General features: G+C 33.9%; 10 protein-coding genes and 1 pseudogene across 20 annotated transcripts; 6 read left to right on the top strand and 5 right to left on the bottom strand.

Annotated features, from left to right (window-relative positions):
* The first annotated feature begins 41,898 nt into the window (after positions 1–41,898).
* Positions 41,899–43,441, top strand: LOC122584758 (bidirectional sugar transporter SWEET3). The gene is made up of 6 exons (XM_043756812.1): positions 41,899–42,011; positions 42,095–42,131; positions 42,241–42,463; positions 42,568–42,729; positions 42,824–42,943; positions 43,036–43,441. The coding sequence occupies exons 1-6, from the start codon at positions 41,975–41,977 to the stop codon at positions 43,243–43,245; spliced, it is 789 nt and encodes a 262-aa protein (XP_043612747.1). The 5' UTR covers positions 41,899–41,974; the 3' UTR covers positions 43,246–43,441.
* Positions 43,442–44,829: 1,388 nt separating this feature from the next.
* LOC122587900 lies at positions 44,830–46,536 on the bottom strand (annotated as a pseudogene).
* Positions 46,537–52,635: 6,099 nt separating this feature from the next.
* LOC122578234 (polypyrimidine tract-binding protein homolog 2) lies at positions 52,636–57,862 on the top strand. 3 transcript variants are annotated; one of them, XM_043750147.1, is made up of 11 exons: positions 52,636–52,793; positions 53,035–53,228; positions 53,332–53,541; positions 54,701–54,763; positions 54,849–54,922; positions 55,034–55,126; positions 56,048–56,105; positions 56,670–56,774; positions 56,852–56,933; positions 57,043–57,155; positions 57,272–57,862. In XM_043750147.1, exons 2-11 carry the CDS (start codon positions 53,043–53,045, stop codon positions 57,629–57,631), a joined length of 1,344 nt encoding a protein of 447 aa, XP_043606082.1. In that variant the 5' UTR covers positions 52,636–52,793; positions 53,035–53,042; the 3' UTR covers positions 57,632–57,862. The 3 variants fall into 3 exon arrangements, with proteins under 3 accessions (XP_043606082.1, XP_043606098.1, XP_043606091.1); XM_043750163.1 differs by lacking the exons at positions 52,636–52,793; positions 53,035–53,228 and adding an exon at positions 53,699–53,756 and having other exon boundaries at positions 53,419–53,541; positions 57,272–57,778; XM_043750156.1 differs by lacking the exons at positions 52,636–52,793; positions 53,035–53,228 and adding an exon at positions 53,696–53,756 and having other exon boundaries at positions 53,419–53,541; positions 57,272–57,778.
* Positions 57,863–66,456: 8,594 nt separating this feature from the next.
* Positions 66,457–78,943, bottom strand: LOC122584967 (probable trehalose-phosphate phosphatase C). The gene is made up of 10 exons (XM_043757059.1): positions 78,888–78,943; positions 69,104–69,169; positions 68,808–68,981; positions 68,567–68,707; positions 68,137–68,208; positions 67,915–68,040; positions 67,781–67,837; positions 67,591–67,692; positions 67,291–67,509; positions 66,457–66,992 (listed from the first exon to the last, which is right to left on the bottom strand). The coding sequence occupies exons 2-10, from the start codon at positions 69,122–69,124 to the stop codon at positions 66,834–66,836; spliced, it is 1,071 nt and encodes a 356-aa protein (XP_043612994.1). The 5' UTR covers positions 69,125–69,169; positions 78,888–78,943; the 3' UTR covers positions 66,457–66,833.
* Positions 74,339–75,592, top strand: LOC122587885. The gene is made up of 3 exons (XM_043760045.1): positions 74,339–74,870; positions 75,072–75,124; positions 75,233–75,592. The coding sequence occupies exons 1-3, from the start codon at positions 74,339–74,341 to the stop codon at positions 75,590–75,592; spliced, it is 945 nt and encodes a 314-aa protein (XP_043615980.1).
* Positions 78,944–86,039: 7,096 nt separating the features above from the next.
* LOC122582946 lies at positions 86,040–91,846 on the bottom strand. Of its 2 annotated transcripts, XR_006321291.1 has the most exons (3): positions 91,718–91,846; positions 87,063–89,232; positions 86,040–86,282 (listed from the first exon to the last, which is right to left on the bottom strand). XR_006321291.1 is itself a non-coding variant. In XM_043755382.1 (2 exons), the coding sequence occupies exon 2, from the start codon at positions 89,098–89,100 to the stop codon at positions 87,139–87,141; it is 1,962 nt and encodes a 653-aa protein (XP_043611317.1). In that variant the 5' UTR covers positions 89,101–89,232; positions 91,718–91,846; the 3' UTR covers positions 86,284–87,138. The 2 variants fall into 2 exon arrangements, 1 of the variants encoding a protein (XP_043611317.1); XM_043755382.1 differs by lacking the exon at positions 86,040–86,282 and having other exon boundaries at positions 86,284–89,232.
* A 3,060-nt stretch (positions 91,847–94,906) lies between these two features.
* Positions 94,907–99,664, bottom strand: LOC122608317 (spermine synthase). 2 transcript variants are annotated; one of them, XM_043781414.1, is made up of 11 exons: positions 99,536–99,664; positions 98,308–98,534; positions 98,126–98,170; positions 97,532–97,608; positions 97,325–97,447; positions 97,119–97,223; positions 96,946–97,018; positions 96,704–96,775; positions 95,951–96,146; positions 95,701–95,830; positions 94,907–95,142 (listed from the first exon to the last, which is right to left on the bottom strand). In XM_043781414.1, exons 2-11 carry the CDS (start codon positions 98,495–98,497, stop codon positions 95,083–95,085), a joined length of 1,071 nt encoding a protein of 356 aa, XP_043637349.1. In that variant the 5' UTR covers positions 98,498–98,534; positions 99,536–99,664; the 3' UTR covers positions 94,907–95,082. The 2 variants fall into 2 exon arrangements, with proteins under 2 accessions (XP_043637349.1, XP_043637356.1); XM_043781421.1 differs by having other exon boundaries at positions 98,308–98,531.
* Positions 99,665–104,470: 4,806 nt separating this feature from the next.
* LOC122587874 (craniofacial development protein 2-like) lies at positions 104,471–107,631 on the top strand. The gene is made up of 2 exons (XM_043760037.1): positions 104,471–104,569; positions 106,954–107,631. Exons 1-2 carry the CDS (start codon positions 104,471–104,473, stop codon positions 107,629–107,631), a joined length of 777 nt encoding a protein of 258 aa, XP_043615972.1.
* Positions 106,373–116,087, top strand: LOC122585016 (probable N-acetylglucosaminyl-phosphatidylinositol de-N-acetylase). 7 transcript variants are annotated; one of them, XM_043757113.1, is made up of 12 exons: positions 106,373–106,505; positions 111,718–111,843; positions 111,937–112,000; positions 112,194–112,264; positions 112,899–112,963; positions 113,429–113,473; positions 113,556–113,636; positions 113,759–113,826; positions 114,414–114,462; positions 114,849–115,009; positions 115,130–115,256; positions 115,695–116,087. In XM_043757113.1, the coding sequence occupies exons 2-11, from the start codon at positions 111,729–111,731 to the stop codon at positions 115,197–115,199; spliced, it is 789 nt and encodes a 262-aa protein (XP_043613048.1). In that variant the 5' UTR covers positions 106,373–106,505; positions 111,718–111,728; the 3' UTR covers positions 115,200–115,256; positions 115,695–116,087. The 7 variants fall into 7 exon arrangements, with proteins under 7 accessions (XP_043613048.1, XP_043613047.1, XP_043613046.1 ...); XM_043757112.1 differs by having other exon boundaries at positions 111,022–111,843; XM_043757111.1 differs by lacking the exon at positions 106,373–106,505 and adding an exon at positions 110,448–110,512 and having other exon boundaries at positions 110,630–111,843.
* Positions 116,088–116,305: 218 nt separating this feature from the next.
* Positions 116,306–118,787, top strand: LOC122585323. The gene is made up of 3 exons (XM_043757451.1): positions 116,306–116,390; positions 117,970–118,319; positions 118,432–118,787. Exons 2-3 carry the CDS (start codon positions 118,074–118,076, stop codon positions 118,630–118,632), a joined length of 447 nt encoding a protein of 148 aa, XP_043613386.1. The 5' UTR covers positions 116,306–116,390; positions 117,970–118,073; the 3' UTR covers positions 118,633–118,787.
* Positions 118,788–120,085: 1,298 nt separating this feature from the next.
* Positions 120,086–124,201, bottom strand: LOC122584876. Its single transcript, XM_043756948.1, has 4 exons — positions 123,864–124,201; positions 122,150–122,653; positions 120,948–121,094; positions 120,086–120,388 (listed from the first exon to the last, which is right to left on the bottom strand). Exons 1-4 carry the CDS (start codon positions 123,966–123,968, stop codon positions 120,320–120,322), a joined length of 825 nt encoding a protein of 274 aa, XP_043612883.1. The 5' UTR covers positions 123,969–124,201; the 3' UTR covers positions 120,086–120,319.
* Positions 124,202–144,179: the final 19,978 nt, after the last annotated feature.

The following is a 144,179-nucleotide window of genomic DNA, read 5'->3' as shown; positions in this document are numbered from 1 at the left end:
ACCACTACACCGTCGACACCACGACCATTACTAGTTATTACACATTTTTTTTAGGTATATTTAGCATTGCTCAATACTGTTTTGGTCAATTAATCATAACATGAGCGCATAATGAAGACGCCCACATGTTTTAGATTTATTTCTTTTTATCTGATAATAATTACGTAATTAAGCATTTCAGTTTGGTGGTTGGTACATCAAAAATAAAATAGTAGAGTTATTGATTTCCAAAACAAATGGTAATCCTAATCATAGATGACAAAGAGTACAATCAAAAGCGACGGAACTAAAGACATCTTTTATTCTTTATGTAATGGAAATATGGAATTCTCCATTTGACACTTTTCTCCAATCCTAGTCCTTGAACAAGAATTCAGCATTGACTTTTTTAGAATGGCAAAATGTTTGAACTTATGTTTATTTTTGTTATATTCTATCCATCTCAAAGCATATAATAATCGTTGAACTATAAAGGAAAATAAGATATCTCTATCTCTATCCTTAATAAAACAAGGTTTCTTGCATCTAAAATATTTTAAAAAGTTTCCAGGTGTCAACCTTCCCCTTCTTTCCAAAAAAACACCCCCTTAACTTAACTTAACAAAATTTACACGGAGACTTTAAACAAAAAGATATTGAAAAATAATTCAATGTTATTTTTCAGGGATGTTTCTTTTCCATGACTTTACTATTTCTTCGCCTTTCTCATATTTAGGGTTTCAATCTGAAAATGTTTTTATTGCACGAAATTTTCCCCGGAAAAACAGGTATGGAAAGTTTCAAATTAGGATTATGATTTGTTTTTCTTTTTGGCTTATAGTTATTTTTTTTATATAAAATGCAAATTTAGATCTACTCTTTAGTTTTGTTGATTGTTTGTTCCGAGCTCGCCTCCCGTCAAACGTATTTTTTTATATATAAAATGCAATTTTAGTACTATTCTCTGTGGTGGTTTTGTTGGATGAGATATTTGGGTTGCCTGGGATTGACGACATGGAGTTTTGTTGGATAAGTGTATTGTCAAAGTCTTTATTAATTGCAACCACGTCAAATTATTGTGTTTAACTTGTGTTTACCATCTGATTTGGCTACCCATATTTTTAATGTGAATGACACAAAAATTTTGCTAGGTGGACTACAACAATATTAGATAACCTTAGATGGTTGTATAATGTATCCGATCATATGTAGTCTATGTAACAATTCAAAATTAATCTTACTTATCACATTATGGGTTAAAACAACTTATTTCCACTACTGAGGGCATACTTTCTATTTGTGTATAAGCAACATACAAGTTGAATGGAAACCAACTTGTGGTTAGTGTTAGTCATTTCTCATTTCACTTATTTTGAATGTAAAGCTATTGAAACCTAAATCATTCGCATTCTTTCTTTGTATCTTTTGCCAGACTATTCCTACAAGCTTTGAATGAAGATATCAACCGAATTAATGTCTTCCAACTTTTGTGTCGTAGGGTAAACAAAACTGTGAGCTAAACAATACAATGACACTAGACGCTAATACTATTAAAAATTAGTCAATAATGTGTGAAAATCTAGTTAAATTAAATTCCTTAAAGATACTCCGAATCGAATACCACGCACAATCGGACAGTCCGTCTGTATGCAATACAAATTAAAGCAAGTAAAGGTTCGTTCCACGGAGACTACAAAGAGCTAGCGAGTTTTAAGTAGTTAAAAAGATTTTGGTTTTTAAAGACACCACGTCATCTTGATTTTATGTTGAAAAAGTTAGTTGATTGAAAGAGTTAGAAATTCCGAAGAATTTATCGAAAAGAGAATTGTCTAATATCAAATAGAATTAAAAGATCATCCACTTCGACTCCATGACACACATTATTTAGGTTGCATCTATGTTAAAACCAATTCAACTTGTTAATATTATAACGAGGTAGAACAAAGAACTCACTAGTTGCGCACCTAGCTTATTACCCTATCCGACCCATTAACCAATCTTTCGACCCCTAAGTTCCGATGACCACCTTCACTATCAAGACCTACTAAATTGACGAATTTGTATTGTTATTGTAAACAATCTTGTCTATCGATTTTACCAAACCGTTAACACTTTGAATTCTATTATCTATTGTCGTTTATTGTCTTGTTACCACAAGTTAACACCTATTAATTGTACTCAATTAACTAGAACAATGCAATCCTAAACCTAGATACCTCTAGATCATTCATACACTGTCAACGAATCAATAGATAAGAACACAAGAACTCAAAACATTAAGATTACGACAAAACGTTTAACAATCAACTTGAATTCAAAAGATTATGCAACCATTATTCAATGTGTCACTTCATCTCAGTGGATGATGAAGTTATTTAGCTAGACATAATCATAAATAAATCACAAATAGTAAAAGAAAGAGTAAACATCTTATACCAAAGTGCGAAAGAGAATGAAAAGCTAAGAAAATCGATGTTTGAATGCCTTGAATCCCTTGAGCAACCCCTAGAACTTGGAGAACGTAAAAGCTGCTAAAAAGTGCCTCAGGAAACCCTAAAATCGACTGGAAGTGAATGTGTATCGAATGGGAGGGTTTTGGTCTTGTATTTATAGAGTTTACAAAAAGTCTTCACAAACCGACCTCCAGGTGCGACGCACCAAGCATCGGGTGCGACGCACCTAGCCTTGTTTCCAAAAATATCTCTACCCGATATGCGACGCACCACAGGGTTGGTGCGCCGCACCTCCCTGTTTGCTCACATCTTCCAACTTTCTGATCAAAATATGCTCCGTACCAACCTTCTAGGTGCGACGCACCAACTCTGTTTTCAGCCAAAACTTGTAATTTTCATTCCGTCTTCACTCGTACACGTCCATGAACCATCCTAATGCATCTTTTAGTCATCCGAAAGCCGTTTCAAACCATTTCTCCTGTTCTAAGCCAGCAACCACTAACAATACCATCAAAGCATCGAATATACATGTAATTTGCACATAGTTAAGCTTAAAACGACTTAGAAACGATATGGGAATGTCTATATAAATGGACATATCAGTCAAGCACAAAAAATTCCGCTTTCAGTAACACTTAACGCCAATTTTATGGATTTGAAGGTGTTGACACATCATGTATAAGGTCCGTAAGGAAACTTGCTACCCTCTTTGTCTTGTCTTATGAAGTGTTTATTATCATGTATGATGTATGCATCTAACTCAATAATGTTGATTTATTTGATTGAATATACAACACTTTTAGCTCTCAATGGATATGTCATAAGCAACATTTGTTTGCTACTGAGATTGTATATGTAATAAGCTGATTTTATTATAACAGGATTGCCGATAACCAAGTTGTAAGGTTTCAGGAGATGCCTGATGAGATGAGAGTATAAGCTCATATGATTAATTGGTCGATTATGGTAAACTCGGTGACAGTGTTGAGGTAAACTTCAATATGAACTTGAAATGTGTTGGAATTTTATTTACTGGGCTCGGTAGCTTTCATTTTTGAACTGACTTTTATTTTTGTTGAAAAGATCACTGTTATATACCGGGCTATGAGTGCGAGGATTGGTCAAACTCAAAGGATGTGAACTCTTCAGCTTATTTAGGCTACTCTTTACAGGTGGATTCTGAACTTCATTTGCATCTACCTGCATACGTACCAAAGGAGTTCTCCCTGAACTCTCCACTAGGTGAGTACATGACTTTGATCATTATTCATTAGTGACAAAATGGACAAGTATATATCAATATGATTGTATCTTTTTCGTGTAACAGCTTCTTGAGCAAATATCTATCTTTTTTGGAGTAGTTGATCTTGGCGTTTTTCCAAATACGGTTGTTATAAAGGAAGTCTCTCTTGGTGAGTATTGATCATTATTAATTTGTGTCCTAAACATGTTACTTCTCAGCTAACTTTTAAAAATGAATGTACAGGAATTCCTGTTTTTCCTGGGATGCATTGTAACACCCCACCGTTGGCGGAAACATGAGGTGTCATGAAAAGTACAGCACGACATGGAATTACATAGATACTGCTAAATGAAATAGAATATAATAAATATATTCCCAAAAACATGAGTTCAAAGTGATAACAGTGCTCAAATAGCTTATTACAACTAAGTCCATAAAGAAATAATCCGAGGCATGTAGCCTTAAAGTCTGACATTTAATAAGGAGTACTAATCTCCGAAGTCCAGCCTAGCATAGCAGTCTTTATCCCTGATTAGCCTGAGCACCTGAAAAGTATACTAAAACGTGTCAACACAAGGTTGGTGAGTTCGTAGGTTTTAGTCAAAAAGTATAGTCAAATAAATAAGTCTTTTGTCGATTCTTTTAAGTCTAAACAAGTAATAGTTCAATATATAACGAGCAGAGTTACGCCATAATAAGTCCAAAAGTCTCAACTCTCAATGTCTCAAGTTCGGTCTTACGGTACCTGCCTTAGTCCAAAGTCTCAAAGTCTCAAGTCTCCAGTAGACACAAAAAGCACGTCAGATAAGCACGACATAAAGCACAACAACACATAATCACACATATACAACAAGACAGAAGCACGTCAAATGGCACAAGTAACTCTATACGCACAGGCTCAATATTGAACTTAAACAGAAATCGACAAAACTGTTTGAAATATCAGTATACTTTCCACCCCAAAACTTGTAATAAAAGGGGCTACGAAACTCACCTGAAAGCAGCACAAGCACAAATACCCTAGATGAACGAACAAGAACACGAACAGCCAAATACACCTGAAACACGTACACTATCTGTCCAAAAGTCCTACAATGTCCACAAGTCAACCAGTAAGTACATACTTAATTGTACATGTCTATGTCCTATACTAGTGTCTTGAGAAATGCCATTATGTCTTGTGTAATGTCGTATTATATATATAATAACTTTGTTGTACTTGAAAGACTTGAAATGTCGACGACTTTAAGTTTAGTCTTTCAGAGAATTTAAGTAAAGAGTTTAAATCCATAGAATTTATAAATTCTTCGAAACTTGACATGACACAGAGAACTTAATTTCAAAGAACTTATTTTAGAGAACTTATTTCAGAAAACTTATTGTGAAGAACTTGTTTGAAGAACTTATCTGAAGAACTTGTGCAGAGAATTTATTTGAAGAACTTAAACAGAGAATTAATTTTCCAGACAACTTATCCTTGGAGAAATTGTTCAAAGAGTTTAGGCGAAGAACTTATGTGGAGAGTTTGTTTAGAGAGTTTATATGGTGGAAAGTTTATGGCACATAACTTGTTAAGTTCTTCGAATTATAAGACACAGAACTTGCTAAGTTCTTCGAAAGACACAAAATTTACTAAGTTCAAAGAATTTATCATACAGAGAGTTTGTGACAACAAGAACCCTAATGTCGACCAAACCTACAGAAGAAGAAGAAATATATATATATATATTTTAAAGATTCAATACACAACACAATTGGGATCTAGTCTAGATTTATAACGAAACTCCTATAAATCAATATATGTATACTTACAGATATATAATTCTAAACATATATATATATATATATATATATATATATATATATATATAACTGAACAATATGTATATATATTAAACCGTATTGTAGATGTATATTTGATGAGATTTACATAAACAGCAATTTATATGTTTAAATCTAATGAAATCTTACCAAATCTTGAAGAAACAGAATGAGATTGATGAATTTTAATGATTATGATGGCTGAATATTTGGAAGAAAAATAAGGAGGAGTCGACGGTCAAAAGAAGAAAAAGAAAAGAGAGAATTAGAGAGCTTATTTTGGAGAGTTTAGGGTTTTTATAGTTCCCTCAAAGCCTTGACTCAATTTTGACTTCTTTGACCTTTAAGAAAACTCATTTGACCCGACAATTAAAGAAAACCCGAGCCTCATAAATTTACTTTGTCAACATAATTATTTGTAACTTTTAAATAGCTTTCAAACGACTATAAACATGACTATATTTGATAATTAAATCTTTAATTATTTAATTTTAAGTATTTTACTTAATTTGGCATTACGACAAAACAACTAGTATTCTTCCTATTCTCGAGTCCACGTACAATTTTTCTAAAGTCTAAAGGCTCATAAAGCTCAAATAAAACAAAAACCCATTTATTCCATGATAAAGTCAAAAAGTCTAACGACGAACATGAACGAAATAACTAAAAAAAGACCGGAAAAGTAATTCAGGAAAACGCTCAGATGACAGTTGTCACATGCATGCTATAACCAAAGCTTCTGATATAACCAAAGTATTCCATGACTTTCATGTATTCAAATTAGATGGGTTAGGGTGGTCATGTTAGGCTGACATGATACGGGAAAATTGCATACCTCATCATCATCAGTCTCAGATCGATTACCTTCATCATCCAGCTCATTGGAACGCTTGATCTTGGTCATGAAGCATACATTAGCAACAAGTTTTTCAGTTTCTTCATCAGAAAGATGTAGCCACTTGTCATCTTCAGCAAAAAGAGCGATACCACTTTCTTGTTGCTTCACTAGCATGAGCTTGTTCTGATAGTTTGTCGAGTTCTTCTGGCGGGGCTTGGTACAATTGATTGCAAGATGACCAATTTGACCACAATTGTAGCATTTCCTTTCTTCAGGTTTCCTTTCAACAACTTTCTTCTCAAGTGATCTTGGAGCTTCAATCTTCTTTTCACCACTAGTGCTTCCCGGATAATAATCAAATTTGGGAGCTTGGTTTTCTTGACATAAGAAGTCCGAAGCTGATTATTGGTCGGCCTCCTTGTCAAATAATTTTTCTTGAAAGATCGGGTGAAATAAGCAAGGTCTCTGCACATCTCTTTTTCTTTATCATCCATGTCGGGTTCGATGAGGTCATTATTACCAAATTCAGGAAAAGTGTATTCAACATTTGAGTTCATGGAGAGATATGACATTCTGTTGGCTACAAGAGCAAGAGGATCAGAAGAGGAACTTTCTTGAAATTTTGCTTGTTGTTTCAGGACAGCTTTTTCATTTAATCTCAACTTCTCATAGAGATTGTGAATGTTCAGTTTGTTGAAGTCTGGTTGAACATTTATCTGTGTTTCATATGGTTCCCAGACTTCTTCTAAGCATCTGAGAAATTTCACATTGAGCTCAATCTCCGTTTTGTTCACCTTCTCTTTCCTCAAATCATTGATCACATTGCAAAATCGATCATATATTTTCACCAAAGTTTCACATAAGAGAGTCGAATGGTTGTGGAGATCTCTGAACCTTGGAATTGTTTTTCAAGTTCGTCCCATATTTCTTTCACAGTGGTATAGGAGTCAACATTTCTATAGATCTCGTTTGGAAGAGCAAAGTACAGATAGGTGACAGCAAGATCATCTGCTTGTTCGGTTTCTCTGTGTGGTATTCCAACTTTCAGGTGGTAGAAGTTCCTTTGTTACGGGATTTCTGTGAACAACAACTCTCTTTGAGAGATGTTTTTACTTCAGCACCAAGAGGTTGTTTAGCAACCCAGTTTAGAAAATGGTTTCTCCATTGGGGATAACAATCACGATAAAGAACCGGAGGACGAAAGTCAGAACCGATTATTAAAGAGTCTTGAGTAGCCATGACGGGTGTAAAAACCGGTATTTAAGCCGAAAATTTAGCAGAGTAACTTTTCCACAAAATTGATGAAAAGAGCACTAATACCGGTTTTGGTGTAAACCAGGTATTACAACCACCACCACACAACAAAAACTGTTTTTCAGGAATAGAAGCACTAATACCGGTATTCTGTTAGAAAGCACAAATACCCGTTTTCGTGAATCCAAATAAGCAGAATTTAAGCTACGAAAATGTTTAATAGAAGAACAAATACCGGTTTTGGAGTAAACCAGGTATTAAAGCATTCAAAAAACAATCACAACCAATAAACCTTCACTAATACCGGTATTCAGTATTGGGTGTACTAATACCGGTTTTCGTCAAAAATCTTAAAGATAATAACGGTTTAAAGATAAGATATTAGAAGAATAAATACCGGCTTTGGAGGAAACCAGGCATTAAAATAGACAAAGTATTAAGTATGAACTAATACCGGTATTCCTGTGAAGCAGAAAACCGGTTTTCGTAAACTTAAATTAAGATAATGACGAAAATGAATTATTGATGAATAGGGGAACAAATACCGGTTTTGGTGTAAACTAGGTATTTTTATTAAAATTCAAAATTCTTGTAGCTAAGGAAAACCGGTATGAAACCCGGTTTTAGTACGTGCAAAGCCAGACAGAAACCCGGTTTTAGACCTGCTATACAAAACCGTGATGAATCCCGGTTTTTGGATCAGTAGCATAAAAATTCGATTTCAAGACATTGTGATTAGATTTAGGAATTGATACTTTATAGGTGATGTATTGGGATGATAATGAGATGATTAACACAAGAAATTCGATTACTTTAACATGGTAAAGGGGGAAAGATTGAGGATTTCGGAAAGGAAATAAAAACACAAGTTAGCACAAGGATGAACAAAATCAAGCCATGGATCTCTCACACGTTGTGATTTTGCTCTGATACCAAGTGTAATTTATGCTAAAATGTGTAGTGAACCTTTAGGAGGAAGGAAATGTAGGTATTTAGAGAGAAAGTAGGTATTAGAACATGGAATAATTAAATAGTCAAAAGGTTTGTTTTCCATTACATGTGGGGGGTTTATATAGGCATATTAATTGCACTTAAACCCCCTTCATAATTACAATCAAGTACATTGTGATTTACATGATAAACCCTTATACAAAACATAATAAGTACAAAGGACATTACAAATACTAATTTACAAAACACGCGCTATAAATTATAAAGCTAACATTGGCTTTTTGACAGTTTTTTTTTTCTTTTATGTTCTCAACTAATAGCTTGACATTGTTCTATTGGTTTATCTTACACCCCACATCACTAGGATCGTGTTTGGAGTTTTTCTTTCGGTTTTTCGCAAAGTTTTTTTTTTTTTTTTTTTTTGCTTTTGTGTTCTAAGACTAATATATTGGTCTTACACCTCGCATCACTATTCGGATTTTGCCATATCGAGGGGTTATTTGAGTTTTTTTTTCTCTCTCTCGATTTTTCTTGGTTTTTTTTACAGTTCTTTTTAATGTTCTCAACTAATATATTAGAAACTTTTATTCAACATTTTTTTCCTATTTTTTGATTTTTGGTTTTTCATGCATATATGTATTTGATTGTAAACTTTTAACGCTTTTGTGTATCTTGCACTTAATTAATTAGCTATTGTATGAAACAATTAGAAAGGAACACTCGGTGTGGGGCGGAACAACTTTCAAACGAAGGATAGCCCGGGCAACTGGTCCGTTCAACCTATATATTGAACTTTCTTTTTAAAATACGTTAGTTTTTAATGGTGTAACAGGTGAAATGAATCTTGGATACCGGTCAATGTGGATAATTCTAAACCTAGAAAGATTTTCATAGCAACAAAATTTATAGAGATGTATTGATATAAATAAATAAGAAATGAAAACTAACAAAAATGTCAATACTGTCGTTAAGTTTGTTTTGACCCGTTATAAGGCCAGTGAAAAAGTTTTTGTGCCATAAGATCAATAAGGATCCTGCTTCCCCTTTGATCCCTCTATTTTTGTTATGAAAATTTGGACATTGTACAAGTTTACACTTCATACTTTCAAAGATATGCTAGCAGAGTGTCCGTGCAATACGACGGTGATCGTCGCGGTGACAGTGTGTTGGTGTGGGCCACTATTTGTGGCAGATGCGGTATTCAGTGGTGTAAATTATTGATGTAAAAATTTTTAATGTAAATGGTTAATTAATGTATTTTGAATATTAAATTATTGATAACGTAATTTAAATATTAAGTTTAAGGGGGTCGGGTAGGTAAATATATTTTACATGGTGTTAAGTGAAAATATTACACAAGTTCTAATATTTTTAAAAATAAAAGTTATTTTGTTATAATATAGTATAGAAAAATGCTTAATCCAATTTAGTGATCAGACCCTGATTTAAATTAGAAATCAGTGTTTAGCTTTCTAGTTTCTACACTGTAATACATTAATATATGCAAAGTGACCAAACCTATAAGGAAAAGTGAACATCACATTTCTCACGTGATATCAAGTTACACTAACCCTCAATAAATACTACAGTAATACAGTACAACAAAAATCTCATTATTCACTTTTACACATTTTTCACACTAGCTTCTAAAAAATATAAAATAGATTTATTACTACAGTATAACCTTTATAAATTAATACTTGATAAATTAATAACCTCAATAAATTAATAATTTGTTCGGTCCTAACTTGGGACCAGTACAAAATTGGACTCCAATCAATAAAATAATATGATAATAACTTTTTTGAAACCCTAATGTAAATATAGTAGTCCCAATAAAACTATTAATTAATAATTTCTTAAATATTTCAAATTTTAACATTGTCTAGTAAAAAATGAATTTATAGTCACTTGTTTTATTTGGAACTTGGAATCTATATTGAATTTATCTTTAAATTTTCTCATCGCATTTTAAAAGTTAAGACATTGTCTTCTCGTACATTGAACTAGCTTTAATTCAAAACAATGCATCTGACAAGTTTATTTAATTTAATATGTGAAGATAAATTGAAAATGGAAATTAAAAAAGGAAATTTGAAGCTCATATATGAATATCTTTAAATTAATAATTTATTAATTTATCGATATAATAATATCTCGATAAATTTATAAAAAAAACTCTGGTCCCGACATTATTAATTTATAGAGGTTTTACTGTAAATTTACGCTTGGAATTGCTAGAATTTTAACATTTAGAAAAAAGAAATCTAATAAATAACTAAAATTTCACACTTATAAAATATAAATAAAATATATCTATATAATTATTAAAACCGTAGTTAACCGGACGATTCTAAGCCTTCTTTAACTCAAAACTATCTTCAAATAATGCCACGTATGATAAAATCTAGGTGGCAACTCCATATGTTTTTACAATATTTAATTTATTTAGATATAAAAAATTTGAAATAAAAGATAAAAAAAGTTAGAAAACAAATCTTGATCATATTAAAACAATTCTCGATCATATGATCTTTAAAGTATATTTATTTCTTAAATTAAGTTATATAAAACACTATTCTAATATATAGGTTCCGTAAGTTTCTAATTATTATTCTCAATAATTTATATCATTTTAATGTTTAGATTTCAAATAAAGATTTGCTTTTATTTACTCATAATATCTATCTATATCTACAATTTGTAATCATATACGAAGATACATATTAAAATTAAAAAAAAACTCTATCAAACTTTCACCAATTCCAGATTTATTACCTTTATTATTTGTTTTTCTTATGTTCTATATTAAATTATGTCATCTTTTGTTTTACAGTATTCATGGAAAAATCGTTAATCCAACTTTTGATTATAAACTTTTATAAATTTAAATTACTTTGTATTAACAACAAAAGATATGTTTTTTTGTCAAATAAGTGATCTATATCACGTGTAAGAATTTAGATAGTTCATTTTCTTTTGAATTTTAAAGGCGGATTTTTCAAATATGAGGTATAAAGAGTAGAATAGTTTGCGTATTATAAATTTAGATTAGTCTTCTTTGTAAGATAATGAGTATTCTTTGAGTGAAGAATCAGTTAATACAAAAAATGAATATGTGTGATAAAACTTGCATTTTATTTAATTTACGGATATGAATACTATATCCTTAATTTTAATTTTAATTGTCTTCTAAAGTTCATATATATATTAAAACAGTCATTATCCGAACGATTTTAAAACACCCTCAACTAAAATCTATCTTACTCCGTATAACATTACCACATAGGATAAATCCCATGTGGCATCTCCACATTTTTTTGATAATTTTTTTGTATCCTTAAATTAAATTTATTTTATATATTAAAAAAAATATGACTTACTTATTTTCTAAATACTATATAAGTATTAAAATCTATTTATTTTAGCTAAAAGTTTGTTTTTAGTCTAATTAAAATTGAAGATCACATGTAATTAATTGCAACTTTTATGAATAGCTACTTGATTATTGAAACATGACCCTACTTATATTACGGTGTATATTAGAATAAATTGAAAATTTTATTTACTTTATTTTTTATTTTATTAAAATAAGTATTGGGTTGTTTTAGTTTTTTGTGTATGTGATTGGTTTTTTTTTTTTTGATTCACAATCATTTATGAAAATTGTTGAGTGACCCTTATCAATTTGACATTCAGTTTCATTGTGCTATGTATTTTATTCAATAATATGTTATAATCATTTTTTTATAACCTATGTAGCCGAGTCCGAATTCAACGTATGTTATTTAATATTTTTGTTGACCGGTTTTGTTGTTAACCATAATATAAAAATACAAGGGTCAACAAATGATATGATTGTATAGATTAACACAAAACATTTTTAATAATTATCAATGTCCGCATCTAGATTATTTTTCTTATATTTTATCTATCCATTAATGATGTTTTAATTAGCCGCACATCATGCGGGTAAAAGACCTACTCTATATATATATATATACTTTTAAACATGAACAGAAATTAAACTTATTTACACTTCAAATTGTAAAGATTAATATATATCTACGTACCATTTTTATCACTTACAATTTCACTTGCGTGACAGCGTGAGCATATTTAATGTCACACAATACACATGTTGATTGTGAACAAATTGAAAAAAAATTTTAGAATCGTGAAAAAAAGATAATAATGCGAATAAATGATTTTCTTTTTGTTTAAATAATAATAGCCCTATTCCCCTATCCTTAAAGTATGATTCATAACAATAAATATATATAAGCTAGATGTCAAGTTTTTGCCTTTTGTATCATTTTTCTTTAACGACATTGAAATTTTTATTAAAAAAGCTAGTAAAAAATTAGCAAGTACAATACACGATGCAACAGACAAATAAAGGTAAATGAAAGTAAAGATTGCTAAAATCTGAAAGCAGCACAACTTAAAAAGAATGGTCTCCCATGAAAGAAGCCAAAATATAAGAATAGACAAATGCCTTTTGTATCATTTTGTGACCGAAATATTGCGTCGTTGATTGTATGTCCATCTATACTCCTTATTAAATATTATACACCCCCCTCAAAATGGAAAGTGTTACCAAAATGTCACATGTGAAATTACCAAAATGTCCTTAATAAACACCCCACCATGAAAGGGTTTTTATAAATTACCAAATTTGCCCTTAATGAATTAATTTACATCCTAAACCCTTATCTTGTTAATTTACATTCTAAGTCATTATCTTATAAAATAGTTCTATTATCTTAACATCAACTTACACCACTCGATACCAATTGTCGATGTCATCACCACGCGTCACCAACCCCACTATACCGTCGTCGCCGTTACCGCCGCCGCATTGCGCGGGTACCATGCTCGTATTTGATAAGAAAAACCACAATTTATAACATTTACATATCTGGTTTTGTAAATGTTAATCTCATTATGCACTTTTTATTTCTAAATCCTAATCTTAATTATACTCCAATACAACAATACTAAAATATATTTTATAGTTCATGCATGGTCGATCTACAAATTTAATTTGTCTGATATTTCGTATGAATATATCACATTGCAACTTGATATATATAGCTGATAAAGTAATACATGTAATATGACCTGGAGCTAATGAGTTAGGCCATGTCTAATCACATACAGCTATGAATTGGGTTGCATTTCGCTAAATCATGAATTAAGTTTGTGTTTCCATGGTTTTTACTTACTACTTTTATGATTGAATTAGGGTTACTCCCAACTTGCTTGTACCAGCTAGTTGTAATTCTCATTAATTATGTTGCTTGTCTACTAAACGAGTTAATGAGATCAACTCAGCTGGTTGAGGTATAGGATTTTACTCACGAGGTTATGAGTTTGACTCTTTGAGTGACACGTACATCTTGTAAGGTTTTTCCTTGAGAAGCTAGCTACTATATGCATTAGCCGGAACATGGTTAAGACGCTCACATCTACACCTTGGTAATTGTTGTTTAAAATGCGTTGACCCCTATTGGAGGTGATCATGTGTTTCAATTATAAACCGGTGACTCGGCCTCTGAGAGTGAGGAAATTTTATCGTATCTCATAAATGGCACGAATTTTTTTTCATCTTTTTTGTGATCTTCGCAGTTCAAGCCTCAAGAAGGATTTTGTTGATTGTGTTTCTTTCCTAGATAATGTATTTGTAATTATAACATTACTAGTGCTCAGACCCGTCTATTGGACGGGTAGTATCAAGATATATAAATCTTATAAGTAATAATTGTGAAATAAAAAGTGTATGACCAATATCACAACTTAACGAATACGAAAGCTAAAGAAGAAACATATGAAAATTAACTCCATATAAATATTGATTCCACTTTACCCTTTTTTTTCAACATTAGTTAAACAAAACGAAAAACAAAAAATGTATGACCAATATCACAACTTAATTAATACGAAAAATAAAGAAGAAACATATGAAAATTTAACTCCATATAAATATTGATTCTAGTTTACCTTTTTTTTCAACTTTAGTTAAATAAAAAGAGAAACAAAAAGTTTAGAGTATATAATTTTGAAAATACATAACAATTCATCAACAAAGACCATCTCGAACGTTTTGATTTTCATCGAGTTGTTTACAACATGGATTGGAGTCGTAGATGATGATTAACATGTGTTGGCTTATAAGATTTTTTTTATTAAAGGTCGGCCATTTTTTATTAAATAAATATTAAAAAAATAAAGGATTAATAAAGAGAGAATATTAGGCTAAAAGAGGGGGATTAGGGGTGCCAAGTGTACCCCCAACCCCCTCTTTTAGTTATATTATAGAGACCATCTCGAACGTTTTGATTTTCATCGAGTTGTTCACAACACGGAGTAGTAAATGATGATTAACATGTGTTGGCTTATAATTCCTTTTTTTTTATTAAAGGTCGGCCATTTTTTATTAAATAAATATTAAAAAAAATAGAAGATTAATAATGAGAGAGTATTAGGCTAAAAGAGGGGGATTAGGGGTGCCAAGTGTACCCCAACCCCTCTTTTAGTTATATTATAGAGACCATTTCGAACGTTTTGATATTCATCGAGTTGTTCACAACACGAAGTCGTAGGTGATGATTAACATGTGTTTGCTTATAAGTTTTTTTTTTTAATTAAAGATCGGCCATTTTGTATTAAATAAATATAAAAAAATAGAGGATTAATAAGGAGAGAGTATTAGGCTAAAAGAAGAGGATTAGGGGTGCCAAGTGTACCCCCAACCCCCTCTTTTAGTTATATTACTAGTTCGGGATTAGTTTCCTCAAATGTAAGAAATTTTGAACGAATGTCTATAGTAGGAAATAACTAAAGTTGTGTGTATTGTATGTAAACAACTTTGAAATAATGTTTATTGTATGTAAGAATTTCGTTTCAACCAATTAAAATCTGACAAGTGGCACCTGTATATGGTTGACACGTATGTTTTCTTACATACAATAAACATTTTTTCAAGTTACTTACATACAATACACATAACTTTAGTTTTTTCCTACTATAGACATTCGGTCAAAGATAGTTACATTCTAGGAAACTAATCCCTTACTAGTTCTAATACCCGTATGATGTACGGTAGTTATATGGATTGTATCATAAAGAAATATGAATATGTCTCATACATGATTCATGAGTACGAAATAAAGTGTGGTTAAAATAAACCGATGATCAAACTGAGTTATAATAAACATTATTGATAAATATAATATATGTTTAGTTAAAGTTTTGGATTTACATTAAAATTTTTCAATCACATCAAAATCGAAACTTCTAATATAGTGGATGACGACAAATAGTCTTGTAAATTCGGATCATAAACTTCAATTTTTGAAGTATTTATGCTAATAAATTATTATAAGTAATATAATTGATAGGAGATGAAGAATTAAGAAAGAAAGAGAGACAATTTTATTAATGAGAAAACAATCAATTAAATATGGTTATAATGTGTTTTGTATCCATATGTCAAGAGTTAGATTTTAATTCTAAGTCTAATAAGAACATTGAATGTATATACTATTAAAAAAACTAATTTAATATAAATTAATTAATTAAAATGACACGTATCATCTAGGATTATGCCATGTGTCATTTAAAGATTATGTCAATCATGTTTTAGTTTAATAATAAATATATTAAATTATTAAATTTATTGTCAAAAAATAAGATTGGTGATGGAAATCTATATTTATGCTAATAATGAACAAATATAATTTTTAAACTAGAGTCATAATTTTATTAAGAATCTATATCTATATATCAATTAAATAATTAGAAGTTTTAGTTGTATATGGAATCTAAAATCTAGAAAATATATAAATAAAGATTTAAACTGACACGTGTCGCTTAAGAAACACGCCACGTGTCGATTAAAAGATGTCTCACTCCTGTTTTAGTTTATTAGTAGATATATATATATATATATATATATATATATATATATATATATATATATATATATATATATATATATGGTAGAGATCCTGGAAGAAGGTGTCTTAAGGAGATAAGGGAGAGAAGGTCATATGAACCAATCAGAACGCGACATGTGTCAGAATGAAAAAAATGCGTGGTGACATTTTGGTAAATAAATCAAACTTTTCTGAAGTGATTAGCCTGAGTTCTGATCAGCTTGGATCTGGGTCAGCTTAGGTTCTGATCAGCTTAGTCAGCCTGGTTCTGATCAGCTTGGGTCTGGGTCAGCTTGGTTGGTCAGCATAATCAGTTTGGTCAGGTTGGGTCTGGGTCAGGTTGTGTTAGGTTGGGGTCTGTTCAGGTTGGGTCAGCTTGACACAATTTACACATAATCTACACAAATGTAGATTATGGGTTTTGGGTCAACTTAGGTTCTGGGTTGGGTCAGCTTAGGTCAGGTTTGGGTCAGCTTGGGTTCTGATTAGCTTGGTTGGTCAGCATGATCAGTTTGCTCAGATTGGGGTCAGGGTCTGATTGGGTCAGGTTGGGTCAGGTTTGGTTAGCTTAGAGTTAGGTCAGGTTGTGTCAGGTTGGGGTTGGCTTGGGTCAGCTTGGGGTCTGGGTCAGGTTGGGTCAGCTTAGTTAGCTTGGGTTGGGTCAGGTTGACACAATCTACACAAATGTAGATTATGGGTTTTGGGTCAGCTTGGGTTCAGGTTGGGTGAGCTTGGGGTTGGATTGGGTCAGCTTGGGGTCTGATTCAGGTTGGGTCAGATTGGGTTAGCTTGGGTTGGGTCAGCTTGACACAATCTACACAAATTTAGATTAATCTACACAAATGTAGATAATGGGTTTTGGATCAGCTTAGGATTGGGTTAGGTCAGCTTGGGGTCTGGGTCAGGTTGGGTCAGCTTAGTTAGCTTGGGTTGAGTCAGCTTGACACAAAACTACACATAATCTACACAAATGTAGATCCCAAGCTAACCCAGACTCCAGGCTGACCAAGCTAACCCATAACCCAGGCTGACCAATCTGACCCAACCAAGCTAACTAACCAAGCTGATCAGAACCCAAACTGATCAGAACCCAAGTTGACCTAGAACCCAAACTGACCAACCAAGCTGACCAAGCTTACCCAACCAAGCTGATCATAAACCAAGCTGATCATAACCCAAGCTGACCCAGACCCAGGCTGATCCAGAACCAGGCTGACAAAAGTTTGATTTATTTATAAAAATGCCACCGCGTTTTTTTTTTTAAATCACATGTCACGTTTTGATTGGTTCATAAGACCTTCTCTCCCTTCTCTCCCTTCTCTCCTTAAGACACCTTCTTATTTGATCTCTCTCTTTTATATATATATATATATATATATATTATATTATAGATAGATAGATTTGGTGTCTAGTAATTTAGATGCCCTGTTTTAATTATAATACTATGCCGTTCTAAAAGAAAAAAATGTTTCTGTCATATGCAGCATAATAATATCTTCATATGACTCGCATATCATTTGTTTAAGATCGAGATTGAAATGATATCATAGAATATATTTGATTCTTGAGAATGATACAATCGTTATAACTTCATGTTTGTAAAGTAAATAAGTTTTTTCTATTCATGGTACGTAATCTATCTATTTACCAATAAACTAAAACAAAATTGATATATTTTTTAAGCAACACTTGGCACAAGCCTTAAGCGACGAGTGTCCTTTTTTATTTTTGAATTTGAATTATATAAAGGTTTTTCTATTAATTAACGAATCCTATCAAGTATCAATCCTTCTCCATTCCCAACTCATATATAAATAAAATTTATAAATAATAATATACGTGTCTTTAAATCATTGCTGAATGATGCAATTTAATCAATTCTATGTATATTGAAGGTACTACTTCTACGGCGTTAACTTTTTTTTTTAGCCACTTAAATTTAGTTGCGGGTATACTTAAATCTTTGTATTACTTATTATTGTTTAATTATTGCGTTGAGGCACGATACATAACACATGTTTGTTTAATGATATCTGTAACATACTTGTAATTTATAATTTCTCTATGGTTTTGATAATACATATATGTATGCTACCATCTGTGCATGTATAATGTTTTCGTATTGTATTAATTGTTTGTTTGTTGTATATGTTTATACTTAGTGCAAGGGTATGTCAAAATATGTTTTTATCACCGTTTATTATTGCTTTTGTACGTAGAAAATAGCTACAATCGGTTTATACATTATATATTTTTGTTATGTGATATATTTAAATCCTAATTTCGTACGTTACTAATTTACCAATAAACTAAAACAAGATTGAGATGTTCTTAAAACGACACGTAGCGTAATCCTTGATCGACACGTTTTCTTTTAGTTTATTTATTTTATTAAATTAGCTTTTTTAATTGTATATAGATTCAATTTTCTTATAAGAATTAGAATTAAACTCTAACTCTTTTTCTTTCTCAATTCTTCAATTTCTATTGCTTATATTACTTATAACATAATAATAAGTTATTAACATGAAGACTTAAAATTTTTGAATTTACGATTCGAAATCACAAGTCTATTTTTCGTCATCCACTATGTTTAAAATTTTTGATTTTGATGTAATTATAAAAATAGTAAATCCAAAACTCTAACTAAACATATATTATATTTATCATTACTATTTACTATAATTTAGTTTCGATCATCAGTTTACTTTAACCACAATTTATTTCATACTCACGAATCATGTATGTGGCATATTCGAATATTTTTATGATACAGTCTTTATAGCTACCGTACATCGTACGGGTATTAGGACTAGTAATATAACTAAAAAATGGGGTTAGGGGTACACTACTTGACACCTCTGATCCTCCTTTTTTAACCTAATACTCTCTCTTTATTAATCATCTATTTATTTTAATATTTATTTAATAAATAATCCACTTTAATTAAAAAGTCTTATAAAAAAATATATATAAACAAATTCCATGATTTTTTATTTTACGTGTTAGGCATGGGGTGTATTTTTTTATTCATAATTTTATTTTTACTGATCATTAAGTAACTCTATATAAACAAATTATTATTATTATTATTGTTGTTGTTGTTGTTAAAAACAACTTTTATTGAAACTTTAAAAGAATTTACAAAAAATTATTATTTATATGTATTAACAATAATAATAATAATAATAATAATAATAATAAAAATAATAATAATAATATGTATACCACCTTGAAAAAACTCTCACATATTTTCAACAAAAAAAAACCTATGGCAAAATAAAAAAATCTACGATCGACATTAAAAAAGGTTTTTTATTTATATTCTTTATTCTTATTTAATCATTTTTATTAATATTTAACATTGAATGCTTATGGTATTGTTATTATTATTTCTGTTAATTTAGTTTGTTGTCCATTATAGGTTCGTTATGCTTTCTTATTCAACAACAAAAAATAAGACCACATTAGTTAATCTTGAAGATCTTAAGCCAACACATGTTAACCATCATCTACGACTCCGTGTTGTGCATGTATGGACTGTTTCAGAGTGGAACAATCCGAAAAAAATCAAAACGTTTGAGATAGTCTTTGTTGATAAATTGGTATGTATTAGTCAAAAATTGTTGTTTGTGTTTGTTGTAACTTTAGATATAACAAACTGCAAATATTTTATTTAACAAAAGTTGGGGAAAAAAAAGTAAACTGAAATCAATATTTATATGGAGTTAATTTTCATATGTTTCTTTTTTAGTTTTCGTATTGAATAAGTTATGATATTTTATTAATATATTTTGATACTACCCGTCCATTGGACGGGCCTGAGCACTAGTAGAAGATTATATAAGCCTTTGACTTCTCTTCTCTTTATATAACTAAGAGAGGATAGTTTTTTGATTAGTTGACAATTATAAGAGAATGTCATGTAGAATTTTTCATTATGTGTCAACTAATATTAATTTCCTATTTTTAATTATTCTTTTAAAAGTTATTTTTTATCCTAATCATCATCTACCAATATATATATAACAAAGTCCTAAATTCAATTCTAAACAAATAGGAACTCTTGGATGACTTCCATCTTTAACTTACAACCATTAGCTCAAATTTAATTATTTCATCTTTTTTAAATAACGATATTAATACTTTCACTTTATATGATTACACAAAAAACCCCATTTATATCATAAACCGTAAATATTAATGATAGAATGCGTACAACTAAAACTTCCTTTTTGAATCATGTATACCATAAATTAATAAATAAATAATAAAATTCCATAGTAATCTACCAATATATATATAATAAGGTCCTAAATTCATTCCTAAACAAATAGGAACCTTTGGATGAGTTTCAACTTTGATTTATAATCATTAGATCAAATTTAATTATTTTATCTTTAATAAATGACAACATTGATACTTATACTTTATATGATTAGACAAAAAATACCCCTTTAAATAATGAATTGTAATTATTAATAATATATGTACATTTAATTGTTGATAATATAATTTATAAAAACTTAAAATCAATGAATATATATATATATAGGAGAGAGATCAAATAAGAATGTGTGTTAAGGAGAGAAGGGAGAGAATGTCTTATTGGCCAATCAGAGTGTGACACGTCGCCTCTAAAAAATGTGCGGTGGCAATTTTATAAATAATTTGACTTCAAACCTAAGCTGACCCAATCCACCTCAAGCTGACCCAACCTAAGCTGACTTAGCCCAAGCCGACTCAGCCCAAGCTGACCCACCTTAACCTGATTCAGCCCAAGCTGACCCACCCCAAGCTGACCCAACCGAACCCCAAGCTGACCCAATCGAACCCCAAGCTGACCCAAACCCGTAATCTACATTTGTGTAGATTTAATCTACATTTGTGTATATTATGTGTAAATTGTGTCAAGCTAACCCAACCCCAACCTGACCCAACCTGACTAGACCCCAAGCTGACCCAAACCTGACCCAAAACCCATAACCTATAAATTGTGTCAAGCTAACACAACCCCAAGCTGACCCAACCTGACCAGACCCTAAGCTGACCCAAACCTGACCCAAGCTGACCCAACCCAGAACCCAAGCTGACCCAAAACTCATAATCTACATTTGTGTAGATTATGTATAAATTGTGTCAAGCTGACCCAACCTGAACAGACCCCAACCTGACCTAGACCCAAGCTGACCAAACTGATTATGCTAACCAACCAAGCCGACTCAGCCCAAGCTGACCCACCTTAACCTGATTCAGCCCAAGCTGACCCACCCTAAACTAACCTAACCGAACCCCAAGCTGACCCAATCGAATCCCAAGTTAACTCGAACCCGTAATCTACATCTGTGTAGATTTAATCTACATTTGTGTAGATTGTGTCAAGCTAACCCAACCCCAAGCTGACCCAACCTGACAAGACCTTAAGCTGACCCAAACCTGATCCAAGCTGACCCAACCCAGAACCCAAGCTGACCCAAAACCCATAATCTACATTTTTGTAGATTATGTGTAAATTATGTCAAGCTGACCCAACCTGAACAGACCTCAACCTGACCCAGACCCAAGCTGACCAAACTGATTATGCTGACCAACCAAGTTGACCCAGACCCAAGCTGACCAACCAAGCTGATCAGAACCCAAGCTGATCGGAACCCAGGCTGATCACTTCAGAAAAGTTTGATTTATTTACCAAAATGCCACCGCGCATTTTTTCCATTTTGACACATGTCGCGTTGTGATTGGTTCATAGGACCTTCTCTCCTTAAGACACCTTCTTCCAGGATTTCTACCATATATATATATATATATATATATATATATATTAAATTTAAATATACTACCGTATTTCTAATTTTTTTTTAACTATAACATAATATACCCTTAATACTTTTTCACACAAATACATTTTAAATGTATTCACATATAAAAAAATGATAAAATTATCATCTAATAAATATGTGTATACTGATTATATATTATTGTATATTATTTTTATTATAAATATGTATTTTGAAACAGATAGAAACAATATTTAATAACATAGAACATTGTAATGTGAACTTTATTATGAATCATGTTACTTTGTTAGATAATATAGACGCTATTATGGTTCAAAGCCAATTATTTGATATTTTGTACGAATAAGGGCTGATAATATGTTTATCTCGCGTATTACGCGGATTTTAATAGTATTTTCATTATTATCCCTTTTTGAATTTTTGTTACTAATTGTCATTACACATATAACAAAAATAAAGCATGAAAAAAAGTCATCTTTATACAAAAAAACACCTATCAGAGTGTCATATTTTATTTAAAATTTTATGATATGTTTCATTTAAAATATTTATAGGTCAATTTAGTCTGGATGTTCTTAATTTAGCGGTGATGTATAAATGGATATGACATGTGGTTTAAAATCTGGATGTCATTAGGGTTAAATCATCAATGTGATCCATGGTTCCGAGTCTGCGTTCCCGTGTAAAACAAATGTTAATAATATTTGGGCAAATATATGTTCTTCATTTTATGAGGCACACTCAATTGCTAACCCCATTAAGATGTTATTAAAGTACACATGGGAATGAAAATAAGACAAGATTCTGAAATGATCATTGACTTGATGGTGGCAATCTCGTAACTCAGTTTAAAAGGTTGTATGCTTTGACATGGTCTAAAGAATGGTTCATGTGTGATATTTTTGATGATATGCAATGGAAATCCGAATGACATCGAGATATTTGTGGTGGCATGGATGAGTATTAACTTTGGGCGTTGGATAATTTGTTAAATCAAACTTAATGAGCAACACAATAACAAGTGTTTGTGTACTTATCTAAGGTTAAAAGAACAAATGTTAATAAATTGAGATTAAACATTTAAATTTGTAAATAATGACTTAAGAAAATTGTACCTTCAAACAACAACGTTCCTGAATTTGGGAGGAAGCTCGGGCAAAGACGATGTCTTTGCACTTTTGGTTATTTTTGATATATATAAATATAGTTATATTCTTACTCGCGTATTACGCGGGACAATAATCTAGTTAATTAATAATAAAAAAACTAAAAAGTAAAAAAAAAACTACATGATAACAAGTCGAATATATGGTGGATCAAATTTAAAAATTATTTAAATTTTATTTTAATAATATATAATAAGTTATGCAAATCTTTAATTAATAACTTAGGCATGTTATTATATAGATAAACTTTGTACATCATTATTTTTGTTATTTGTTATTCACGTATATATCATCTTCAGAAAAATTGTTGATATCTTCTTGATGAAGTATAACAAAATACATATTCTGATTAGTTGATTTTGTATTTTACATATTATGATCTTTCTTATATGTTTCTCCGTATGTTCATATTATTTGCTAGGCCTTATATGAATATACAGATTCGTGCTTCACATTTACATCATAGGGATTAAAAAAAACTCTATGTTTATTATTATTATTATTATTATTATTATTATTATTATTATTATTATTATTATTATTATTATTATTGTTTTCGGTTTATCTTGTTAATTTGTTTATTGATATGTTCCGAATAGACAACTTTGATATAGCTTTCACCTACCCATTTATCATGTCAACTGTTACCGTTATCATGTGATCACATGAGTTCATAAGATGAAGACTGAGGTCACAGGTTTAAATCTTACCAAAAACAAGTGAAAAATATTACTCTCTTCTATTTCTGTTTCCGTATGTATGTATGTATGTATGTATGTATGTATGTATGTATGTATGTATGTATGTATGTATGTATTATTATTATTATTATTTAATTATTTTTATTTTAGTTCTTTTTCTTTTTCTTCTCCTTATTATTATTATTATTATTATTATTATTATTATTATTGTTATTATTATTATTATTATTACTACTACTCTCACATATAAATTTGTTATCTATACTCTCTATATAAACAAACTACCCCCTCCCCATTTCAACTATCTACCTTTGAATTATCAAATATACCCTCTATATTTAAACTACCACCACACAATACATCATGCAAGTACCGAAATTACCCTTAAAAAAAGGTGTTATTTATGTATTTTGACTTATTGATACTAATCCATCGTTATAAATTTTTGTTTGCATCTGCCTTACTTTTAGATAAACAATCGTTATGATGATAGCTTCATATAGATTATTGTTCAAAATATTTTGCGTTAATGAATTTAATAACCCATCAACATATAAACCCCTCCCCGCAAACAACAACGGCGGTTTACATCTTCAGCCGGACAAAAAAACACATGAGTTGAATCGCATATTTATGTAATAACACGACATCGCCACTTAACCACCATTTTTTTTCTTCAAGTTCCGCCGCATCGCGCGAGTATCACTCTAGTAATTTAATATTACATTTATTAATCATGCTTTAACATATTATTATTATTATTATGATTATTATTATTGTTGTTGTTGTTTTCATTTTATTTTGTTAATTTGTTTATTGATATGATCCAAATAGACAACTTTGATATAGCTCTCACCTTCCAATTTATCATGTCAACTGTTACAGTCATTATGTGACCACATAAGTTCATAAGATGAAGACTGAGGTCACAGGTTCAAATATTACCAAAGACAAGTGAAAAATATTACTTTCTCTTCTATTTTTGTTTCCGTATGTATGTATGTATGTATGTATGTATGCATTATTATTATTATTTAATTATTTTTATTTTAGTTCTTTTTCTTGTTATTATTATTATTATTATTATTTCTCTCACATATAAATTTGTTATAATTTAATATTACATTTAATTAATCATGCTTTAACATATTTGACATATATTATATATTCATAAAAATTATAATCTTATTATTTGAATTAGTCATAATCTGATAGCTTTTATAATATCAATACTATGAATAATACTGTAAATTACTATTACTAACTATTTCTCTTTTAGTTCTTCTTTTTCTTATTACTATTATTATTATTACTCTCACGTATAAATTTGTTATAACTTAATATTAATATAAAAACTATGAATAATACTTTAACTGACAATATATTTATTTTATTTATATTCTTTGCCAGGCACAGACAACGTCCGAGTTTAATCTAGTAAATGTATACGCCGGTATAACCATATCTTTGTGATCATTTCTAAACTCTTTTTCTAGTTGCCTCAAATTGTTTACCAATAAATAATTGAACATCAAACCTCTTATTAAGAAATCAAGACGAGTGAAGGACTAACTACACCAAGCCACCTAGAGGGTGTAATTCATATCTTATATTCTTATGTCGTTGTTGTGCAAGTATACAATTGAAGAATTACCAGGGCCCAAACCTGAAATTACTTAACCATAAAAGGTAGTAGTAAAAGTTACTTGCCAGATTGGGAAAGCTCCCCTTACAACCCCCTATTTACACAGAAACTTCCAAACCAGCACCCACATTGTGGATATTGTCACTTCACCACCATTGGGTAATTTAAGCGATTTAAAGAGTCCAATGAGGAAACGCAGATATATATAATCAATCAATAAACTAGAATAAAACTTAGTACGTTCGTCTTTTCATCTCAACCGTTGGTTATTCTCAAAGTCAAACATGAGACAACTTTTTTTTCAACATTATGAGACACCTTTTATATCAGGATATCTATATCTATGTATTGTAGTGCTCTCCTATGCTTGCTAGCTATAATGCATATAATTTTTCGATAGGAATATCTTTGAAGTTATTGTAACAATTAACATACGGAGTATTAAGATAATAGTAAATTCATATAATCATAATCATATTAAACTAACATCGAATGACTTAGATCCGAACAACACTATTTATACACATATTTTATGTCTTTACTTCATTAATACACATTGCACATCCTTCAATATTTACTGTTTTTACTTATTGCATTAATATTTGCAAAACAAATTCAATCTGAGTAATTTACTTTAAGCTTTCTTCAAATGTAAAATTTGTTCGTGATCTAGGGCTATCAATAGGCCCAAATTTTGGGTTAGCGGATCAAAAGTGTCTGACTAACCAGACCACTAAAAAGTTTCAGGTAATGTGTTTCAACACTGACTCATAACCTGTCAATCCGAACCCAACCTACTAACTAGAAGAAGATCAAGTTGGGAGCGAGTGTCGGGTTAACGGGTCAAATGGGTTGGTGGGTTGACGGATATAATCTCAGGTTAGACAGGTCATATGGGTTGTGGGTTGGTGGGTTGATACCAAGTCAAATGAGTCATGGGTTGACGGATCAAATGACTTGATGGGTCGAATCATTAAACAAAATATGTAAACTTTAAATATTTTATGGTTGTCGGGTCAACTTGGTTAATCTAACTCGAAAAAACATGGGGTTAGTGGGTTGGCGAGTTGACGAGTCAAGATTTCATAATCCTAACCTGATTCTTTGAGTCGGCTTCAGGTTGGGTTTTAAATTGGGTCAAGTATTTACAACCTATCGTGATCCTTCTAAAAACATATTTGACATCTCTGCGGGTAATTTTTAGCTTTTTCCATTAATGTGGTGGCATTTTAATAAGATCAAAATTCCACAACGAAGATGAAAAAACTCAAAATTAACGGCATAGATAAAATTTTGGTGTTAAAAAATCGTTGAATGATGTTTTCATTTAACAGTTATTCATGAGTACAACTTATTCCCAATGTTCAGTATCATCTAAAGTAAGTTATTGCAATTCTTTATCAATTGTATGATTCTTACAATCACATCAACAACGCACACTAAGTTTTTAATTTAATCATATGCTTAAAATGAGGTCCGTGATTTGGTATGTATTGCAAACTAAGATACCTCAAGCTAGTCCCACTCTAAATTAGTAATACATTCGGATCCATACGAGAAAAAGAAATTATTAAAATACATGTACAAAATATATATTTTAAAGCTCCATATGAAAATATGTAAATTATAGATTTATAACTATTAAAATTTTACATTGTATAACAAAGTATAACTTGAAATAAAGTTTTATATAAATAAATTTAATAACAATTCAATTTTATCTATACAATCGAATAAAATAAATCACACTTTTTCCCTTTAAACATTCAGCCTTTGAAAAACTAAAAATACCTCCCTCCTTTATACACTATTTTAAACATCTTCATCTAACATATATATCATTCAATATAGATCATTCAACACTTAAAATAACTACACTACCACATTTAACATCAATTACTTTTACATTAACCACTACCACCACCTCCACCATCAATATCCCATCACCGTCATATTGTGCGAGCATAAGTCTGTTTGTAGCGGCTAGTATATGTAAAATTGTAGTTACTGTTAGAATATGAACACATAGACATACATAATCACGAGTAAGCGCAACGGAAGAAATCGAAACATATATGCAATCAAATTAATTAACAAAGAATAGAATCGAAACGTGTACCTTATATGCAAAGATCCAATAAGATAATAATAATAAGATTATTATTAATGCTTAGGGTTTAAAGCAAAACCCCTCCACAATCGCACACTAGACACCCCGAGTAATGTATGCTAGTACCCCGATCACGAACCTAAACAACCCTTTATTTAACCTTAAACTTAAAACCGAAAACCCCTTGGAATGGGAGGCTTCGGCCGTGACAAGAAAAAGGAGAGGGAGGAAAGACTTTTGCTTTGTGAATGAATGAATGAAAACCTAGAATTAACCCTTGTATTTATAGGGAACAATTAGGTTAACATTGTTTTGAAAAACAAGTTAAGTTAAGGCTTAAAAAGCCCTTAACCAAACCGTCCACTTCATGGACTTAGGGTCCAAAAATCTTTTTTCAGTTTTCACATTTTAGTCCTCCTTTTAATCAATTAAATATAATTAATCCTTTAATTATGTTTAATTAATTATTTCGTGATCAAACTAATTAATATATTACTTTAATATATCAATTGTTATTATCGAGTTACCGTGTCATTTCGTGTGACCCTGTAGGCTTAAACTATTCTCGGACATGCGACTTATAATAATATGATCATATACCAACAGCTCCCACTTGAGCATGTTATTATAAAGGCAATAACATTGGTTGGCGTCTAGCAACACTCCAATGCTCCCGGAAATATTTAAGAATAGATTCTCAAATTGCCAAGTTGAAATGATTTAGTCTTTAATATCCCTTTGTTCAGATACCCTTGTTAAACATGAATATGGATCAATGTCATTTCATAATTTAACGATTATGTTTCTCATTTCTATAATTAATCAAGATTACCAAATTAGTCAAGACTCCTCTTGAGTTCATTTGGGTATGGCCATACAAACATCTTAATTAATTAATGAGGGCGCCAAATGGTATCATACTTCAATTGCAAATTAAAGGAACAAATCTTGTTTTGACTACAGGTGTCTGGCCATGTCGTTTCTTAACATTTCTGAAAATAGCCCTTTATTACTACCTTGTTCAGGACAGTTAGAAACTATATCAAGAAATGCAATCCACACATGCATAACTCACTTGTATCTCAAGTCAAAGGATAAATAAAATAACCATTTCACGAATTTCATTTAATGACGCCGATCCATAAAATGATAATTCGTTCTGTGGGGTAAGTCCAATATTCACCTTTTGAATATCATGTGAGTTTGGTATGATCCACCATCTTCAAAATATTCCCTTAAATATTTTCACCAATCTCTCACAATTGTCTTACTTTAATTATATTCCCATATAATTAATTGACAATAGACATTTAGAATATTCAACTAATATTCATGGATTTAAACATGCAAATATAGGACACAATTATTATAAAAATGAAACCACTTATACCGCGTATAAAAATTCATTTATTGAAAATAACAATTGTTTAACATCCCATTATCCAAATACTAATCACAGACTTACATGAAATAACTTAGCAATATCTAAGACCTAAGCCTTCTGCATGCTTGTTGAGCTTTCCGTTTGACAATGCCTTTGTAAAAGGATCCGCCAAGTTATTATATGTGTGAACTTTGAGTAAATTGATTTCACGTGATTCGATTTGCTCTCAAACATAGTGATATCTCCTTTCGTAATGTCTGGCACCTTTTTGAACCCCAGGTTCATTGGCAATGACAATTGCTCCAAAATTGTCACAGTATAGATCCATAGGTGTATTATTTGATGGCATCACATCAAGCCCAGAAATAAACTTTCTGATCCAGACAGCTTCCATTTCTGCATCCGAAGCAGCTATATACTCAGACTCTGTAGCAGACATAGCAACGGTAGATTGCTTCTTGCTCTTCCAATCTACTGCTCCTCCATTTAAAATGAAGACATACCCTGACTGAGACTTGGTATCATCCTTATCAGTCTAAAATCCAGCATCACAGTATCCAGTGACTTTAAGCTCTTGATCCGGATTTCCTCCATACACCAAAAACATTTCTCTAGTAGCACGCATGTACTTAAGAATGTTTTTCACAGCAGTCCAATGATCCTCTCCGGGATTTTGCTGATATCGGCTTACAATATTTTGCGCGAACGCAATGTCAGGTCTAGTGCATCTAACCGCATACATGATAGATCCCACCGTCGAAGCATAAGGGATTCTCTTCATACGCTCCACCTCTTCAGGTGTAGAAGCACCATTCTTGTTGAATAAATTAAGTCCTTCTTACATAGGCAAGTTCCCGCGCTTAGAATTCTCCATCTTGAATCTCTTCAAGATCTTATCTATATACGCACTTTGACTTAATCCGATCAACCGTTTACTTCTATCTCTATAGATTTTGATTCCAAGTATGAATGCTGCTTCACCCAAGTCTTTCATAGCAAAACACTTTCCAAGATAAGATTTAACGTCTTTCAACATTGGAATGTCATTTCCTATTATCAATATGTCATCGACATACAAGACAAGGAAAGTAACATTACTCCCACTAGCTCTGCGATATACACATGGCTCATCAGGATTCTGAACAAAATCAAACTTTTTGATCTCTTCATCAAACCTTTTATTCCAACTCCTTGACGCTTGCTTTAGTCCATAAATGGACCTTTGAAGCTTGCATACTTTGTTGGGATGTTTTGGATCGACAAAACCTTCGGGTTGGTCCATATAGACTTCCTCGTCTAGAAAACCATTCAAGAAAGCGGTTTTGACATCCATTTGCCATATCTCACAGTCATAGTACGCTGCTATGGCTAAGATGATCCTAATAGCTCTAATGTCCGCAACCGGAGAAAAGGTTTCCTCATAATCAACTCCAAAGAGTTGAGTATAACCTTTCGCCACAAGACGAGCTTTATAGGTGTGTATATTTCCATCCATGTTGGTCTTCTTCTTGAAGATCCATTTACACCCAACGGTTCTACCATTTGGTGGAAGATCAACCAAGCTCCAGACTTGATTGTCTTTCATGGATTTCATTTCTACGTTCGCAGCTTCAAGCCATTTTTCAGATTCCGGATCTGATAATGCAACATTGAAATTAGGAGGTTCATTCAAATCTCCTACCACGTGTTGTTCAGACTCAATCATAAGATTTAATCTATCACGAGCACGTATGGTCCTTGAGGACCTACGAAGTGGAATCGCTTCATCTTCAACTTGAAGTTCATCTTGAGATTCATCTCTTTGAACATTTCCCCCCCCCCCAAGTTGAAGATTGCTAGTATCTTTAGAAGTTGACACATCTTCTTGATGCTCATCAAGCTTAACAATCCTCCCACTGTCTTCTTGAGATATGAGTTTCTTTTCAAAGAACTCAGCATATCGATGAACCTTGACAGTGTTTTCCGTAGGAAAGTAGAAGTAGTAACCCATCATTTCCTTTGGGTATCCTACAAAGATGCACTTGACAGATCTAGGTGCAAGCTTGTCAGGCGTATCTCGTTTCACGAGCGCCTCACATCCCCAGACCTTTAAGTAAGACAATTGAGGAACACTTCCATGCCATAATTCATGCGGTGTCTTGTCAACTTTCTTAGTTGGAACCATATTGAGAATGCGAACAGCAGTCTCGAGGGCATAATCCCAAAACGAAACAGGAAGAGTCGTATGAATCATCATCGATCGAACCATTTCCAACAAGGTTCGATTCCTCCTCTCCGAAACACCATTGTGTTGAGGAGTATATGGAGGAGTAAGCTGTTGAACTATTCCATAAGCTTTAAGATAATCCTAAAACTCTTGACTTAAGTATTCACCACCTCGATCCGAATGAAGGATCTTGATGGTTTTACCGATTTGATTCTCCACTTCACTTTTAAATTCCTTGAATGTTTCAAAGACTTCATGTTTATGCTTAATCAAGTAAACATAACCATAACGACTGAAATCATCCGTAAAAGTGACGAAATAGCTAGCACCTTTTCTTGACACATGTCTAAATGGGCCACATACATCCGAATGTATTAGTCCAAGTAGATCTTTAGCCCTTTCCGGTTTATTTTGAAAAGGTTTCCTTGTCATTTTGCTGGAAACACAAGATATGCATTTTTCAAATGATTCATCATTTGATTGCAAGACAACGTCCCTTTGAAGTCTTTCAATGCGTTTCTTGCCAACATGAGCAAGTCGACAATGCCAAAGATAAGTCGAGTCCGAATTGGACTTGACTCGTTTGCTAACATGATACATTGAATTATCCTTTGAATCACAACCACGCATATCAATTTCATAAATACCATCATCACAAACAATAGCATCAAAATAATGAACATTATTTCAAGAAACTGAAATTCCAATATTATTAAAGACATTAACGTAACCATTGTTTTTCAACAAAGAAACTGAAATAACACCTCTAGTAATAGAAGGTGCATAATGACAGTCGTTCAAAACAATTATTAAACCACTAGGTAAAACTAAATGATAATCGACGATCTCTTCCACAGCTGCAGGTAGGCCATTTCCCATGAACAGTTGTAAAGATCCCGACTTCAGTTTCTTTCCCCTTCTAAGCCCCTGTAAAGAATTACATATATGAGTACCACACCCAGTGTCGTAAACCCATGAATTCCGCTTAGAAAATGAATATAATTCAATGGTGAAGAATATACCTGAAGTCCCGGACGTATCAGGCTGCTTCTTCTTCAACTCAGCAAGATACTTGGGACAATTCCGCTTCCAATGATCCACTTCATTACAATGGTAACAAGGTAGGTTCTTAGCGGGATGTTCCTTCTTCGCCGGAGGGGTCTTCTTAGGTTTAGGAGCAGCAACTTGCTTTCCTTTACCGTCAGCCTTGCCCTTTCCCTTCGGTTGTTTGCCTTTTTGGACCTTACCCCCCTTGATCATGAGAACGTTGGGAGTAGCAGTTTTCTTTGGCAACTTCTTTTCAAATTCAATAGCCATTGCAAGAAGTTCCGTAACGGTTTCATCCATGCTATGCATAGTATAATTGCGTCCGAATTCTTCAAAATCATTAGATAAGGACTTGAGAACCAGACCAATTGGTACTTACTTTGCATAAGGATAATTCAACATTTCCAACTGCTCAAAATATCCTTTCATCTTAAGGATATGAGCGCTCACCGGTGTTCCTTGTTCATGTCGCAAGTCATGAAGTACATCGATAAGATCGTATAACTCCACGCCAGCTTGCTTCTCGAACATAGACTTGAGTTCAGTAAGCATATCACACGGAAATGAATGCTCAAATTGATTTTGGAGGTCAGCATTCATGCTTCCCAACATCAGACAAGCGACCTCATTATGTCTATCATATGCAGCCGCATATTCCGCTAATGCTTCATTAGAAGCATTGGCAGCAGGAGCAACGGATCTTGGCTCTTCAAGGACTTGGTATTTCCTCTCAGCTCTCAAAACAATCCGGAGCTGACGATACCAATCGTTGAAATTCGGTCCTGAAAGCTTTTCCCTTTCCAACATCAGCCTGAACGCCGATTGATGTATGTTTTGAGTGGTATTGTTTGTTGCCATCTACAAAACAGACAAAAGTTCAGTTATCAGTATTTTGATAATTTATCCATAAGAAATGTAATTTTACCCTTGTTAAATTCATCTAACAAATTACTTTCACTAAGGCTAGGATCCAACTTGACATACAATCATTTCATCAGTTGATCTGCTAGAAATGACGGCATTCAAAAGGTAATCGAGAATCGATAATTGCATTCATGCAACTCCTAGGTTTATGGGACTTACAACAACACTGTAAAGGGGTATTAAGTGTTTTGTAAACATGTTTTGTCCCATCTTATGCCACGGGTTAAGGTCTCACCTCTTAACTCGTTTTAAGTCGCCCAATTAAGAACATGTAGATAGTCCACCGTTGTCTCACAACGAGTGGTAATCCACCTTGAATAGATACAATTCACCTACGTCTCACGTAGAGCAAAAAGCACTAGCAAGTGTTCTTAGCAAAGTGGGTGGCATTGACTTAACTTTAAATGGGTAATGCATTTGATGTGAATCAAAAGTTTATGTTTGAAGACTCATGCATAATCTTCGAAACATAATTTTTAATAAAATCATTTGTATAGTCTTACAACACAAGAGAGCTCGGTAGCTCCATTTGAACGCACAAAGAAGCGCAAGGGCAAAGGTATGCGATGAACGCGATTTAAAAACCCGCCCTTTTAGAAGGCTAGCGCACTCCGACTTATACCTCTCTTAGAGTTTGTTCAAATGGGTGGGCCGGTGTATCTCAAGGTTGCAAGACTCCAATTTTATTAATGAAATCTTTATTTCGATAGTTCTTAGTCAAGTTTATTTTCAAAACCAATTTTTGCATCACCTTTATACAACTTATAAACAACTACAAAAATTAATAAACTTACTAATTACCAAACTATTTAATCAAGTAACAAGTTAAGGTGGGCCACCTAAACATGGTCACTATGGTTCATGAAAATGTTCAATCCCGGCTCCCCCTTCCAAAAAAGAGGACCACATGCATCAAGTTACCTTGATTGCGTAAGCTTTTAAACAAATTAACTTAACAAGTTGCATATAAATACATAAACATGCTGACTGGAAATTTCCAGTAGCTTGATGACCAGTTTAAGCCTGTTTCTAGTCCAATTCAGCTTTCGACCAAAACTACAAAGTTGTAGCCCTATGTGTTGGGCTTCTACAGTACAAAGCAAGACTTCTAACTCATTACAGATTAATTAATATGATTTTTCTAGTAAACTGTCGCACATCAGAAAATTTACACGCAAAAATCACATTGTCACATAATTATCTAATAATTAACCCTAATTATTGGATCAACATGCTTTGCATAATATAACTCTTTATAGATCCAGTAAAATCACAATAAATTTTGCATGAATTTCTTGTGATTTTACTATTTATTTAACAACTTTAAATAAAACGATACACATAATCATGCAATTCATCACATAATTTATATCAATTCACAATTCAAAACTTGCTTGAGGGTTTCAATCTCCATTGAACAAGGTTAAAACTTTAATTAAACAAAAAATTAATTTTTATTTAATCAAGATCCGATTTAATTAATTAAAAAAAAAATAAGAAAAACAACCTTTTAATTATTTAACAATTAATTAAAATCAACCAACCCTTAAACCCCCCTTCAAGTTTTGATCTTTGTAATTAATAGATCACATATGTGGCTCGTGATACCACTGTTAGAATATGAACACATAGACATACATAATCACGAGTAAGCGCAACGGAAGAAATCGAAACATATATGCAATCAAATTAATTAACAAAGAATAGAATCGAAACGTGTACCTTATATGCAAAGATCCAATAAGATAATAATAATAAGATTATTATTAATGCTTAGGGTTTAAAGCAAAACCCCTCCACGATCGCACACTAGACACCCCGAGTATTGTATGCTAATACCCCGATCACGAACCTAAACAACCCTTTGTTTAACCTTAAACTTAAAACCGAAAACCCCTTGGAATGGGAGGCTTCGGCCGTGACAAGAAAAAGGAGAGGGAGGAAAGACTTTTGCTTTGTGAATGAATGAATGAAAACCTAGAATTAACCCTTGTATTTATAAGGAACAATTAGGTTAACATTGTCTTGAAAAACAAGTTAAGTTAAGGCTTAAAAAGCCCTTAACCAAACCGTCCCCTTCATGGACTTAGGGTCCAAAAATCTTTTTTCAATTTTCACATTTTAGTCCTCTTTTTAATCATTTAAATATAATTAATCCTTTAATTATGTTTAATTAATTATTTTGTGATCAAACTAATTAATATATTACTTTAATATATCAATTGTTATTATCGAGTTACCGTGTCATTTCGTGTGACCTCGTAGGCTTAAACTATTCCCGGACATGCGACTTATAATGATATGATCATATACCAACAGTTACAACTTTTAGTTGAAATAAAATAATCATGTTTTGTCCGGGCCTTGGAGTTATATTGTAAAGTTCCGTGTCTCCCTCGCCAAGCTTAACATATATTGTATTGAATCTCTTCTCATTCAAAAAGTTCGTAATGTAAATCTCTTCTCATTTAAATCATTAATAATCATTTAGAGGCAATTATAAATTGATGATATCATTTCATTCTTTAGTACTGATTGTATTAGAAATACAAGTTTATGATTGTTATATCAAATTCAAATGGATTGATTGGAAACTTTGATCCCCATCCATGCTATGAATAATCTGTCATTAATTTATTCTTAACAACTTGGTAGAATTTAATTTTTTAAACAGCAAACTAGCTATCCTACTACCACTCTTAAACTACACGAAATATGGAACTCTGCGTATTGAGGGACTTCCAACAAACCCCTCAATAGTCCACCCCCGAAATGTAGGGGGATTTGAATCTGAGTAAAATATTCTAAAGTTAAAAACCTAACCAATGAGTCGCTAACTTGAATAGCATTCGATAGAAACTTTTAATATGACGATATTATTTTAAAACAAAACATTTAGTTCTTTTTTTTTTCTATCAAATTAAGTTTAATTTGTTTATTAATGATTTAAATGTTTTTAAATAATAAAAAAGTAACCCTCATGTGATAAGCACACGAGGAAATCTAACGAATGATGCTTAAACCTGCTAGGCTCGTCGATTATTTTATGAAAAATGGTAATTAAGAGGATGTTGGGTGTAATAAAATTTTCTGAAAATATGGTTCATGAGAAAACATAACAAGAATGGTCCGACTTATTTACCCTATTATCCAATCTATATCTATATATGTATATCTATATCTATACTATATTAATAAATAAACTACCATCTCCTTTTCAACTCTCTAGCTAAATACTCTTATTTTTCAACACATTCTTAACTCACACACTAACGCTTCATTCTCGAGATTTTTTTAAAAGAAAAGAAAGGAAAAGATTGGATAGGAGAGGAAATGATAGAAAATTAGATAAAAAAAAGTCATTCTCAAGTTGAAAGGAAATTAAAAGAAACCTGTCATGTCTAACACTCCTTCCACCACCTGCCGCCGCTGATGAACCACCCCTTCCACCACCTGTCGCCGCTGATGAACCACCCCTTCCACCACCTGCCGCCTATCATAATCAATATATATATATATATATATATATAGAAGTGGCAGTTTCACAAACCCACCACCTACCATGTTCTTTTTCACAAACCCACCACCTGCCGCCGTTGCTGAATCACCCCTTCCACCACCTACCGCCGATCATAATCAATATATATATATAGCAGTGGCAGTGGCAGTTTCACAAACCCACCACCTGCCATGTTCTTTTTCACAAACCCACTTTTCCATGTCAACAAATCCTAACTTTTTGCATGAAAAAATCTGATGATTAAGAAACAAGACCTAATACCGATGATTAAGATCGAAGAAGGAGTAGAGAGTGAGAAGACAATCATACACACACACTTTTCTATCCAAATCAGGCCATTTTTGGCCTGAAAGTTTTTGGAAGAAAAAACTCAAACTTTTCCTTCCTTATACTTTCTTTTCTTTTGGGAGAAAAACTCAAGAATGCAAAAAGGTGGAATTTCTTATCTTTCCCTTTCTTTTCTTTTGAAAAAAAATCTCAAGAATGCAGTCTAAATCTACCCAATATATCTCTAGAATATTTTACACTCATATTTATCCAAAATATCTATCTCCTTTATTAATTACTTTAAATATTTCCACCTAATACATCTATAATATTCTTAATAAAGTTATTTACAAAAAATACAGCTCTTAACCATAAAATAACTACATTACCATTTATGTCAATTACTTTTAGATTAATAACCACATTGTTACTACCACCGCCACTAGCACCACCCGTTGCTGCCACCGCCACCGGCATTGCGCGGGTACTCATCTCGTATACATATATACAATGCAAATAAGTTTCAACTTTTAACTTTTAACAATGTACACATGTTGATGCATGATGTACAATATATCAAACCACATTAAATCAACAATTACACTATTTGTCGCCGCCTCCGCCACTAACCGCCACCACCATCGACGTCATTACATCGCCACCACCTCCATCGCCACAATCCATCACTGCTTACCGCATCGTGGGGGTTCGTTTCTAGTTAATTAATTATAGATAACTGTACATTTATATTCATATTGTAATTGTAATTGTAATAATAGATATTGACACTTGTCACCAACTCATCATGCATTGTTGGATATGAATTTTGTTAAGTCAGCAATCTTCATAACATTATATTAGTATTAATTAAATTATCTCAATATATGATTGCTAAAGTCGGTATTGTGAGCTATAAAGCCAAACTTTGTTAAAAGGTTCTGAAACAAAAGTTTGATACTATACGTTGAAACCCGGCATGCCTTGGTAACGAAGTTTGGGAATTGTTGGTTTGAAAGAATGGAATTTGGCTATGTTAGGTCATTTGTATGTTATATATGTTTGATGGAAACACTTTGATAACTTGTAAAAACACTTCAACATAGATATGATGACTCATAGGATCAAGTTAATGGTGAAATAAGGAGGCATTATGGTAAGGATACATACTCATAATAATTGGTAATTATTAGCCATTCTGAAAGAAAAAAAAATAGTAAATAAAGAAGCTAACATTAATAAAGATATGGTATGAATATGTATTCATACATGATAGTTTATTTTTACTATTTGATTGCTAGATTTAATTAGTTTCGCGTATACACACAATTAGTTTAAAAATAACGATATAGAAATATTTAAATATGTTATTTCCTTCGTAGTGATGATATAGACATTACATATACATCATTTACTTTAAGAACAAACTATGAAATTATTATTGTGAAATTAACATAGTCCATATATGTACATATATGTACTGAATTAAGTTAGAATAGTAAACTTACGTACACTTTGATGATACTAGAGGGGTGCCCGCGCAATGCGGCGGTGACAGCCATGTGGTGGTGGTGCCGGTATCGAGTAGTGTAGGTGATTGATGTAAATATAACTTATGTAAAGGGTGATAGTATAAGTATATTAAAAGATAAATGATATATGTTATAAATATGTAAGAGTGGTAATATGGAAAGTCTGAATTTATAAGACATTCCGAAAATAAAAATCCAAAATGCTTTATAGGTAGTTATAGATATACTTCGGACATCATTAAACATATGATTTCAAAAAGTTTAATGTGAACATTGTGATTGGTTAAGTAATTGAATTTCGGGACAAATTTTTTTTTTTTTCACAAGTGAACTTTACCTAATACGCGTATGATGTGTACTAATCGCACAACGAAAGTGTCCCGCACTAAGCGGATCTTAAATAGTCTTTCTCACCATACCATCTCCTGTATTGGAAAATACCGTCGAGGAGAACCTACCAAGGCTCGAACTCGAGACCTTGGAGTAAACTCTCCCGGGGCTCCGTATAGCAGGTTTAGTGAAACACCCCTGTTCACTGGGATTCAACCCAATGGTTAATTTCGGGACAACTTTGTTTTTTTTTTATGTTAATATTAAGTTAAGTTGGATTTGTATTATTAAAAAGTACGTATAAAATATAATAATGAGTCTAGGTTAATTAAGGCCCGAAACTTGCACCGAGTTCTTGAGTTTTTTTAGGGAAGAAGAAAAAGGAATATAAATGATTTTATAACAATTTGTGTTCTTGAGTTTTTTTAATAGAAGGAAAAGAAAAGAAATGAAGTGATATAGATGGATTTTTATTTAATTTTTTTCCCAAAATTTTCTTTCCAAATATGGGATGATTTTGAAGGATCTCTTCTCTCCCATTCTCATCTTTTCCATTCATTTCATTTCTTTTAAATTAAATCTAGAGAACAGAGCATTGGTGAACCAGAATGAATAGCGTTGGGTATGTCTGCAGGAGACAATGTGAGCCATCGATTGGTCAAAGGATGGCAAACCTCTTTACTTCTTTAATGCTTTATTCTCTATTTGTTTCCTAAAAAAGTTGTATTTTTGAAGTGAACACGACACTTGATTTGATTTGAGAGGCTTTGCGCATATGATCCATTGTTTTCTTCTAATGTATGTTAGGCTATGCTATTTCCTTTATTGACACACGAGGACAAATTCACATGTATTCTCTGATGGTGTTTTATTCCAAAAAACAAATAAGGTTAAGAATTTAGATATATGTAAATGATGGATAATCATTCATCAATCGGAGTCTTTTTGCCCCATCTTTGTCTTTAGAATATACTAGCAGGTCATGCAGCGACAATGTAGAGGTAGGACGACTGTGGGTGGTAGAGATGACGTCGAGTGATGTTAATAAATGATGTAAAAGGTTCATTAATGTATCTTAATTTTTTCTTTTAATAATTAATGGATGTTTAATTTTTTTAATTTATATGTATTGTATTTTATTTTTTTTTAAAATAAAGGTGCGGCCTAATCTGAAAGTGATGAAAAAATAGTGCTAACATGACAATTTTTGATAGGTGAATGAACATAGAAAACTCACAACGAAATTATAAAAGACTAATTTTAAGTAAAGTTGAAGAAAAAGCATAATGACAAGTTACCAGCGCTGGTTTTATACCTTTCTATTAAACTTCCAACAAGAAGAGTAAACAATGTATCACCTTTCTACATTTTACAGAATCACAAGATAATACAGTACGTTCACCTCGAGACAATAATGCACACAGAAGTATGATAAAATTAACGGACGAAAAAAAAAATTACCAAGAAAAGGATAGTGAGTCAAAAGTAAAAACTGATGTATCAATGTAAAAATAAAGTGGCATCAAATACTTGTCAGTATCACAAGTTCACGACACCTGTATCTTCTTTTTTTTTTTTTTTCTTTTTATAACATTTTTTCTTTTTAAAACTCACATATATATCACATTACAAAGATTTTTTCATAGAGACATAATATTAGACTAAAATTAGTGTGCCAACACTTCTCAAAAATCTAAAAATGCATTTTGTTTTATAAAAGAATTTTGATACATTTTTATTTTACGAAAAGAATGTTGATACATTTGTTGAGCCCATTAGTGTGCCATACACATTACATAACATTTATAACACCTAGAAACATAAATAGAAATTAGTGAAAATGAAAAAAACAGTAACTAAACTTGGTGGCATTGGTGTCTTGTTTTTTTTCACCATCCAGAAGCCAAATGCCCAAACAAGCACCATAAAGAATTTTAAATCAATAGTGGAAATCTTGAGGCATCTTCCACTCAATATAAAAATCTAAAATATTTCTAGCAAGAAAATTCTAAACAAAATCTCAAAACTTAAAGTTAAAACACAATCATACTTGGAGAGCATTTTTTAATTAAAAAATACAAACCAAATGCTCATACCCTGTGACTCATAGTAATCCCATCCACAAACAAAACCTCCACCTCCCCATGCTAAGGTGGATTGGTTTTCTAATTATCAAAATAATAATAATAACCTTTTTATAGCATCAAAATGATCATATATATTCTTATCATCATGTTACAGTGGTTCTTTTCCAATTATTGAACATTGTAGTTTCTATTAGAGAAGAAAATACTAGAATATTATAGAGCAAGTTCTAATAGCCTGAAATCTATAGTATGTATCCAACTTTCAATATTGTTATTGTATGTATCCGATGGTATATTTGTCAACAGGGAACTTATACTGATGCCAAGAAACTTGTATAGACGTCACGTAAAGAAAAATACCACGGGATTCTTACAGTAACAATATTTAACAATATGTTAAAGCTAAATACACACAAAAAGGGGGTCTTTAAGATTTTTATACAAAAGTTGAATATATTCCTATATGCTTATCCCATTATTAGATGATCAGCAGTAATAACACAAAATTCAGTAATCAGCCACATTTACAATCTTACAATGTGTGCATTAGGTGCTTCCTATTGACAATGACAGTTTATCACCTTTTCCCAAAGAATAACAAGCTCTAAAAACTGAAAACACAAATTTGGTACCAAAATAAAGTTCCCTTCTCATGAGTAGTATATATAGCCCTCCATATGAATGCTACATTGTCCAAGCAAAGCCCCTTAATACTAAACTTAACTCTTTCTTCTCTTCTTGAAAACATATTTTATCTTCAAAACAAATCCAACAAGTAAAAATGATTGTCATACTGCGGTTGGCAGTAGGATTGTTAGGTATTTCTCGATATTATTATGAATTTCATCGCTATATAATATGGAATACTAGTTCTGAATAAAACGTTGAATCGTTTATGCAGGAAATGCTGCCTCACTTTTACTTTATGCTGCTCCCATGTAAGATAAATACCAAATGTTCATATGATTGTGAAAACAATTTAAACTAATTATTCATTTTCGCTGATTTCTATAATTAACAAACAACTTGTGTCTTGTTCATGTGAAGATGGACTTTCGCTAGGGTCATAAAGAAGAAAAGCACAGAAGAATTCTCATTTGTACCTTACACCATTTCCCTGTTCAATTGTTTGATGTATACTTGGTACGGTTTGCCGGTTGTAAGCTATCAATGGGAGAACTTTCCCATGATTACCATTAACGGCCTAGGTATCCTTCTCGAGCTATCGTTCATTATCATCTTCATATGGTTCACTTCACCTAAACAAAAGGTATGTATGTATCATGAATGCATGTATATACTTTATCAAGCACTATGCATGCAATTGCATATTCAGTATTGAAAAATACCATAACTTGCCATGTCGAATTGCAGTTGAAAGCAGGGATCATGACGAGTGCAGTTACGACCATCTTCTCCATCACTGCTTTGATATCAACTTTTGTAATCCATGATCACAAAACCAGAAAACAGTTAGTCGGAGGTGTGGGACTTGTAGCGTCGGTGGGCATGTATGCTTCTCCTCTTGTTGTCATGGTGAGTACTCAAAAGACTAATTCTAGTTTTTTTTAGAGTAATAATTGTAATTTACACTTCATAAATGTGATTAATTTCTGAATTCTGGTTACAGAAAAAGGTGATCCAGACAAAGAGTGTGGAGTATATGCCATTTAGCTTATCCTTGTTCTCGTTTCTTGCAAGTGCCTTATGGATGGCTTATGGACTTCTAGGCCGGGATCTTATAATAGCGGTTAGTAGCATGCAAATCCATGATATTATACGGGTTTCTTTTAATTAAAGATATATAATATAGAAATTTATTAAATTTCCATGAAATTTCAGGCTCCAAATCTGGTGGGGGCCCCTCTAGGGGCATTGCAATTGGTGCTGTACTGCAAATACAGGAACAAAGTAATGGAGGAGCCAAAGCCTGCACAAGAATGGGACGTAGAAAAAGTTGATCAGAAAAACAGCAAACAAGATTTACAGATTACCGTAGTTACAATTGATGAAAGTATTAAAGAAAAACAATCTCAGATAATGAAGTCCTGATCGAGTAGATTATGCACATCGTATTTCATAAGCAGAGATGAACTAAATTAGAGGATCAGTTAACTGCAAAAGTAGTATCAACTTATTTTCTAAAAAATGTGATGGTAGTAATAGCTATTTTTTTCATGGTTCAATTTAGTTTAATGTTTATGTAATCATGCCTCATTTCATGATCATGTTATTTCACTTTCAGTAATCCGATTCTCCATTTGTTAACCTTGTTAGTAAAAAACTATTAACTAGATTGGTGTCATGACCATATTATTTAACCAGAGTTCTATCATGAAATTACTTCTAATATTATTCATGAGTTAATGCTGCAGTCTACAGAGTACATAAAGTTCAGAACATACAGCGCCGTAATGAGTTGAACACTTACACTTTTGTGAGATAGTATAATCAAGTAAAAAAGGGCTATAGATTAAGTCATGAAATACAGTGGGTGTGTTCCACATGTGATCCTAATTAGGGGGAGAAAAAACAACTTTTCTTACCAATCAAAATGTTTATTAAGTAGAAAGCAAGCACTTCATGACATATCTAGATTATCTTTTAAAGATCCAACCACTTAAAAGAGACGTGCACTAAACAGAGGAACCCCGGTGAGTATCATAGGAACAGATTTGAAAAAAACGATACATTTCTAATCTAAACACAGAGAGGGAATATAAGTACTAATTTACGGCCACAACACTAGATGTTTATATCATAAAAGAATACTTGATAAGCATAAGGTGCTCTCCCGCACCCAGAAAAAGACCCAAAGCATGACACTTCCAATGACATATACCATTTGAGGAACATTTAGCATTATTCGGTACCTGCAAACACATTTGCATAGAGGGCCTTAATTACACTGCAGGGTTGACTCCTTTTGCTGACGATCCGCTATGTCAACATGAGATGAAGGAAGCCACCATTTAATGGCTCTAGTTATTTCAAACAACTTTTATCCTAGAAAAACACAATCATCATGTCTAACGATTATACTACAAGAAAAGTAAAGTTCGTTAAGCGGCTACCTATAGAAACCTGTATATTTAAATGTACATAGAAGTTTATTTACGCAATATGGATTAGCTTAGTTATTACTCAGTGATATGCAACTTAAAAAGTTTCGAATCAAAGTGACAAGAGGGCAGCATTGTTTGTTGCTGGGTGTATACATATTTCTTTGTGAGGTAATTGCCACAATATATCTACACTACTAAGCGTACAGCAGGAAGCTGAATTAAGTGAAGTCGGACATATTACCAAAGGCCAAGAGCCTAGCCGTACGTGTGTTGTCCCACCAACCAAAAGCTTGGGGGTTCAAGTCGTATAGCGGACAAACGTTTGAACTAATATGTGTGGTGTTGATATTGTCTCTAAAAAAAGTCATGTCGGCATATTCAATTATATTGACACATCTAACCAAGTTTAAAATGGAAACATTCAGCAGTAAATATCGGCTTTTAAGTAAACACCACCCAAAAAAAAAAGATAAATATCACGTATATCCAATAGGCAACAGAGAAAAAATTATCCGGCCAAAAACACTTCTCAAAAGTCAACTGTGTTTGAGATTTTAAGACAGAATAAAACAAAAATAATATTAGAAAGTTAAAATAGCATAGCAAATATGGAGCCATGGACAAGAGTAATCGGATAAAGAAGATCTGTTACATACATGTTAGGTGCTGTTGCAGGTATTAGAAACACGTTCAAATTGCATAATGGAGTAGATATTCGCTATTAGGTGCTCTAGAGTTGTAAAAATGATGCTATAAGATGGATGTGATTTATCTTCTACAAAGAATACACAAACTTCATTATCAACATCAATCCAACTAAAACCGGGATCCTTCTTCACTTCCAAATCCCTCAAAATCCACCTGACTTCAAATTTCTTCTTTCAACTCCAAATGCCAAGATATATGTTAGACATAATCACATAAGCAGATATAAGCTTTGGGTCCATATTGACCATCTTCTGAGCAACACTTTGACCAACTTCAAGGTTAGACCGTAACCAACATGCTTTCAGTAAGGCCCCCAACATAATACTATCAGGCTCAAATGGCATTTCCTTAATCAGTTCTGCTTCTTGAATATGCTGTGATTGACCAAGAAGGTCAACTACATATGTAAAGTGCTCGATTGTTAACTCTATTTTATAAAGTTCATTCATTAGATGTAGGTATCTCATTCCCTCATTGGCCCAACTTGTGTAAGCAGAGACAGACAGCACCCCAACGAAAGTTGCCCCATTTGGTACCCTGGTTGACCATATTCTCAAAAAGTAAGATTGTCTCAAAGGACAGCCCATGATGTGAAAATCCATTGAGCATAGCCGTCCAGACAGCCACATTGGGTTTCACAATGCTGATAAATGATAAGTGAGCATCTGTTATGTTCCCACATTTGGAGTACATATCCAATAGGGCAGTTCTGATATAAGCATTTGATGCTAGTGGGGTTTTAGCCAAGTGTGCATGAAGTAATTCTCCCATTCGAAGAGACCCGGAGCAAGATCATGTGTCAAACAAGCTGAAGAAAGTTGATCTTGATCGTTCTACTTCTACACTTGGTCTGTGCATTTTTCTATATGACTTCAGTGCGTTTCATGTTGATTGTTGTCCATGATACAGTGTTTCTTTCAACTTTTATCATTTCAAAGATCTTCAAAGCTTTATCCAAATTGTCGTTTCTAGAATACACCGATATCATAGTACTCAAGGAAGATAAAACTTTATGAGGCATTTATTACACGTACGTAGTTGAATCTATTTTAACTAGGAAAGTAAACACGAACTCTGCTTCTCCAATCCTACCAATTCCTATAAGATCTTCTATGAAAGAATTTGATTCAGACACACTCAGACTTAATACTGCATAATAAGCTCTTTTCCCACAATTTATTTCTTTACAAGCAATATTGAGTGTTCAAACTCAAATCCATATCTAATCACAAGACCATGAACAGTCATTCCCTCAAGCAAAACAGCCCGAATCACATTGTTTCTTTGCACGCGCACTAATTAAACAAGCGCGACTGCACGAGCACAAGCACTTGATCACCCAAAAAAGTAGTCTCATTTAGCTTCGCATTGTTAGAATGAATCGATGAAAGTACATTAAGTGCTTCCCCTTGTATCGTCCTGCTTTGGAATACGAGGATATCATATTATCATGGTGTTCCAAGAATACAACTATTCGTTGAGGCATTTCATCAAACACCTTGCGTGCAATGTTAAGTTGGCCATTTCTTGAATGCCTTGTGATGGCCATGTTTTTCGAGATTATGTCGTGTTTTTACCATGTTGTTTGTTGTTGTGTGGCGACATTTTGATTGCAAAATTTCCATCGTTAGTGCTTCCATGTCCCTTTGAACCAAGACTTCTTACGTTCTTTAATACTCGTATATACAATAATATTACAAAAGGAAGTACGGAGGTACGTACGAAGTGTATGAAGGATTTCATATTTTAGATTTAGATTAAAAATCTAAGTAAGTAACTCCGAATGCCGTCTTTCATGGGTTTTGGGTCTCAATACCTATGGGGGAGGTTGATATGTAGACAGCCTTACCCCTACCAAAGATAGAGAGACTGCTTCCAGGTTCTACCATAGGTAGAAAAGGACCTTCAGCCTTGCTGGGCATGAGGATCGAACCCATGACCTCTGTTTCCAGAGACATGAGCTCCAACCACTGATCCAACCCAGTTGGTTCTAGATGTCCTTAATCCTTATAGATAATAGTCTTTACAAAAAAATCTTTAGCACGATCAAAAATGAGAATTCTCTAAATTTTGGACGGTAATATCGAACCAATTTTTAAATTGAGATCAAAATTAAAAGTCAAGATTCATTTTATAAATTCAGCATGTTTATTCAAAGACTACACTAGATATTATCATATTTAGATAGGAAGATATTGATGTTTTTGAAAGCTTAATGATGTTTTTGAAAAGATTTGTGAAAGTAAAGGGATTCCCTCAAGTTAGTCTAACATGACTAGTCATGTTAGGCTAATCTTGGCCTTTGGATGAAAATCAAGGGTCAAGATTCAAAGATAATGATTGAATCTTAGCCCCTGATTTTCAATCAAGGGTCAAGATGTCCCCAACTTGACTCAAGTTATAAAAATAACTTAAGAAATTATTTCTTCTCATTGTCCAATAGGTATGAGCATGAGACTCGTAATCTGTTGTCGTTCCGTATTAACTTCGCTACCAACAATACTTGTCTTAAAAATCACCATAGCATGATACGATCGGGTCCTTTTTATATTCGAAACCACGTTTTAGTACCATGCCCGAGTACCGATTTCCAGAACGAACAAAAGTGGGTACTGTACTATCGGTCCTAATCTCACTTGGAATTCAAAATCTCTTTTCAGTATCATGTTAAAGATGATACCGGTACAAAAATAAGACATAGAAAAGTTATGTCCATCTTTACTGTGCAATGTCAAGTTGGCCCTTTTTTACGATCACTGAAGGGTTCTAAAACCAAGTTAAAACCTTAAACTCGTTTTGGATAAGTTAACGAATAAAAAAGAGGCGGTTATATTTGTTCGGGTTATCACAAAAGGTTAAACTTTTTTTACTAGATGTATATGTCCTAACCATCCCTAGCCATTCTTAAAATGTTACTTAGTTTGAACTTGAGACTATTTGTGACAATATAATAAGACATCTCTTTATTTGAAACATTAGAATTTTCATTGATCTAGTACAAGTTATTTCATATTTTAACTTATTTTGAACATATTAATGAGTTAACTACATTATAGTAGTTAATAGACTACATCTTAACAGTAAAGGCATAAAGCTAACTAATCTTAATAGTAAAGACGTAAACCTAACTAAGGTCGTTTGTAATGCTTATTTTATTGAACTATTCTCATGAATGAAAGGCAGACATGGGAGTTGAAACTAACATAAACAATGCCAAACCTTGATATGTCCCTGGTGTCCATTTGAAATTTGTGAAGCAATGACCATGCAAAGCAGCAAGTTAGGTTTGCTCCTTCGTCTATTTCTTGGATCATCCATACCTATGACAGTTGATTAACAATGTGTGATCTTTTCGATTTTTAATGTAAGTAATGGAATTGTATGAGCTCCAAAGTACATTGTACAACCATATATTTTGGTATACTTTTTGGAAGGTGAAATTCGTAGTAATATTTATTTTTGTTAAATGTATCATGCCATATAAGTTTTACAATTCATTATAATAATACAAAATTTTATAATATGTCAATAAAAGAAATGCATTAATACTATTTCCTACTCCGTATATTTTTAGGCCCAACTATCATCACTCGTAAGTCGTAAATATAAAAGACATAACCGCTAAATATAAAAACTTGTTATAAAGTAAGAGAAATAGAATATGGAGAGAATCAATTGTACCCTTTATTAACAATAAAGAAAGGGTATATATACACAAGAAGTTGGAGTAGGCTCCAAGTAAGAGAACTAATATAGGAAACTAAATCTCTATAAACATCCATATACAATAATGTAATTATTTACAATACCCCCCTTGGATGTTTGTTATACAATACGCTCTTATAGTTGTTGCCTCGTTAAAAACCTTGCTAGGAAAACCCGGTGGGATAATACCATAGTCAAGGGAAAAAGAGTGCAACGCGTATTGTGTCTCCCCCTGATGACGATATCACTTCAGATCTTTAAGTTGATGCAATCCAATATCTTGAACTAACTTCTTGAGCGATAAGGCTCGAAGCACCTTAATAAACAAATATGCATATCTCTATTCTTCTTTGATGTATCCTTCTTTAAGTTGAATAATACAAACAACATCACCTTTATACAAAATTGTTGGAGCGTTGTTTCTAGAATAAATACTGCAAGATCCAAAAACATGTCTGACATCCCCTTTTGGATGTCCATTTGAAAGATTATGCCTCGCTAAAACCTTATTAGATAAAACCCAATGGGACAAAAAATCTAATGAAGGAAAAAGAGTATATAACTCATTTGATACACCCAAGGATATTGCCTCGTTAAAAACCTTACCAGGAAAACCCAATGGGATAAAACCATGGCTAAGGAAAAAAGAGTGCAATGCGTATCTTCTCCCCCTCATGATCACATCATTTAAACTCATTAGTTAACACAAATCAATATCACTAACCAAAGCCTCAGGTTATCGTAATAAGTGTCTCGATAAATCAATTTGATTTTCTCATGAACCAACTTGCTATATATTGATTTCTCCACATATGACTTACATATCCAATTTAAGCTTTCAACATGCATCAAAAATTTCATTTAAGTACATACTCGTACTTCATAAGTTAAGCTCTATAAACAACTTCAATTTAAATGATGCATAATGAGAAATCGATAACTATCAATGCTTTAGCGACACTTTTGAACCAACATTGTGACCATTGCCTTTGGAAACCGAGGGGTTCTTTCAACATCATGTGACCTCATAGCTATGAGTGTCACTTGTTCATAAAAAAATAGCTTCCTCTTTTAGCTATTATGATGCTCAATGATATTGCCCTTGACATAGTCAATTCGTAAATCAAGACAATCTTTGTCTTTTATCTCACATTCATTTTCTAATAATTCAATTTGTGTTGGACATTCTCTTAAAGTTCCATTGAAAACTCATATCATATTTAAATCCAAATTTCTTTATGAAGTTTCGTGAGCAAACATAGTAATTTCTATGGCACATTTCAATAAATACGCACTAAGGCGATTTATCACATTCCAATTTCACATAGGTTTTTAAGCTTTTCAAATCACTAAACATGCTTTATGCATATGAAATCTTAATACCAAATGAGCTCTGTTCGTATTCTTTAGACGCAAATCAAATATCTTATTTTGTCAGACTTTCAATAGATCAATAGTTTCTTCCACCATATGACATTCCTTGCCCATAATCAATATAAGGTTTGTTCAACAATCTTTGTGCCATACTTCAATTCAATATTTGAACATAGACCGATTTACATCATATAATTTATGCACTTCAAGTGCTTGGACTTCATGTCCAAAATAATAGCGTCTTTTCATCATTGGCCAATCATCCATGTTATGTCACTTAAGTGCATGCATGCTTTCAAGATCCTCACCATTATACATACTCTTAGCGCTATCATATTCAATCAGTGTCGACGTCGTTTTTATCTATTATCGATTCCACAAGTCTCTAGACATTTCATAATTTATTGAGATCTCATTATTTCTAGGTAACCCAGGGTTTCTCAAAAACCTTCATGTCTAGTTTTTCATCATTAATCTCTAATAGGGTCTTTATACCTCGACTTTGACCATCTTAATTTAATGCTCCCTTTTTTTTCGAGGCTTTTTATTTGGAATCAACTTTTCTACCATTTTCAAATGTACGTAGACTCATTACCAATCGAAGCATTAGCAGCTGATATTTGTGATTCAATCACTATCTTTTTCTGGTAAGTTAACATGCTGGCAATTACCAAATGTTGTGAATGAATTATCTCACAAACTATAAGTTGATATTGATGGTGTGAGGATCTTTGATAATTCATTTCCACTCATTTTAGCTGCTTTTCAACTTTCTCTAATGTTAGGAACATCTCCCCCTAATGTTGGGAAAACTAAATCATGTCAATTAAAACTAAAGCCATAAATAAATATTCCAATGATGGCTTTATTGAATACGTACACTTCTTTTGATGTTCCAACTCATACCCAAAACAGCCATACTAATGTCTAGTTTAATCAGACAGTTTCGAACTGAATCAAAGCATAAGCCTACACACTTCCAAGGCACGTTTATTTTCCCAACATTATTTCCAACATTCTTTAAAGTCTCATCTTTATGCATGGTGGTGGATCAACTTAATCATATTTGCACATTCATAACTTTTATGAGACATATGTGGTTTCTGAACATAAATCATTTCAATGGAGAGGAAACATAATCTCTTGGCATGCTGCGAATTCAGACAGTACGTACTTCTTGAAGTCAAGTTGCATTCGTGGTAGCAAAGACATGAGACATTGTGATTTTATTTGTGAAGATTAGATAGTCGAGTGAAACCGAAAACATATATGTATATCGTTGGTCGATAAACCAATAAACCAATTATTATCCATGTTGGTATAATGTATCAATGGCCAAAACAACAACGATAAATTAAAGATCAAGTTGAGACACGCATGAAACTTTTTTCTTTTCGAGTGCTTAAAATAATTACTAACGAATTCATAAGATAACTAAGATATAATCTGGTTCATGGATGCGTAGCAGAAGATCATTTAAGTCCCAATTAAAATTAAAAAAATGATTGTGCGTAGCAGATTTGCCTACATCATGTCCTTTTTTTTTCTTTAGCAGATCCAAAATTAATAAATATAAATAATAAAACAATATAAAAGATTAAATATTTGTGTCTTAAAACCACTCAAGAAAATAATAGCATCGCATGTAATCATCGAGAGTTATATAAGAAAATATATCTACCAATGACTGATCAATAAGGTGTACTTCAAATAATAGTTATCCAAATCAAATCACTTTGTTGAACTAAAGATGATCGTAATCAAGTTTAGCTACCGTTAGTAGTAAATTCAGACAATTCATTCAAAGATCCATATATATAACACAAATAATAGAAGCATCAACAAAACATATATTTTCTTTTTAGTAATGAAAGTCACCCAAATCAAACTACTTGTCGAGATAAACAAGGCCGTAATCAAGTTCAAGTACCGTTAGTAGCAAATTCGAACCATCATAATTCAAAAGAAAAACTTTGTTTCATTTGATGAATATAACAAATATTAATAATGATATGATATAGAATATAATTAATTAACATAAACAATAAATAAATAATTTTGATTACCTTTTATTGCTTGAACCATCAAAAGTGAAAACTCTAGCTTCTTTTGATTTTGTTCCACTCGAACACAAGTGGGAAACAAAAATATTCGATTTCCGTCGATCAATGAACCCACAAACAAAGTATTATTATTAAATTTTAATTATTATATCAACAATAACAATTGTTTTGCGGCTGCAAAACTATATACTTTTAGCTTCTTTGTATTCGATTTGTACAAATGAATTTATTTGTTTAGGGTTTAAAGAGTGTTGATAACGTGTTATAAAGTAAGAGAAATAGAATATGGAGAGAATCAATTGTATCTTTATTAACAATAAAGAAAAGGTATATATATACAAAAAGTTGGAGTAGGCTTCAAGTAAGAGAACTACTATAGGAAACTAAATCTCTATAAACATCCATATACAATAATGTAATTATTTACAATAAAACTTTAATTAACGAAAATTTATATTCGAAGACTCTGAAGGATTATATAAGTAGACCAAAAAAAAAAGAGGCTTTTTTTCCTAAAGAACGGGTTTTTTGCGAGAGAGCCCTACCCTACTTACTAATAACTCATCATCGCTCAATTGTCGTGCTCTCCATCCATCCATCCACCCATCTGCCGACTAAAAATTAACCCCCAATTTCCCTCTTCCTTTCAAACCCTAATTTTCTATCACATCCTCTTTCTCTCAAGGTAACCTCATTCTTCTTCTTAATCTTTCCCCTAATTTATATTATTCTTTAGTTATTTCTAGATCTCATTATTATTATACATATATAATAGACTATTTATTCTGTTAGATGTTATTTATTTACTCTATTTAATATTGTAGTTAACGTAAATATGTATATACATGTATACAGATATTCTTTATATATATATTTGAGAATATATGTTTGATAAATAATTATTGTTATTATTGCAAAATTTGTAGTGAGAAAAATGGCATCTGTATCTAGTCAGCCTCAGTTTCGGTACACGCAAACTCCGTCGAAAGTTCTTCATTTGAGGAACTTGCCGTGGGAGTGTACCGAAGAGGAGCTTATCGAGCTCGGGAAGCCGTTCGGTAAAGTCGTCAATACTAAGTGTAATGTTGGAGCTAATAGAAACCAAGCCTTTATTGAATTTGTAAGTTTTTGTTTTCACGATACGTTCGTTATGATTATCGAGAATTTTTAGAAAATAGAAGTTAGAAGTACTCTGATAATGTTTGTTATTTTACGGTTTATAGGCTGAACAAAATCAAGCGATTGCAATGATTTCGTATTATGCATCATCGTCTGAACCGGCTCAAGTACGAGGGAAAACAGTGTATTTACAGTATTCAAACAGGCAGGAGATTGTGAACAACAAGACGTCTGCGGATGTGGCAGGGAATGTGCTGTTGGTAACTATCGAGGGTAATGATGCTCGCTCTGTCAGCATTGATGTGTTACATCTGGTGAGTAGTTTTGATTCATTGTGTATTGCGTTGATATAAGGAGGTAAGTTATATATACCCGTATAAAAAATAACGTAGATAGATGTTGCGAATAGGTTGTTGTAGAAAATGGTTGTTAAGCTTTATTGTTTGACGTCGAATGTAAATGGATCAGCAGGCATATGTCAAGGATTTATCTTCGATGGCAGCTTAATGCTTTGGGAGAAAGAGCGCATGTGTGTTTGTCTCCTTTTCTCCTTTCCCCTTCCTTAACACTCGCTCTTTCATCCTCCTTCATCTCTTCCTCTCTCCCTACACTTATAGGAGTTTAGGATAGTTTTTTTTTGGTTTTTATTTTCCGGGTTTTCGTAGCCCTTTCTCTTTTGATTTTGAGGGCTATGTATGTGGCATAGATGTTCATGATGTTATTTAGTAAAGTACTATTTAATATGGTCCGGTTCACTTTTCTGCCTGAAATAACCGTCAATCAAAAGATGCCATCAAGATGAGTTTTACATAACTAATTTGACATGATTGTGGCATTGTAAATGTAGATTCAGGGTACTTACTTTTGCTTAGCCTTGTTGGGGCCAGAGAGTTTAGATTAGGGAAAGTAATGGCTTTGATACATTATGTGGCTAAAATGATAACATTGAAATTCCTGAAGCTACATTGGGTGGAATGGCACCTAAACTTTAGTACTGTGATTTATTTTTAGGGTTCATGAGAGGATATGTATAACATCCTTTCTTATACCACATGCAATCAACTTTTAGGTTGATTGTAAGTGTATATATTGATTTAAACAAGGGACTTCTGAGATATGCAAACTGTAGGATTAGTTACAGGGAATCATAATCTGGAGAAAGTAGAAACATTAATTGTACAAATGAGCACTTCTAGGCTATAAATTTTTGCATAATTACACCATTTCAGCAGCAAACTGCTGCTCAAGAACATACAAACACTCATCAGAAAATGATGCTTTGCTTATGTCCGATTGTCTTTATTTCATTGTGTGATATTTTTCCCATTTGTATTCATACCTAAAAGTTGGGATATTTTGGCATTTTATGCGGTATTGGAAGGGATAATTGAAGAAATAGTGTGTTATATTTCTTAGATAATAATGTTTTATACACCTTTTTTCTTCCACAATATCTGAAAGTCAGTTCTGCAGGTGTTCTCGGCATTTGGATTTGTGCATAAAATTACGACTTTTGAGAAGACAGCTGGGTTCCAGGTTTGTGAACTTGTGTAACAATATATTTAATTATATGCATAATTTTTTAAGCATGGCAATATTAAAAATTTAAGGGGTTTTTTAGGCTTTGGTGCAGTTTACAGATTCAGACACTGCTACTTCTGCCAAGGATTCTCTTGATGGACGGAGTATTCCTAGGTAATTGAAAGTGATAATGATCTTGGGGTGTATCTCTCCATCCTTGTTTGTTAAAATGTGTTTTACAGCATTAGGCGCTCATGACAACTTTATTATTCTATGCCCTTGCAGATATTTAATTCCAGATCTAGGGCCATGTTCTCTAAAGATTACTTATTCTGCACATACAGATTTGAGTGTCAAGTTCCAGAGTCATCGGAGCAGGTAAAACAAATTGTCACATCTTTGGTAAATTTCGTTTAGTTTCTCGATTGGTCAATGAGATGGAGAAATTACCTTAGTTCTTTTGCCATATAGTTCTACACTAGATTTTAGACCCGTGTCCAACACTGAACACGGGGTTTACGATATTATCAATATTAGATGTTTATACATTTAATTCATAAAAGCTTATAATTTTGAACATATACAGTTCTAAGTTTTATACGAAGTACTTTGCAAGTTGTAGTATAATAATCACATGTTCGTCACTGTCATTATTAGCTGAGACATATTGATGGAATTGTTTGTCGTAGTTATTCCTCAAGGCACATGCTACAATAATTTCTCTATTATAGAATTTTTGAAACCAGTTGTACTCATAATTTGATATTATTATTAAAGATAATTAGGAATTAAAATATAAACATACTTGTGATCCTGTACTTGACATTCAAGTATATGTATTTGATCATGATGCGGACTCATAACACGAATAGGTTTACTCTCAATCACATGTCCTATGATAATTAGATAACAATTAGGATTGTTTACATGCTCTTTGATAACAATTAGGATTCTTTGAGTGACAATTGAAACTTTAAAAAATTAAATATAAATACCTTTTGTAACTTTTAAAAAAGATCTCCTCAAGTTGATGCTAAAAATATAAATTAAGTTTTGAGGGCTAAAAAGTGTAAATTATTGATGGAAAACAAAAAAAAAAAAAGTAAATTAATGAGATTTTTTCTTCAAATTAATATAAATACTAATATAATGATATATTTGGATAATGATTATTAGCGAGAGTCAATTTGATGAAATTGAGTGATTTGATTGGTTAATAAGTCATTAGTTCAACTGACTTATAGTATATATTAATATTTTTTTTTGCTACCAACATATAAAAGCTTTATATTGGTTCAGGGACTATACCAACCCTATGCTTCCTGTTGCATCTTCAGCAATTGATGCTACTGGTCAGGTAAGCCTGTAAATTATTTTGTTTTCTTTTCACCTATGTGTTCAATGGCTTTGATTATGTACTTGTGGCTTCGTGCCATAGCACTGCTATGCATCTTGACCTCTTATATACATCTTCCTATTGGTATTTTGAATAAATGCTACTTAGTAATTATTTTTTGTATATATCAGGAAGCAAAATATTACGTGGTTTTGATAAATTGAAGGTCGCAAGATGAGTGGGTCAAGGCCGGTTGGGTATTTGGGGGTAACCGGGTAACAAATTGACATGTCAAAGTGTTAATTGGGTTATAAAATATATAAAGATGGTTTTTTAGTATGGGTTGGAATGGGTCGGGTTGGTTTGAGGCAATCACTTATTTGTCTAACCCATCAGCTATATGTAAAGTTTATTTACTTACCATTAGAACCTGATTAACCTGTTAAAATTTATTTAACCTATTATCTCAGCAACAAAATTCCTCAGCCGTTTGAGATAATGACAAATTCAATTGATCATAAGTAAATGAACCAATTTAACTCCTTTGGTTAATCTATATCTGATGGTTGTTTTTTACTTGTGCAGTTCAGTTTGGGTTTAGATGGGAAGAAGATTGAATCTGAGAGTAATGTTCTTCTTGCTTCGATTGAGAACATGCAGTATGCAGTCACTCTGGATGTGTTGCAAATGGTAATCGAGCGCCATGAGTATGTTTTCATCCGTATTTACTATATGCAGCACTTTTAATATCCGTGTCTGGTATACAGGTTTTCTCTTCGTTTGGGCCTGTTTTGAAGATTGCCATGTTTGACAAAAATGGAGGAGTCCAAGCTTTAATTCAATACCCTGGTGAGTTGAATGATCCTTCCGCGTACAAAATCTATTTTACAATATAACAGTTCATATAATTCTACAATGAGAATGTATAAATGATTAAATATATTGAACTAATGTGCAGATGTTCAGACGGCTGTGGTTGCCAAGGAAGCTTTGGAAGGGCACTGCATATATGATGGAGGGTTCTGCAAGCTTCATATATCTTACTCTCGGCACACTGATCTAAGTATTAAGGTATATCGCATTAAATATCTTAAACATTAGTCGAACCAGTGTCTTTATTTTTCATTTTGTGGACCCATCGGCCATCCCAAGTTACTCTGTTGCTTTCTTTGCTAATGAATATTAAGGTCAACAATGATCGAAGTAGAGATTACACAATGCCAGCTGCCCCCATGATGAACAACACACAACCCTCAATCTTGGGACAGCAACCACCCCAGGCCGGCCCCCAATACGGTGCCACCCAGTACATGCCTGGTCCAGAAGGATATGCAGCAGCCCCTCAGTCTTCAGCAGGGTGGGCTCCAGGTGCACCTGCAGGGCCTCAATCCATGCCAATGCAGATGCAGCAGCAGCAGCAGATGCAGCATCACCCCTACATGCCACAACAGGGTATGCCATCTGAAATGGGTCCTGGGCCGACCCAATACAATGGTCAGAATGGCTACCCTCCTCAGAGTGGAGCACCGCCTCGTTACCATCAATAGAATTGAATTTTAGCTGGACTTTTCACCTGTTTTTAATGCTTTTTATTTTGGGTCTTCCAGATTGCCTTGTTACTTAGTAGTGAAAGGGGATGTAAGTTGTACCGTTTGCTACCTTATTTTGCAGATTCTCTCCATTTTGCCCCTTAATCATTTTTGTGTGTAGACTCTTGAATTTGCTGGAGACCAACCTGGTGATCTATTGTATATCATCACATATACCAGTTCTAGTAATATCTGCTTATTACTAAAAATAAGGTTGCAGGGAAAAAAAAACCAACGTTAATGTTCTGCATGACTTCAAACGGCTAAATAAAACAGATTGATTGTTATTTAAAAAAAACTATTCGACTTGCATCTTTTTAGACTCCAATCTTTAAGCCTAATTTGTAGTTTGTCATTCTCGTTCCATGTTGGTTGTCCATATGGTGTAATTTCATAGTGGGAAACCAAGCAGGTCAACGTTAGACGTTTTGTTTGATGGTATCATCTTTTTTTCTGCTTTAGCTTAAGATCATCATAGATAACAAATTTCCTTCGCTTTTCTTCTACAGTGATCTTTAACGCATTTGGTTTTGACTAGCTGGTAATTCTTGTAAATAATTGTAGAAACTAGGCATGAGCCGGGTCAAAACCTGGCCCGACCTGTGCAAACTCGTGACTCAGCAAAGCAACAAAATCAGATTTGTTACTCAGCCCATTACCCCTTTTGGGTGGGTTCGTCTGGGTCGGTTCAGCTCAGTTCTCGAGTTTAAGGAACATTTTTAATTTGCACTACACCTCCAAATTCGGCGGATGTCAACAAATAGTTACACAATATTGCAAGAAATCAAATTTACACTGGTTTTCCCATTTGATCAAACTCCTTTTCTCCCTATTACAGTACCATAAAAAGCTTAGGTCCCGTTTGGTTGTAGAAAATATTCTTTAGTTTTTCATTTCTAATTTTCTAGAAAGTGAAAGGAGTTTTTATTTTCTAGAAAACAAATAAAAATTTTGAAAACACATTCTAATTAGAAAACTAGAAAACATGTTCGAGATGTGAGGGGAGGGGAAGGAATGAAATGGAAAATGGAAATGAAAATTGGAAAACAAAAAAAAGATGTTTTCAAGTTTTTTATGAAAAATGGAAAACATTGTTTTTTGTTTTCTTAAAAAACTATAATTAGAACGCATTTTCTGTTTTACACATGTTTTCTTGGAAAACATAAATGGAAAACAAGGGGTGTTTTCCGCAACCAAACGCCCCCTTAGAGCTTTAGCCCCTTGAACAAACTTCGTTAGAGTTCACCAAAGGTACCTTTGGTCCTCGTATCTTTATAATTTAAAGACACTTTAATCGATCATAAAAAGGACCAATACGAGTATCTGTTGTTGCATATGACATTATGTGGTACAGTTACAGTTGTTGGAGTGTGATCATTTTATTATAAATCGCATGTCCGGGAATAATTTAAGTCTACGGGGTCACACGAAATGACACGGTAACTCGATAATATTAATTGATATATTAAAGTAATATATATTAATTAGTTTGATCACGAAATAATTAATTAAACATAATTAAAGGGTTAATTATATTTAATTAGTTAAAAAGGAGGATTAAAATGTGAAAATTGGAAAATGGGTTTGGGCCCTAAAACTAAAGGGGCATGTAACAACCGTCTTAGAAATGTTCTAAATAAGTTCTTGAAAACGTACATTCGTCATTAGAACGGCTAAACAGTTCAAATTATTTAAGTTCTTGACATACTTTAGACCTTAATTATGTGCTTATATGAAGGTCAATTTGATCTTAAATCTTGATTCATTTGACGAGTTCATGATTATGTGCAATGAAATATTAAAGTTCGGTTCATAAACGTTCGTGTTCATAAAAGTTCTAGTTCAAAATGTTCGCAAATGGTCCTTGCATTTATGGAGTTCATTTATTATGGAAATGTATATATAGAAAGGATGGAAACCTAGAGAGAGAAGCAACCTCGCTATTCATCTCCTTCTTCTTTCTTCTTTCTCTCACTAAAACACCTAGTGCGGCCACATTTTCACACACAAAATTCATCTTTTGATTTTGGGTTGTTAAACCAAAATCGTTTGTACTTTTAGCATCCTTGTGATAATCAAAACATATTTCCGGAATCAAATCTCAGGTAACAACAACAAATTATGAGTTTTTGATCAAATTAAAAGTGTACTTTTTCAAGTTTATGTTCTTGATGATTTGGTCCAATTTTGATTGAAAATCGTGTTAATGATTAATGGGTTTATGTCTAAATGTGTTTAATAACATTTGTGTGAATAAATTTGGGTCATAACATGCTTTAATCTACAAAACCCATTTTTTTGAAAATGAAAGTAAACTTATTCTTGATGTGCCACGACTTGTTATGTGTTATTTGATCTTAGAAAGCATTAAAAGTGATATAAGTTGTTATTGTGCATATACGTACTAGTGCTATGAATAAACAAGTCCCGGAATCGATCTAGACCTTCGTAAGGTGTGCATATAACGCGAATAATCGTCAATGAATGTAATAAATGATGTATGACCAGTAATTGATGTGGAATAAGGGCCACTAATGTCAGTATGAATTATTTCCAACAAGTTGGAACTCCTAGTGGCTCCTTTCTTGTTACCTTTAGCCATTTTGCCTTTAAGACACTTAATACATGTTTCAAAATCACTGAAATCGAGAGAAGGTAAGATTCCATCTTTCACGAGTCTTTTCATGCGATCTTGTGAGATGTGGCCAAGACGTTTATGCCACAACATAGAGGAATTCTCCAATTTCTTAGGTGATTTTGTCCTTATTTTAGTTGCATCATCAACATTAAGAGACAACAAAGACTGGGAAAATTTATGATCTAGTTCTAATTTATACAGTAATCCATCCAAAAAACCACGACCAAGCAATTCATTATTTAAAGTAAAAGCAATCTTGCCGCTACCATGAATCATTACATAACCTTCAAGATCAAGTTTACCAATAGATACAAGATTCCGAGTAATTCTCGGTACATATAAGGTATCTACTAGTCTAATAGTCTTTCCAGTACTCATATGTAAAATTAAAGTTCCCATGGCTTCGACATCTAAGAGATCACCACTTCCAACTCTAAGCTTTCTTTGGCCCTTTGGTAGCTTCTGGATTGTAAGGAATCCCTGCATTGAGTTGGTCACATGAACCATAGAACCAAAGTCACCCCACCATGTATTAATAGGTACATCAGTCATAAAAGAATCAAATATTGCATAAAGTACGTTACTTTTCTTAGCTAGCCATTCCTTGAATTTAGGGCAATTTTTCTGAGTGTGCCCATTTGCACGACAGAATTTACAATGAAGTTTCCCACTCAAGGGATTAAAGCTAGAAGCAACTGCACCAGGATTGGTCTTAGGGACTTTATTTGCATTCTTATTACCAGAATTACCAGATCTACCCTTCCTTTTCTTAGAATTAGCAGTGGTGGTAAGATGAACAGACTCAGGTTGTGCCAGTTTGAGACGTTCCTCCTCTTGCACACACATCGAAATTAGATCACTCGTTGACCACTTATCCTTCATAGCATTGTAATTCACTTTGAAGGTGTCAAAACGAGCAGGTAAGGATGTCATGATGAAGTGCACAAGAAAGTTATCCGACACTTCCATTTCAAGGCTCTTAAGCTTATTAGCCATGTCAGTCATCTTCATGATGTGTTCACGAACACCACTGCTACCATCACATTTCAGAGTAAGCATTTGCAGCATCAAATTACTTGCCAGCGCCTTCGATGATCCCTTGAAGTGATCCTCTACAGATTTGAGGTATTCCTTCACCTTGTCAGAATCAGGAATTGCTCCTCGGATGCTGAGGTGGATTGTATTCTTGACCAGCATAAGTGATAAGCGATTCGCCTTTTCCCATCTATCATAAGTCGCCTTCTGCTCCCTAGTGGATTGCTCGGTAATGGCAGCAGGTTCATCCTGACGAATGACAAGGTCGTAATCTAACATGCCTAAAGTCAGCATTAGTTGATCCTTCCAAGAAGCATAGTTCGCGCCAGTGAGTGGCTCAATGCCAAAGTTAGGTACTCACAGTGGAGATAAAGAGGATATGAATTTACGATACGAGTTAAAGAAGGTTATTTATAGTGACGTGGTTAGCTGTGTAAAGCGGACTAAGTGAGGTCTCTTAGATTAATGGAACTAAATTAAGTATGCCTAATGTTCCTAAAGTTATGAGACTGTGACCATTATATTAATGAAGCAAGTGATAAGTACGCTTATAGTAAACACCAAAACCATAAGCTAAAATTAGGCTCCACTTAGATGTTACATTACCTTTGGGCAGAAGTAACTAATATCTAAGCGAAAAACATGAGCTTTAGGTTCATGCAACACAACACTTATCTTTTGACATTTGGGCACAAAATTAAGCATCGTGTATATTATGCATGAAAAAGAGTTCCTTTTGCTACACATAACATATTAAATCACCTTTGGGCAGAATTAATACGCTAAGTGTTTATTATGTTAAAGGAAAAGAAAAACGCAACACGAGAATCATATTTGACCTTTGGGCACAAACAATGAAACCATGTATTAGTGCGAAGCCCCCAAGCTTTACGGGGGTCCGGGGGGCAGCGCCCCTGGAAGCGGGGTCCAAGGGGCAGAGCCCCTGGCTGGGGTCGAGCTGTTGTGGCAAAAACGTCTCAGAAAAAATTATTTCTGAAAATTTGAGACAAATGTGACCATAAAATTATGGGGTTATTTTAAGGCTGTATAATTTCAGATTTCGACAGACGACTTAAGTTAACTCAAGCTCAAATTCAATAAAGACTAAATCAAAATCGACTAAAATTAATGTCGAATTCAATAGAGACTAAATCAAAAAAGGACGACTTAAGTTAACGTCGAATTGAATAAAGTTTAAATCAAAATTTAATATACAGTCAAATTTAATAATGCAATAAGGTCGAGTAATGCTTTTATATTTAACTCGACTAGTATACTTTTAGGTCGACTTCGAGTAAAATAAATTAAGGTCAAAAACGACTAGCAATTAAGGTCAAGTTCGACTAGAAAATTAGATCAAACTTGACTAGCTTGAGGTCGAAGTTAGACTAGCATTGAGGGTCGACTAGCACCATAATTTAGGTCGAAGTTCGACTAGTGCAAGATGAGGTCGAGGTTTAGCTAGGTCGAGGTCGAGGTCGAGCTTAGGCTAGGTCGAGCTCGAGGTCGAGCTTAGGTAGGTCGAGCTTGAGGTCGAGCTTAGCAGGTCGAGATAGAGGTCGAGCTTAGGTAGGTCGAGCTCGAGGTCGAGCTTAGCAGGTCGAGATAGAGGTCGAGCTTAGGCTAGGTCGAGCTCGAGGTCGAGGCTGCTTGGTCGAGGTCGACCAAAAACTTCATGAGGTCGAGGTCGAGCTTAGGCTTAGGTCGAGGTCGACTTGATGCCTAGGTCGAGGTCGAGCTAGCCATTAAGGTCGAGGTTTAGCCTTGTTCAGCCCTGTTTAGGTCGATGATCGACTAGTATTAGGACGAGGTTCGACAGGTCGAGGCTCTAGCTGCTTGCTAGGTCAAGGGTCGACCTTAATTATGGTCGAGGTTAGCCCAAGATTACAAGAGGTCGAGGTTGTCGAAGCTTTGTGAACAAGGTCTGCATGCAATTAAGTTTAATGTTCTAGCCAAAATTTTAGTGGTCGAGATTCTTAAATCATAATTTAAGGTTGAATCATTAATCTCATAAACCAAAAAACTTGAATCTCATTAATTAAAAAGTCATGTTTTTAGTTTAATAAACCTTTTTTTTTTTCGGTTTTAACAATAATACGAATCAGAAAAATTATGAACCTTTGCTCTGATGCCAGATGTTGGAAAAATAATTGATTCGTATTATAAATATAATGTAAACATGATTAATAACACTAACCTGAAGATCCTGTGGAACCTGTTAGTTGATTCAGCATTCTTGCCATTGAGATTGGTTCCCAAATTAAGGTGATTGTATATTTGATGGGGTGTTATACGGCTGGGTAGTTAGGCCGTGATTAAGAGAGCATAAGCACACAATTAAGAGAGATTAGAAAGTGATTAAGAGTTCTAATGAAGTGTAATTAGGTTCTATTAATAAATAGAACATTTATACTTTAGCCCCCTGGTGTTTCATGAGTGTGCAATATAATTCTCTATAATTCCAATCACCTAATGGAAAACCCTTTATTATGTCATTAATGGTAAATACGCCCATCGTATATTTACCGACATAAAGATTTCAATTATTTGTCAATTATCATATCGGACTGATATATGATCGGTGAAGGTCACAACTACGTGGTCCAACATTTATGAGTTCTTAAAATTTTTTGTTACAAATGTATCACGGCAGGAGAAATTTTTCTTACTTCTCCAGCCTTCTTTACACCAAGACGTTGACTTGGATTTTCTGTCAGCAACCTGAGATACGGCAAAAGTTTATGTTTTGAGTAGAGGACGATTTTATGCAAGTTTTGAGCAAGTTCCATAGAATAATATCAAAATAGAAAACAGATATCATGCTAGTTCTTGTTTGCTTTAGGTGATGTACCAGAGCTGTAATACTTGCATAACTATGTTTGATGAACAACAAAAACATAAAAACCATGCAGATTTAAATCCTTAAACTCACTTGTTAATCAGATCTTACAAAAAACTGCCAATGGGGTTGGTGGTGCCTTGGTGTCTCATTGGTAAAGTCTTTAACTTGGAGTATTTCACCTATCAACCTTGTAGGTTATTGTATTTAATTGTATTGTTGTGTTATTGATAGAGATTACAAGCGACTATATTTATAGAGTAGCCTAACCTAATACATGGAAACTAATATTATGAAAACCTAATATATAGAAACTAACTATGTTTGATACTCCCCTGCAAGCTAAGCGCGGAGTGATTCTAGCTTAGAAAAACAAATAATAAGAAACATAAAAAACTTAAATCTAAAAGCAACTTCTAAAAGCAATGTCTTCATCTTCAACTTCTTCTCTTCAAACTCCTTTTCTCTCCCGTTTCCGCTCCAGCTTGTGTTTATGCCCGAAAAAAAAGATAATCAAACCGCTGTTGTGAGCGGTGCCGCCTTTGTATGGCTGAAATTTGTGAATAGAAGTGGCTAGGACCACCGTTAGTCGGAACGATCTCTAACCGTTGTTGTATAGGACCGCCGTTGTCGGTACGATCTCTAAACAAGTATTTCATATGCAGATTGTTTCTGCAAAGTGGATAGGACTGCCGTTAGTCGGAACGATCTCTAAACCGATATTGCGTTGTTGGTACGATCTCAAAACCGATGTTGTGTAGGATTATCCGATGCTGGAACGACCAGGGTAAAACTTTACCAAAAAAAAGTTAAATACTTTACTCGTGATAATAATAGTATAGCTGTATAAATAAAGCTATTGAAGAGGTTGTCTAGATTGTAAAATACAATTTGGGTGACATTTGACCAGATTGACCTGTTCGACCTGCTTCCCTTTTAATTAGTTTTTCTTATGCATGTGACCCATTGGAGATTAAGCCCCATTTTAAGGCAAGCGATTCATGGTATATAGATCGGAATTCTCACCTCTACGAGTATACTCGGCATGAAGGTACTTGGGTGGTGACAATGACCTGATTGACCCATTTTACTGGCTTCCCTTTTAGCTATTTTATTTCAACCATGTCACCCAATGGAGAAGCATAATTTCTTTAAAGTGAGCCATTCGTGGTAAAGAGATCAGAATTGCCCAATTATTTAAAAAAACAATATACTGTAGACCAATAAGTCCAAAGGTATGCAATATCAAACACCATTGGAGCTTTAAATAAGTTTATTCAAAAAATTAGATTATAGCTGAAATACTACTCTTATTTTGTAATCATATATATTATCAAAATTGTTACCTGCGCCAATTTTTTTATGCGGAAAACGTGTTTCAGTTTAACCGAATTGTCTTTTTCTACCTTCACCAACATATCACACATTTTAAACCATTACTGCATCTGTCCATTATGCCATTTCTATTGTTTTCTTCTCTTAATATGCCGAAGTATGTTCTACCATCTAATGCTTTTTGTTCACATAACAGAGGTCTTGTATAGTTAATATTTCTAGTTGTTTTAACAACTTGCAGGTGGTGAAACTTCTTAGAGATGCATATGACCGTGTGAAATCCAAATTGAAGAAGGTTTGTGAAACAAGAGATGCATGTAAAATTTTATATCTCAATTACCTTAACATAATTATTTCTCATATCTTTCCCAGCATGAGAAGTCGTTGCATGCATTGGCAAATGCACTGTTGAAATATGAGACACTAAATGCAGCAGATATTAAGCGGATACTTCTTCCTTATCAAGAACGTAAAGTGTTTTTACCTGATAAAGAAGTGCAAGAAGAGCAAGAGGAAGAAGAGCTTGTTTTGGCATAAATAAAGCTATAGAAGCAGACCCCAATGTACTCAGAAGGTTTGTCCTAGCTAGATTTTTGTACTATCTATTTTAATTGTAATTATATTTAGATTAGTAGGGTAGATAAAACAAACTATAGAAGCAAGTGATTTCTAAGATTACAATTATGTTGTTTTTAAGTACCAGTGTTGGGATAATAGGTTCATTTGTTGCAATGTATATTGATAAATTAACCGCAATGTCTATCTTGTATACTTCTGATTGACGTTCTGCGGTTCTGGGAAACAAGAAATCAATTAACATTATCAGTGTACAACGATTTTGGATGATGTCGTATATCATGATGAATTAACCATAATTTCTATCTTGTATACTTCTGATTTATGTAACAGGGATCAAGAAATTTATTATGCTGAGTGTACAACAAATCTGGTTGATTCTTATTACACAGAAATGGTATCCAAAATATGACACCCAACAATTACACAAAAGAAGTTTTTGTAAGATGTATAATAAATTACTTAAAAACCAAGGCCATGACCTGCTATGGTTATTTGGTTGGAGAATACTCTTCTAGAGAACTTGAATCTAACTAATGGAGAAGCAGCACACAATAGAAGACCATAAAAAAGAGGGTCTACATGGTGCAGTTACAGCTTCACTTCTTTCCTAATACCATTTCTAAATTCCTACTCCAATTTCCATCATCTCAACTGGCTAGTGGCTACAGGTAGTTGACATAACATATATACTAAATTATATATGTATATGTACAAGAAGCCAACACGGTTGGTTTTTACTTGTTAGGAATGGTGCTGTTTTCAGCACCCCATTTACTCAAACGATCCAAGAATGACTGTACTTCTGATGGGCTGCGAAGTGAGTGCGAAGCTGTTGTGTCCCTTGGTGTGGATGATACGATTATAGGATATCCTTCTCCCCTTTCCCTTAAAACCTGAAATAACTCTCATCAATATTTGACACTAAGAATTTGACCCATATATATTTTGTGAATGATTTGATTTGGGATATGTTGTATATCTAATGGGTCAAACTGGCTAGATATAGAATAGCCTACAAGGAAATGATTCGAACTTGTTAAAAGTAGTCCAGAGTGTGTTTTTCGGGCAACCCAACCAAATTGTTCTCACCTGGCCCCAAAATTACTCACTTTTGACATGTTACCCAACCCACCCAACTTGTTCATTCTGACACCTCTACTTGTTTGGATCATGTAAAGGATATATATATACCTTGAAAGCATCCTCATCTGTTTGATCATCACCTATGTATATGGGGAACACATCACCGGACTTGTGAAACCCTAATGCTTCTAGTAAATACTTAAGAGCATCGCCTTTGTTCCATTTTATAGATGGTCGAATTTCCATCACTTTTTTGCCTCTGGTCATGTGAAAACCTGGATGGTTTGCAAGTATCAACATGACTTCCTCTTCCAGGGTTTCATAGTCCTGTATAATTATCAACATGATCACGATATGCTAATGTTGGAAGCTACAGTTAACATGTAATGATGATAAAAAGCTACATACGTCATCCTTAACATGGCGGTAATGAACAGAAAGGCAAAATCTATTATCCTCAATGGCTACCCCTTGTATCTTTTGTGTTTTCTCTGTAACTTCATCCAATATCTGTGTCACGGTAAAATCAGATTGACCTGTTAGCCAAAGAGTCAATTCTAAGTTCTAGATAAACAATTCTGTAAATGGATATTCATACCTTTCGAACGGCAGGTAGAAAATCTTGAGCTGGTTGGAAGACTATAAATTCATTCCCCTAAGAAATTCAGTATGCTACACATTTGTTAACATCCTCTTTATTTATAAAAAATTTGACAGTAAAGATCAATATACCTGGTTATCAAAGCTTCTCTGTTGATAACTTTTATCATAAGAGTTGGTTTTTACAGCTGGTCCAATGGTATCCATCCCATGACTTCCTGAGTAATACACTGTATTTAACTTCACAAAATCTAAAACCTGTTGAATTGAATGACAGAAATTGAATTGTTGAGTAAATATTTAGAATTATTGCAATACAAACTCAGAAAACATGAATATGAAGTTACTAATAACCTTTTGACGACTCCTGCCACTGATAATGGCCGTGGGAAAACAATTAGAAACATCACGTACTGCTGCACGCATCTGCATATAGTAAATGGAAAAAATAAAAAATAAAAAAAAGGGACTTCGAACCAAGGTTCTAATACCATTGTGGCTAGAGGTGCCAACTCTGACCCACGTACTTATGATTTGGGTAACTGGGTAAGTGTTATTTTATCTTAATCGGGTTAGAGCAGAAAATAAAGCTAAAAAAGAAATGAAACAAAAGTCGTTTAAATTCTACTTCTAAATTGTTTTATTCAAATATTTAGAATAAGATTGTTATTATATATAATCATAGCATAGACTCATTTTGCCCAAAAACCCATTACCCAACCCGGCCATATTGCACCCTCTAGTCTTTTATGCATGAAGAAAAAGGGTATTGTCTTGTAAGTACCTGATCAGACATGAAGGCATTTTCGGGGTCACTCACAATGGGTGACAATGTACCATCATAATCTAAGAAGACAACTATCTGCTTCCCCTTTGCCACATTAATCATTTGGTTGAAAGCGCTAAGAGCAGAAGGATGTTCCCTCTGCATAAAGCCAAAGATACACAACCTTTAACTAATCACGGAATATAACATAGTACATATGATGAGAACTTCGTACAAATAACATTACACGGTCACTTACCAACCAAGAAATATAATTTTGATCGATGGAAATTGGCTCAGCGGCTCTAGTATAGCCGTTATCCACATGATCATGTCTAGATTTGGACATAGATTCGGATTGTGATCTTGCGGGTAGCCATCTATCCATTCTCATTGCATCGTATAGCTTTGTTGTTATGCGTACCAGCATTATCTGTTATTTTGCACACATTTGAACAAAGCATAAACAAATAGATATCTACGATATTGTACTAAAAACACATAATGCTGAGGATGTTGTCCAAATCACTTTTACAAGAAAAATGTGTGTTGTACCTTGAGCAAGGATTCAGCCATTGTAGTCCTTTCTTTGTTAGTCTTTTTGGTTGGAGATTTGTTTTCCTGCAAAATATCATACAGAATAAATCAACACTTAAGAGACATATAATAATATGACAAAAGGTAGCAATTACATGCATTTAGTGGAATCCATGTTAGCATTAAAAGATAGCCAATGGTTTTTAAAATCAAAGTAGTATTTGATGTAATAGGGAAAAGAGTTATAATAATGTTAGAGAGTTTGCATGGACCACTTAAAAAGAATGCAACATTTTGGGATTACAACATGCATGTTTAACTAACAAAGATTAATGTCACTTTCCCAAATCAAAATAATTAATCGTATAATTTCATATCTATATCTATATCTATATATCTATATATATATATATAAAATAGAGATCAAATGAGAAGGTACCTTAAGGAAAAAAAAAGGAGAGAAGGTTTATTTTTTATTTTTTTAGCTTGTTTTTTTGAACTTTTTTTTTCACTTTTTTCATTTCATCTTTAATTAACTAATTCCATATAAAAGTTTTAAAAAATTTTAAAAATATTTTTTTTTCAAAGGGCATTGCCCGTAAGCTATAGGCGAAGCCTCTCAGTCTATGACGGAGCCATAGGTAGATCACTTCATCACCGGTCATTCCCTATGACCTATCACTCCTACCAGCTACCCCTTATTAATATTCTTAAGGGCGAAGCTCGTACCGTACCATTATATTTATAACTCACTAATTAATAATTTTTAAAAAATTTTTTTTTATAGATTGAGCTAATTAAAAAAAAAAAAAAAAACTAACCTTCTAACTTTCTCTCTAGATCTCTACCCTATATATATATATATATATATATATAAATAAGACTATCAATTTTCTTATAAGAAAATATCGTTTTGTTCCTTCGGGTCTTATAAAATTGGCCCAATATAGAAAAAATTAAGATGATCCATATACAAAGATGACATGCATAAATTGAGAAAATATCATTTGACCCGTTCATTTATTCGCTCAAATAAAGAAACAGGAACCACATGATTCTCAATTTCGACTACGCGAATGCATCTTTTCTTTTGGAACGACAAAATTTTATAAACCGTCTAACAAGATACAAGAAGCAAAAGTACAAATTACATCAAAAGTCAAAACTACACCAAATTTCCAACCTATTTTTCAAATGTATGAATAAACTATGTGGATGTGTATATCTAATGAAATTGTATATAGACCGGGAGATGGATGTGAACATAAGGTGCCACAACTCTCATATATAGATCCATTGAACACACAAGTCTTATTGAATTTTCTATTTATTTTAATTTTTTTTATCAAAGTCTCATTGAAACTAGAAACAATCAAAAAGGTAAAAGTATTAAAGATACATTAATGTTCAATAGATTCTGCCACGTGAACTAAAGACAAAAATATTTTCAAGAATGAATGTGAAGTGTGCACTAAGGAAACACATGGTTTTCTTCCTTTGTCTAATTTAAATTCCTAAACACAACAAATTCATCGATTTTATGACAAATCTGAAAACTATGATTCCATTCACCATAGAAAGTGACACGTTACTACTAGGATCACAATAAAAAATGAACTCCAGATATTTATTTATTATAGATATATCTATATACTATACTGTATATTTATATTCTTTGTGTTGTAACTTTATAATCGACACCAAAATTTACTTTACAAAAGCAATCACTTGACAAAAAGTTGATCCCAACAACTAAGAAAACAAACTATCTTCAACCCCTAGATAAATATCTAGAAAATGGGCTAATAAGGTTATTAGACTATTGATAAGGTCTTAAAGTTGAGGTTGTTTGGGTAAAAACAATATAACAAACAATAAAGTTAGAATTGTAATCTCTAAAAGGCGTGGTCACTTTTATATTGAATCAATTTGGTTCTTCGCCAAAAGTATTCAATCAATTACAATATAGAGAATTTAAAATTTTTTGTGTGCTTTGTTTGAAAGAGCGTGAACCAAATTGAAAAGGAAGACCAGAATCATTGTCATGGATATATTTAAAGCATATTAGGCCCATCAACTGGAGTTAATTTCATAGATTTTAAAAGTTGGCAACTTTAGTCTCTCAAGTTTCAAAAATTACAAATATGAGGTGTTTTAACATCAACTCGATCCAAGCTAGGGGCTCTGCCCCTTGAAACCTGCTCCTAGGGGTGCTGCCTCTGGACCCCTATCGCTTGGGGGCTAGGTCATAAAAAATCAGATAGGCATGCACTCCGCACTACCAAGTCTATATGATGTCTTATTATGATGATGATGGTTAAACAAGTTAACTCAATTACACTTCATATCTAACATATGTTCCTATTATGCTTCGAGTCTTATTCCTCATATTTAGATAGGTAGATTAAATAGAGGGTTTCTCAAAAGTATTGGTTTCTATCTTAAACATTTGTGTAGTTTATAAATTAAAGTAAGATGGTTTCCCATTATGTTAAAAATCTGACAAATGGGATTTTAGGAGATTAACACATTCATTATGCTGTCACATTTAGGGTTATAGAACTTAAAAGATTTAAAATAAATTGAAGTTTTGGAAAAGAAAGGAAGGAAAAAAAAAACCACACACAACATGATGAAGTATGACCTTAGCCTTCCAACATATAGTGTTTACAACGTGATCAACCTATTACATTATAAACATCGACGTCTTTTTAAAATTTGGATTCTACAAGTACATATTTACTGTTTGTGTAAAACTATTAAATTAAGGCATCTAAATGATGAAATGTCATTTTTATCGCTACCAATTTGACCCCATGTTAAACCCACAAACTAGATTAGATGACAACGAGCAAATGGAATCAAGCATCGATACCAAATGAACTTTAAGCACAAATATAGCTTAACAAAAAGTATGAATATCAAAAACAAATATGTTATGTGTATGTACAATTTTACAGTAGTAATAGTAACTAGCAAATACGTAATTCAGAAAGGACACATATAAAGAAAAAATACGTGTATTATTATTATTATTATTATTATTATTATTATTAAGAAAATGATAATGACAGCCCTAAGTGCTGTCACTAACAACATATTACATGCTTAAAAACTTGTACATTATATATTAAAAACCGTCCCCTGATTTTTTCTAAAAGTAAGGTATAAATTTTAATACACCCAATTAGTTTTTACTGACAACTCTAAGGGTTGTCATTAAAAAAACCTTTATTATTATTAGTGTATATAAAGTTTGATCGGTAAATAAGAAGAACAAGAAAACGAGTTTATGTGCACAATCATTAAAACGCGTGGAAAGTGATTGTAAGGATCTGACACAGATCATGGCAACAGAATCAAAAGTTAAATTAAAATATTAATTATATTAAATTAAATATAATATTCAAACAAGAAAAGGTATATTTGAACTCCAGTTTAATTAGGAATAATAATCAAGATTCAAACATCAATCAAATCTAAAAGTCGGTGTGTAGATCCTTTAGACTTTCTTGCCCCTATATTTATAAAAATGTTATTTTATATTTCATTTACCAAATCACTCTTTCCAATTTCCATAGTATAATAACAAAAACTATATAGATAAATATGAGTACAGTGACATATTAGTGAGAAAAAAAATAAGAAACAACGATGATAAAAACTAAACCAAAGTATAATTTTAAGTTACGGGAAGCTTTCATAGCCTCAAAAGATACCACAATTAACATTGCCAAAGTATAATTTTAAGTTACAGAAAACTTTCATAGCTACCACTAATACCTTTTTTTTTTTAATTTATTAATTATTCGTAAATGTCGAGAGATGTAAAATACATGGTTTTGATTAGGTTTGTGTTAAAGAACTCTTCAACGAGTAGATCTCCATTTAAACTTAACCTTCGGAAAAAAAAGCTAGAATTATAAAATTTGAAAAAATTTAAAAATTAGAAAATTTCAAAGCAATGTAAATATACTATTAATTAAGGGAAAATGATCGCATGACATGTTAAAAAACATTACAAATTAAACATTTAAAGTTGATAAACATACATAACCTTCTGAATTTTATATAATCCTCCTGAAATACACATGTTTTACCCAAGATATATAATTTCGGTATGTTTTACCTAAGCTTTCTCAATTAGTTAATATGAGAGCTATAACTACAACATGATAACAGAGTCACGATAGTGTTACATACATTAGATGATCGATCACATACTCGGAATTAGAATTATATTAAGAACATATATAGAACATAAGTCTTTTCATAAATGTAAATCCCTGAAATGCGTATCATTAACTCATTAAGGTATTATTTTCATTTCAGACTGAATAATGTAAAAAAATTTAGATATTACCCATTGATAATAAATAGGATTTACTAATTAGTTCTCTTTAAGGAATTAGTTATCGTGTATTTATTTAACAAAAATTTTATTTCTTAAATACTAAAAATACATGTATTAGTTAAGAAATATATCATCTAAAGCAATAAGGGGCAAGGGTGTAGTCGGCTAAAACCATCGGCATATTGGCAAAATTATAGCAGGTGAATCGGCAAGTTTCAGCAAACACAATCGGCAAGTTTTGGCAAGCAAGATCGGCTAGTTTGGCCGATGCATATTAAAGTTGGGAGCGTATGAAAGTGACCGTTTTTTTTTTGTTTTTTGCAAGGTTGTAAATATCGGTTTCGGTATCGTATCGGCCGACCCTCGATATGCGATATATCAGATATGTCGGGGATATATCGGATACCCTAAATTGTAAAGGAATTCATCTATATATATATATATACACTAACAATATATACAATTTGACATAACTTTACATACCTTTCAATCTTAATTGCTATGTTATGAAGAAAATTTTACATACCGTTTAATCTTAAAGTCAGAAACCCTATTTTTGGTTTATAAAAAAAAAACAGAAAAAAAGTCAACTTTTTTGACCGATATTGACCAATATTGGCCGATATTGACCGACATTTGACCGAAACGATAAGTTCAGGCGATAACCCATATATCGTATCAGTCGAAGACCGATATCCGATATATCACCGATATATTGGCCGATATTTGCAACCATGATTTTTTGTGAAATTGAACGTTGGGAGCGTCTGTGATTTGTTATTTTTTTTTCTTTTTCCAACTTCTATATATACATACACATATTTATCACATATTCCATCTCAAACAACAAACAACTATACTATCATCAAACACCAAACTATCAAATTTTATAAGGCAAAATGTCTAATGATGAACTACCCGTATATATAATGCCTGAATTCTCGTCGTCGTCGTCATCGTCTTCTAGCGACTTCGAGTTTTTGGCTTCTCTTGCTCTTGCAGCCTTAGAAGAAGACACTGCATCTTCTTCTGCACACCAACGAAGATATATTTGGAGAGATCGACACTCGGCTCATGAAAGATTGATGAACATGTACTTTGTGGATGAGCCGATGTTTGAGGACGATGTCTTTCATACGAGATATCGTATGTCGAGGAGGTTGTTTTTAAAAATCGTGGAAGATATCACTGCAGCATTTCCATGGTTTCGGTCTTCGACGAATGCGGCGGGTATTAGAGGGTTCTCGGCGATTCAAAAGTGCACGTGCGCGCTACGGCAACTAGCGTACGGCAACCTCGGCTACAACTATGATGAGGGGTTGTCGTTCTCTACTAGAACGACACGTGAGTGTCTAGACAACTTTTGCATCGCCATAAAGTATCTTTATGGTGAAGAGTATTTGCGTTCTCCGACTAGCCACGCTGTTGCACGTTTATATGAGGCGCATGAAGCCTGACATCATTTTCCTAGCATGATCGGTAGCATCGACTATACCCACTAGACTTGGAGAAATTGTCGACATAGTTTGCGTAGGCAATACCACCGGGGTGATCATGAACGCCCGACTATCATACTTGAGGCTGTTGCTTCCTATGATTTATGGTTTTAGCATGCGTATTTCGGTGTTTCAGGGTCAAACAATGACATCAATGTTTTGAAGCAATCGCCATTGTTTATTCCCGAGGTGAATGGAAAGTCTCCTTAGTATGGCTTTACCGTAAACGGGCACCGTTACAACAAAGGATACTATCCAGGGGATGGTATTTACCCACCTTAGTCTTGTTTTGTGAAGGCGTATGCTTACACGGTCGCTCGTAAGGAGAAGATAATGAAGAAACTTCAAGAGTCCGCGAGAAAAGACGTTGAGCGAGCATTCGGGCTTCTGAAGAACAAGTGGGCTATCATCGATCGACCGGCACGAATGAGGGACAAAGAAAAGATCCCTAACGCGATGTATGCGTGTGTTATTTTACATAACATGATCCTCAAGGACGACGGCAACACGATATCACCGGTGTACATCAGGGATCCTCCTAACGATCTTTGTGCTACCGCCCCTAATTTTCTCTATAACTTACGTAACAAAGAAACGCATTACATGTTACGTCGTGATATTACGGAGCACATGGGAGATCTAGATATCGATGTTTAGTAACCTTGTTTTTTAATTTTTAAGTATTTGTGTGTTTTATGTTTTAAATAAGGGTTAAGTATCTGGGTGTGTAAGTAACTTGTACACTTTTTCTATTGTGTGAATGTAACTTTCTTTTGGTTTATTGTATGTAACTAACCCTGCTAAATTGAATGTTTAATGTAAAAATTTTACGTTGACCAATCAAAAACTTCTACGTGGCAGTTCATATGGTTTGCCACGTATACAATTTCACATTAATCGTTCAATCTAGCAGGTTACTTACATACAATGAACTAAATGAAAGTTACATTCACACAATAAAAAATGTGTAAAAGTTACTTACACCTCCAGATACTAAACCCTTTAAATAAATGTAATGTTTATTTAGTTGTATTGTATTTTTTAAGTTTAATAAAAGTTTAAGGTTTGTTTTGAAATTTTTTTTTGCAATTGGCAAGAATTAACAAAAATTTGCACTATAGCATGTACTTTGGCTAGTTTTGGTTAGTTTTTGGCAAAAAAATGAGTTGGAAACGTGGCAAGTTATGATTGGTTAGACACTTACCAAAACTTACCAATTTGCCAAAGTCTTGACACTACACCCTTGTCCCTAAAATTCTTATAATCTGATTCATGTAAGAAATATATTATTATATCAAGATTTAAGTGCACATATAATGGCACAAAGTGAGTAGACGTGGAGCAAAAGTGTTGTCATTCTAAAATGAACAATTATATTCTCTGCCAAATTTGTCAAAAAGGCCAAAAGTAAATATACTTATAAAGAGAAATATTTGAGGTCAGAAGTATCAACAAAATAAATTAAAAATCATTACGTCTCAACGAATTGAATGCGGTGATACCTGTTTGTAGTTAGAGTTAATGTTCAAAAAAATATATGAAATGATAATTCCTTTTTTGTTATCATTAAACTCAAAACGTTAATTTGTGTTTAAAATTTTGATCCTTGCACAGTATATATTTTTATCAAAACAAATATACACATCACACAGCAATACAGTGTAACTATTTATTGCACATATTTTTGTATATGATAAATCATTCTGCTTAGAAAAATATATCACCTATTTTAATTACATTTATTTAAGATAATCACTCTTAAATTAATTATTTGTTATACGAGGAACAATATGTGTAAACTTCGAAATATACATTAAATTATTTTACATACTTTATGTCTTCATATGAGGTCATTTCATGAGTTTTTTAAGCAAATATTTGGACTTTTATATATTGAAGTTTACGCAAGATTCAAATAACTGCTTCTAACATGCAATGTTCATTGACCATGTGTATTATTTTAAAGCAAAAAGTATATATATTTTCACAAACAGGACATAAAATGGGTCTGGACGTCTGGTTCATCTTAATTTAAAATTTTACGAACTACATGAGCTGAGCATGAAATAATAATAATAATAATAATAATAATAATAATAATAATAATAATAATAATAATAATAATAATAATAATATAATAAAAAATAAATAAATAAATAAATAAACAAATAAATAAATAATAAAATAGATTTTTTTATATCTGGCCAAACATTGTTATTTTATCATATACATTTTATGTCTACTTACTTCATCATGATACACATACAAACATATAGTGATCAACTTTAAGTATTATTTCTCTTTGTTGCATATTAATCATAATTCTTAAAATAACCGTAGTCACTTTTACCCAAAAATCAAAGAAAATAGCAATCATAATTAGATAATTTTCTTATTTTGAAAACCAATTTTTTTAAGAACCATAAAAACTCTTAAATTATATGTTTGTTCACTTGTTTTTTTTTTGTTCATTCACATATGAAATGATATAAAAAAATATGTTATAGAAGATTCTTTTTTAAAAAATCTTCAAAGTAGCCTTTTGTGAACTTGTGACTTAACTTGTTCGCGTTTTTTATTCACATGTGACAAACAACTATATATAAAGTATTTTAAAAAAAAATTCTTCCGCAACATATATTTTTATAACGTATAACATGTGAATTAACAAAAAAAACATGTGATTTAAATTAAAATGTATGAATTCTCACAGTTTTTACAAAAAAAATAGGTTATCAAAATAAGGGTCCCTCTCATAATTATATACATATATATATATAATATATACATATTTGTCGACTCGTAACTTTTAACTCGACTCGAAAACATGATTTTTTGGCCCGTAACTCGGACATTTTTATATAGTATTAAATAATATAGTATAATTATATACTAAAATGTCACAAATTCAATAGTTTGAGTTATTAACTTACAATTTATCTCTAAATTTGCAATAAAAGATCAAAACTACATAGATAACAAACAAAATAACGTAACAATAAATATATAATATATAACCATAGCATATCAAACTACAATACTTATAAGTTTGCGTCTCGTGACTCGGTCCAAGTTTACACAACGACTCGTAAGATTCTGGACAAAAACAAGTCACCTAACGAGTTTACTCGTTTTTGGTGTAAATCGATTTGACTCGTATTAGTTAATTCGTAACTCATAAAAGTTTTACACCTACGTGTATATATACATTAAAAAAAAATTAAGGAAAAACACAATAATTGTTTGACGTGAGAATTTTGGCATTCTATAATTCCTTGTAAAACAAATTAACTCTCTATTTTAGGAAATTCAGCACTTTTTTCAATTTCCTCAAACCACCCCTAAGGAACCCTAACAAATATAATTAGAATTGTTAGATTTTGCACTTATTATTTTTTGCATTTAATCCTCGACTTATATTTGGAATGATAACCACGTTAGATGTCTCATCGCCGTATGTCATGAAAATATCTTCACCAGCCTATATAACCGTTACGACATCTCACGCGTTATATATAAACCGCACGAGCACCTATCTAGTATATATTTAGTTGCTTCTATTAACTAACTAATGATGTTTTAAAACTTTTTTAAAACGATGTTGACGTGAATTACACGCGCTGTAGTGACACACAAAGAAAAATAAAAAACTAACACTAACTGCTTTTGTTTGTCACATAATGTTTCATAACCAACTTATTCTCCGGAATCGGAAAAACCCACACACCACATATTTTCCAATTGTTTACAAATTATATCACTATATTATATTATAATTCCAATGATGTGCACCAAAAAATATATACACATAAATATAAATCAATTATTAACAACATAATGAATCGTTGATTTATTTAAAAGTAAAAACAACAATTATATTTAATATTATATTATTATATAGAAAGAATGTGTTTTTCATGGGAAAATTAAAGAGCGAGAATTTTGGACTTACAAGTAACGAAGGATGTGTAGAGCGTTTAATGTTGTAGAAAACCTGAAGAAAGGAAATATAAAAATTCTTTTGAGGAAAGTGAAGAAAAATAGAGAGAGGAGAATGAGGTATTTATAGATAAGTTGCAAGGACATTGGGTTATTTTTTATGCATTATTTATATTTTATTCTATATTAACCTAAAAGCCGAAGAAAAAAAGAATAAGTTATGCAATTATTTATTACTTGCAATTTTGGTTTTGTTTTCAGAATATATATATAGAGGGGATATCAGTACGTATGTTGGGTACAGCCACATTGAAAATCAGGAAGCATTTTTGATACATATATAAATTTAAAGGTCAAAATGTAAAATCATGAGGCATTTTTGTGTGTGTAATACGTAAGGTTGGGTACAACTTCATTTTCCGATATATAAAAGTTGTGCACACACTGATATTTATAGAATTTTGCGATAATGGATATTGATTCCATAAACTCTTGGTCAATGAGTCGTCTTATATATAGTTAAGGTCATAACTCTTATGTTTTTACTAGCACTAGCCCGGTGTCTGCGCGTTGCGGCGGCTTTATAGTGATCACATACGAAACATACAAGAAAAACAAAAAAAAATAGACACCGGTGGGGATTTGATTCCGGCGCCAGTCGCATCAGAAGAAAAATAAAGAAAGACACCGGTGGGTTATTTGTTTGTGTGGATATGTGTTTCCATGATGTGTGAGTTTTTTTTTTTTCGTGTGGAAGGGTAAGTTTAAAACTTTAGAAATAAAGAGGGGGTATTTTGAGAAAAAAAAATATGCTGAATTTCTTAAATTCAATACTTTTTATAAAAGATTATAAATGAATGAGGATACATGTAATTAGTTAATTACTATTACTAGCTAGCTATTAGCAAGCTAATTAAGGTTAATTACTTTAGTCGTATGCATATCGGTAAAATTATATGATTAGAAATTTTAGTTTGTTTATAGTAACGATAAATTACATCATTGATTCGTAAGCATGTCATGATTTTATTTAATTTTAACTGTTAGCAGACTTCAGCACGTCAAAATTAATTATAGCACTGGTTAAAATTACGACGCAACAAGGTTATACGTAAATGAATTGAAGATGTTCTTGTACATTATATGATTATTATTATCATATCACCTTTAGATTTACCTAGCGTATTTCTTTATTCCTTTCTGCGTGCGGTATATAAGTTGAAAGGTATTAATAGCGAGTTTAGATGCTAAATTTGTTACAATTATTCTTTGTTGTCCTTCCTAAGTTACTACCATTCATAACTTCATTCAATATAAATCAACTTAATTAACTGAAAAAGCATGACACCATACTAGGGGTAAAAGACCAGCAAAATGAGTTAACTTCATTTAAGTGATAGGATCGATTATAAAGGAAAGTTTGAGGATATATGCAATTTGAGATTGGATTAGGTAATGATAATGGAAAACAAAGCTTACTAAAGTGCAAATGGAATGTGAATGTAGATGAGGAATTTATAGAAGTCCTTCCATCGACATAACTTAATTACTCCGTGATAGATAGATAAATTAATAAAATTCAAAACATTCAATCAACGTTTCAGGACATAGAAATGGAAAAACAAAATCTACATAATTAGCAACTTATTTGTTATAAACTTAATTAAATAAAGTAACGTTGTGTACTGGTATGGTATCCGTGCAATCTAATGGCGGTCTGAAAATGGTGGTCTGGTAGTGGCAGAGACTGGCGGTGACTATTGCTGGTGGTAGCGACGACGAGTGATGTAGATTGATGTAAATGTAATTGACGTAAAGGGTAGTGAATATAATTTAAAAGATTAAGGACTTGTAGTGTAAATTAATTCATTAAGGACTTGTGGTGTAATTTAATTTATTAGGGGTAGAATGGTAAATTCGCATGTTTCAAAAATCGTAACATAGGTATACATATATATAGATATAATGATCATTCCCCAAGCCTCAAAAATCATATAATGTCCTCGAATACGTTTATATATGTTAAGAATGATGATAAATTCACAACAAAATTTTAATCAATGAGAAAGTATCTATGTGTTGCGGCGGTGAGATGGTGAGGTTGATAGGTCATAGAGTGTGATAGTCAAATGCCTTAGCCGTACAGGCTACGCCTTCGGATCTAAAAATTCGTAATATCGATTGACCTCTCTAAAGAGCATGAAATTTTAAAACACTCGTATAACTTTTATAATTTATCCATGTACGGTTTTTGAATAAATAATTTTGAATGAATTAGAAGAATAAAATAATTTATGGTAAAGAGTAAGAAATAATGAGTGACTGAGATTTGAGGAAAAAGCTGAAAATGAGTTGCTGAGATTTCCTCTAAAGTTATTATAGTTATTTTAGGTAAAACTTAGTTGACAAATTTAAAAAATTTGGAATAAACACACATTTTATAATGGAGTGGAGATAGAGATAGTTATTTTAATATAAAAAAATTATATAGATTTATCTATCACTCATATTTTAATATGAATTTATCTATTTTTGTATGCGATAAATTTTTGCGCCATTGATATAATTTACTCGCGTGACTTCATTTTTTGTCCACCGTTTTCTCAATAAATCACGTTTTTTTTTTTTTATAAAAATGATTTCCAACAAACAACTAGTTTTACACATCATCATTTTTTCCCTCTTACGACTTTTAAACATTACCACCACTTTCTCGGCCATAAGTTTCAGAAATGATATAGTTACAAACAAAAGTTTACTAACCATATTTACAAACACATGTGGACCAATAGAAAATAAAAGTGATTTAGGAAAGAGAAAATAAATATAGTTTCATTGGTGGTTATTGATATCACATGTATTTGTAGTTTTTGTTTGTAAAATTTTGTTTGTGGATGTAGCATTGCTCCATAAGTTTTGATGTACGAATCCCATCTTTCCTCTAATAAATAAAATATACATAACATGAATACCGAATACTTATGATGTATCACCATCTCTCTAATAATACAACACATGATGATTACTTGATAATATAACCCGAAAATGAGTAATTTTCCTAACTAATTAAACAGCCTAAAAGTTCTCCGAATCATTATAAAATGACGAGAAATAGTAAAATTAAAAGATAAAATTAAAAAAGAGAATTAATAATACACACGTTTCATCATATTATGATTTTAAAAGATATTTTAGATTAACTTTTAAAAAGATATATCATTTCCCTATAACCAATTCTCTGTATGATGCTTCTTATTAATAAACACAATTTTATTGGAGGTTTTCTTGCATGAAAGCACAATACTAATCATAGTCCATATCGAGTTATGACTGTCTAAATTTTATCACCCTCATATACATCTCGTTTTTTAAAGAGTTTAGTATTGTCGTCGCTTCATAATAAAAAGAAGCAACACCAAAAAAATTAATTCCAAAGTGACGCCCACCATATACTCGTATATAAGTGTCTACACGTGAACATTTTTAAAAATTGTCAAGTGTTAGCACCAAAAGACAAGAATAATTGAGAAAAATGGTGAGCCATTGTACAACACAAAAAAGTCGACCTACCCATTGTTTTAGAAGAAACCATCCAAATACTTAAGACACTACTATTTGACTTGACTGTGTGATCATCACCACCGAAATATATATGTACTACGTCATTCAAAAATGGAATCAATTCGTGCCCAAATTTGGTTTTTCTTTCACGATGATAGATTGCAAGACATATCATATGTTCTCTGACATATTAGAATCCAATATTTCATTTTTAAACCTAAACAAATTGTTTTAGTCATTATAGTCCATTTTATAATAACTTTTGGTATGTATATTGATATAACATTAATCGTCGTTATATATATTAATATATATAAAAAAAAGTTTACATAGTATAATTCGTTGCGTAGTCTAGGGGCCCTTTTACTTAGCTCGTACGAGGTCCAAATTCTCAAAGATGGCACTGTTTATGTCGCTCAATCCAAGACAAAGTAAGTTAATTTCTTAGCTCTAGCTGAAAACCTGCAGGACAAAGGAAAACTAAGAACATTTCTATGATGATTACCGCAAGTAACATAGTCCCTAATTAATGCTTCCAAATGGACCACAATTTGTAGCCGAGAATCAGCTAAAATGTCCTTTTTGTTTTGATATGATCCGTTAGTCATCCACCCAATGACCCAAGTCATCGGTTTCCTCAGAAGTAATCAGCACAACGAATGACGAATCCGCTTCAAGCCATTTCAAAATGGAATTGAACTCCAATGTAACACATTGTTTTATTCTTTATTACGAGTAATTCATAATAATATATGGTCAAGAATGATGTTTCTAACCTTAAAATCTACCAATAAACTAAAACAGGATTGATATATTCTTAAAACGACACGTGGCGTAATCTTTAATCGATACGTGTCCTTTTAATTTTTTTATTTTATCAAATTAGCTTTTTTAATTGTATATAGATTCAATTTTCTTATTAAACTTAGAATTAAACTCTAACTCTTGACTTATAGATACAAAACACATTATAACCTTATTTGATTGATCGTTTTCTCATTAACAAATATGTTTCTTATTCTTTCTCAAATTTTCAACTCTTATTACTTATATTACTAATAAAAGTTATTAACATGAATACTTCAAAATTTTGAATTTATGATCTTAAATCACAAAGCTATTTGCCGTCATCCACTATGCTTAAAAGTTTTAATTTTGATGTGATTGTAAAAATTAAAGGTAAATCCAAAACTTTTAACTAAACATATATTATATATATCACTACTGGTTATTATAATTTAGATTTGATCATCGGTTTACTTTAACCACAATTTATTTCATACTCATGAATCATGTATGTGACATATTCAAATTTCTTTATGATATAATATATATAGTTACCGTATATGGTACGGGTATTAGGACTAGTATACAGATATACAATATGGCTCAATAGCGGTCGGCATTGTGTTTTTTTTCTTTTCCTGACCCTTTCATGTCTCTCTATCTCAAAAACACACATACACATTCAAATAGAGAGTGTTTGGCAAACTAATGAAGTAAGGAAATCTGATATGGTGTCCGACAACCATATCTCATGCTTCTATGACATACTTACATATATCTACAAACTTGATATAGGTCTTTTGTATTATGCAAATGTGGGGTTCGTTCATTTTGATAGAGACTCTTGTCTTTTGGAGAGAAGATCAGAGTTCAATTCTTGTATTGGTGCTTCTTAGTATGTATTGAAGTTGTATAGAATAGATTAGTACTATATATACGTGATGTGATACCGTTAAAAAATACTTTTTGATCTATATATTAATTGTTTATATTTTGGTTCCTATTGATATTTTTAAAAGACAATAACATAGGACCAATGGGTCGACAATAACAAAGGAGCAATTAATGGAAAACAAGTATTGGGCTATGACTTGACGTTCTCTATTGTTGGGTCGCATTCATATTTTGGTGCCTGTTGTATATTCATAAACTATTACTTAATCGCGATCTGTACTATAGTTTCTTGTTAATAATAATTTTTGTTAGTCGTTCAAAAAAACAAAAAAAAGTGATTGAAGGTGCTTTCTTTACGCTATTCCAAAAAGAAAAGCTACTTTCTTTAGCCGCTGATTGAGTCATGAGATTTAATTAATTATTCGAGTAATTAAAGACATGGTTGTTACGAAGACATAAATTAAGTATTGCTTCAAGTCCATTCCAGAAAGAAAAAAATAAAAAACGAAAACCATATGCTTAAAATGCTTTACTCAAATTGAGTTGATTAATATAAATCCTACAAACTAGTTTATGTAGTATAGAAGGATGGGGATACAATATGTACTGCTTTCCGTTTTGATTTCGGAACTGCATCCATTAAATTTAGAGGGGATTTTTGTTTAATTGATCACATTAAGAAAAATAAAGAAGAGATGTGAGAACAACAGTACGGTACATCTGTTGTTCCGATCATTTGACCATAGAGATACCTTTGACAATATGATAAACAAAATAAATAAGTGACAACTAATAGAAATGAAAAAAGATGAATCAAATACACGTGTACATTTTGTTTTTTTTTCCCCAAATGAATTGGATCTTACAAAAACAGCTAGTGAAAAAATCATTTAATTTTTAGCTAAAGTTTTTTTCTAACAAAATTTCTTATCTTTTTGTTGTTCAATCGATTGATCACAATAAAATTTGAAATACACATGTATAAAAACTGTTTTTCTATTATCTCTTTTAAGTTACTTAATTTATAGATCATTTATTAAATGAAGACTATGAGGCATTAATCTTAACAATAGTTGGATGATCATTTGATGTTCGATCAAGCTGCGAAGACTGTATGTCGACGCAAGTTCAAATTGAGGTATTTTCTAGATCGACAGGAGACGGCACTATCGGAAGAGAGAATTTGTACGAGGATACTATGACTAGACAATATCAATCAAGGTTCAAGTTGGATGTGAAACATTATAAAATGATCTAACAGAAGACAAGCACATGAATGTGCATTTCTTTTTCTATCAAATTTATAAGAGTATTCGAGATAATCCATCAATCAAGTGATCGTGGATTTAATTCCATGGTGGGAAATTATAAATCTAGTGCCTTCAATAAAATTAAAAAAAAAAAATTTAAAAAGGAGAGAAAAGGAGAACACGGAATCGATGTAAATCAACCGTGTACTTATAGGTTGATGGTTGTATGGTCTAACTATAAGACCAATGTTTTGGTGAGATTATTCTTATGTAGATTGTAGGATTTACCGTATCATTCAGATAGTGGTTGGTTAAAAAAAAAAACATCACCAGCATTATTGAAGAAGCTATAGAGTCGATTACAAAAAGTACAAGTTTTAAACACTCGTTGGAATTGATCCGCTACTATGGATGGTCCATATCATATCACAAAAATGGGTAAGTGGTGTTGGTTTGTGGCGTCGTCCAAACGGTCACATGGGCATTATTTCGGTGTTCGGGACATGCCAAGTGTGTATAAAAAAGATACATAACTCACCTTGCCCATGCTGTAGATGCTAAAATTGAGAATTGAGTGCCCAAAATCTCGATTGTATGCTTATAGGCTGTCAATAAAATGCAGTGACCAACATCTCGAGCGTATGCTTATAGGTTGACATCGACAGACAGATGAATGAGATGATAACTTCAAGACTAGCTTAATTTAAGAATTAATTAATCTATTTTTTCTTTTACATTTGTTGGTAAACAAAGCAGTACGAAGCTGTACATTGATTGTCCAGAGTTGATAAAACCAGAACTTGTTAAATTATTCTCAAGACTATTTGTTTCAATTTCCGCAATTCTTAAAAAGTTCTTTCAGACGAAACTGAGGAAGGGTGGGTTGAGTTCCATGTCTGATCAAATGCAAGTTGAATCTAACAGCAAAAATCAGATATTTAATCAACAATTATACCAAAAATGGAATACAAAAGGGATGATATGAGTATCCATTTGACATTCTTGACAATTCAATCATCACAATATGAACTCAGATCGACTTTTTAAGCAGAAGTTCAACATTGTATGACCTTAAATATGTTACTAGAAACGTTGAAAATTGCAAGAATAAGACCAGTCTATAAGCTCAGTTGGAGCCACTGGGCTCAACCAGTTCCTCTTTCAATTCATGACGATAACATTTACTGCTTGCTAATAGCTTCACCAATCAATCATATTAGCCCTCATGGAGTAAGCTACTATAAAAGTATAAATCACAAGCATCTTGCAAGGAGACCATCATATACATGATTTGCAATCAGACTGCAAGTCTGCAACTCTTGACACACTAACTTGACCGATAAATTGAAAAGCAAAAAAAAAAGGTTCAAACTCAATCTCCTACTGGACTAAAATAAAAATGAAAACTTATTTTTTTCACTTTTTTTTTTTTTGCAGAACCAGGGTTAGTCCTCATTTAGGAACTAATCTAATCACACAAAATATTCCAACAGATTCTATTCTGTTATATACCGTACATGTAAACTTCCCAACTCCACTTCACTCCACCTTTTGCACAAAAGAGCACCAAGTCCTCTAGCATATAGTCAGCCATATAAACTTTTATAGAAATCATATCATCAACAAAATAAGTGTCATATCCTCCATACAAAGCTAAACTATTCTGACCCACCAAAAAAAAGAGATTAAAACCTTACCTTCTATTGCTATTATCGATCTGTCCACCGTGGCCTTAACATCATCAACATCCATCATCATCGTCATCTCTATTACTCAAGTCGTATTAGTTTCTGTTGATTGATAAATAAGATCCAGTGGGGTAGCTGCTGGGTCAAGCTCAAGGCAATCTTTTGGAGAATTATGACCCTCGGTGCCCGTTAGCAAGTACTTTGGGACTTGATGTGAGAATCGGAACATTTCTTCTTTTGGAATGACTTTCACCTCACCTTTGTATGTATGTGGATGAAAAACAGTCTTAAATCCTGCAAATTTAATAAGCGGGCTAACGGGCACACCTTTTTCTTCATCGTAATCTTCAAGAACTTCCACCATGTCATACTTGTGTATTACATCATCTGAAATTTTCTCGTTCCAGTCACGACTCCAGTTTCTGTACAGGGCCCACACTTGCCCTTTTGTTGGAAGAATCAGAACACTTCCACGTGGGGTTTTTTTCCATTTGACTTTTTGAGAGAATGAATTTAAATTTTTGTAGAGTTCATGCCTCCCGACTCTAAACTCACCACAACTCTTGCGGAAACCACAACCCAGCCAGTCAAACGACCCAAATTCAGCAGTGCTCTTTGAGTTTAGCCAACTGATTTTCATCTTAAGTGGTTCTCTTGTGAACACCTTATGAATAAAAGCATAGAAACGAGGCATTCCATCATCATCATCATAAGCAGCCCAAACTTGATTATCTTCAAAAGAATTTTCTGTTCGATCAAGGTCAAAATCATGAAAATCAGGATCTGGGACACTCATTGCAGGGTCTACTTGCTCTTGATCCTCTGCAGTTTGACTAACTTGACTTGTGGCTTCATTAATATGACCTGCATCGTTTTCTTTCAACTTTTCTTCAGAATCCCATTCACTTAATTTTCTGCGGATCTCAACTTGGGCTTTCTTCATGAGCATGAGTCGAACTTCAAAATGATTCAACTCTCTAGTTCTATTAACTGCATTATTTACACTAGAGAACCCATATAAATTTCGAGTGCCAGCAACACCATTTCCCGCAGACATCTGAGATGGGATTCTATCCCCAGAAGCTTGACCTTCATCATCTGATCTCCCCCTTTTAGAAGGCCATCCGGCGTATAATTCTTCGCGTTCTCTTTTTAATCTCTCATTAACTTGCTGAACAACACTTGCAGCTTTTGTCGCAATAGATGGGTCTGTGTTTGAAACACCTGTTCTTGAGGATGTATCCCACTGGACATTTTTATTAGTGGCTGCAGTAGTTCTTCCATGATTGGTTGAATTCTGACGTCTTTGGTCAGCACAGGACTTTGGAAGATTGGCAGGTGGCGGCATTTCCTTGGCCATAAAAGGCTGCTGACAATTGGGACACAAAAGGGTATGATTGAGATACAATTTAAGATACTCGTAATGCATCTTGCATCTATGGCAGATAGTCCAAAAAGTATCAGTTCGACGAGAAACAACTGGAGGGGGTGGTGGAGCCGGTGCTGGAGGGCGGACAACCGGTGGCACAGATCCAGGACCAGGATGACTCCGGCTGTTTGGTTTTGAAATCGATCGCTTTACGAAGCTATTGACTCCATTGGCACCGCTGGCGGCTGGCGGAGGACCGCCACTTTTTTGTTGGAACACTCTCATATTTCTTCTCTGGTTATAGGCTGCTCTTTTGGCTTTATCCGACAATAAACTCCAAGCTTCTGAAAGAAGTTTAAATGCACCATCAGCACCTACTGACTTATTTTTATCAGGATGTAACATGAGAGCCAACTTTCTGTAATGTTTTCTGATTGTTTCATCATCATCATTAGAGTTTACACCAAGTATACCATACCAATTCACTTCCCCGCTTACTTTATTCTCTGAAGCAATATATACATCAAGAGTGGTCAACATCTGAGAGATACCATCAAGCCCGGGATATAAAGTTTGGGCCTTCAAGATAAATTTCTTAGCTCCAGCATAATCTTTATCAGATAACTTCTTTTCAGCAATAGTTTTTGCCCTAACCGCTTCATCTTTATTGCATTCCATGAACTTCAATGGTGGCTCCCAACTTCTATAAATTAATCGAGGAGATTGCAAAAGAGCTAGCACAAATATAGAAGGCTAGAAGTCAAAGTCTTTCTCTTTGTAATAGAAATGGTGGGTGATATCGCCAAAAACCTAGCAAAGACAAAATAAAGAAACTAGAATTATACATATTTACATGAACATGACATGGATGTATCATAACATTCAAAAAACGTCTCAAATTGAGAGCATAAAAGAACTTTATGCATGGTGACATGCTACTACCAGTTGTGGAATAGACATGGACACGTGATTAATTGAAAATTCTATGCCATATTGTTGTATACTTGTAAATGACTTTCTTTTCCTAGTAGATATAAAAATTTCACGAGTAGCTCCTCTATTAGGCATGCAAGATTTGAATTATAAAACAAGAAAGCAGTTACATATCAACTTCCTAAATTAATGTATTCCAGTTATATTACTCATTTACTCTAACAGTCTTGCTTGCTTCTTGCAAAGCTTCTAGCACTGGATAAAAGGAAATGGCAGGAATATGACTTTTAACCTTAGCAATGCAATCATTGAGATATACTAATCAACTTATGGATTCAGATGATTGAATTATCTAAGGAATTCATAATTTACTGATATCCAACAATGCAATCAGATCTGAAAAATCTTTTATAACTTTTTTGTATTTATATTACATATACAAGAAAGCCAAGACCTGTCACAAAGATGAGAAATTAGACATGTATTTACTAGTGACGAAATCATGATACCACGTTATTAAGTCATCTTGTAGTAGTATTGTTGATAAATTTCTATTTCTAAAAAATATTACAATAGAATGAGTGCCTCTTCTACTAGGTATGTAAGCTTCAAATTATGCCTCAAGTAAGCAGTTATATCAGTACTCTTTGAAACATCTGCAATACTGCATTCTAGTAAAATTTCTGATTCTGACTCCACCTTTATAATGTAATCATTAACTCCGTTTCCATAGAATCGTCAACACAAATTTACACACAAACACATGACACACATGGCAGTTTATAAGATAAGATTATTGGGTTACCTAAGGAGTTCGAGCTATACTAATAAGATAAGATTATTGGGTTGCCTAAGAAGTTCAAGCTATACTAATATCAGATATTGTATCCGGTCCTAAAAATGTTATTTTTGTGTCATTCTAAGCAGACTGCATGATTTCCTAAGATTGAAAGGAGCCATCTATCCGTCACATAATTACATAGAGTTAAAAAGTTTTTAATGCCTTGTCAAAAAAACGACAAAAGTGTGAACTACCCAGTTCCAGATCATTTTATCACTCAACATTTACTAAATTCTAAATACAAAGACATCTGAAACTTAACCTAAACCACACCCAATTTTTAACATCAGGCACAAACTACCAAATGAATTTCAATTTACTAAATACAGCCATTCTATAACTATTCATATTCACCTAAAGACTAAAGTTACGAAACAAACACTATTTCCCGATTCCCATCACATAGCCCAAAACTTGGTCACAGTATCAACATATCATGGAATTATGCAAAACATCACAGTGGAAGTCAACTGAGGTTCAAATTACAAACACACAGGGCACACATGACATTTAGTACCGTAATACTCAAGAAAGACAAAACACATTTCAAAAATGAGGAATTATGATATAAATTTACTAGCAGTGGCATGATCATACCAACAGAGGGATACACATGGATAAATCAAAACATCATGTCATTCTTTAGTATATTAGTACATAATTTTCTTTTTGTAAAAGATATTTAGATGTAATGAATATCTCTTCTATTAGGTATATGCAGGATTCAGCTGATGAAATGAATAAGCAGTTACATCAAATATCTATATTCCAAATAGGGTAGTCTAACTCATTCATAATAATGTAATCACTCTCTTCACTGACTTTAAAATCTATACCGAGTCCCAATATTGACGCAAGTAAGCTGCTACTTCGCAACCCTTAAATCATTAATATTCCAATTAAAACACTCCAACTCAACTCTAATAATGTACTCGCTAACTTCATTATCAACCTAAAACTTTCTACCGGCGACTAATACACACACAAAAGATATACCTATCCACTTATAATATAAGATGATCAAGTATTTGAGCTATCGAAAGAAACTACGCAGCACTAAAATCAAATGTTGTACGTATACCCATCACATAACTTTCAATCTAAACACATTTAAAAAACCCAATTTACTTATCGAAAATCGACAAATAAAAGAAATGTTCCCCTTTTCCTGCTCCATATCATTAAATCACCCAACACAACCAATGCATAAACTTTAATAATTCAGATTCAATATTCACACACAGTTAGAGCAAATCAACAAATTGTTCAAAAAATCAAGAAACTAAAATAATCACAAACAAAGTTAGTAACTTTTTGCATAACAAATTAAAATTAGATTAAAATAACAAATACCCAGAACATAAATCTAAAAAATCATGCAGCTAATGATGATAATTAAGCAATTAAAACAAAACCCCCAAAAAACAGAGCAACTGTAAAATTAGAACCCTAGATTCATAATTAGGGAAATGCAAGTGAAATTTTAAAGAAATAAAATATGGGTAATAAGAATAAAATTACCACAAAGGAATTTGAATCAAGATATGATTTGATTATTGTTTGACCATTGTGATTTTCCCACCATTATTAAAAATAAAAGGCGAAGTTTTGGTCAAAACCCCTTGGAGAATGACTCAAGAACAATCCAACCTCAATTGCAACAAAATGTTTTTAACAATTTTTTTAGACTAATATATAAAGAGGGTGTAGGGATGGGCTTTGATCTAGTTTTTATTTTTGTTAACTATGGTTAGTATTTTATCATGGTTAGGTTAGGCTCTAATTTCAAGAAATAGGTTTTGTGAAATTACTATATTGCCCTTTCAACTGTATTTTTCGTTTCGAGGTTAGGTGCGTTGAAATTTGAGTGTTGTATATAGTAAGTATCTTCGGTTTAAGATTAATTCGTATGGATGTGCATTAAAGAAGTGATGAACAATCGTTAAAAGTTTGATTTTGGATTGTACAATCATTAAAAGTTCAAGCTTTGTTTATACTTGATTGTTTTTCAATTTTGGATCGTGTTTTTTTGTTATAGGTCAGGTATGTTGGTCTAAGTTAGTAGTAGATTTAAATACTATAAGCTCTATGTGTCAAAACTCCAAACATGTGTATGCAACATGTATTACGTATAAGTTAATTAGATTGTGTTATATACATGAATGTTTTGTTACTATATTCTACATAGTATAGCTTCCATCAATTTATATTGGAACCGAACAATATTGCTTATATGGAATACTCACATCAAAACCCTGTAGCATTTTTCAAATTACAGTCATTCAGTTGATATGTTGAAGAGTATAGTTGAGATGCAGAATTCATACTGAAGCTCTACAACATCTTAAAAATGTTCGAACTATTAAAAACTGAAGTCAAACCTTATAGAATTGAAGACTACATGTATCATATCCTCTATATATCTGTGATTCACAGATATATAGAAGATATGATACATGTAGATATCCTCTATATATCTGTGATTCACAGATATATAAAAGATATGATACATGTAGTTTATTAGAGTTTCGATTGCAAGTTTATCATATCTTCACAACATTCACCAAGTACTTATTATTAGAGTTTAGCTTGCAAATTTATGGAGAGAAAAGTTAATGATCATTGAAACCTTCGTATCAGTAAGTTAATCTCTCCGTTATAGTTATTATATAAAAAAATCTAAATTCTTTTTTGGTAAAGGAAAATAAAATCTCAATTTTGAGAACCATTGATTTGCAAAACTCAAATTAAAATCCATCATGAGCAAACAAAGCTTTTATGTTTAAAAAAAGACAACACTTTTTTCTGTTAACATATTAATCATATGTCCACACGATACGGCGATATGATGGTGGCGATAAATGGTGTAGTTGGTGGTGGATGTCAGCACCAGGTGGTGGTCGTTGCGGTGGCGGTAACAGTGTGCTTATTAATATAAATATAAATGATGTAAAAGAGTAATATAGTTATTTTAAAGGTTTAATTGTATGTTGTAGATAATTTTATTAAAAGTAATATAAATATATTATGAGTTCAAATAGTTAAATTTATAGCAAACTCATAATGTGTTATAAAAGTAAAACGACATCTTTACTAGTTTTGTAACTATAAGAATCATACAAATGTATATGAGATCGTTAAATTGTGAGCTATTGATACATGAACTAAGAATTCGTGAATTTTGTATCGAATAAATAAAGTACGATAATCCAGAAGGACATATGGCTATATATTCAGAACGTCAGGAGTACAGTTAGTGAACTATTCGGCATGAAGTGCGTTTCATATGGGTTTACTTAAACGTATGAATTCAATTGTATCTCAATGTGGTCATTGTGGTGTGTATAGATACATCCATAATTCGCAAGGACATATGGCTATAACGGTCAAAACACAGTGAACTATTCGACATGAAGTGTGTTTCATGTGGGTTTAATTACACGTATGAATTCAATTGTATCTCAATGTGGTCATTGTGGTTTGTATAGATACATCCATAATTCGCAAGGACATATGGCTATAACGAACAGAACGCATGGAGTGGGAGTACAGTTAGTGAACTATTCGGCATGAAGTGCATTTCATGTAGGTTTTTACTTAAATGTATGGATTCACTTGTATCTCGATGTGGTGTGTATAGATACATAATACAACTTTTATACTAGAACTCTCGAAGGGAAGAAACATAAATAAAACGATCATTATGCACATCTCCAACATTGTATGTTTGTATTCATTTTCTAACTGAAGTAAAATAAAAAGAACAAATTTCATTTCCTCAGCAACATATATTTGCTCGCTCAATGTTCACGTTCGCATGTTGACTTAACCCTAAACAACCTAACACAAAAACAAAATCTAATCATTTATTGGTTGCCGTGCATTTGTTCGGTTAGACCTAAATGAACATTAACAAGCTCTATTCATGTTCCATGGGTTTGTTTACACTCCTACAGACTCACACTTACACCATATAGGCATATATATCTACAACAAATACATGTACACAACATACAACATATCGCCTACACCATATATATGCAGTTTAAACAAACCTAAATGATTAATCATTGGGATAATCCCAAATACAATTTTGAAGTTAAAAACTTAACTTCAATTCAGAAAGAAATCCTACACAATGAAAAAATTTACCCAAGTTAATTTACCAATGCTTTACTTTCTATTGTATTACCAGTATCACCAGTTTGAAAACTTAACCCCAATTGACTGATTCCAAGAGTACTGGATCAAAACTGCCATTGGGGCAACCAAGGTTTGGAAATGCTCAAATGCATGATATTTAACTGCACTAGGTTCCTACATTGGTAGTGTACTGATATTCCAAGGACCACATTTGACTAACGAATACTTCAGCAGCTAATGAAAGATGCACAAGTCGGCCCAGCCAGCCGACCCCAGTATGGCGGTATATATGTGTACTGATTGTTTGAACATGGCATTGTCCCAAGCCAGCCAAATGCATGACAATAATAATTCAAACAACGCCCCCAAGATGTGAGTTTAAGTGCATACCGATTCAAGACCATTTAAAACTGCCCTATCGAACCCATTTAATTATGAGTATAATTGATCAACATAACTCATTAACTTGTCTAGTGATTAGTTTAATACATTCACTCACTTTTAGAAATGCCATTTGAAAAATCAATCGTATTCATCAATTATATAATATAATCCAATGAACCATTCTAGAACATGCCAACTTAGGTATATATATGTGATAAAACCAAATCTTGTCATAAACCAGGCATTATTCCAATCTCGTGGCATGACAAATCCAATATTTCGTGAGTCTATTCTCACAATAATATTTAAATACGAGATACATGAATCAAACCTCACATAATAGGAACATAATAGATACCTCAAAGCCCTTTCACCTCCTTCCTGACAAACGGTGGCAAGGCAAATGCAGCTCTATGCATCTGTTAAAAAAAATCAATTTGAAGTTTAAGGATAAAAAGTGGTAAAAAATTCACCATGGATACTTCTATTGGCAAATTGGACATGCTGTTAACAGGTCAGCACGGGCATTTGACAATTTAGAGAAATATTCAACCCAAATCAATTCATTTACACGTAAAAGGTCAAGATATCCACCTATGGATACGGTTTTGCAAACTCTGAGCTCGACAGATAAAACTGCAGAACCAAACTGGTATAATCAGTTTAATTCTCGAGAGATATTCTTTCAACCCATTCTCAGATTGGTTCAGTCCATTCCCAAGCCCAGCCAGTTTTTTTTTGTAAAGCTTCTATTTTCTTAATGAAATAAAGTCTATTTATACTTGTATTTTCAAGTATATTTTGTTTTCAGTTAACGGTTTGGAGTGAACAGGTTCTAAATTACAATTGGTGCGGTTCTTTGTATTCCTTTCCCTTCCAGTATTGGTCCAATTCCCTCCCAATGAATACTCTACCTATACAGATGCTTTTCTGCAAAGCAGGGAAAATTTGCTATAACATATGGGAAGGATATATACCTCGGAGTTGTAGAATCTGAGTTCTCTTTGATGCTCGTGTGCTCCCTCAAGCTTTTCAATAGGGTTTATAGGGTTCCTAAAATCAACAGTTGGTCCCTCCGTTGAGCACAGTATAAATCCAATAACACCACTGCATAACAAGCAAACAACACCACATGGTCATCAAATTGAACCAATAGCATAACAAACGCAACAAAATAAAAAAAAAAAGACATTATCAAACAATGATTGAACAAGAAAGCAACTGCACCTTGGATATGTGGGGACACTTGCCCATGCATAATGAACAGACCCCTTAAATATGTTTTGGCAAACAGAGATCATATCCTGAATAAGATGAGTGTGTAACCACATGCTCTCTGCCATGTTACAAAGAACACCACCGGGCCTTAATGCTCTTGCTAGCATTTCAAAGAAAGGCCGTTCCACAAGCTCTTGAGCAGGACCTACAATACAACAGACAAACGTTGATAAAATTAGAGGTGACAAAATCAGCATGTTGGGCATTTGAGGGAACAGTTATGGATAAACGGGTAAAAATTTTGCACAAGTTGATCCAGGTAGAGTTGGTTTGACCATGATCCCTTTCTGTCCAAAAACTTAGAGCTAATCATAATTATTTAGTGTTAAGTATGCTAGCAAAAAATATATCATTTCAATGCAATCTAGATAACTTGGGAGGATTAATTCTAGAAGATACACTATTGCAGAATTCGACAGGTTAAAGATGAAACAAAACACGGATCTATCTATTCATAAGTAAACAGAGTCAATTTCCATATCCAGATAAAATAAAAAAATAGTCAGAATTGTACAAATCTTGAATTCACTGTTGCATTTTTTTTTTTAAGATTTAAGATAGTAGTAAACATACTACCCATATCCAGATGAAATCATAAAATAGTCAATTGTACAAATCTTGAATTCACCATTGTATGTTTCTTTTTTAAGATATAAGATAGCGGTAAAGAAACTGCGCAGTACAAGCCAAAAAAAAACATACCCACAGGATCGGAAGAATCAACGATTATAGCATCATACTTCCCGTTGGGTACATTCCGTATAAACTCAACAGCTGTAGATACAAGATAACAAAAGACTTACAAAGAGCAACGTACGATCCCATACTCATAACAATTAACAGAAAATTCTAGACAAAAGAATGTAACATCTATAAGGCGATAAAAGCCAAAAAACAAAAAGATGTTTATGTGTTATAAAACGTATGCCATACTCAGATATTACCATCACCAACATGAAGATTGACACGAGGATCCTCAAAGCCAACAGCTAACTCAGGGAAAAACTTCTTACTAACCTACGAACAAGATATCACACGATGAGAACTCACAAGATCCTACTAAAAAGTAAAAACAAAAGTCGATGCACATATACAGGAGATTTTTTTCAACACATACATCTATAACCATCTTATCTATTTCACAAATATCAATCAACTCCACAGAGCTGTGACGACATATTTCCCTAAGCACCCCACCATCACCACCACCTACCACCAGAACCTGTAAACACACCCTACAAATTACTTTTAAGCATAACATATCTTACAAAATAGAGATAAATCAATGTCCAGAAAAACAGCGGATGAGACAGAGATACTTGCATTTTTTGGTGATTTAATGGAACAAAGAGGAAGATGGGCTATCATCTCCTGATAGGCACATTCATCTTTCTCGGACAACTGAAGGATGCCATCAAGAACAAGCACTTTTCCATATGTTGCAGACTGCATATCAGATTAACAAATAAGAATACATATATCTGCATCGATAAAATTTACATATACATAAATTTTGATAAAACGATATACCTTGAAAACCAGGACCTCTTGATATTCTGATCTCTCCTTGAACAAAATGTTTTCTACAGCCAACGAATGTGCTTCTCCTGCACATAAATATACAAACTGATAAATCGATGTATTTTGATCAGAAGGCTAACAGACCTTTTGATTCCAGCAAAATAAAGAAAAGGCGTTTCAAAAGCACAAATAAGTGTAATTCTTCCAGGAAAGCATAAAAGAGAATCAATTTTCAAAAATCTATGAAAAAGGGGACATGTTATTTACAATGGTATAGCAAAGATGTTTTAAATCCAATACAAAATTTAAAATCATGCAATTATAGTCGAGGTATATTCAGCCACACTTTGCTAAAACTCCATCTGTCGGCATTTTATGTGTCCAACCTTTATGAACCAGTTAACAAATATGCAGACAAGGGATATGAACTCAAAGTATACTTGTTTCCCAGTAAGTCCTTTACTTACTAAAACTCTCCCCTTTAGGATCAACAAGTAGTTACATGACAGATGCCATATTTAACGCTACAGCACTATTGAATGCAACAATTCTTTCACACACAAAACCACAAGTTACAATTATCATACCGACTAAATTACATACCTGGCCACATGGGGTTGTTAAAGAACATTCTTTTTCCCACATCATCTGCATTTAAATAGAAGACACAACAAATATATTAACAGGGCAACATTCAAAACCAGTTAATTCCGATTCTTTTTTACAAAAACACGTTGGCATAAAACAGTAATAACAAAAGTAGGCAAATAAGAGAGATTAAGGACCAGAAGAAGACGACAACTGCGGTTGCGAGAACCATCCAGAAACAACAGTTGCATGACAGTTGGCTTCAAGCTCCGGGTCGGGAGCAAAGGCCCGAGCTTTACGGCAACAAGGAGGAATGGTAGCATCCTCATTCGCCTTCCCATCCATAATCTTCTGGCATCCCGAATCTCTTCCGACGTCTCCCGCCATGTGTTCTCCTTTTCTTCTTTTCCAGCTCCAGCCTCTTCTAAACACAAAAATATGAATATCATATCAATACATTATATTTAAAGGCTACAGAACATATCAAACTTAGGAAACAAAATCAATAACAAACTTAACTAAATCTAAGTAACTATTAGTATTATTATAATTATTATATTATATATTGTATAATATAATACATCCTAAAATATATATTTTATGACAATTTATGTAAAGTAAATTCACTAAGCAAAAATATTTTGTAAAAATAGTATCAAATTACCAAAAAAAAAAAAAATCAGAAGTAGCCAAAGATCTCAAATTTCCAGACAAGATAAGATTCCCAAAAATAAAGTTCAAAACTTTATTCTTTATTTTTAAAAAAGTTCAATACTTTCTTCTTTTTTATATATAAAAAAAATCAATACGTTCTCCTCTTCTTTTAATAAAAAGGAAAAAGGATCAAACTTTCACGAATTAAAAGAACTAATGTCAAGTTTTATGTAAAATTTATATCATTAAAATTTATTCTTTTTCCTATATATAAAATAAAATTAGAATAACTCCATTTATAAATTTATCAACGAAAAAGTTAGCTCCTTTTAATAACAGCTTATTCTTTAAGCTAAAGATATACATTACAGTCTATTTTAATTTTATTATTATTATCATTAGGGAAATGCTAAATACAACCCTTATGGCTGTATTTAACGTGCATAAAAAAACTTGTTCCCACCGTATTAAAAGTCCGTCCCTGATTTTCATGGCAATGTACAAACAATTTATGCACCTTAAACACAGCCCTTAGGGCTGTATTTAGCAAACCCCTTATCATTAAAGTAACTATAAGAAACCTAAACTAACATTTTCTTAAAAAAACTAATCATTAAAGAATATGAAATTTCAGCATAAACAATAAATCGATGCAGAAAGATAGAAGAAGCCTAAACATTGGTTAAAAAAGAAAATGAAAAAAAAAATAGATAAATAAATATGTATATATATATATATATTCAATATAAAGATATAGATATAGATATATACCTGTGATAATGTCAGTTCTGATTATACAAAAATGTGTCTGTATTTGATACGTAATTTCAAGAAAAGAAAGAAAGAAAGAAGGCAACAAAGAGTTTGGGTTTCTTTCCTTTTTTTTTTGGTGGTAGACGATGAAAAATATGCACACGAATGTGGTTGAGCAACTACTTATTATATACGAGTATCATCATTAATAATAAAATAAAATATAATGGAATGATTAGGAAATGACCGATATACCCATAATATAAAGGTCAAAGTCAAACGTGGAACCCACTTTTATCATTGGTCTAATTTCTGTATTTTTATTTCAAGTAGTGTTTGGTAATGTATTAATTAAAAAATAATCTTTATTGACTTAATTAATTAAGTTAATTAAATATATTTGTTATTTACTTAATAAATAAAACAGTTATACTGACTTAATCCGTACAGACATCATGTTTCTATTTAGTTACTTTCTCTATTCAGTCACTTAGGGTGGACGGAGCGCCCTGGGAAGAGACCGGTACCGGTTTGAACACCACGTCCCCCCCCCCCCGGTACCAGTAGGATGGGGAGCGATTTAGTGATCACGGTGTCGGTTTTGCTGCCTATCTTATTTTCTTTTTATTTGTTTCTTCTTTTGTCTTTTCTTCCCTCCTTTTTCTTTATTTATTTCTTTATTATTTTATATATGTTTAAATTAAATAGAAAAGGGTGGGTTGGGAAGGGGAGGGGTGGCGAGACATTCCTAGCATTAGGCAGCAAGCGGGGAGGAGAAGCAAAACCTGGGATGGGATGGGAGGGGTGGTAAGGCCCTTTGTCCAGCTTTAATGGATAGATAAACAAACAAGCCCAATAACACATGAATGTGAGACTTCAACTCCTTTGTTTTGAAAAGTGATTTCACTATAAATTTCGTGTCGTGATTTGAAAGTTGAATTTCAAGCATAGGTTGATTTAACCGAGTCTATGCTAGAGCTCTTTCGAAGTATAAATCTCTATTTCAAATCCCCTGCTAATTCCGCTCGAAAACTCGAAGATTAATAAAGGTAAACCATGCTCCTTCAAACTTCAACTCATAGTTGGAACATCATGAGATTTTTCAACATAGTGAGCTTCGGCTACGTAGTTTTGTATGTAGGTATAGGGTTGTTTTTCGTTATTGGATTATTTTGGATAGCCGGATTTTATTCATTTGTAGTAATATTCGTATTCATGCAATACATGATAATACTGGATGTAGAACTTGTATTGACACACGTGGTACTAAGTAGCAAAATTAAAATATCGGGTTTAAGAAAACAACGAATGAGCATTTATCTAATTGGAAATAAAGTATAAAGAAATAGTTGTACGTGGTAATATTATAATCTATAATCGATCATAGAATTAGTATACATTCATACAACGAATTAGTATAAAATTGTTTAGGTTCAACCGAACCTCAAGCTTATATGAATTGTATGTTTTTTTAAACCTCAAACTCATATACTTAACCCCCGAATCCAAACATCGACTTCTAAAAGGCTCTAGCATAAGCTAGTTTTACATACCTTCTCACCTTCAAATACCCGATAGGAGAAAAAAAAACCCCTAACTAGTCGCCCAAAGACACAACACTAATTATGAATAACCCCCCCCCCCTCTAAGCACTCGCATCTAAAACTCTACATCTAAGCCCCCACATCTAAACACTCGTATCTTTTATCTTCAAAGATCTCACATAAGCAACAAGATGTGGATTGCTTGCAAACGCTTGCTCGGGTAAACTTCCCAGAAGAGTCACCCATAAGGCATTGCTGCCGTCCGAGCACACTTAACTGTGGAGTTCTCCTCTCATCAACCGCTAATACGTCCAAAACGCGTTGTGTTATGTAAGTCCAATGATATTACTTATAGACAGGATCCCCCTTGTATGTTACCGATGTATGCTTTATATTACTTATAACCAGGACCCCCTTGTACCGCTAACATACAAGGGTGATCCTGTCTATAAGTAATATCATTGGCCTTACATAACACAACGTGTTTTGGGCGTATTGGCTGTGGATGAGAGGAAAACTCCACAGTTAAGCGTCCTCGGGCGGCAGCAATGCCAAATGTGTGAGTGGCCCTTCTGGGAAGTTTGCCCGAGCAAGCAGAAACAAAGCCGCAAGCTTGCGGGCAAAGCGGAAAATATTGTGTTGTGGTAAGGCGGGGTGTTACAAGTGGTATCAGAGCAACCATTGGGATTGTTAGGAGTGTATGGCGCACTTGCATAACCCTACAAGGACATTGAGTTGTGTTAAGGGGGTGTAAAAGCGTACATCGCTAACATACAAGGGGGATCCTGTCTATAAGTAATATCATTGCCCTTACATAACACAACGTGTTTTGGGTGTATTGGTTGTGGATGGGAGGAGAACTCCACAATTAAGCGTGCTTGGGCGGTAGCAATGCCAAATAGGTGACCCTTCTGGGAAGTTTACCCGAGCAACCGGAAACAAAGTCGTGAACCTGCGGGCAAAACGAACAATATTGTGTTGTGGTAAGGCGGAGTGTTACAAAGTTAACAAAAAATACTCAACACAATAAAATATATATATATATATATATATATATATATATATATATATATATATAATGATCTATTTCATTTGAAGTCAATCAAACATCACTCTAAATGTCATTGTTTTTGTTAATAGATTGTTTATCAAGAAAAATTAATAAGTATTTATTTTATACTATATTAATAAACAAACTACTCTCTATTTTTTTCAACTCCTTACCTTTAAAATACCCAAAATACCCTTAATTTTCAACACATTTATAACTCACACACTAAATTTACCCAATATATCCTAAAAATATTTTACAACCATATTTATCGAAACTATCTATCTCCTTTATTAATTAATTTAAATATTTCCACTTAATATCTATATAATATTCTTAATAAAGTTATTACAAAAGATACATTCCTTAACCATAAAATAACTACACTACCATTTACGTCAATTACTTTTAGATTAATAGTCACATCGTTACCACAACAGCCACTATCACCACCCGTTGCCACCATCGTCGCCACATTGCGCGGGTACCCATCTCGTTGAAAATAAAGAAATGATAAAATATATAAAACCAGGTTGCCATCACACTCTTTTTTAATGTCATCATACTCAAATAAATAAGTTTTGGTATAAATGAATGAAAGTGACAACGCTCTAAGGTGTTTGTTTAAAATTAATAAATTTAAAACAACTCATAGATTATAATTTTTTAACAACTCACAAACTTTATCAAAACTCGCTTTATCTTGCATGTCATATTTTTATCATTCTCTCCTTTTTTTTCACATCTATACTTCTATATCTATACGAGCCGAAACGAACCCGTTGTAAGACCTCTTAGTGATTTATTAAGTTGTCTATCTTTTATTGATATTAATTTAGTTAAAAAGGTTTTGATCTAGTGGATTTAATGAAAGGATTTAAATATCATTCATTTAGTTAGAAAGATTTAAATTCCTATAATGAAAGGATTTAATAATATATAACTTAATATATTTTTAATCATATATCTTTACCATAAAAATTAATCTTGATCGAGTGGATGTAATGTAAATTTTTTCATTGGTATATGGTATGTTTTTTTAATAGTTTCTAAAATTTTGTTGCCAAATGATTTTGGATCCTCATCCGTTCTACATTAATTTTTTTCTATTTTTATTATATATATATAAATATATAACAAATATAAATATAATATTGTAATTGTAAATGAAAATATGAGAATGTCACATAGGATTAAATCTTACGTGACAATGTTAGAAGCTAGCTTTAGGTTGGAAAGACTTTAAAATTGTTCAGTTAACTACTGTTTTAATAAGTATATATAAATTTCTATTCTATATAATTATTATAATAAAAATAACATTTTACTTTTATAAGTGTTAAAAATATGTAATATTTTTCACTTAACACCCCTTTATATATTTTTATTTACACTATCTCTTTACATTAATAATTAGTTTACACTATCAACTCTTTATATTTTAAAATATATCCATCAACTTTTTACATAAATTATCAACACTACTCGACGCCTCCTCCACCACCAACAGTCGACCCCGCCACCACATCGTCGCCACTACAACCACAACCACCACCACCACCACATTGCGCGCATAGTCGGCTTAACATTTTTGGTGGCCTTCTATATAAAATCTCTAACAAAAATTTTCATTGTTTATTTGGGCTTGGGATACAAGTTTAAAGTTCGACACCAGATAATCATGTAAAACTTAATGTAATTAAACAACATACTAGAAAAATCAAAACCAATCCATCAAGGCATTAATCAACTCTTAGTCGGTAAGGGTCTCATGAGGAACCACAAAAGAAACATAACGTTTATCGCTTAATCTACAAAAACAAACACACCACAATATAAATCTATAAAGTACTCGCTATATAAGTGGCGATTACGTACGTCTTGCGGTTATGGGAAGAGTACAATATCTTCAAGCTTCTTTTCATTTGAAGATTCGCAACCTCATAGGTAGACATCTCGACTTACATTTAGAGCTTGAGTAGCTCTTTCTTAGTCCATCTAAATCCATCACACGTACGTACATATATTTGTGGTGTATATTGTGTAAAAAGATGCCCAAGTAAAATAAGTCATATATGTAAAAAATTTGTAACTCAAAAATAAGTTAAATTTTGAGACCTTACAAACTTGGGGGCCTTAGACAATGGCCTAACCCAAGTATATTATAGAGTCGACATTGATTGCGCAGGTAATGTGCTAATAAACTCATACACACATCATTTATTTACCTTTTCATTTATTGTCATTGACATTTGTATAATTAAAGTTTATAACTTTTGTCTATCATTTTCTATCGAACGTAAAATTACAAAGTTTTTTATTACTATATTCATATACAAATAAAAAATCACCAAAAAGATGACAAGATATAAGAGGAGAAGGTGTGGGACACAATATATCTTTGGTTTGGATGAAACTGAAAAAATCACAACTGCTACTTACTTACTTACTTCATTGGTTTGGATTTGGTATGAACACAATTGGTTTTAGAAACCGACTTCACAGTTTTTCAATAAAAAATTTATTATCCCTACAATCATCACTTATAAAAATAGCACACACATTTTATCAAACAATTCATTACTCTTTCAAGTTTCGGTAGTTTATAACTATGGACGCATTGCCACGAAGAAATTTATCAACGTGTCTGATATAATTTTACGGAACACGTAGCGGCTGAAGACTTGTCGTACCTCGATGACGTAGCGGCTTAACCACCACCTATTGAAAACTTAAGAATGGTTTAAGACTTAATTTAGTGGTTTAACAATTATGTAGTTATATTTATTTATTTATTATTATATGTTCTATGGTTTTTTTTAATAATTAATATGAAGCGTAGTGCTTTTATATAATTGAATATTAAATTAAAATTTTTTTTAATTAAATGATAAATTATTTCATGACATCTTATAAAAAATGATTAGTTTTTGGATTGATGACTTAAATTGATTTGTCAAAATACCAGCATGCTGTTGGTGGGTGGTTTGGATTGATGTAGGTTAGAGTATTTTTCATTTTCTATCAAACTTAATTCTACAAACACCAGAAAAATTTAGATAAAGCATGCAGTATGTATCGAAGGTTATGTAAAATTTAAGAGACTATGTATGTTTATCAAATTCAAAGGTTTAATTTATAACATTTTTTTAAAATGACCGTACCTAAGCTTAGATAAACTCTGCAGTACGGATCATTTTTTCATAAACATAAAAGATTGAAAAAACACAAAACACAATTCACAAGTAGAACCGTTGCTTTGAAACCAAGCTATGACCACAATTATTTTAACATCAAATTCGTGTTGGGAATCATCATTCCCATCCCACTCTGTCGACCCGACCCGTCTAGCTGAAACTCATTATCCCACCCGACCCGACCATTCCAGTCTAGCCCTTGGGCTAACTCGCATTTCATTTTCAACACCTGCAACCAAATGGCGACCGATTCAAATTCAAATTTGTAATATTTTGGTGTTTTTACTTCAACTTGTAATATTTTGGTAACCAAGCTATGACCACAATTATTTTAACATCAAATTCGTGTTGGGAATCATCATTCCCATCCCACTCTGTCGACCCGACCCGTCTAGCTGAAACTCATTATCCCACCCGACCCAACCAGTCCAGTCTAGCCCTTGGGCTAACTCGCATTTCATTTTCAACACCTGCAACCAAATGGCAACCGATTCAAATTCAAACTTGTAATATTTTGGTGATTCAAATTCAAACTTGTAATATTTTGGTAACCAAGCTATGACCACAATTATTTTAACATCAAATTCGTGTTGGGAATCATCATTCCCATCCCACTCTGTCGACCCGACCCGTCTAGCTGAAACTCATTATCCCACCCGACCCAACCAGTCCAGTCTAGCCCTTGGGCTAACTCGCATTTCATTTTCAACACCTGCAACCAAATGGCAATCGATTCAAATTCAAACTTGTAATATTTTGGTGATTCAAATTCAAACTTGTAATATTTTGGTGTTTTTACTTCAACTTGTAATATTTTAGTGTTTTTACTTCAACTTACTACACCTCCTCTTTTTTCTTCTTCTTCTTTTTTGCTTCTGCTGCTGCCACTGCGATTAATCAAATCCAAGCTCCCAACAACTGCCCTTAAGTAATCGAATTTGATTATTATTCTTATAATTTTACCCTTTGCATTTACTATAATTTTCTATATAATAATAATAATATTGTGAATTAAGAGATCTAAATTAATTGTTATATTTCCAGTTATATAGTATATATATATATATATTCTATCTATCTATATACATACACGTTTTTGATATCTCTGGGTTTTCAAGATTTTCATTGCTATAGGCTCTCGACCAGCTCATTCATTCATTCTATCTCTCGCAGATCTGTATTTGTTTTCGTGTGAGGTTATATTCGTTCATTCTAATTCTAATATTCGATATTTTGTGTGTTGGTTATATTCGATTATTCTTGTGTCTTTATATTTCTCTAGCTCTCTCTCAGATCTTTATATTCGATATTTTTATTTTTTTTATTTATTTTTTTTAAGTTACAGCCATATTGCAGTCACTTATTTTAATTTCGATTATTATCCATTTTAATATTAATAACCATCTTGTTTTAATATTAGCTATATACAAGTGATATATAAATTTTGTTTTTAATTTGGAGTCATACTACCCATATCTCCTTTGAGTTATCATATATTGTTGCTCCTATTACTATTGTTTGCTGTTCTAATTTATTTGCAATATATTACTGATTTATTACTATTATTATTATTATTATTATTATTATTATTATTATTATTATTATTATTTTGTTTGTTTGTTACATTTATTTGTTGAGTTTTAGTTTAAGCTGTCTCTATCAAATAATTATGTGAGGTCATGTCCTTCTGATTTAGGGGCGGGCAGGCATAGGGGGGTTAATGCTAGAGTAAAGAGAACCTTTAGGCTTAGATTCGGGAGTTGGAATGTAGGCACCCTTAAGGGAAAGTTTTTAGAGCTAGGAGATGCCCTATCTAGATGTAATGTAGACATTGCATGCTTTCAAGAAACTAGGTGGACGGGGAAAAGTACTAGAGAGGAGAACGGATACAAGCTATGGTACTCTGGAGCGCCTAAGTCGATTAACGGAGTAGGGATCATCATGACCGAACGACTTAAAGATTTCGTTGTGCAAGTGGAAAGACACGGGGATAGGTTGATGTTGGTGAGATTGGTGATACAAGAGGAGACAATAAACGGGATCAGCGCGTATGCTCCCCAGTCGGGCCAGAAAGCGGGAGAGAAGAAGAGTTTTTGGGACTCTCTGGATGAACTTGTGAGGAGTTGCCCTGTTGACCAACGACTAGTGTTAGGAGGAGACTTAAACGGGCATATAGGAGTAGAGTCAGACGGCTACGCGGGTGTACACGGGGGATTAGGCTTTGGAGTGAGGAACGATGAGGGTCGCACGATATTGGAGTTTGCTACTGCACACGATCTGGTTATTGCAAACTCGTTTTCCGAAAGAGGGATTCTCAGCTGATTACCTTTCAAAGTGGCCTAAATAAGACTCAAATCGACTACTTCTTGGTGCGTAAAGGCGACTTTAGGGCTTGCAAAGATTGCAAGGTACTTCCGAGAGAGGCGGGCTACTCCCAACATAGACTGTTGGTAATAGATTTGTTCCTGAGTAGAAGAGAAATGAAGACAGGGAAGGCTGTAAAGCCAAGAATCCTCTGGAAAAACCTAATGGGTGAAGCAGCAGAGACGTTTAGGTCGACGATTAGCTCGAGGTTCACAAGGGAGATAAAGGACGGTTCGCATATGGGAGCTGACGAGTTATGGACACTCTTGGCAGAGGGTATGAGGGAGACGGCAAAGGAGGTTCTAGGGGTAACTAGAGGAACTGGACGACAATGGAGAATGGGTAGGGAATCTTGGTGGATTAGTGAAGAGGTCTAGTCCAAGGTTGCGGCAAAACTTAGTTGCTTTAAGGATCTTGTCTAAAGCCGCCAGAACGGGACAAATGAAGACTGGTCTTTGGCTAGGCAGAGGTACTACTAAGCCAAGAAAGAAGCAAAGAGGACTGTTGCTATAGCAAAAGAAAGAGCGTACGAAGAATTGTACAAGAAACTAGATTCCAAAGAAGGCGAAAACGAAATCTTCAGAATCGCTAAAGCAAGGGAGAAAAGACGTAGGGATTTAGGAGATGTCATTTATATCAAAGACGAAAGTGGACGGAGCATTGTGAAGGAGGGAGACATTAGGAAAAGATGGGAAGAGTACTTCGCCAACCTGTTTAATGGGAGAAGGTCGGGGAGAGTTCAAGGAGGAGAAGACCTCACCGCACACTCAAACACACGCTACGACGACGATGATGCTACGAGGATCAGCCAAGAAGAAGTAAGGGTCGCCCTAAAGAAGATGGGGAGAAACAAAGCAGTAGGTCCAGACCGAATTCCGGTTGAGGCATGGAGATGCCTGGGCAACGTGGGGATAAGCTTGTTGACAAGCCTCTTCAACAAGATTTGGACGAGTGCAAAAATGCCAGAAGAATGGAGACTTAGTGAGGTTATACCTATTTATAAGAACAAGGGGGACATGCAGAGTTGTAGCAACTATAGGGGCATTAAACTCCGAAGTCATACCATGAAGCTCTGGGAGAGAGTGATCGAGACGAGGCTCAGAAGAGTTACGAAGGTGGCAGAGAACCAATTTGGGTTTATGCCAGGGAGGTCGTCGATGGAGGCTATCCATATCACCAGAAGCCTTATGGAAAAGTATAGGGAAAGACAAAAAGCGTTACATTGTGCCTTCCTAGATATGGATAAGGCGTACGATAGTGTACCACGAGAGCTGATCTGGAGGACGCTCCAAGCGAAAGGAGTTACTGGGAGATACATTAGTGTTATCATGGATATGTACGATAGGGCGAGGACCGGTGTCCGAACACCGGTGGGGAGCACAGAGCTTTTCTCGGTAGAATTGGGCCTTCACCAGGGCTCAGCGCTTAGTCCTTACCTTTTTACTTGATCTTAGACAAGTTGTCTAGTGGCCTATAGGAGGAACTACCGTGGTGCATGATTTTTGCAGATGACATTGCACTGATTGCAAGATTGACGGAGGAGTTAAACCGTAGGCTCGAGAAATGGAGAGAAGCCCCTGAAGACAATGGTTTGTGTGTGAGCCGAGAGAAGATTGAATACCTACGATGTGACTTCGATAAACAGGAAATAAGACAAAATGGGGATGAGGATATTCGCATCGGGGAGCGGATATTGGGTCCGAAGGTGTCTTTTAGATACCTCGGATCGGTGATACACAAATCGGGGGGGTAGACGAAGACGTGACACATCGAATCCAAGCTGGATGGATGAGGCGGAGATCAGCTTCTCGGAGTCGACAAGCGGATCCCGCTAAAACTGGAAGGCAAGTTTTACAGAGTGGCTATTAGACCGGCTATGTTATACGGGTCGGAATGTTGGCCGATGACGAAAGCCCAAGCGTCTCGAGTAGAGGTGGCAGAGATGAGGATGCTAAGGTGGTCTTGCGGGAAGACCCTATCAAACAGGATCCCCACGGGAGTTTTTAGAGCCGAACTTGAAGTAGGGACCATCATTAACAAGCTAAGAGAAGGGCGCTTGAGATGGTTTGACCATGTTAGGAGAAGGGATCGAACAACACCACTAAGGAGAGCGGAGTCTATTCACGTCGAAGGCATACGAAGAAGGGGAAGGCCGAAGATGAGGTGGGAGGACCGATTAGCGAAGGACCTAATAGAGCTTGGTTTGTCGGAGGACATGACGTCGGATAGGACGGCCTGGAGAACTAGGATTAGAGTAGAGGATTAGGTTAGGGTATGATTTTTGTGGGACTGCGATTGACATCTTTTTCCCATAGTGCCTTGCCTAAGGTGGTTTGTGTTTGTTTGGCCGGGAGAAGTAGGCCCAATATAAGTGACTCTAGACAACCAAAGGCTTTGGCCTGAAAGGAAAAGAGGTAGGTCGACGGAGGCGGAAGGTCAGAATACCGAAGGATATGAAGGAGTTTTCTGGTGGAGGAGGTGGACAGTGAGTGTAAGGCATATGGGAATAGGTTTTTGTATACTTTTTTTTCCTTAGACTTTGGTTCTCAGTAACCTCCGTAGTGGTTTTGACCTGAGTAGAGGGAGGCCAAAATCGAGGGGGGAGGTTACTCTTGGCTGCCCCTAAATGCTTTGCCCGTTGGAGGACATGACCGATGAGAGTTTATTAGAGGACTAGGACTAGTTTAGGGGTTTGGGAGCTTGGGAGAAGGCTAGGTTTAGTCTAAGTTAATGTCTAGCTAGGCGGCTTAGTTAGTGTGTTTCATAGGTTGCGCACCACCCGTTATTTTCCTTGGACTTATCGGGCACTAGGTTTTCTTAGTTCATTCCCTATATGTAGGTAGGTTTGGGATTTATGCTGAAACACTTTTAAATTTGTCTACGTTATACATGGTTGTTATTTTATGTGTTTTGATGAGTGCTTTTAGTTATTTCTTAGTTCATTCCCTATATGTAGGTAGGTTTGGGATTTATGCTGAAACACTTTTAAATTTGTCTACGTTATACATGGTTGTTATTATATGTGTTTTGATGAGTGCTTTTAGTTACACTTTTAGGGCGTTTGACGCTACTTTTCTTTTTTGTTCTCGGGTGTTCTCAGTAGACGGTGTCTAGAGGACTAGGTGTATAGGTTACCTGTGTCGTTTTGGAGCGTTTTAGCGAGTAGACTAGGATTAGTTTGGCTTTGCGGCCCTTAGTGTTTAGTCATTTCTTACATATAGGTATGGTTGTCCCGGTGGTTTGTACCTCTTGTTTGAGATCCTTGCTGAAGACTTTGTGTATTATGTTCCTTCATTTTATGTTGTTTTTTGCGTATTATGGTTCCTAGATTTTACGTACTGTGCTTAGGTACTTTTAGGCCGTACGTTTGCTACTATTCCCTACTCTTAATGTAGCCATACCCAGCGGACATGTATATCGTCTTGGCATTTTCTCGGCAGACAGGTATAAACACTTTACTCTTTTTACGGTTTTTACATATGCTTGGCTGGAGGTCCTTATGGAAGCAGTCTCTCTACCTTTGGGTAGAGGTATGACTGTCTACAGCTCACCTCCCCCATACCCAGCACAGGGATTGGGTACAGTTGTTGTTGTTGTTGTATGTATGTTTGTATTTTCCAGTTTCTTAATGTTATCTTGATCCATTATTTGCTCCCCATATTTATATATTTATTAGACCTTAATTCAACCTTTTTTTCGTGCTTTCTCAATTTTCAATTACTAATATAGATTAATCAGTTATTGTGATTTGTGATCATTCTAATATACTACTTAGGGGGTTGATGTTTGGATTATCTTGCTCTCCGGGCTTTTTCGCCTATTAAAATTTTATAAAGTTGTTATAAAGCTCATTTTCCTTGTAAGCTTCTTATCAACTTGAACTTTTATGGACTTAACTAAGCCGAAAAATATGAACTTTATTGATTTTTCGGAATTTCAATACGCCGAAAAGCCCATAAAATAAGCTAGATTAAACACCATCAACTTATTTTAACAATGTAGTTGACTAGAAAATGTTTGTTTTTTTTTTTGCAATAATTGTAGGCGTGTAGTAGATGGAGTGGTTTCTCGTCTTTGTCTCAGTGGGTGTAATATGGTTGGCTTCTCTCTGCAAAATTCTTCATGTATCGTTTTATCCGTATGGAAGAACTTCCTTCTTAAGTAATGATGGTGGGTGATTTTGAATATATTTGTTACTGTAACATTTTAATGGTTGTGTTTATTATATTGTTCACTTGAATAACTGTTTCTATCTTAATGTAGCAGCTGGATCTTCGCAAAAGAGGAACGTCTTGCTGGTTATTGCCCATCCTGACGATGAATCCATGTTGGTTTCTAAAATTATTGGTGAATTTCGAGCATTATAATAACCAGATAGTTTTTAAGGAAATTTTTACCGAATACAGACAATGATTTAATCATAGTACTGCATGTTTTTGATTGCTGGATCTTGAAATCAAATCAAATTTTGCTAGACAAGTCGTTGTTTTGAATTTGTGTTGAAATTTTTTTTTTGGCAGGTTCTTTTCACCAACAATTAATCAGTTGACGTTGGCAGGGCATAACGTGCACATACTGTGCATGTCAACTGGTAATATGCTGTAAATTTATAAATTGTTGTTGGTGTGTGTGAACTTCTCAATTTTAGTGTACGTGACATAGGGTGAGCTTTAGTTGTAATATAGGGTGCCATTTGGAAGCTCATTTGAGGAGCTTATTAGCATATTATGTTGTTAAAGTACTGTAAGCCTTATTTGTTTACAAACAACTTATCATCTTATTAGTCATACCTATTTTATAGAAGCTTTTCAGTAGCTACCTTCAATAAAATGCTTTTCAAGCTGAAGAGCTTATTTGCTAAAAAAAAAAAACTTTTAGTGACCCAAAGATTGCTTGGCAAAAGAAAAAACCTGACCCAAAGACCCCCTCTCACAAGATCTATGGTAACACACTAACACTATGGAAAACTAAAGAACACAGTAAACCAACAATTAGCTTTCTTTGATTACATCTCATTTGATGTCTGACTTGTGGAAGTGTGGAACTTGTAATTCCCATTGTTTTTAAATACCAAGTTTAACCACTCACACAAAGACCTATGATTTAATTGTACAGATTTTTTTTAGTAGGGTGTAGTTTGCATCTCACTATCTCAGAATGTTCCTACTCCATGGGTTGTCAATGTGTCATAAGTTTAATATTTTATGTTGTCCTGTTGTTTGCAGGTAATGCAGATGGTGTTGGAGATGTTAGAAAACAAGAGCTTTATAGGGCTTCTGCAATTCTTAAGGTGATATAATATGTTACACAACATTGAGGTGCTTATCTTCTATCTACATTCAGTCATAGGTCTTTGTGTGAGTGGTTAAAGTAAAGTAGGTCATATTTGGACTATGTTGATTGTGTGATGGTGCTTATCTAAATCTTGAAGTCCAGGTCGTCATGCATATCTACTACTAAAATCGAGAAAGCATGATGTTATTTAGTACAACGAGTGGATATTAAAAGTTCTTTAAGTAATTGAAATAGGTTATGGATGATATGATGAGTGTTCTTCTTTAGTTTAGCCATATGATGATAATAGCAGTTATATGACTTATATCCAGTTTTGATTTTTTTCAGTTGCGGCTCGATATGCTTTACATTATTGTCCAGCCCATTATTTAACACGCATTACCATTTGTCTCTGTTAACTTCAGAAAGGACTTAACATGAGTGCACCTATTTTCACTTATATACTTGCTTGATCATGCAGGTTCCTCTCCAAAAAGTGACAGTTGTGGATCATCCAGATTTTCAGGTTTTATTATTTTGCCTCAGCTAATATTTCCAATTCGTTCATTTTATGGGTATAAAATTGTCTCTTGTATATTCCTCGCTAGGATGGCTTTGGCAAAATATGGAATAGCAGCACACTATCAAAGATTGTGGAAAAGAAAATTCTTGATCATGCAATTGAAATTGTAAGCACTGATCTTAGTTACTAAGTATATTCTGTCTTCAAAGAATATACATCTTTCATGTTATTGCTGTAACTTAATAGCCTATTAGTATGTTGATAAATTAATTACCTACTTCGTTGCAGATTATAACTTTCGATGACTATGGTGTATCAGGTCATTGTAATCACCGTGATGTACACCGCGGAGTGCGGTACGTGCCATTGCCTTATGAACCTCTTTTTGGAGGAGTTAACCTTTGTAATTACGTTTTCCCTACCTACTGTATCTTAGCCTGTTAAACTATTTAATTAGGGAGATATCGAGCATCGTGGTAGCAATTTTGACTCATTTACATATAAAGTAGTCGATTTTGGTTATGTAATACGTATAATGGGTAAACAAACTTAGAAGGAGATGTGCCAAACGGGTGAAAGTCATCCAATGTGTGTTTATAATGCTTAAAACTCCTAACACTGGTTATTTAAACATTAAATCTTTATTGAAATTATGTTTCACAGTTTACACACTAATTATCTATTTCTAAACTTCTAAAAGTTCAGTGTCTTGGTTTGACCCGACCCAATTAGTTCTTTTAGACCCTTATCATAGAATGTCCTGTTTTTGCCCATTACCCGACTGACTGACCCTCTTGTTTTGCCACCTCTAGATATATATCTTCAACTAGGTTGTAGGTAAGTCAAAAACATACTTATATGGAGTCATCATGCATAAAAAAGGTTTATATGCAAGTGCATGCTTATGATGATGTTAAAAGATAAATTCTCTCTCTTCTTTCAGAAAGTTCATGCTTGATACTTCACTTCAAGAAGTTGAAGCCTGGGAACTGGTAATTTTTTCCCATCTTTTTTGTTTGATGTTTACTGCTTTCTTTGAGTTTTCTTTGTAATGAGTTTAAACCAGGCTATACTCAAATATTACTTGTTTTGATCTGTCACCCAACCTGTGTGACCCTCCAATTTTGCTACCCCTACTTATATGCAAAGAATAACTTCTGATTATACTGCTTATATCAATAAATATCAATTAATTTCACTAATTTCTTCTGCTTTTTTTTTCTCTAAGGTATCACTTTGACCCCCATTGAGATATATCTATGGTTTTGCCAATTTTCATTATCATGCAAACAGTAGTCAGGGTCACAAAATTGACTAGGGAAATAGCTTGTTATGTTTGATGCTTAATAGCTAACATGCTCTGTGTATGCTTTCTCAGGTCAGTACAAATATAATCCGCAAGTATAGCGGGCCAGTTGATATTTGGTTGTCCTTTTTGGGTGCCCAGAATTCTCATTATGAACCTATACATTGCTTGCTAAATGTAAATCCCCTAAGAAGCTATGCTGCAATGTCCGAGCACCTGAGCCAATGGGTCTGGTATGTATTTTTATTCACACTTTTGACTCATTCACCCATTAACTGACTGTATCCAGTTTGTTGTACTTTTATCTGTAAAGGCATTTTAGTGTTTTGACCATCTTCACTTGATATTTGCAGGTTCCGAAAGCTTTTTGTTTCATTTTCTAGTTATACATACGTGAACACTTTGAGGAAGATTATGGTATAGGCAAGTTTTGATGATAAATCTGAAGTGATAAGATCTCTGGCGTAGTGTTTTTAGCCGGTACAACCCATTCTTTTATATGGAACTAGTTTGCCCACTCCACTTCATATTATTTGAGAAGTTCATTTTCCAGAATATAACATGCAACCTTTTCTGCTGGTTTTTTTTTCTTATTATTATTACTATCATCATTTATATACTTCTCTTCGTCTATTTTGCAGTTTACAAGATGAGAAGTAACTATGTATGATAGTCTTTAAATATCAAATATGCTTGTATCTTTAACAATTCTGGAAGCTCAAACCCAAAAGCCAAATCAAATGGAATTAATTAGGAAGAAACCAAACTAGATACGATGATTTAATTTCAATTCAAATTGCTTTCAAATAAAAGAGTGTAATTAAGTAAATACCCTAGTCGAAAATATTGAATCAGTCTTGTCTTTGGTTTTGTCCAAATCAAACTGAAATAGTCACTTCTTACTTTATTTTGTGTTAGTATGCTTGCAGGAAAGCGTTGGCAGATGGTCAACCAAGGATCAGAGGATTGTTTGCCAAGACGGAAGAGATCGACGTGTTTGAGAAAGTAACCAGATGTTTTTAGTGATTGAAATCATCGTTTAGAAGATACCAGAAAACTTTTTATCATATTGTTATTATTATTTCTTTTAGAAGGACAAATTCTAAGCAAGTTTTGCCAAGTAAGGAAGAGATGGTCCTACAACCCAACAAAACCTTGTCATGATTTAAGATGTAAAATCTATGTTGATCTCAAATTTTGTTGTCTCTTTTTCTTTTTTTGAAACTTAAAAATGTTGAAATTTGTTGAAATGTTACTGTAAAAAGGTAGAAATTGAATGAATGTAAGAAGTATGTAACCTAGTTCATGAAAGACTTCTACACTGTATTCTTTAGTTTGACTTTTCAACAGAAAGGAAAGAAATGAGCGCCGAAAAATATATAAAATGCATTTTTTTAAATTTATTTTTGAATTATGGAAAGGAAATGAAAGGACATGATTGTAGGCTCTTCCGTTTCAATAAATTTTAGTTGATTTAAAAATAAATAAAATCTTAACAATCAGTTTTTATGTATAATGACATCTTTATCCTTCAATAACTACTACATCATATCCACGTCACCAAAAACCCTATTCAACTTCACATACACACAGAGGCAGTGATATTTTTTTCGGGTATCAATCTTCTCCACTCGATCAGATCTGATTTTGATTCATTGTTTTATGTATACATACATATATACACATTTGATTGATATTTGATTAATTGTTGATCATTGTTTCATTTCATTATTGTATTGTTCATCCGACATAAATGGCATTTTTGCCTTAGGATTTAGTTTGATAGAGTATTATTTATTTATATATGTTTCTAGACGTGATATCTATATTAGCTTGATACATGTTATTATTATTATTTTAAGTAGCATGGTTGGATGGTAAACACTCTGGTCTGACAGAGGTTATGGGTTCAATCCTCATCCCATGCAAAGGTTGGAGGGTCTTTTCTCTACCATTTAGGTAGAAAATGGAAACAGCCTCTCTACTTAGGTATAGGTAAGGTCGGCCTACATTTTAGCCTCCCCATACACCGTCAAGGTATTTGGGCTCAAAACCCGTGGAAGGCGGCAATGAGCAGTTTCTTTCCTTAAAGCCAGAAAAGAATCAGACAAAAATAATAAGCCCAGAACCCAAATAAGCCGTCGATATAAGGTAATGCAAAATAATCTCTTACGGGTTCTTCTGTTGCTATTTGGCAACTCAACTGTGTTTAGATCATAGCAAATGATCAAGAAAATCGTACCACGCCCGCAGTTGTTGTCTTAAACGACACAAAACGTTAGGTTGGGGATGTTGCCATACTACTAGTTAGTTTTTTGTTTTAATTTCTTTTGAACAAGTCGTGTTTTTGTTGCATTTACATATAATAGATGTTAAACGGTTAATTAAACGCAGAGCAAGTGATGAGATTGTTCAGGAAGACGTTAGTTTGATCATTATTTTTTGTTCAGCAGCAAATGTAGTTCATTGTCAATGGAAAAAAATATTTAAAATTGTCATCACAAATTATCAAGCTTTATAAGTATCAGATATTGAAAGCATAAATATATAATATTAAGATCAAAAGTGGTGTTGTTTTTGTATTCAGCTCCTTTTCAGTTTTTCGGCTGTCACATTGGTTTATAGAGTATATAAACTGCTGCTATGTGCTCAAAACTGACACCAGACGTTTATCTCAAACGATTTTTGCATGTCCACTCTGAATTAGAATCAGGACTAATTTTGGCAGACTAAAAGATAGGTTGTTTGTTGCTGTGTCGGTAATTTGTACACTTGAACCAGCGGATTTTGCTTGACTTTTATGTAGTACCTCACCGCTGGATTTTGCTTGACTTTGTATAATATCTGTTACTGATCACATATGCATCTATCTGAATTTACATAGCTTAGTTAATCTTTAATTTTTCTATAACAACTTCAGCTGGTTACACATTAGAGTTTAAGTTGAAGACTTAGATTTTTACATCTTGTAGGATATGATTTAAGAACAAGTGTAGTTTCTTGGTTAGTTGGTTATAAGATCGATCCAAATCAGCCACAAATAGAGATTTGCATAGAGCTTTGAATGCAATAATATCGTTATAAAAAATAATATCATAACAAAGTTACCATTTACTTATTTACTTTTTATTGTCATTGTTCATCTATTAATTTTGATAATAGTATAATACGACTTCCATTTGATTATATATAGGGGAAGCCTAAAGCTGCAAAGTGGAAGACCGAGCTGCTAAAGTTGTTTGCAAAAGATAGAGCATCCTGTAAATCTGTTATACTTCAAAGGAGAGAAGAAAGCAAATGGAAAACGAACAAAGAATACAAACGATTGCAGATATTGATCCATTGCTTGAAACCGATGAGGTTACTTTGGAGAATCCTTTCATTGCTGATAATACATCAATGACAACAGTTTCACAGGGGAAGCTTCCAACTAAAACCAAATGGAAAAAGAAGAAAAGAAAGTTGGAAGAATTAACAGATTTTGAGGCTCAGCTTATAGATTCCATCAATAATGTTGCTGAAGCTATAAGAGAAAATACAAAGGTATCACAATTTATATGTTATACGAGTATATACATATACATTCCAAATATTTTTAGTGTTTAAATTTACTTTCTTAGTGTGAGTGTTGTCATTGTCTATATATTCTGTGAAGGTCATGAGAAGCTTGAGACAACATGTATATCCAGAGAGCGAGATCTACTCGGAACTAGAGCTCATGGGTATGACACAGGATGACATATTCAACGCATATCTTTTTCTTGTTAAACGTCCAGATAAAACACGGGCATTTTTTGGATGTCCTCTTGCAGTGCGGATGACTATACTAGATAGGATGATGAGGTCGAGTGAATGAGGTTTAATTTGCTTATGGATTTAGACAAACTTTTTTCCAGTGATGTTATGCCTAGGTTCTTCAACTTTGAGAATTTTATGATTTTTCCATTTATTAAACCTTAAAATTAAGCGATGTATTAGAATGGGCTTCTAAGCCTCAGATTTTAGACTTAACTTTTTGTCTAAGCTCCCTTCTCAAAATCTTGTTGGCAGCCTTTTTTATCTCTTGCAACACTTCTTGCTACCTGCTTAAACTTTTTGTTCCAAACTACTTCTGTCAATAACCATTGTCGATTGACTCCATGTAGCATTAATAGTACAGCTTCCATACCCCTAAGTAACCGCACCAGTTAAAAGTTCCAATCTACAGTCACATCAAATTTTTACATGATTCTGAGGCCGAATCCAACCCATCACTTGTCACGGAATCCCTGAGTTGTCAACGAGGTTCCAACCTATCATCTCCTATGATCCCATCTATTTACCTGGTTCATTCATCTTTCTATAGCCAATAACTCCGAGTCAAACCACAAACAATATCCCTTAATAACAGGGATTCTGCTTATGGCGAAATTGACATCCATACTTATCTGACACTCATAAGAACAAAATGCTAATGTAAGCTCAAACAACTGCTCGACTAATATGTAGCACACTTTAGTCGGCTCCTGCAACGCCTCAACCTCAACTACTTTGTGATAATCAAGCTTAGTCATTAGCAAAACAAGTTCACTTCGTTTGAAGCTACAACCGAATATCATTACTACTTGGATAATTCTACTCTTAACCATCTTAACGGTTACATTCATCAGACTAGACATCATCATTCCTTGATTTTCTTTCTTTACTGATTCTCCGACAAAGTAGAGCTACCTACGATGCTTCCACCCATTTGCTTAGTGACGATATCTTGCAGCGTCGTAGTAAGTTGGTTGTTTCAGGCCTCAGTGATATAGTGATTATGTTGTAATTTACAGAAACGTTAAAGCTGTTTTGACGAGTACTAACAAACGACCTGTCTCAACCTGAACTCCTCTAGATACATTATCTGATTCACTCGCCCGCTCATATTTGAGCCCGAGTTCAAGTATTTAGACGAGTTTATTGATTTCAGGCCTTGAATATAGTTCGATAAAAACATAAAATAAAACATAAACGAGTATCGAGCTCTAACTAAATATTCGAGCTCAAACACACTTTTGAATAATTATCCGAGCTCGAGCCAGGTAATTATTAAACAAGTCGAGTCTAAGATTCCGGCTACTTGACTCAATGACAACCCTAATGAGAGCGATTTCAATTCAATTAGGGATGTTATGAAAAACTTGGAAATTTATGCTTTAATTTACTGATTTTTTATTGATTCATTATTTTGAAACAATCTAACACAGTAAAATAGACAATTTTTTTAGGGGTTTTTTTCGCAAAATTACAAACCAGACAGAACTATACATGAGCAGTCAGTTCATCAATTTACTCAACAAAACTAGTAGAATTTAAAGAACCAACTGTATACAAAGTTACATACATGGATTCAACATTTGGAATGTACATGAACTACAACATTATTGCATCTTCTAATAAGATACCATACAATACGAACGCTTATTTAGTAAAACCCGACTTTTAACTTTGGCCAGGCCCGACTACTTCATATTCATATAATCATTCCTACATAGTTTTTCTACATTGCTTTTGTCATGATTTCACTCTGTCTTTGCAAACCTTCCCCTGATCCTTGGTTGACTGTCTGCTAATGCCTTCCTACATGCATACTGAACAAAAACAAAGAGCCAAAAGTAAGCAACTTCCGCATGATAATCTTCGCTGGTTAGGCCATGCACCATGGCTCTATGCCTCTATCATTAAAAGAGGTGGCAATTTCAATACATTTACTAATGAGTGGGTTGACTTGGGTTGTATCTCATATTCAAGGGCATTGGGTCAACCGGGTTGAAAGTCATAAAATCTATTTTTAATGCATGCAATCTTATAAATCCTTTTATTCATGACTAAAAATTTAGAGTATATCAGTATATTGTCATAATAAGATAATAGATATTATTTTGTAACTATAATTCTCACTTTAATTATCTACTAAAAAACCTATATTGGACAAAAAGTGTTTGCGGGCTAATTGCCCAGCCTGGGCGTTTTTTCTTTTTTACTAAAGAAACAGCCAGTCCATGTATACCCGTAACAAAAGTGACCCTTCTAAACCCAACTCACATAGACAAGTTTTCTGACCCACCCATCTTGCCACCTTTAACATCTTGATTCCAAAAAATAAAAATAAAAAAAGCATAAGGAGAAGCTGATTTAGCAATCAAATACCTTAATTTTTCTACCAAAATTCCTCTTCGTCTTCTTACTCCTGTATCTTGAGAGCTTCTGCCAGCGGTCTTCAGTGGTGTGTTCACTAATGAGTTGTGGCTGCCTAAGAGACGGCTGCCTATGGCCTCCATTTCCATTAGCAAGAGTCTGTAATGACAAATTTTTCTAATTATTATTTAGGTTGGGCCATGCAGTATTCTACTTTCTTTTTCTCTGATAAGATGCATAACAATAATAACAAAAAGAATTAGTTTTTCCTTCTCGCACTACGGATGTACAAATTAACTTAAGGGTATGCACATGCATAACCTAGCTTCCATGTGAGTAGACATAACATGACTTGTATTGTTATCAGATACTTTCTACCTGTTAGGTCACATGTGACTGTAATTAAATTCGAGCTTTAAAGAGTATGGTACACAAATGGGCCACCTTAGAGGAGAACAGATCGACTTCAAGAGCACATAAGAGTCAAGATTAAGGATAACAAGGTCAACATTGAAGCCATCTTCAAAGCAAATGAAATATTCAAGGGATCAACTTACCCCGAGTAACTGAAAGGACCAATGGGATCCATAGAGAGCAAAACAAATCAATCTTTGATATAAAAATGAAAAATAAAGGATATTTACCACTCACTTTGCAGTTTGTAACAACTTTTATCTATCCTCTAATATCGACTATATGGCTCACATAAAGACTAGGTCAAAATATTAGCCATTTACCTGTAACTAGGTTGACTTAGGTTGTTTTCATTAATGGGTCAATTATATCTTATAGCTAAAAGTGGAATGAGCCAGATTGATCGAAAGTCATACTCGTAAAAATTTTATCTGTAATATCTGTTAAATGGCTCATTTGATCAACATTTACTTATGAATGGGTCCACTGAGTTGTGTTTGATGTCAAGCTAAGGGTACTAGATCAGATTGGTTGAAATTCGTTAAAAGTTTATGTTCAATGAATACAAGGTAATTTTAGCAAAGATTCAGAATATAATTGTAATCATATTGATTTTGCAATCAAGATTTTGTAAAAGATCAACCCAATCTGATTGGCTCGTCTTAACTAGTCCTAAAAGTGGCCCATATCAATCTGTTACCCAAGTAGCTCATCTTGGTACCCTTAACATCAAAATAAACAAAAAAGGTAGAAAACGCTTCCATGCTGAACGCGATGCAAAAACAGAACAAAAGCAGAACCTTTATGTCTCCTTCACTGAACGCCCTTCGCATTCCATAAATATTTCCAAAGTCCACTTCAGTAATATTTGGAAAACTAGGATTAATTTGAGCCCCTTGAATCCACTCCTTTGAGCTTAAACAATCAGAGCTCATACTTTTCGGGATTTGTCCAGGAGGATGAACATTTTCTTTCACAACAAAACTCTCATCTGTTTTGACAGGGAACTTATAATTCAAAACCTCCGAGAGTGGTGATGTTTCAGTTTCTCCAATCTCCAGGATATCTTTATATTCATGGAAAACATCATTTAAAAAGTTCTCATTTTGAAGTGATTCAATATCAGTAACATTGAGATCTTGTGAAGAAATGTTTTCTTCTCCACAAGAGATCATTGCCATGGCAGCAGTCATGGGGTCAAGAGTGGTCAATGGTTGGTCAACTATTGGTTCTGGTGCTTTGAAAAGATCCCCTTCAACCCCAAGATCATAATCTGATATATTAGAGCTCTGAACCATACTATCCTGTTTATAAGAGAGGGGAAATCATTAGAAATATATTACACGAACAAAAAGCACAAATCTTTGAACAACCAAAAACATGGATCTAGCTTAAATTATGATAGTGCACCTTTCGACAAGAAGCATTTAATCTAAAAGCTACAGGTCATTTTTGTTTTCCCAAAACTAGAAATCCCATTTATACACAAACCACTGAACAAAAATAAACTTAAAGTAGTTGGAGTGTACTTTGACTAATCTTCTCTCAACATCAAGCACTCACAAGTGCGGTGAAAAAGCGAATCTTTAATCGAATAGGCGCCAAAAACTAACTGTATCTTCTTCTCACATTCAAGAACTACAGATACAACACGAAACTAACTCAGATAGCATACTTCTCATTCTTTTTTTATGTGAGAAAGAACTCAAATCAACTGATTATGGCGCTAATATGAAAATCTGATTAATTTGATACTCAAAATTTCACAAATCTCCAATTAGTTTGTTCAAATCACTATTCGCCCATACGGTTTAAGGGTCTCTCTAAAAACTGAAAATTTATATTAAAATTTCATCAAAATCCAACTCGATTTCACCTTCCTTCGAGATGGTAACCAAGAAAGTGCACAATAATTCATCAAGAGCCTATACTAATTCACCTAACAAATTGCAAGATAAAGCAAGCTTCTTTTAGCCCAATCTTTTCAAGAAACACCAAAAACATTGAAAATTCAACATTAAATTTACAAATACTAAAAATACACAATATTGGCTATACTTACATTACACATGCATTTCAATTCAAGATTTCCAAAACCAAATCTTGGAAATCTCAAAAGACAAAATTAAGGGGGTTTTGGGCTAAGCTTATTTTATGGCCTATTTGCTTATCTTCATTTAGCTGGTCTTTGATAAGCCCCATTTTTGTAGCTTATTCTTGGGCTTGTTTGCTTATTTTGCAATTACAAGTCAGGATAAGCTCACAAGTCCAAAAATTAGCCGCAAAAACAGGGCTTATCAAATATAAACCAAATGCAAATAAGTTTATACTAAATATATAACCAAAAAACTATTTTTTTTTAATTTTTTTTTCCACAATTATTGAAGAATTCAGGTCTCTTGTTAAGCATTTAACATGAAAAAAGAAATATATATATATATATATATATATATATATATATATATATATATATATATATATATATATATATATATATAAAGAAAAGGGAATTACCAAGCAAGAATTGGATTTGGGTGAGTAACAGAAATCATCAAATTGTTGAACATCAGGAGAGAAACTCTGAAAATAAGGGAAAATTAGCCCACTTTCTGCATACATTTCTTTCTTTTAAGCAAAAGTTGTCACTCTAAAATTGAAGAAAGTTGAAAACTTTGAAGTGAAAAAAGAGCACCCAAGTGAATGGCTTTTTATTGGAAGAAAAAAACAAGTCTTTTTCACATTAAAGAAACCCTTATATTAGAACAAGAACTATTGTAAAGTACAATTATAGAATGAGAATAGATACACACAAAAGACAGCAGGAGAAAGAAAAGAGGAAAAGGTTTTGTTGTTGGTTTTGATTTATGGGGGTGACATTGGTGTTGAGAAGTATTTTTTCCATTGTCATACTCGAGTATTAAATGTGCATAAAATATTTTTTTACTTTAAAATATTTTAATGCTTCTAGCGGCATGGGATTTATTTTATGACTAAAAACAACATCAATCATCAAAGGGTCCATCATTCGGCAAAAGAAATCCAGGGGTTCTCACTAAAAAAAGTAAATTCTAATGCTGTTTTCTTACGGTTTTGGGTACATCAATGTTATAGATATAGCCAGGTTTATTGTTACCAAAGGTAAAAAAATTGCTTACATGTTCTATCAAAAGTAGAAAAAGACATCCAGCATTGCTGGGCATGAGGAACGAACCCTTGACTTCTGTCTCTAGATGTAAGGGTTTCAACCACTGATTCCGTTAATTAACACAAGGCTCCAACCACTGTCTCTAGATGTCAGAGCTCCAACCACTGTCTCTAGATGTCAGAGCTCCAACCACTGTCTCTAGATGTTAGAGCTCCAACCACTGATTCAATTATCAATTTTTCTTACTTGTGGTTTCCTAACAGATGCAAGAATCAAAGGCTTTCATGGGAGCAATGGTTAGAAAATCTTCTCTTGTTCATAAATAGGACGTGTAGCATTTTACTTTTATTTCTAGATTTGTAACTTTATACTTTGGATTCTAGCATCTTGATAAGGTCTACTTTTATTATATAATATATTTTACCGTTCCAAAGAAAAAAAAAATTAACTCAAGTCATGAAACATTGAATCATCTATTCAAAGATTGTTACTTCTCTAAGGAGATGTAGTTTGATGTCAAATTGGCTTCAGTTATATTCCCTGATGCAACTCCCTCTGGCCTCCTAGATTGGATCAAGAACTTACAACTGTTGAAAAAAATACAAAACATTCTTAGAGGGAGTTTGTTTCATATGGTGGTGGGCAATTTGGAAGCATCGAAAGAATATTGTTTTCAAAGGTCGCACATCTCTTAATATAGACGTCTTTCGCAATGTTGTTACCTATTCATTTTTTTGGATTAACCGTCGTAGTAGAAAGGATAAGCTAGTATGGCCACTATGGCAAAGTAGTCCTAATTATTTGATGTAACTATTTTATGTAATTCTTTGATGTTTTTCGGTATTTCGCGAAAGAATTGTTAATGAAAATGTTGTTAAAAAAAAGTGCAAAGTATTACAAAATATATGAGGATTTTCTAAAGTTAAATATCACTATATTTGGTTAATTTAAGATTTTTGTGAGTGTAAAATTATGTGAGATCTTTATAGTTGTTTTTTTAATTAATTCTTGTTTAATTACAAACTTAACTTGATCTATCAAGTAACTTGAGATTATCTTCATCCAAATTGCATATGAATACTCGAATGGATTGATACTGTTTTTAACAAGGATTGGAAGGTGGTTATGATTGCACCAAGAAAAGAGAATGTGTACATCATGGACATGGAGCCTGCTCCAAAAGAGCATTGTTTCTATGTCAAGGCTGATGAGCACACCAACTGGCTGTGGCATAAACGGTTATCCCACCTTAACTTCAAAAATATCAACAAGTTGTCAAGAAAGCAACTGGTGGATGGGATATCTTTGTTTTCCTTTAAGAAGGAGAAGCCATGTCCAGGGTGTGAAATGGGCAAAAAGAAAAGAGCCAGTTTCAAGACCAGGCAGAATTTCAGTATCACTGAACCTCTTCACATGCTTCATATGGATCTCTTTGGTCCAGTGAATGTTCAAACTAAAGCTGGCAAGAGATACATTCTGGAATAGAGGTCCTTGCACAAGCATTTTCATAACTTTGCAAACACATACATTCTGGAATATTGGTGAACTTGTGCAATATTCTCTCAATCGCAAAAAAGAACATTTCATAACTTTAAGTGTTTCGATTGTTTAGGAGAATTTCCAAGTTTAGATCAATTGTATTTCATGGGTTGTTAGGATATTTACATTCTTGTATTATCTTGGTTCCGCAACAACCTTGTATTTTATTTAAACAATTAATAAATAAAATACACTTGAAAAATACATATTGTCTCACCAATTTATATACTTGTCATTTATATTATTGCATTGTATTTACATACACATTCTGTCACCTTAATATATTAATCTCCAGTTAACCTGGTACACAATCAATCCAAACTGGTCGCATCCAGATTAATTGATTGTGTTGCAAAGTTCACTCACCATTGACATAGAGGTGTCTTCAGCACCCATCTAGCAATAGTTGGGACTTACAAGTGGTATCAGAGCCGGCAGGTTGAATTGTTTCAATTCTATAACCTAGGTCTGCTTCGATGGCTGCTGAAGGTGAGAATGGTTCTGGTCCAAATGAATCCAATCCTAATGTTACAACTCTTTTAAATACTAACCCTCCTCCTCCTCCTACTCCTGGAGCTAACCATGTTCATGTACATTACTCCAACACTCCTTAAGGATAGACATTTGGTGACATTAGGTACATGGAAGGCTAGAATGCTCTTACATTTTGGTGGGATAGAGAGGTATATGTTAAAAATCCTTAAGGATGGACCATATATACCCATGTCCAGTGGTGTTAGCCCTCTTCTCGACCCTACTGGGAGAAGAGGCACCAGGGAAAAATCTGAGGAACATTGGTCAAATGAGGATCGCAGACTGGTTGATCTTGATACCAGACTAAAAAACATGATCCTTGCTGCCGTTCCTGAGGAACTAATTCCAACACTTGTGCTATTTCCTAGTGCAAAATCTATGTGGGATGAATTAGTTCTCCAGTTTGAAGGAGGAAATGACACCATTGTCACCAGAAAGGTTGCTCTTAACAAGAAGTATGAATCCTTCTTTGCTCTTCCCAATGAAAGTTTAACTGGTACTTATACCAGATTTACTGGCCTAATTAATCAACTTAGAGGCTTGGGAGTGGAGAAGGATAAGGATATTATTCTTGAAAAATTCTGTGATGTTTTGCCATCCAAATGGGCACACATGGTTCTTGTCCTAAGACAAGGTAAGACCTTGCACAGCCATACTCTTGCTTCCCTTTATGGAGCCTTCAGATTCACTGAAGATAATGATGCTGCAAGAATATTGGCTGAGCAAGATGCTTTAAACCATGCTTAGAGTTCCAAGGTTGCCAACTTTACTGGGCAACCTTGTGCTGCTTTAATGTCTACTGAGAATGTCCAGTTACATTCTATGAAGGAAATGTTAAACAACTTACTGAACTCTGGCCTAACCACAAATCTAAGTAATGGTTGTGAGGAAACTGACGATGATGATCTGGTAGCCATGATTGCTAAAACCTTTAATAGGTTCAAGCATAAATCTAATCGATTTAATGGGTCCAATAATGCTTCCAGTTCAATTTCTCTGGATAAGGCTAATCTTATCTGCTACAAATGTGGTAAGAAAGGTCATTTCATGAAGGAATGCAGATCTAGTCAGATGAACAACCAAACTGGTCCTATTGTCCCAAATTTTGTTAAAACTGATGATTATAAGGCCAAATACAAGAAACTTAAGGCCCAGATTGCTCTCATATCTCTTGAACAAGAAAAAGAGAAAGAAAAGAACAAGTGCATGATGGCTCAAATTGAAGGGAAATGGGAACTCTCTGATGACTCATCTGATGATGAGGAAGAGATTCGAGATGTGTGTTTCATGGCATTAGAAAATCAACAACCAGTGGTGAAAGATGATGTTGTTTCTGGAAGATGGGTTGACATCATTTTAAAGAAGGTAAGGGATTATGATGTCGAGTTAGATTCAGAACTAAAACTGGATATTGCTGAATCATTGAATGATGACTTGTTATTTGTTAAAACCATGAGAACTGACTGTGAAAGATACTTGGAAACAGTTTTGGTTGAATTTAACAATATGAAAGGTCAAATAAATGATTTGCAAAGTGTCCAGTTGGCTCTTAAAGAGTCAGATTTGAAAAATGAGGCATTGGAAAGAGATAACCAAAAACTAAAATTTGATCTTGAAAAGGAACACATGGTTATCAATTCTTGGGTACAAGCATCTGGTAAAAATTATGACGCTTTTTCAAAAACCATTGATGCTCAAAAAACTGCCTGGAAATCTGGTGATCTTCAGATGGCAGCTGTTTTACCCACAATTCACCAAATGCCAGAATGTGTTAGAGTTGAAACTCCTTATGATTCCTCTGACCCTGCCAAATCTGAATCCACTAAGACCAACCCTGTTGAGGTCAAAACTGGAGCCAAGAAGGCTAAAGCTCCAGTTAAAAAGGAATCTGGTGACAATCCTCTACCTCACAAGTCAAATGAGTCCACAACTCAAAAGACTAAAACCCCCGCTGGGCCCAAGTCCATAGGCCAGCAACCTGATGAGAAAAGCATTTTGTTAAAAATGGAGAATCAATTCCAAAATTTGTCAAGGCAGGTACAAAGTTGTACTGCCAGAATTAAAAATTTGGAAGGAGCTTCATCTTCTTCAGTTGAAAAACAAAATGTCAAACCCCTCCTCAAAAACAAAAGACAAAACAATCTGCTCAGAAAGGAGCAAATTCTGAAAAGAAAAAGAAGGATAAAGTTCTACTCAAACCAATTGTTTTTACTCCTGAAGCTGGAGAGAACCCTCCAGTTTCTTCAACTAGTTCTACACCAAGTCAAACTCCTGGAACTTCTCAGAAGAAGTCCAGTGGACCCATCAAGAAAAGATGGGTTCACAAAAATAACTAATTATTTACTTGGGTGTGCAGGGCGATCGAAAGAAGAATATTTGGTATTTGGACAGCGCTGCTGGCCGGACTATGACCGGATGTAAGCCCCTGCTGGAAGAGTTCACTGTCTGTGATGGACCGACGGTGACATTTGGTAATGATGGAAGTGGGAAAACTGAAGGATATGGTGTTGTTGACAATGGGCAGATCCAGTTCACAAGAGTTGCATTTGTTAATGGTTTGAAATACAACCTGATAAGTGTCAGTCAACTTTGTGATGATGGATATAGGGTACTGTTCGATATTGCTCAAGGCACTGTTTTTAACAAGGATTGGAAGGTGGTTATGATTGCACCAAGAAAATGGAATGTGTACATCATGGACATGGAGCCTGCTCCAAAAGAGCATTGTTTCTATGTCAAGGCTGATGAGGACACCAACTGGCTGTGGCATAAACGGTTATCCCACCTTAACTTCAAAAATATCAACAAGTTGTCAAGAAAGCAACTGGTGGATGGGATACCTTTGTTTTCCTTTAAGAAGGAGAAGCCATGTCCAGGGTGTGAAATGGGCAAAAAGAAAAGAGCCAGTTTCAAGACCAGGCAGAATTTCAGTATCACTGAACCTCTTCACATGCTTCATATGGATCTCTTTGGTCCAGTGAATGTTCAAACTAAAGCTGGCAAGAGATACATTCTGGAATAGAGGTCCTTGCACAAGCATTTTCATAACTTTGCAAACACATACATTCTGGAATATTGGTGAACTTGTGCAATATTCTCTCAATCGCAAAAAGGAACATTTCACTACTTTAGGTGTTTCGATTGTTTAGGAGAATTTCCAAGTTTAGATCAATTGTATTTCATGGGTTGTTAGGATATTTACATTCTTGTATTATCTTAGTTCCGCAACAACCTTGTATTTTATTTAAACAATTAATAAATAAAATACACTTGAAAAAAACATATTGTCTCACCGATTGATATACTTGTCATTTATATTATTGCATTGTATTTACATACACATTCTGTCACCTTAATATATTAATCTCCAGTTAACCTGGTACACAATTAATCCAAACTGGTCGCATCCAGATTAATTGATTGTGTTGCAAAGTTCACTCACCATTGACATAGAGGTGTCTTCAGCACCCATCTAGCAATAGTTGGGACTTACAATCATAATTAAACTAATATTTTCATATATAAAACCAATAGCAACATGAATTACTAATAAACATGGATCTCTGATAAACAGTAAAGCACACTCCAACAAATTCTAAACAAACACAGTAAAACAATAAACGTCTACATGATCACATCGATCCAAACAAGTATTCAGCCTACTAGCCTAGCATTATTAAAGGAATAACAAAGTTTGTAAAGATAAAAGACATTGTTTGATAATATAAGTAAGTAGAAAGGATAAATCTAGACCGCGGATGTAGATCAGAAGGTGTTAGAAGCTCCAAAACCTTCTTGGAATCTGCAACTACGAACTAGGGTTGATACTGGGCGGCTCGGGCTGCTGAATCGGCTCTCTCTTAGGGTTTTGAGGGTTAGTTTGACTTAAATAGGTGTTTAAGTCGGTTTTTGCTGTGGGCCGACCAGCGGCGCTGGTGGGCTATCCAGCGGCGTTGGTTCTGGGCTGTGATGGGCCAGCAACATTGGGTCTTCGGGAGCGGCGCTGGCTTGTGGCCAACGGCGTTGGCGGTTGTTGTTCCTTCTTGTGCATTTTCGTTTGGCTCCCGAATCACTTCCTTGTGTCTTGTAACTTCATAGGCTTCCTTCTTGAGTCACTTGATGTCATTTACCCTCTCTCGCATCTTCTGTGAACCTGCATAATCATACGATTCATTAAGTACCAATAGTTCCGGAATAATAACTCATTTAAGCATTGAAATGAAGCCTTTCAATAGGGGTTTTTATCACAAAATGGACGCTCATCAGAGATCGAACCAAGCAAGGATTGTGTTTATCTTTGGAAAGAATTTGTATTTGTTAGGTCGAAAATCGACTAAGTATAATTTGTTCAAAATAGTTGAAGCTCAGTAAAGAAAGCTTGCTCAGGATTCTGAAGTCATTCAGAATATAGCTCACTGAAGCTTCACTTCAGATTCAGAATCAACCAACACTGAAGATGTTCTGACGAAAGTCAAAGACTGAAGACTGAGGAAGAAGATCATCTCAGAAGCAGAGCTCAGAGAAGATCTTGTCTGGAGTTGAATCTGAAGAGGCTCAGTGAAAAAGTACTTACAACACTTTTTCACTGATTTCGAGGAAAGTCTTTTTGCAGCTTTAACTACCTTTACCCGGTCAATTACTATCAACATGGGATTGGGAAAGTTTTAGCAAAAAGGTTGGGAATAAAGTATGTCAAGTCACATCAAGAAACTGACATACTTTACCTTAAACAAGCGTGTTATGGATTTGTCCTACAAATCCATCCAACCATATTTAGTACGGCTTTTTGCCATGTCATCAAGACATGCTTTGCCTATAAATATAAGACTTCTCACACTTGCAAAACTGCTGGGAACTTTGGCAATTGCAACGTGTGATATTACTCTAAGTATTCTTACGAGTAATTCCTCGTTACATAGATCATTTGTATTTCTGGGTTGTTTAGATACTTTCACAAGTGTGATTATCTTTGTTCCGCAACAACTCTTGTATTTTGTTTATTGGAAATAAATAAAGTACATTGAAAAATACATCTTGACTCATTGCCATAATACTTGATTATATTTAGTAATTTATATAGTTTCAAGCAACCATACTTTATTACTCTTATCCATTATCTGGATCGTAATTCTAACTAGTCCCATCTAGTTTCGATTTACTTGCCAGTCGGGTTACTTGATATAACTTGTGATTATTATTGTCTAACCTTATATCTTGTTATATCTTGATCTTGTGTACATCTTGTTAGGTGGACTCACATTTGGTATCAGAGCCTCCCAGGTTAAATCATTAAGTTGTTATACCTGTTTTGATCCTACAAGATGTCTGGAATCGAACAACCAAACCCTAACCCAAATGTCAATATGAATCAAAATCCACCACCTCCACCACCAGCTCAACCCAGTGTTCATGTTCACTTTCTAAATAATCCAGTACCAAAATTTAATGGAAATAGTGACACATTCATTACTTGGAAGGCATGTATGCTCAAGTACATCGCTGGTGTTGAAAGACACTTATCCACCATTCTTGTTGAAGGTCCTTATGTTCCCATGAATGCTTCAACTGTTGTTTTTAATCAAGATGGAACCCCTAGGTTAACACCCAAAGAGAAAGATCATTGGTCAGAAGAAGATCATCGTTTGGCTGACCTAGATTCTAAGTTACAAAACATGATTCTCTTTGCTGTCCCAGAAAGTTTAAAACCTACTCTTGTTTTACTTGACAATTCTAAGTTGATGTGGGAAGAATTGCTAACACAATTTGAAGGAACAAAGGAAACTGTCACCACAAGAAAAGTTGGGTTCCCAAAAAGAACTAATTTTTGTGTATGTGCAGGGTGACCGCAAAAAGAATACTTGGTTTCTTGACAGTGCTGCTAGCAGAACCATGACTGGTCACAAATCCCTGCTGGAGGAATATAGGGTGCAAGAGGGGCCCTCAATAACTTTTGGTAATGATGATCATGGACAAACTGAAGGATATGGTATTGTGAATAATGGTCAAGTCAAATTCACAAAAGTTGCATATGTAAATGGTTTGAAATATAACCTGATCAGTGTCAGTCAAATTTTTGATGATGGCTTTAAGGTCTTATTTGATATTTCACAAGGTACCATATTCAACAAAAATTGGAAGGTAGTAATGATTGCTCCCAGAAAAGGAAACATTTATGTAGTAGACATGAACAGTGCTACTTCTGAACAATGTTTCTATACAAAGGCTGATGAGGACACCAATTGGTTGTGGCACAAAAGGCTATCCCATCTCAATTTCAAAAATATAAATAAATTGTCAAGAAAACAACTTGCTGATGGGATACCAGCCATGTCTTTCAATAAAGACAAGCCATGTCCAGGGTGTGAAATGGGAAAGAAGAAACGAGCATCTTTCAAAACCAAGCAAAATTTCAGCATCACTGAACCACTTCACATGTTACACATGGATCTCTTTGGTCCAGTGAATGTTCAGACAAGAGCTGGGAAGAAGTACACCTTGGTTGTAGTTGATGAATATTCAAGATATTGTTGGGTATTCTTCCTCAGAAATAAAAGTGAAGCTGCTGCTGAAATTATTGCCCTCATCAAACAAATTGAACTCAAACACAAGTGAAAAGTTTGTCAGCTCAGAAGTGACAATGGCACTGAGTTCAGAAATTCCACTCTGGAAACCTTCTGCACTGACACTGGCATATCTCAGAATTTCTCCTCAGCACACACTCCAGAACAAAACGGTGTTGTAGAGAGAAAGAATCGAACACTGATAGAAGCTGCCAGAAGCATGTTGAATGAATCAGGTCTTCCAAAATGTTTTTGGGCTGAAGCTGTTGCAACTGCTTGCTACACTCAGAATCGTTCCATTTATGTCAAAAGACATAAGAAGAATGCCTATGAAGTACTCAGAAATAGAAAGCCCAATATTGGATATTTTCATGTTTTTGGATGTCCAGTATACATTTTGAATGATTCCAGCAAATTGGGCAAATTTGATGCCAAAGCTGATGAAGGGTATTTCCTAGGCTATTCAACAATTCGCAAGGCCTTTAGAGTCTATAACAAAAGACTTGAAAAGGTTGATGAGTCAGTTCATGTTACCTTTGATGAATCAAATTCTGCAATCTTTGATAAACCAGTCTCTGAACAACCTTCAGGAAGTCCTCTCAGTTTCGGTGATTCTGATCAAAATGACAAATCAAATCAGTCACCTGAACATGTTTCTGTTCACTCCAGTTCAGAACCAACTTCGAATCAGCAAAGTAACATTCCATTCTATCCCTCAGTCACATTCAAACTACCTTCTGAATTGACTATTGGATCAGATGTGCGTGCTACTCCTCAGATATCAGTTTCCCCTGAAATACCTCAGAACGAAGAATTTCATGATGCAAATCGTGATTTACAAGATGATGAAGATGATGAAACTGAAATAGTTTATTCTGATCCATCTTCTGGAGTAGGACAGAGGAGTTCTTGCACTGATATCATTGTTCATCCTGGTCATTACTCTAAATGGACTCGCTCACATCCAATTGAGCAAGTGATTGGCAATCCAAGTAGAGGGGTTCAGACCAGAAGAGCCACAAGCGATCAATGCTTATTCGTCAGCTTCTTGTCACTGATAGAACCGAAGAAGATTGACGAGGCTTTGAAAGATCCAAGTTGGGTTGATGCCATGCAAGAAGAGCTCAACCAATTTGAAAGGAACAATTTTTGGGAGCTTGTTCCATGTCCCCCCAATCTGAAGAAAGAACCAATTGGGACAAGATGGGTTTTTAGAAACAAGGTAGATGAAGATGGCCATGTAATCAGAAACAAGGCCAGACTTGTTGCAAAAGGTTATGTACAAGAAGAAGGAATTGATTTTGATGAAACTTTTGCACCAGTGGCAAGACTAGAAGCTATCAGAATTTTCTTAGCATTTGCAGCTCATCATGAGTTCAAAGTCTACCAAATGGATGTTAAAAGTGCATTATTGAATGGAGAGCTAGAAGAAGTTGTGTATGTATATCAACCTCCAGGATTTGAAAGTAAAGATAAACCTCACTGGGTGTATCGACTGAACAAAGCATTGTATGGTCTGAGACAAGCACCTAGAGCCTGGTATGATACTCTAACTCGACATCTTTTAGATAATGGTTTTCGTAGAGGTGCTATAGATAACACTTTATTCATCTTGCATGAGAAAAGTGATATCTTACTTGTACAAGTATATGTTGATGATATTGTGTTTGGATCTACAAATATAAAATTGTGTGACAAGTTTTCAAAAATTATGTCTTCTGAGTATGAAATGAGTATGATGGGTGAATTGACATATTTTCTGGGTCTTCAAGTAAAACAAACCAGTGATGATATTTTTATTAATCAAGAAAAATATGTCAAAGATTTATTAAAGAAATATCAATTTGATTCAGTTTCATCTAAAGATACTCCAATTTCTGCACCATTAACTTTGGACTCAGATCCTAATGGAAAACCTGTCGATCCCACAAAATATCGTGGTATGGTGGGATCATTGATGTACTTAACTGCAAGTAGACCAGACATAATGTTTGCAACATGTCTTTGTGCACGATTTCAATCTGATCCCAGAGAAGCACACCAGAATGCTGTAAAAAGAATTTTTTGATACCTGAAAGGTGTCCCCAGACTAGGTCTTTGGTATCCCAAAGGCTCAAGTCGAGATCTCATGGGTTATTCAGATTCTGATCATGCAGGTTGTAAGATAGATAGGAAAAGTACCACAGGTGGGTGTCATTTTCTTGGTGGCAAATTAGTTAGTTGGACAAGCAAGAAGCAGACTGCAGTATCATTATCAACTGCTGAGGCTGAGTACATTTCTGCTGCAAGTTGTTGTGCTCAGATTTTATGGATGAAGAATCAACTAACTGATTATGGTGTTAAGTACACAAGAACGCCAATATTTTGTGATAACACAAGTGCCATCGCAATATCTCACAATCCTGTAATGCACTCTAAAACCAAGCATATTGATCTCAGGTACCATTTCATTCGTGATCATATTTTAAAAGGTGACATTGAAATTCATTTCATTCCCACTGATAAACAACTGGCTGATGTGTTCACAAAACCTTTAGATGTCAAAACTTTTAAACATCTCATCAGTGAATTAGGAATGCTAAATCCTGTGTAGCATTTCAGGGGGAATTGGCAAAAATGTTTTTACAAGAAAAGGAAACTTTCTTTCTGAGGGGGAATTTTTGCCTCAGAAAACATTTTGTCTGAAATGTTTCAGAAACTGAAGGACTTCAGAATGTCTAAAATATGAGAAGGTTCAGATTGCACTTCCTTAACCTCTCTCAGAAATTTAATATTATTAAATCTGAAGTCCATCAAAACCTTTTATTATACAATGGATACCTAGCTGGCAAGTGGACACATGACTTATACTGTTCCAAGATACCTTTTTACTGACGTGTCATACCACTTGCGCCGTAAAGGAAAATGATCATTGCTTTTGCATTAAAAATGGTTGAATTTTTCTCGAAAAGGTGGGGTCATGCCCGTTGTAGCATTTAATGCGGACGTGTCGCCTAAAATTATTTTGGACTTCAAACCCGATCAAAATTACCATCAATAAAATATCATTATTTTCTTTGAGTTTGAATTCCGAAATTCTTTTTATCTATTTTCAACTAAAAATCCTTTGAATTTCTTTGAAAATATATAAACCTTTTTCCAAAATTATTCTTTCATTTACTTCATTTTTCATTTACCCCCAATCATATTTCTCTCTCATTCTCTCAAACATTCAATTCATTCTCTCGAGTATTCAATATTGATTTCATCCTCTTTCATAACTTCCAACCCTAAAATTTCTTAACACATTTTCATCTCCTTTTCTTCATTTCATTCTATCTCTCTTTAAATGGCTTCCTCATCCTCCGTTAAAGAACCAAGAACCCTCATTGCTTTTGAATATTCTCCACCCAAATCTGCTGTTAAGCCCAGCTCTCAATGGCCAAAAGACTTTGAGTCTAAGACCATTCGCTTCAACATGAATAATTTTAAGGCAGCCCTGAATGCCAAATCTGAAGGGATTCTGGGCAGATTAAATACGTTTCTTCAACGCTGCCCCATTTCATACGCTCTTACTGCTGACCCAGAGCATTTATACCATCGTTATTTGCTGGAATTTTGGTATACGGCCGAAGTAGCCAAAGATGAGAAGTCAATAGCCTTCACGCTAAAGGAGGGTACGGTGAAGTGCGTATTGACGCTTGACGGTTTTAGGGAGGCGCTGAGGTTGAACTATTTGCCTCCCAACACCCCGTACACGAAAAGACAAAAAGGGGTGAACTTCAGGGAAGTTTTGCTTGTTACTGGCCACAACCAGATCGTTGATGATGATGGCAATTTGAAGACGTCGGGCCACATCTTCATTGCCGGTTTTAAGGGGTGCTGGAGATACTTCTGGACACAAATAGTAGAGTGTCTAGGAGGAAATAGTGGAGGACTGGATCAAATCTCTTTGATTCAGGTCGAGATGGGCTACTACTTGTGGATGGGATGAAGGTGGATTTTGCTGAGATGCTGTTTGCTCAGCTGTTGACTAAGTTGAAGGGGAAGAGGAGCATCCATATTGCCTTTCCCAGATTTTTGAGCATTTGTTTTTTGGCGATTCTAGGAGAGGGTTATGCTGACGTCCTTCAGGAGAGTTCTCAGACTGAATTTTGCAAGGACCTCTCCAAGCTGACCGAGTCTGAGGACGAACCTAAACTGTCCCCTGCCATGCTTCAGGTACTTAGTAACAACGTTAAAACTGACACAGCACGACCGACTGGCTCAGAAAGATCACTGGGTGGGTCACAAAAGAATGTGAGACCCACCAGTCGATCTAGTGGCACTACGCTACATTTGTTTAAACCCAAAACAAGTTTTACCCTGCCACTTTCATCTTCCTCTGACCAACCTGAGGATCTCTCAAAAGATTCCTCAGGATTTCCAAAGGGTTTATTAACACTGCGTCCTTTTAGGCCATCCTTACAACCCAAGGATATTAGTACCCAAGCTCAGCCTTCTGAAACCTCAAAACAGGTTTCAGAAGAAGGTCAAATGGGAAACCCACAAGCAGCCATCTCCAAAACTTCTTTAGGAGGAGATGGTGAAGATATTGGTGTGTCAGCCCAACACACATTAGAAGTTGTGTCTGCACATGCACTCCCTGTAACTTCACAAATCTTACACTCTTTGCTTGCACAAACTTTTGATATTCTTCAGGTGATACCCAGAGGAATGGAGGTTTCAAAGTCTGCGGCCGATGATGAGACTCTTGGATCCAGCACAAGAGTTACTGAGGCACAACTGGTATCGTCTGAAGCAGTTCCATCTCTGACCAGTAACGATGCACCTGCTGAAGCAGCTGCTGAACTGGGTGCTGGTCTGGATTCTGGGAATCTAGACCAGAGCATATCTGACCAGGATGTAAATGTCTGGGATGAAGATGAGCTACCCGAGGGAAACCTCGAAGACTTCGTCTTTGATGAAGAATTACTGGGGGAGAATCTTTCAGATTCTGAGCCAACCCTCACTCATTTTGAAGAACCATCATCACAACAACAACAACAACAACTACAACAACAACAACAACAACAACAACAACAACAACAACAACAACAACAACAACAACAACAACAACAATTCATTGATCTCGATCCACCGTATCAACCACCTCCTCAATTTCTTCACCCTCAAATCCATGATGCTCCACCAAGGAGGACTTATGAGCTGCCAGGAGAACAAGAGAAAGAGCTTGATTCTGAGACCGAGTCTGATGGTCCTTCAGAAAGAATTTTGGAGAAATCTATGGCGAGCTTCAGAACAACTCCATTTGTTGCTTCAGCTTCCACTTCGACTGCTGCACCTCTGAGTATGGAAGCTCAGCTAGAGAAGTCACAAAATGCTGTCACAACCTTCTCATTCAGGTTGAGGGCTTATCAAAATCTCTAGCTGCCAACACCAAGTCTCTGGCAGATTTGAAGGATGCCCAAAGTGTTATGGGTAATGAATTTACAAGAATTGCAGTAAATGAGAGCTTGGTGGTTGGGAAGTTACATGAATTGGTGTCATCATGCAATGGATTAAGTAGGGCTATTGGTGAAGCATTCAAGTTGACTAAGAGGGATGTGCAGAGTTCAGTAGTTGCGAATCTGCAATCCTGGTTGTTAATGATCCAAGGTTCATTCTTGGCACTTGAAAAGGAAGTAGGTGAGTTGGTGAAAAAGCCCAGTGTTGATGAGGAGTCTCTTGGTGCCTCAGTTGGTGATAAAGTTTCTGCGACACTAAAATCTATATTTTCTGAAGATCTAATTTCTCAGATTTCAGTGTCGGTGGCTGACAAGGTTGAAGAGAGGGTCAGGATGCTGGTTTCTGAAGTATCTAAAGCAACAAATGACAAGGTTGACAGGGCTGTAACTGAAATAAAAAACTCTGTGTCAACTCTTGATAAACAAGTTCAGAACCAGTCAAAGCAACTGGATGAAATCCTGGCCCTGCTCAAGACAACTTCTGAAGTTGTTACTCCTCCTCCCTCTGGTATGTTATCTGAAGAAGACAAGGGGTTACTAAAGGAAGTCCTGGAGCATGAGAAGCTAAATCTGAACTCTACTTTCAGATTAAGAGCTCAGTTTGCAACTATGTCAAAGGGAATTTCTGATAGTATTTCCCAGCAGAATTGGGAACCTCTGCAGGGCATGCAACAGGCTATCGACTTATATGCAAGGATGCCTGCAGAGATTCCCAAAGGGGGAAGTGATGTGCCAATTAGGTTGCTGGCCAGCTCTCAAGAACTTATTGAAGCAACCAAAAGGACATCTGGATATGAGGGGGAACAACCAAAGGTACAATCTGAACCTCAACCATCTGAACCATCAAGGAAAGATAAAGGCAAAGCAAAGATGGTTGAGGAGCCAAAGAAAAAGGGGGCCAAGGACTCTGGCTTTGTGGTTGGTGAAAATGTGGATGAGCATGGTTATCCATTGCCAGACTTGGAAGCTGATCTGAAAAAGTTGGAAGCCCTTCAAAAACAAGTCTCCAATCAATTCATTATGTGGAGAGAGACTCAAGAAAGAGAAAGGGCCCAACACTTGGCAATGGGTACCATTGATCTGGTGGATGCTGCAGCTCTTGGTCTTACTAAAGAAAGATATCAGAAGATCAAGCATGACGCAAGAGTGCAGAAAGCTTTGGTGGATATGGCAGAATATGAATATGGGATGAAGTATTCTCCCTTGGAACAGAAACTGGACCATCTCACTTTCAAGATATCTATTGAAGACTTGATAAAGAATAGAAAGAAAGAGATGGAGATTAAAAAGAAAGAAATAATGTCCAGTGTTCTGAAAGCTGAAAAGGAAATCTGCAGGCCACCCCAGAAGCCCAAACTTACTGGCCCAAGGACTTCAAGAAAAACTGCTCGAGATGCTGACCTCTCTACATTCATACCCATTTCCAAAGAAGTTGCTCAGGTAAAGGATAAACATGAGAAGGATCAGTATGATTACTACATGAAACACAGGTGTCATCCTGCAAAGATCCTGGATGTGCAAATTCTGAAGGAAGATGGTCTGAAGCTGTTTAATCTGACTGTGAAAAGAGAAGGTAGAGCTGAAGAAGAGTATGAGCAAGTGTCGGTGCATAAGTTTGGGTATTCTGAGCATAAGGAGATGATCAATGCGCTGAAGGGAAAACCGAAGTCTCATCTGAATGGCGCCTGGATGCTGAAGATCCAACAGAAAATGAAGGCCAAGGTTGAGATGGAGGAAAGGCTATTTGGAAAGATCAGCTCTCCTAAGAGAAAAGCTACTGAAGGTCCTTCTGGCTCAAGGCCTGCAAAGAAGTAGTGTATCTCTTTGTAAATATTTGTACTTGTAAATATTTTCCATTTCACTTCATTTCTGTACTTGTAACTGAACAATCATCTCAATATCTTTTATATAGTTGCAAGTTACATCATATTATTAGAAAATAGTTTAAGTTAGAAAACAAACAAGAAAATTTTTCTTAAGGCATCGTGATCTATGAGATGTCCTTAGAAATATTTTTACAACTTAAACAAAAACTTGTACTTTTAGACTTACAAACTTGTATAGATAGAAGTCTAAAATACATGAACTATTTTAGAACAAATAGGGGAAATTTGTTAGGTCGAAAATCGACTAAGTATAATTTGTTCAAAATAGTTGAAGCTCAGTAAAGAAAGCTTGCTCAGGATTCTGAAGTCATTCAGAATATAGCTCACTGAAGCTTCACTTCAGATTCAGACTCAACCAACACTGAAGACGTTCAGACGAAAGTCAAAGACTGAAGACTGAGGAAGAAGATCATCTCAGAAGCAGAGCTCAGAGAAGATCTTACCTGAAGTTGAATCTGAAGAGGCTCAGTGAAAAAGTACTTACAACACTTTTTCACTGATTACGAGGAAAGTCTTTTTGCAGCTTTAACTACCTTTACCCGGTCAATTACTATCATGGGATTGGGAAAGTTTTAGAAAAAAGGTTGGGAATAAAGTATGTCAAGTCACATCAAGAAACTGACATACTTTACCTTAAACAAGCGTGTTATGGATTTGTCCTACAAATCCATCCAACCATATTTAGTACGGCTTTTTGCCATGTCATCAAGACTTGCTTTGCCTATAAATATAAGACTTCTCACACTTGCAAAACTGCTGGGAACTTTGGCAATTGCAACGTGTGATATTACTCTAAGTATTCTTACGAGTAATTCCTCGTTACATAGATCATTTGTATTTCTGGGTTGTTTAGATACTTTCACAAGTGTGATTATCTTTGTTCCGCAACAACTCTTGTATTTTGTTTATTGGAAATAAATAAAATACATTGAAAAATACATCTTGACTCATTGCCATAATACTTGATTATATTTAGTAATTTATATAGTTTCAAGCAACCATACTTTATTACTCTTATCCATTATCTGGATCGTAATTCTAACTAGTCCCATCTAGTTTCGATTTACTTGCCAGTCGGGTTACTTGATATAACTTGTGATTATTATTGTCTAACCTTATATCTTGTTATATCTTGATCTTGTGTACATCTTGTTAGGTGGACTCACAGTATTAATCTTTTGATTGGTCGTCTGTAGTAAGCACCTTCGTGCTTCTGCCCTTCGTGGTTGTGCTCCGTAGTAATATCCTTCGTATGGTGATTCGGAGGGGTACATTATTAAGCCCCCTAGTCTAATGTTATATACTGCAAGGGATATGATTTTAGACTATACTTGTGTCCTTAATGATCTGTTCTGTCTTTGTTTTGGCTTTTCGAAGCGATGATTTTTTTCCGTACATTTGAAATATGTCCCTTGTTTTTATGGAGGGCGTTTGTTCTTCAAAGGTCTATTTTTGCATCTGTATTGATTATCAAGGGCCAAAGGGAGGTGACTTATTCTTCGGGGGCGAAATTGAAAGTTTTGAAGATAAGTGGGTAGTTATTTTGACAAGTGGGCGGCAATTTCTTTGTTTTGGAAACCACGCGTCATAATTTTCATAAATACCTCTATCTTCCTTCCTTTACTTTCTCTGGGTATCTTTTGTTTTCCATCCACTGTTCATCGTTCTCCTTTTTCCTTTGTTCGATTGATCCAGCTGTCTTTCCCAGGTATTATTCTTGTTGTTTCTTTTTTGCTATTTCAATAGCTAAGGTAGGTATTAAATCGACTTTTTTTTCCATCTCGGCTGAACAACTTAGGGATTTCGTAGATAGATTTTTTCCGGGAAAAATTAGGTCTTTACGTTTGCCATGGCAACGTTAGGTACCCCTTTTCTCCTTTCTTCCTTAGCGTTCTTACTCACTATGGGAACCATTTATCCCGATGGCATCCTCAAGGTCTAGCGAAGGTAATAGCTTTTAAGGTGATGTGTCATGCTTACGGTGGTGATCCCACTGTTGATGTTTTTAGGAGGTTTCCCATTGTTTGCGATACAGGTGATTGGGTTACCATTCAGAATAGACCAAACAATGCCGGATGTTTTGAGATGGGTGGGGTAACTATCAGAGATTGGAAGGACCGCTTTGTTTTTTTGAGTGTTTCATTAATCCCTGATGTCTTCGGTAGCTTAGTAGAAAGGGTTAGGTTGGAGACTGTGAGGAAATCTGTTGATCCCATTCCCCTCGATGAAGACTTAGGTCATTTAGTTAAGGAGATTAGAGAGAATCGTATAGTTGTGTTATCATATCCTGATAATGTCGCTAGTTTGATGTTCTAACAAGTCCCAGAATCGATCTAGACTTTCGTATTATGATTATTTGTTGTTTCAGCCCGTCTTGTATGTGGGACGATCTCAGTGGGACGATCTTGGTCCCCAAGATCGTCCTGGGCAGCCTATTGATACCATGAGTTTGCTCGTTCGATCTTGTGTGGTGTTGTGTTGTTGTTGGTACGTTTAATGGGTAATCGATCCTTTGGATTGGTTTAGCTCAAACACTTGTTAATGAACTAGAAACGATCTCGTACACTTGCTCTTGACTTGGAAGCTAGGACGGTCTTGGCCAGGTAAAGGCTAGGACGATCTTGAAGCCCTTGTAATGGTGAAACGACCTTGAACCTTAAGTGCTAAAACGATCTTGAATACTTGGCTGTTGAAACGATCTTGACTTAGCATTAGAACACTAGGACGGTCTTGTGGCAGCTAGGACGATCTGGAGCTCTTGGAACCCTAGGACGATCCTAAACATGTACAATGGGACGATCTTGCAACCTAAACTCTAAAACGACTTCGTGCAATCATAAAACAACTTGTACATGATCTATAACACACCATACATGATCATTTAACACCAAACCAAGTTCATAACATCATTATCATTCGATTAAACACATTAAAGGCTACTTATTAACATCGAGCTAGTTCATGAGTCGATCTAAAACAACGTAGAAAGTGCAAACCCGAATTGAGTACGCTTAGGGCATGTTCAATCTAAATTACTAAAGTACAAGTTCTATAAGCAACTAAATCAAGCTCTTAAGGTTAAAAGATCATTATTAAAGGCACATACAACTCATTATTACAATAAGTACTTATGTGTGAGTTCAAAGACGTTCATTTAGAGTCCGGTTCATGTATTTAAAGTTCATTTAAAACACTTTTGAGTCAAGATGTTCAAAGAATCTTCTAAGGACCAAATCATCAGTTCATCAAGGACAACTCAGTGAATGATTAATCACAAGAACTAATACATGTATTCATCTATTTTCAATGACTTGTGATTAGGTTGACATCAAGACATACTTGGATTCAAATAGATATATCCTACTTATATCTGTGCTTGTTCTCTGTACTTGTAAACTACGCTTGTACCGGATCACTGTGAGTCTTTGTAGCCCTTTTTTCTTTACTTATGCTTTGGGGTGAAAGGAATACTACACATGCTTTTATATATGCCGTAACTGTTTTTTTTATTATTCTATGGCTGTTAGACTACTTTGTGACCTACTGGCCGGTCATGTTGATGACTGTGAGTGCACGATTGATATATACATATTAGCCGGTCATGTTGATGACTGTGAGTGCTCGATTGATTCATATACTTGCCGGTCATATTGATGACTGTGTGTGCACGATTAATCTAT

The sequence above is a fragment of the Erigeron canadensis genome, chromosome 1, assembly GCF_010389155.1.
Source record: "Erigeron canadensis isolate Cc75 chromosome 1, C_canadensis_v1, whole genome shotgun sequence".
Classification (NCBI taxonomy): Eukaryota; Viridiplantae; Streptophyta; class Magnoliopsida; order Asterales; family Asteraceae; genus Erigeron; species Erigeron canadensis.
The sequence above is the reverse complement of the archived record's forward strand: the minus strand, read 5'-3'. Positions and strand labels throughout refer to the sequence as shown.

Bases quoted from the DNA above. Each gene is read 5' to 3' on its own strand.
- LOC122584758 (XM_043756812.1), top strand. From the start codon at position 41,975: ATGATTGTCATACTGCGGTTGGCAGTAGGATTGTTAG. The intron at 42,012-42,094 runs GTATTTCTCGAT...TCGTTTATGCAG, and splicing joins GTTGGCAGTAGGATTGTTAG to GAAATGCTGCCTCACTTTTA. The intron at 42,132-42,240 runs GTAAGATAAATA...GTTCATGTGAAG, and splicing joins TTACTTTATGCTGCTCCCAT to ATGGACTTTCGCTAGGGTCA.
- LOC122578234 (XM_043750147.1), top strand. From the start codon at position 53,043: ATGGCATCTGTATCTAGTCAGCCTCAGTTTCGGTACACGCAAACTCCG. The intron at 53,229-53,331 runs GTAAGTTTTTGT...TACGGTTTATAG, and splicing joins ACCAAGCCTTTATTGAATTT to GCTGAACAAAATCAAGCGAT. The intron at 55,127-56,047 runs GTAAAACAAATT...ATATTGGTTCAG, and splicing joins TTCCAGAGTCATCGGAGCAG to GGACTATACCAACCCTATGC.
- LOC122584967 (XM_043757059.1), bottom strand. From the start codon at position 69,124: ATGGCTGAATCCTTGCTCAAG. The intron at 68,209-68,566 runs GTACTTACAAGA...TACTATATGCAG, and splicing joins ATGCCTTCATGTCTGATCAG to ATGCGTGCAGCAGTACGTGA. The intron at 67,838-67,914 runs GTATATTGATCT...TGAATTTCTTAG, and splicing joins AGAGAAGCTTTGATAACCAG to GGGAATGAATTTATAGTCTT.
- LOC122587885 (XM_043760045.1), top strand. From the start codon at position 74,339: ATGTCTAATGATGAACTACCCGTATATATAATGCCTGAATTCTCGTCG. The intron at 74,871-75,071 runs GTTTATATGAGG...TCGGTGTTTCAG, and splicing joins GACTAGCCACGCTGTTGCAC to GGTCAAACAATGACATCAAT. The intron at 75,125-75,232 runs GTGAATGGAAAG...TGTTTTGTGAAG, and splicing joins CGCCATTGTTTATTCCCGAG to GCGTATGCTTACACGGTCGC.
- LOC122582946 (XM_043755382.1), bottom strand. From the start codon at position 89,100: ATGGAATGCAATAAAGATGAAGCGGTTAGGGCAAAAACTATTGCTGAA.
- LOC122608317 (XM_043781414.1), bottom strand. From the start codon at position 98,497: ATGGCGGGAGACGTCGGAAGAGATTCGGGATGCCAGAAGATTATGGAT. The intron at 96,776-96,945 runs GTAATATCTGAG...TTGTATCTACAG, and splicing joins CAATCTTCATGTTGGTGATG to CTGTTGAGTTTATACGGAAT. The intron at 95,831-95,950 runs GTGCAGTTGCTT...CTTGTTATGCAG, and splicing joins AGTGTCCCCACATATCCAAG to TGGTGTTATTGGATTTATAC.
- LOC122587874 (XM_043760037.1), top strand. From the start codon at position 104,471: ATGACAAGATATAAGAGGAGAAGGTGTGGGACACAATATATCTTTGGT. The intron at 104,570-106,953 runs GTTTGGATTTGG...GTTGAGTTTTAG, and splicing joins CTTACTTACTTACTTCATTG to TTTAAGCTGTCTCTATCAAA.
- LOC122585016 (XM_043757113.1), top strand. From the start codon at position 111,729: ATGGAGTGGTTTCTCGTCTTTGTCTCAGTGGGTGTAATATGGTTGGCT. The intron at 113,637-113,758 runs GTAAGCACTGAT...ACTTCGTTGCAG, and splicing joins TTGATCATGCAATTGAAATT to ATTATAACTTTCGATGACTA. The intron at 114,463-114,848 runs GTAATTTTTTCC...ATGCTTTCTCAG, and splicing joins AAGTTGAAGCCTGGGAACTG to GTCAGTACAAATATAATCCG.
- LOC122585323 (XM_043757451.1), top strand. From the start codon at position 118,074: ATGGAAAACGAACAAAGAATACAAACGATTGCAGATATTGATCCATTG. The intron at 118,320-118,431 runs GTATCACAATTT...TATTCTGTGAAG, and splicing joins CTATAAGAGAAAATACAAAG to GTCATGAGAAGCTTGAGACA.
- LOC122584876 (XM_043756948.1), bottom strand. From the start codon at position 123,968: ATGTATGCAGAAAGTGGGCTAATTTTCCCTTATTTTCAGAGTTTCTCT. The intron at 122,654-123,863 runs GTAATTCCCTTT...TCTTATAAACAG, and splicing joins CCAAATCCAATTCTTGCTTG to GATAGTATGGTTCAGAGCTC. The intron at 121,095-122,149 runs GTTCTGCTTTTG...TTGTCATTACAG, and splicing joins TCAGTGAAGGAGACATAAAG to ACTCTTGCTAATGGAAATGG.